The 144,179-nt window shown below is 40.8% G+C and overlaps 4 protein-coding genes and 1 long non-coding RNA gene across 9 annotated transcripts in view; 1 reads left to right on the top strand and 4 right to left on the bottom strand.

Annotated features, from left to right (window-relative positions):
- Window positions 1-44,457: 44,457 nt before the first annotated feature.
- On the bottom strand, window positions 44,458-46,411 carry LOC124873144. Its single transcript, XR_007039454.1, has 2 exons — window positions 46,274-46,411; window positions 44,458-45,280 (listed from the first exon to the last, which is right to left on the bottom strand). It is a non-coding gene; the product is annotated as an uncharacterized LOC124873144 (long non-coding RNA).
- A 391-nt stretch (window positions 46,412-46,802) lies between these two features.
- Window positions 46,803-51,397, top strand: ptger4b (prostaglandin E receptor 4 (subtype EP4) b). The gene is made up of 2 exons (XM_047373674.1): window positions 46,803-47,619; window positions 50,008-51,397. Exons 1-2 carry the CDS (start codon window positions 46,816-46,818, stop codon window positions 50,584-50,586), a joined length of 1,383 nt encoding a protein of 460 aa, XP_047229630.1. The 5' UTR covers window positions 46,803-46,815; the 3' UTR covers window positions 50,587-51,397.
- A 20,408-nt stretch (window positions 51,398-71,805) lies between these two features.
- Window positions 71,806-110,133, bottom strand: ttc33 (tetratricopeptide repeat domain 33). Of its 3 annotated transcripts, none has more exons than XM_047373128.1 (5): window positions 110,120-110,133; window positions 109,129-109,362; window positions 101,670-101,751; window positions 84,685-84,816; window positions 71,806-75,289 (listed from the first exon to the last, which is right to left on the bottom strand). In XM_047373128.1, the coding sequence occupies exons 2-5, from the start codon at window positions 109,359-109,361 to the stop codon at window positions 74,915-74,917; spliced, it is 822 nt and encodes a 273-aa protein (XP_047229084.1). In that variant the 5' UTR covers window position 109,362; window positions 110,120-110,133; the 3' UTR covers window positions 71,806-74,914. The 3 variants fall into 3 exon arrangements, with proteins under 3 accessions (XP_047229084.1, XP_047229082.1, XP_047229083.1); XM_047373126.1 differs by lacking the exon at window positions 110,120-110,133 and adding an exon at window positions 109,941-110,107; XM_047373127.1 differs by lacking the exon at window positions 110,120-110,133 and adding an exon at window positions 109,719-109,763.
- Window positions 110,134-110,594: 461 nt separating this feature from the next.
- prkaa1 (protein kinase, AMP-activated, alpha 1 catalytic subunit) lies at window positions 110,595-127,350 on the bottom strand. Of its 3 annotated transcripts, none has more exons than XM_047372994.1 (9): window positions 127,216-127,350; window positions 123,241-123,382; window positions 121,088-121,181; window positions 120,778-120,922; window positions 119,625-119,712; window positions 119,313-119,537; window positions 118,728-119,220; window positions 118,513-118,639; window positions 110,595-113,201 (listed from the first exon to the last, which is right to left on the bottom strand). In XM_047372994.1, the coding sequence occupies exons 1-9, from the start codon at window positions 127,235-127,237 to the stop codon at window positions 112,918-112,920; spliced, it is 1,620 nt and encodes a 539-aa protein (XP_047228950.1). In that variant the 5' UTR covers window positions 127,238-127,350; the 3' UTR covers window positions 110,595-112,917. The 3 variants fall into 3 exon arrangements, with proteins under 3 accessions (XP_047228950.1, XP_047228949.1, XP_047228951.1); XM_047372993.1 differs by lacking the exon at window positions 127,216-127,350 and adding an exon at window positions 125,159-125,373; XM_047372995.1 differs by lacking the exons at window positions 123,241-123,382; window positions 127,216-127,350 and adding an exon at window positions 121,493-121,611.
- Window positions 127,351-135,971: 8,621 nt separating this feature from the next.
- The window catches only part of aif1l (allograft inflammatory factor 1-like), a 15,918-nt gene continuing 7,710 nt past the window's right edge, over window positions 135,972-144,179 (bottom strand). Inside the window, exons 4-6 of the mRNA XM_047373272.1 lie at window positions 142,661-142,702; window positions 140,900-141,062; window positions 135,972-137,350 (exon numbers count right to left, since the gene is read on the bottom strand). Of these exons, the coding sequence (XP_047229228.1) occupies window positions 137,263-137,350; window positions 140,900-141,062; window positions 142,661-142,702 (293 nt within the window). The 3' untranslated portion in view covers window positions 135,972-137,262. The remainder of the gene's footprint in view (window positions 137,351-140,899; window positions 141,063-142,660; window positions 142,703-144,179) is intronic.

Below are 144,179 nucleotides of genomic sequence, written 5' to 3'. Positions count from 1 at the left end.
TTCAAAATGCACAGCGTTAGACGCGCAGAACGCATCACAACATGCCGCACCAGATGCATGAAGCGCACCGTAGGACCGCTCCGCGCCCCGAGATGCGCGTCCACCATAGACTTTGCATTGAAACCAGACGCCCCTGACGCTCAAATCGCATTCAGTCTGAACGCACCATTACACCTAAGGGCAACTGAGAGAGACCAATTAAACTAACAGTAATGCTTTTTTTGGACTGTGGGAGGGAGCTGGAGTACCATGCAGCCCGAAGCAAAGCTATAAATAAGCATTTTTAATATGCTTTAGAAAAAAAAACTTTGAAGACAGGAATAGTTATATTTATTTTTTTATGAAATAACTATCCCTTATAACAAACTACTGGTTTAGTTACAAGACCTTGTATTAACAATCAGTTACCCTTTATTTCTCCATTACTCATTGTTCTCCTCATTTACAGCGAAAGTATATAATTCTAATGTTAGTATTAATATTATTATTAAATACATTTGTCCATGCCATTTCAACCAGGGTAAATACCAATTATTTAGTATATTGTAAACAGTACTGACAAGGTATCCCCCCCCCCCCCCCCCCCCCCCCCCCACAAACCCCACCCCCACCCCCCCCTCCCCGCCAAAAAAAAAAACAAAACAACTCATTTTTCTTAAGTAATCTCACTGTTTAATGTCCACCACCCAACAATAAAATGGAATATTTCTGCCCTTGAATGTTACTACTCACTAATGTGTTAGCAAACACATTTTATCCTGTAGTTTCCATTTCAGCAGTTGTTTACTGTACATCATCAGACGGTAGTACTTAGAGGAAGATCCTGGCACCTGTGTGCCAGTGTGTTGGAGTGGCTGCCGCCTACCAGCTCTGTTTGGTGAGTAAAACAAACAATAACACTGTAATAACATGCTGGGGTGTTTTCCCAGCTAACATCACACCTGCGTGACTCCTGAGTTTGCTGATCAAATCAGTTATTGGTAACAATATTCAGTAAAACCTCCAAACCTTCAAAGTCTGATACAAGAAAGCCATAACATTTTGTTAACTTTTTTATTGGATGCTTTTAACAAAATAACACAAATTTGTTATGAAACATCATCTGGATTTCTCACATGTTTCTGGATCACAATTTAAACTTGAGGCTTTTGTGGTCATTTAATATCAGAACCAAAAAGATCCAGGGCTGTAAAAAGTGTTCCCCCCCCCCAGATTTAATCTGCTTTTGCTTTTTGACAAACATACATTTTTTAGATCACCCAGCTAATCACCCCTTTGTTAAATCATAAGTGAGATGTTTTGTTTTAATGCCAGACATTTTGAATAAAACAAATGCTTAAATAGAACCTTTTTGATGGATCAGAAAAAAAGCCTGGCAGATGAGAGACACAGTCATTGACATCTGTCATCTTGGAAAGGATGAAACGCAATGAACCATTATTCACAGATAGAGAAAACATGGAACATCGGAAACTTTTCCAGGAGAGGGTGGTCGATCAAAATTACTACAACAGCACATCGATTCATACAGGAGGTGAAAAAAGAATCCAGGACAACATCTAAAGCACTGCAAGCCTCACTTGCCTCAACCAAGGTCAGTGATCATGCTCCAACAATAAAAAAAAGAGACTGAGAAAAAGGGCATCCATAACAGCTTTAAGGCGATAATCACTACTGACCAGAAATAACACAGATTTTACAAAAACATCTTGATGTTGCTAAAGACTTTTATGGATAAAAACTCCTGATACGTCTGATGTAAAGTTAGCAGCATTTCAGAAAAAGAACAGCATACAGACAATCAGACCTGGTGGTCCATTGCAAGACTGCTAACCTTCTTTTTATGTTGCTCGCCATTAAGGAGAAAAATATTTTGCATGGTATTGTTCAGGTCTTCTCCAAGACCATTGGTGCCCATCAGGAAGACCTGAGCTCTCTATGGGACAGAAGAGCTGTCCAAAATGCAAGAATAATTATGAACCAACCTGATCACGTATTGGCAGGAGAGTTCTCCCTCAGGCCCTCCAGTCAGAGCTTTTATGCTCCATTTTGGAAAACAAATTCCTTCATACCTTCATCTATCAAGTTGCTGAAATCTAAGGTAGTTATTGTTTGGAGCTCACAATGGTTTTAGGCTATTTAGGCCTTCTAATGGGTCTAATCTGGCCCATTAGACGTTTATACCCTACCACGAACATGATGAGCCTAGCAGGACATATATTTCCTGTTAGTGTTTCTCAGTAATTTAATTGTGAAACCTGGCAATGGACTGATTCGATTTGTGCTCTGTGTCACTAGCATGTTGATGTTGTTGCTGGATTTCTGTCTGAATGTATTATTAACCTTTGTATAGTAAGTAAAATTTATAGTAGTAAGTCTGCTGTTAAACAACACATTCACAATTATGGGTTTTAAGGTGATGCTGGCCAGTTGGTTTGGATAGCTTTTTTCACTTAAATTAAATGATCACTTTGAAACTGCAATTTGTATTTACCACATTGTCTTTGTTAGTTATTAAAATGTATTAAAATGTATTCAAATATTTTTTCACAGCACTGCACATGTTTTTCCATTGCTTATGAATTTCTATAGAGTGGTTAAACTCCAGCTAGCACCATTGATACAGCATATTGTTGAGGAAAGCACTAGCTTTCCTAGTGTGTTGGCCAAATCCATGGTCTCACTCCAGTAAAGTTGGGTAACTCTCATGCACCCTGATTGTTCATTCATTCATCCACTTGTAAGCGCGCATATGTATTTTTATCAACTCATTTTGATCTTTGATTTGTAATTATTTCTAATTCTTGTTTCTCTTACTGGTTTTTACCTTCCATGATCCCTGGGAGTTTGGCCAGACAAAAGGTGATGGCCAGGTCTCTGAGCACCTAAATACCTGTTGGAAAATTGCACCACCAACTCCTGCTGGAGAGGGGCAATTTGTATTTTCTTTTGTTAAAGTAGCTCGTTTGTATTTAACTAAAGATTTATATTTAAAGATTAGTGGATTTTTTTTCTTTCTTTAGTGTTTAATTTAGCAACAAACTTAACTGTACTGTACTGTTTCTTTTAGTTGGTGTTTGTATTGTTTAGTTACCCCTGTTGTGTTACAATGGTCTGATCAGCCATGTCTTAATAGGTCAGTTATGTTTATTTGTGCAGTCAGTTGGTTTGCTAACATTTTTTGCCTGAATTTACTTTTGCTTATTGACCTCTTTTATGAGCTCAGTTGTCCTTTTTGCAGTTATAACGTTTTTGGGTTAACATAAAAAACCCTGTTTTTCTAATAATTCCTGTGACTCCTCCTGCTTTCCAACTCGATCCCTCACAGTGTGCAACCTTCATTTCAGAATGTTCCTCAATGCAAAATTGAAAATAAAAATCTCTCTTGGAATTGTCCATCTTTCTATCTGTCTAGATCCAGCTTTGGCTATCTCAGTACATATTTAAAATACTGTAGCACGTTGTTCTGTTCTAACATAACGTCCCTTCTGTTCAGTCTGCTGCTCTTTGGCTCTCCGTCCTGGTTCCTATCAGTTCAAAGGCTCAGCCACATCTTATCTGACTCCTTTGCTGCATCTTATCCACCAACAAGCTGACTGGTATTCATCCAAAATTTTAACAGAAACAACACACACACTCACACACACACACACACACACACACACACACACACACACACACACACACACACACACACACACACATGGGTGCACTCTCAAAATAAGATTGCCTTTGGCTGACTTCATTTTATCAGCTAGCCATCAGCAGTGCTCGGAGGTTCAAACGCAGCACTGCGGTAACAGTGAAAACCAGCACTGCATTCTGACTGCAAATGTGCTTTGAACACATTATTTGTAACGGCTGCCTCTGTGTATGTCATTTCTCTGTCACACAGGTTCAATGAGTGGATAGGGGCAGAGGTCCTTTTTCAGTTAAGCCAGAGAGCAGAGACTAAACTGCAGAAACTGAATTTTTCTTAGTGAATGTAGTTTCAGTCAAAATGGCCATTGTACTATGTACTCTATGGATTATCCACAGCTGCAAGACTCCACATCTGAATTTGTAACACAAATGGTAACTTAAAAAATTATTTTACTCTAAAATAAAATGGAATCTTGAGTGTTACAGAAAAACAAAAGTCTTGACAGCTTTGAAGTTGTTCAGCTTCTCTTGAACCGAACATCTCCATCCTCTGCAATTTTAGATCCAAAACTGTAAATTAGAGCAGATGGCCTGTTGTTTTTTACCTAAAGTGGTTTTATTTGCTAGATGAAATCTTTATTAATTCCCTACTTCAGCATGACATCCCAGTAGAAAAAGGAGTCAAATGCCTCTTTTGGTTGTTTGGCTTTTAACAGCATCCGAGAGGATAAATTAATAGATTTAAGCTGTTGGTGAAGCTCTCATACTGAAGCAGGCAAGCAGAGTTCAGCCTCTGAGTAGATTAGTATGAGGTGCTGATCTCTCAGTCTTTTTTAATCTCACTGCATTCTATCCTGGTGTTGGAAGAAAACCTGTTAAAGGCTGCAAAAGACTTGGGAGAGGAGTGGAGGTTTAGCTCTCTGCAGTACAACAGTAAACATGCAACGATAGCTGTATGGAACAACTCAGAATGCAGCTGAAATTTGTGGTTGGAACATGGAGCTAATACTGAACATGCATTCAGCTCATCTGATCAAGCAGCCATATTTTTTTCAGTGTGGGAAATGTTAAAATGATGAACTAACATGTAAAACAGTACACAGGTGTTTTTAGCAATATACAGCAGGATGGTAACTGTCAGACACACATGCAAGAAGAGAGAATGTTTGTGTGAACGTTGCATGGACCCCACTTTTCCGGGGGCCTTAGACCTGCGTCTCATGTTTGGCAGGTTCTAAGATGTTAAAGGTCAAACTGTTTGTGTGTCTTTTGCATATTATCTCTTGCCATATATTTTCCAGCTACTCATCGTGCCTCAAAGCAGCATCACAGCATCTGTTATGTGTATATTTAGTCCATCTAGTAATGAAGCCTGGTCAATGTTACTGCTCACTGCCAGCTAGTGACTAAACTCTGCTTATTTGCAAGTCTACAGTGGGTTTAGTGCAGTGTTTTTTTATGGTAAACGAGGAAAAGTTTTAAATATCCTAGAGATAAGAATCATTGGGAAAATTTTTTGGGATACAAACTGGGCACTGTCTGCCCTCGGAGAATAAAGTTCACTGGGGTATGTTTTTTTTTTTTTTTTTTTCCAAAGTTTATCGTCAAGAACCAGAATTATACTTCTCATTAATCTCCTTTAGATCAGACTGTCTGAGATCACATAAACCATTGCTGGGAAAAAGGAGCACATAGTTTGTTACAACCAAACTTCCTTAGTTAGGGTGAGTGCACAGGTAAATACTGGTGCAATGAGGCTGCACCATCTCTTAGATGTCTCTAAACGTATTTAAAAGGGGCTTTCATTCAAATATTAAAATCACTTCACTGGGTTAATGTTTTCAGGGAGTAACCAAAAGACAGAGTTAGTTGAAATAAATCCATATGAACCTTTTTAGTCCATTTAGAGATCATAAATATATGTATTTACTGATCTCTTGTCAATAATTATAAACAGCAACATGCTTTTTCACCAGTCCTGCATACATTTTCACTCTCTGACACACAGTAGTGCACATCTTAAAGGATCCATCATCGGAAAAACATGTTCAGCCCCAGTGGCTTTAAAATTCCCTGCTTTCTCTGGGAAGCATTTATCTTTCACCGATCGCAAACAGAAGTTTAGCTTAGATAGTTTTGTGGTTAGGAATGGACATCAGAGCTTGCATCCTGAGTTTCGACTCCTTTTCCACAGATAAATGGAACAGATGTGGTCTGCTGCAGGATTTTCAACTAATGGCCTGTTTTGTTGTATCTTTGTCGGAGCTACTGCGCAGCACAGTAGTTTGGCCAAGAACAGACAAGAAAACAATAATAAAGATAACCAACACTAAGACTTTGCAAATTCCCTTTGGGCACTTTATAACCATTCGTATTGACCCTTATTTTCACAGATTTATTGTCATTTGATAAATTAGTCTTGAAAAGCTAAAAACTGAAAATGTCTGCATAACGACCATTACATGCTATTCACATGCCAAATGGTTGTTTGGGAGGCATGCCAGAAAAAAACAATTTCTGTCCTACCGCCATAAATTATTAAAACCAGGAAGGATACAGGTGAACCATGGAGGAAGAAATATGTTATAACAAAAATATGTAAGTATTTCAATCACATACCACTCAACAGTTTGGTTAAAACAATTTGAAGGAAAGATAAGGGGGAAAAAACTGCAGTAGAACATGCAGCAATGATTTAATAGGGAAAATGTGGTGCAGCAAGATCTGAAAATGTGAGAACAATCTGTAAAATATAATTTATTCCACACAAGGTTGTGGACTTCAAAAATGTTAAAGATGTTAATTAGATTCTTTTAAGTGAGATCCGCTATCCCTTAAGTCAGCAAAGCTCCTTAGTTTAAACATAACTTGCTTTAAAATTGCTGCTATGCCGACATGCCTTGATAAAAAGTGTAGCACTTTCAAGACGAACCAGATTTGTAATCTAAAATCACTGTGTTAAGCCAGTAATCCTGTTTTGTGTCAGAGTCCCACTGTTCAACCAGGTGCAATGACGTACATTGACATATACATTTCAGTTGTGTTGACTTAGCCTGTAAGAGGAGGACACAGGAGCAGTCAGGTGGAAACAGAAAGGTAAATTATGACTTGAAGATGCTCCTGTGGAAATGAAACCAAATACCTGTTGAGCTTACAACAAACAGAAACAATGATTTGCTTTATAAAGTAAGACCAAGCAAAGGGAACTCTGCAACTGATTAACAAAAGCAATGCTGGTGATGTAAGAGTACTTATAAGAGTACAAAAAAATTTGTTAGTGGGCCTACCAAGTATGGTGTTCTACACACATAGTAGACGTTTTGACCTTACCCATCTTCCAAAACAAAAAACAAGTACCGTATGTTCCGCACTATAAGGCGCACCGGATTATAAGGCGCACCTTCAATGAATGGCCTATTTTAGAACTTTTTTCATATATAGGGCGCACCGGATTATAAGGCGCATAGAATAGAAGCTACTGCAGTCAAACGTTTGACTGGGGTTGCATTATGCATCCACTAGATAGAGCTGTGCTAAAGAGAATGTCAACAAAACAGTCAGATACGTCAGTCAGTCAAACTTTATTAATACACTACAAACCAGCGTTCTGATAACTCCATTCACTCTCATGGTAAGGTCTCCTCTACATAGAAATCTATTGAATAGAGCCAACCGCACGTTAGGAATGCATTGGAGTCTATGAAGTTGAAGTTGAAATCAAACATTAGTTAAAACGTGAAAGGGAACTTTTCCCTGATTCAGTAAACACGTAAAAGAAACAGTTTGATGCACTAAATCAAACGTTAGTACTGTTAACCTTTCCTGTTTCTGTCCCCTGACCGTAGTCTGATGACACAGGGGAGACGCTTTCTCCAGGGTCGAAGTTACTAGTTTCCTCGGGCTTAACTCCCTCACTCATACGTTGCTGAGTTGAGCATGAAGAAACAGCATCAAAACACTGAGTTGTTGACGAGATTCGGGGTTCTTTTTAATGACTTTGCAGCACGTAAAAACACAGGGCTTACAGACTCATACACCGCTGCTCCGGTCGCCGTCTCTACCCACCCCACACACACAATAATACCGACGTCACTCCTTCACTCTTGATGCTCAGCTACGGCAGCACACAGCGCCACCTCTGTCCGGAGGAGTAATGTCAACATCTTCCATACACACACACGAAACATACACCCCACACACTGAGCTTCTAATCACATATAGTTCAGGCAATTGTGTATAACGTGTGTGTTGGACTAGGAGTAAGCACAGTACAGGTGTTTACCGCTATTACTTCAGCGACGCCCCTGACTACGGTAGCCGTAATGCTGCAAGCGGTGCGGCTTTGTAGTTTACCAGTCGTACTGAAACATTTGACAGAGCGCCGTGTACAACCAGTATGGATCAACCAATTAACCAATTGATCCATATATAAGGCGCTCCGGAATACAAGGCGCACTGTCATTTTTTGAAAAAATTAAAGGTTTTCAAGTGCGCCTTATAGTGCGGAAAATACGGTAATCAAAATTCTAAATAAACATTAATCATATCTTAAAGTTAATTTTGCACCTTGCAAAAATATTAATATCTCTTAACCTTTTTCACATTTTGTCACATTAACACCACAAACATCTTTGTGTTTCATTCAGTGACTATCATAAAGTAGCACATACTTGTGAAGTGAAAGGAAAATGATACATGGTTTTTAAAATGTTGTGCAGATAAAAATCAAAAAGAAAGTGTGTCATGCATATGCATTCACCCCCCAAGAGTTGATACTTTGTACAACTATCTTTCTCTGCAATTACAGCTGAAAGTCTTTTGTGGTGTGTCTCCACCAGCTTTGTATATCTAAAGACTGGTGTTTTCACCTATTCTTTGAAAAATAGTTCAAGCTCTGTCACTGGCCAAAGAGAATCTATGAGTAGCACATTTCACAGATTCACAATTTAAAGCATGCCCACAGTGGGATGGTGCAACCACCTTATTTCACCACAGTGATGGCATGTTTAGGGTGATGTGCAGTGTGACTCTTGAACGTAATTGGTTGCACTGAATTTTATTTAGTGGTTTTTAAAAAAAAGAGGGTCGGATACAAATGCACACAACACATAGCAGATTTTTATTAGTAAAAAAAAAGCATGTTGTATTATTCTTTTTATTTCAGAATTATGTCCTATGTTATGTTCGTTTATCACATAAAACACACATAAAATAAAGTGTCGTTAGTCATGACAAAATATGACAAGGTTCAAGGGGTGTCAACATTTTTATATCTTACTGTAGCTGTTTGTGAAGCAACAATAAAGGATGAGCACAAACAACCAACTGCAGCTCAGTGAGGAGAAAATAGAGGAATTAGACCAATTGAATTCACTGGAGCTAATTGAGGAGAGAGAGTCAAAGTTAGAGCATACTTAGCAAGAATTAGAACAAACATATTTTGAGCATGTATATTTTTTTATGTATTGGGCTTGTTATTATGAAATACTACTTGTTCTAATTGTATTTTTATAGAGGCAGACCATTTTGATAGTGATAAGAGCAGACCTAAGAGCAATTTAGCATCATTGTCAATCTAACATGCAATGGAAAAATCCCCCAGACATAATTTGGGTCCGCACCCATCCAGTTGCTTGTCAGCAGTAGTAACCACGAGCAACTGTGTATCTGCAAAAATACTGACTCCACTCACTAAATGTTTTTCTCATATGTTCAACAGGAAAAACTGTGCCAGATATGTTTTATTTTCCTTTTACTCGCTATTTTGCATTTTGGTCATTGTTTAATTAAGTTCTGAAAAGAAAAGAAATGGGCTGAGTCTTCCTTCATCATCTTCTGCTCAAACCAGTTTAACAATTTGTGACTGTGTGTACAGGATGTACTCACAGTCACAACATTTTAATCTGGCTTGGGTGCATGTATACAGAGTGTACTGCTTGATATTGGAAAATGGTGTTTCTTAGAAACAAAAATATACCTGAAACTGTCCAAACAGGAAGTGAAACAAAAACGTGAGCAGAGATCAAGGAACTGAAACAACTGACTCACAATTCACTCTGAGTTCAACCTTGAGACTTTTTAACTTTTCAAGACTATCATTCACATCCCCCTCCCATCTAGCCTATGAGAAACTGATAAAGCAAAGTGGTAATAAAGTAATGTAGAAAGCTCAAATTAAGAGCTTTAAGACTTTAGTTGTGCATCAGCGAGGCATAGGGTAGCATTGAGCAGTGACATCGAGATACTTTAATCAGGGGCAACTAAAAATATAATTTAGATTGAAAGATCTGCTGTCTGGTCTGTTCAGTTTATAAGTTAATAAAATTATTTATGTGTCTATATAACATATGTATTTATTCCCGTCTCATGGTAAGAGAATCAACATGTAACCGTATTCCAGGATGGAATCTAAAGACCTCTCTTTAACCAGGTGACAAAAAACAAAAGGATGTCATGATTGTCAGGAAAGCATTTTTTCATTCTGACAATATATCTCTAGTTATAACAAGACAAACCGGTGTACACTACCTGTGATATTTTCAGTTAAAGAGATCTGCTGTGTTATACAATCTATGGCCTTACATAAAAACATCCACATCGCTTACTGATTTATTAAGTATCATCTCAAATTGGATTCACTTCTACTACAGAGCATGTGGTTCAGCTACTGAAAGAAACTGAAGCTTCCTGTGACGAAACACATGTCTCTATCTTTTCGTCCCTTTATTATCAGTTCTGTTTGTGGCACAACAACATATTTAGAAACCTTGACCAAAAAAGTAGCATTTTTCACCAGGATGTAATCAGAGCTATACGCTTTGTAAATTAAGTGCAGTTATGGAGCAGGTAATAGATGCAAAAGATGGGCAAAGAAAAGCTAATAGTACACTATGGTGAATTCAAACCATTGCACTACACAGTTTTTTACAGTGTACTGTCATAGTATTGTTGTTAAAAGTAACATTACATTTTCCTCCATACTCTTGGATAAGATAAGGGTCACTTACATGGAGTCAGTGGTAGACTGAATACATTTAGTCTTCATGTCAGTCAGAATCTTGTACTTAGATTTTACACCAGCGTCAGTTTACACAGCTGTGTAGTAACCTTAAACAAGCCTGTTGTTTCAGGCTGTTGAATCCAGCATGAGAACCAGCAGGTGGACTGTGCAGATATCCCCTCCAACATGATGTACACAGACTTCAGCGATGTACCAGCAGACATGGTTCCCCTCATACAGTCCCTTACCATCTGGGAGACAGTTGAAGGTTTTGCATATATTTTTAAAGATATCGCAATGTTGCTAAAACAATGAAGAGACTGAGCTGTGTTTTTCAGAAGCCTATTGATGAACCATGACAACACGCTGCTCTAACACTATCTCCTCACATGCATGAATGCCAGTCATACAGCCTGGCCATACTGGGAGACATTCATTAGTTTTCTGTTTTCCATTTCTTTGCGCTTGTTTTTCTTGCAAAACCATTTCCATACCTTAGATACCACTGCAGCAGATGATTCGCTGCTTTTTGTGTTACTGTAAACAACCTGGAGGATGGGATAGTCAGGAAGTCGCCTGTGAAAGCAGTCCTCTTCAAACAGGAAGTGCTAGTTTGTCTGCTTTTTGTAAATATTTCATCACTCTGTCTGCAGGAACCAATGGCTGCTTGGGATTCGTAAATGAAAAAATTAAAACACAGAAACATGTCTGCTTTCAAAGTAGTAATCTATCTTTCATAGCGTTCATTTGCTTTGCAACTCTGTCACACACCAATAAAATAATTTTAAGTCGTTTTATTGCATTTCTCCTTAGGTTCATGTGAAACAGCTCATATTTGTATTGTTCTGCTTATGTTGTGAAACATTCTTTCATGAGGTCATGTATAAATTTAGGATAGGTAAACTGGTGAGGGCCGGGAAGAGACCCAGCACATCTAGCTGAATCCTGCTGTTCACTATACACTATAGGAAAAGGCATATACCCATGATTTTTCCCTTATCTGACTAAAATTTTCCCGTTTCGCTTCAGTTAGGATCTTCGGCGCAGACCCATTAAAAGCACTACATAACTAGATTTAAAGGCTTGCAACTGTCTTGCTTCCTGTAGTTTAATAATAGTATTAGCATTATATTTACTGCTGGTGAATTGAACATGCAACAGTCTGCATACAGTGTGCAATTCACTATTTGATGCAAGATTCAAAGCACACAAAAAATGTGCAAAAGGCCACCTTTTACAGTCTCTATGAATTTTTTGTTCTGAAAATTCATGATGAAAAATTCTCCTGATATTCTTGAAAGAAAAAAAAACAAAAAACCCTATATACAAAGAGCGGTTCAAGAATCCTTCATGAGGAATAGTAGATTGAGGCACGTAACGTCACCCGGTACAGCGGAGCCGGGGTCCCACCCTGGAGCCAAGCCTGGGGTTGGGACTCGCCGGAGAGCGCCTGGTGGCTGGGTTGCTCCTCGCAGGACCCGGCTGGGCCAAGCCCGAACGAGATGCGAGGCCATCCCCCAGTGGGCCCACCACCTGCAGGGGGAACCGTGAGGGACCGGTGCAAAGAGGATTGGGCGGCAGACGAAGGTGGAGACCTCAGTGGCCCGATCCGCGGATGCTTAGGCTGGCTCTAGGGATGTGGATTGTCACCTCGCTGGGGGGGAAGGAGCCTGAGCTTGTGCGGGAGGTCGAGAGATATTGACTAGAAATAGTCGGGCTCGCCTCCACGCAGAGCGTGGGCTCTGGAACCCATCTCCTCGAGAGGGGCTTGACTCTTTTCTACTCTGGAGTGGCCCAAGGGGAGAGGCGGTGGGCTTGTTTCCCCCCAGCTCAGCCGTCTCGTGTTGGGGTTTACCCCAGTGGATGAGAGGGTCGAATCCCTGCGCCTTCGGGTTGGAGACAGGTCTCTGACTGTCGTTTCGGCCTACGGGCTGAGCAGTAGCATGGAGTACCCGGCCTTCTTGGCATCACTGTCGGGGGTGCTGGATAGTTCCCCTCCTGGGGACTCCACTATTCTGCTGGGGGACTTCAACGCCCACGTGGGAAATGACAGTGACACCTGGAGAGGCGTGATCGGGAGGAATGGCCTCCCCGATCTGAATCCGAGTGGTGCTTTGTAATTGGACTTCTGTGCTAGTCACGGGTTGTCCATAATGAACACCATGTTCAAACATAAGGGTGTCCATCAGTGCACTTGGCACCAGGACACCCTAGGCAGGAGGTCAATGATTGACTTTGTTGTCGCATCATCAGACCTTCGGCCGCATAATTTTGACACTCCGGTGAAGAGAGGGGCTAAACTGTCCACTGATCACCACCCGGTGGTGTGTTGGATCCGCTGGAGGAGGAGAAAGCCGGACAGACTTGGCAGGCCCAAGCGCATAGTGAGGGTCTGCTGGAAACATCTGGCGGATCCCTCGGCCAGGGATGTATTCAACTCCCACCTCTGGGAGAGCTTTGAGCAGATTCTGGGGGATGTTCTCCGCTTATATTGTCAATGCTACTGCCCGTAGCTGTGGCCGTAAGGTCTGCGGTGCCTGTTGCAGTGGCAATCCCCAAACCCGGTGGTGGACACCGGCAGTAAGGGACGCTGTCAAGCTGAAGGAGTCATATCGGCTGTGGTTGGCTTGTGGGACTCCTGAGGCAGAGGAGTCACAGGGCCCTTTAATAGGGGCCATCCAGTCTCTGTACAAGTGGACCAGGAGTTTGGTCTGCATTGCCGGCACTAAGTCGGACCTGTTCCTGGTGCATGTTGGACTACGGCAGGGCTGCCCTTTGTCACCGGTCCTGTTCATAACTTTTATGGACAGAATATCTAATAATTTCTTAAAATGAGCTTCCTCTGTAGGCTGGCTGGGCACTCCCTTAGAGATAGGGTGAGAAGCTCGGCCATCCGGAAGGGGCTTGGAGTAGAGCCGCTGCTCCTCCACATCGAGAGGAGTCAGTTGAGATGGCTCGGGCATCTATACCGGATGCCTCCTGGATGCCTTCCTCGGGAGGTGTTCCAGGCACGTCCCACTGGGAGGAGGCCCAGGGAACGGCCCAGGACACGCTGGAGGGACTATGTCTCTCGGCTGGCCTGGGAACACCGGAGGAGCTGTAGGAGGTGTCTAGGGAGAGGGACGTCTGGGTGTTTGTATGACTTTTATAAAATCTTTGCATGTTAGCGGATATTATACCGTGTATAACTTTGTAGAACTTTTCAAACAAAATAAATTAAAACGTATTAACATCATCATCTCAAAGTAGTGAAAACAGCAGATTTTTGAACAAGATAAGAACGTAGAACTTCTGGAAACCCAAACCTTTCTCTTAAATATGCCATTTGACAGCTAACACTGCTCTGGCTTAGCCTGACTCACAATTAGCCCAGCACCAAGTCGTCTTGTTCACAGATTCATTGATTCATTGATCTTTGAAGTCTAGCTTTCTCTTTTTCCTCTTTCCTTTTTGAAAACAGAATTTTATTGTTTTTCCAGGCAGCATGGTCATCACTGTCATTCTTAACTTCTGGCGCATCTACTGACTGGACAGTAACAAACCTTTTCATGCTGATGCAGGGGAGTGTTTGGTAACAATGGTCATTGTAGTCAAACATTTCAATTTTAGTTTCACCAGGCCATAGTACATGTCTCCAAAAATTTGCTTCTATTCTGGGATTCAAACACACATTAAGTACCAAAACATGTATCCCTCTGGAACCGCAGAACCCGTCTCATTCCTAAACGGTATGATAGCTGGACATTCCAATGCTGTTGGTACTAGCTTAAACAGATGCATGTGCCATTTTTAGGCATTTGAAAATTGTGCCCAAGGACCAACCAGACCTGTGGTGGTCCAAAGTTCTTTTTGTGATGTCTTTGCTAATTTCCTTTAAAATTATTCATCTTTGTTACTCAAGGAACCAGAGTGTTTAAAGCCCTTAAAATACACCCTCGGGCGTGCCTTCATTAAACTCAAATGTTGTAAAATGGTCAAAAAGAAGTTTAGAAATCCATTATATCAGGCTTCAGGGTTGGGACTTTGTGTTTAGTTACTTTTTATCTAAGATGTTTATATTTAGTATTTTGGTAGTCGTGGTTGTTTTGGTTACTTCCTCCTGATTGTTTATTCCCTCCTAGTGTTTGTTGTCACTCTCCTCGTTCATTGCTCCTTTGGTTATTGTTGCCTTCTTAGTTATGACTTAGTATGGTTTTCTCTGTGTTGTTGTTATTGTTATTATTATTTTTTTGATTATTATTATTGTAGTGCTCTGGTTTCCTTGTATTTCCTAGTTCAGTTTCCCATTTAGTATCTCTGTGTTTATTTATGGTTAGGTATGTGTTCTCTTTTGTACTTTTCTAGTTTATTAGTCTTACGTTCTCTGTTTAGTTTCCTTCATAGTTGTAGTCCCTTTATGCATGGTTCTTTATGTTTAGTTTCTATAGTTCTAGTTCTCCCTCCTGTTAGGTCAGCTTTAGTTATTGTTTGTATTTATTCTAGTCCTCATGTTCTCTGCTTCTTTTCTAATTAATTCAGTCAGTGTGGTTTTAGGATTGTTTACTTTTGTAATCTGGGTCTCTTTATGGGTTCTTTGTTTATACTTAGGTTGCCAGGTCTTAGGTTGTTGTTGTTCTTCTGTTTCCTCCATTTTCTGTTTCCTTTAGTTCATGGTTATTCTAGTTTTCTTATGCTTCATTTGATTATTTGTCTTTGTCTATAGGTTTGCTTAGGTCTGTGTTTCTCCTTATAGTTAATTAGTCCCTTCGCCATGTGTTAGTCTATGCATTAGTTCCACTTGTTCCTTCAGCCTCCCTGCCTCCTTGTCACACCTGTTCTTAGTTCCTTTGATTACCTGCCTTTGTCTCCCTCAGTATATTAGTTGCTTTTGTTTCATTGTGCGTCGCTGGTTCCTCCAATCACAACCACTGACTGAGTTCAGTTTTTGCTATGTTCCAAAAAACTTACTTAAGTTTTTTGGATTTGTCTCATGCTTGCACCTGCAGCGATACTTGCTACATTTTTGCTACGTTTGTAACCTTTGAATAAAGCTGAAGACCGATTCAAAATGCTGCTGCCAAGCTCTTGTCTGCGCTTTGGTCCACCCCAAAACCCCACCGTGACTCAGGCTCTCCCAAATTGTTTAAGGACATAGTAATCTGAATGCACAAAAACTTCTGAATTTGAAGAAAGTTCTAATATACACTCACCGGCCACTTTATTAGGTACACCGGTCCAACTGCTCGTTAACGCTAATTTCTAATCTGCCAATCACATGGCAGCAACTCAATGCATTTAGGCATGCAGACATGGTCAAGATGATCTGCTGCAGTTCAAACTGAACATCAGAATGGGGAAGAAAGGGTATTTAAGTTACTTTGAATGTGACATGGTTATTGGTGCCAGACGGCTGGTCTGAGTATTTCAGAATCTGTTGATCTACTGGGATTTTCACGCACTACCATCTCTAGGGTTTACAGAGAATGGTCCGAAAAAGAGAAAATATCCAGTGAGCAGCAGTTCTGTGGGTGCAAATGCCTTGTTGATGCCAGAGTTCAGAGGAGAATGGCCAGACTGGTTCAAGCTGATAGAAAGGCAACAGTAACTCAAATAACCACTCGTTACAACCAAGGCATGCAGAAGAGCATCTCTGAACGCACAACACGTCGAACCCTGAGACTGCCTGGTCTGATGAGTCTCAATTTCTGCTCGATTTGGCACACTTTGGGCCCCTTAGTACCAATTGAGCATTGTGTCAACGCCACAGCCTACCTGACTATTTTTGCTGACCACGTCCATCCCTTTATGAGCACAGTGTACCCATCTTCTGATGGTTACTTCCAGCAGGATAACACGCCATGTCATAAAGCACGAATCATCTCAGACTGGTTTCTTGAACATGACAATGAGCTCACTGTACTCAAATGGCCTCCACAGTCACCAGATCTCAATCCAATAGAGCACCTTTGGGATGTGGTGGAACGGGAGATTCGCTTCATGGATGAGCAGCCGATAAATCTGCAGCATCTGTATGATGCTATCATGTCAATATGGACCAAACTCTCTGAGGGATGTGTCCAGTACCTTGTTGAATCTATGCTACAAAGGATTAAGGCAGTTCTGAAGGCAAAAGGGGGTCCAACCTGGTACTAGCAAGGTGTACCTAAAAAAGTGGCCGATGAGTGTTCACTACACCAATAAGAATGGAACAAATGATTAGGTAAAAACATATGACTTAATGTCATATTTTTCTCCACTGATTAAATGTACTCAAACTAAAGCTTTTTCTAACTTCTTATATTGAGAGATTATGCTTCTGAAATAAATAAATAAATAAATAAATGTATCTTTACCTGTATTCTCTGCGTTAATGTTTTGGCTTAAACAGAATCAAAACTGTATTAAATCATACATTTTTCATATTCTCTTTATAGTATTATTTCTTTGTGCATATTTCATGGTTAAAGTTGAAACAGAGTCACAGGAGAGTGCATTTAAAGAAACAATTTGATGTTATCAACATGAAGCACTGCCAAAGGTTTGCAGACCAGAACGATCTGCTATCTTCTTTTATCTAATTCTATTCAAAAATTCAAAAGAAGATGTAGTCTGTGCAAATATATACGACACGCCGGATGATATATGATGTCTTAAAACAACCCCCCTGATCATTGTTTTTATACGATACATGTAGTGATTTATTCCTATCCCTGCAAATTTCTGTAAAATGTAAACACTGAGAATATTTATCTGTAACCTTAATGGATCTCCCTACTATATGACTTATTTCCCCCCTCATTAATCATTGATCACAGCCTCAGATTTAATAGTCTGTAAAATAAATCTGAATTACACAGCATTGGAAAAACAACACAGGGGAATAGGCTGGGTGATCTTCTGACAGACCTCAAAACAAAATGTTCTTCTTGATAAAAACACGTATCCTGTTCCAGTCAGTTGGTGTGTGAAAGATGAATGTCTTTCTAGGGAGCCATAGTTTGGGCCAGATGGACAGGAACCTCACCTGCCCGTCAGGAAAGGAGGTCGGAAAGTTGCAGAAAGTGGAACACACCCTTACCCCTCCTTCCAAAAGTCAGACATATCTGATCTTCATGTCCACTAATAATGATATCAAATAATAAAAGTTTTTGATAAGAACTATATTGTTCTGATGATGTTGGTCAGGAAGATAATAAAATCAGATAGGCAGCCAAGAGGCCCTTAGCAACTCTGGATGACCTGCTCAGGTGGAGAGGTCTGTCAAGATTATTCGTAGTTCACTTCACAAATCTGCCCTTTATGAAGGAGTTGCAAGAAAAACGGCGGGGCTAATCCTGTTTAGAGTTTGCAACAAGTCATGCAGGAGACACAGCAAACATGTGGAAGAAGGTGCTTTGATCAGATGAGACCAACATTTTCCTTTTTGATCACTGCACATCACCTTGAATCTAGTGGAACATGGTAGTGCTAGTATCATACTGTGGGGATGCTTTTGCCCAGCATGGAATAGGAAGCTGATTAAAATTCATCACAAGCTGGATGGATGGAGCTAAATACAGGACAAATCTGGAAGAAAATCTGTTAAAGACCTGAGCCTGGGGCAAAGGATTGTTTTCAACAATAACAAAGTTCCTAAACATACAGCCAGACCTATGGCTTATGTCAAAGCATACTCATGTGTTAGAATGGCCTAGTCAAAGTCCAGACCTAAATCCAAAACTTAATCTAGTGTGACAGCATTTGGAAAAATTCAAAAAGTGTACATTTTCATTCAAGGCACTGCACATAACTGATATGGGTTTGTCAGTATGTTAAACATTCAGTCATTGGTTCCTTTTCTTTCAAAGTTGCTCACAGCCCAAGTAAATTTTACCAGTTACTTAGTTTAGGGCCACCTTGTAAGTTGCCAACATTGTATTTATTTAGGGAGAGGTCACTCAGGTCTGTGCTGCTTTATATCGCACATTTATATCAATCAAGAAAAACACATTTTGTCAGTTGTTTTAGTTTCTACCAATTTATAAACATGAAAATAAATTTCAGTTATTCAAACTTCTTGTTTGACATACAGATGAAAGTGACTGTTTAATTCTAAAAGGATAAACATGATTTTATCTTTATTTTAAAGCAATATTGTCAGTAGAACAATTCTGAAAACTACCTATCAGAATCAAACATAAAATAAATATTATAAAATGGTATTCCCTAATAGCATCATACAGCTGTTTGCAACAAAAAGCAAAGAACCTCAATAACATGATTATCATCCAGCAAAAAGAAGGAATTAGTGGAGATCAAAGCATAGAAAGAACAGTAAATGGTGAACATAGGTTTCTCTGTTCTTTTTTTCTGAATCTGTAACTCAGCAACTGTTTGCAAACATGTTTTGCACATTTATTAAAAGCAATAGTTTGCTGGCTGCTCTGCATTCTCTAGTATAAATATGTAATTCAGTAAGGGACTGTAAAACAACTAATACGGTAATTTAAAATGAAGGGGGCAGGAAATGCCCACTGCTATAAACTTGGAGCTAATGTCCAGTATAGCTAGTAATATGAATTTCCTCCTACAAGCACATTGAGATAAAACAGTTCCTGGCACTTATTGTCCAGTGCATTTACACAATTACAGAAGAAGCAGGAATAAGGACCTTATAATTAACATGAAATATAACGATGGGAAATTACATTAGCTTCTTTTTCTTAATGTTCTGGAGCTCTTAAATTCATTTGTTAACATGAAGAAATGTATTTTTAATTTCCAATATTTACATGCAAACCAACTGCAGTTTGTTTATCTTAAAAAAAAGCAAGCATGATTACCTTTACCAGCACTTTTGATCATGAATGTTATGCTAAAATCCAACAACACCTAAGGTGCATTTTCAAGGTTCTCCGGAGAATACTCCCCTGATTTTGTATCTAGTGTTACTTTTGGGTTGCGCTCTAAATTACCCTCCATTTCTTCGGTATAAAAATGTACATGCCATTGTTATGAGATAGTTTCCCTCATTGCAGCTTTTCATGTTAAATTAGAAACAAGCATTTTTGTCTGAGAACGAAGTGTTTTTTTGCATGTTCATAATATGTCTGAATATGACTAATGTTTTCATGAAAACTGAAACAAAGACAGTACACATTGGGGAGGTAAGAAAGGGGTTTGCACATCTAATTCAGTGCAAATTGAGCCTAATGCTATGCAGATATCTCTCCTTTGGCTTTAAGGAGTTATTCCAGGAGCAAATATCATCACCAACACCTATCTTGACCAAAAACACATACTGCCAAAAACATTAACAACAGACTTTTGTGTCTCTATAAATGACCTGTTTTTATTTGCTGGCTAAGGTCTGTGGGAAACCCCATGTACCTGAGGAAAACCTGGAACAATCTGAAGCTGAACTAATCATTTTCTAAGCTCAGGGTGCCAATTAGATGTGTCTGATTGGTGATTTGTTTAGACAAAGTTTGCTTTGTGCTGCTGCAGGTAGAAGTTTTGAAACCTGTGGTATGCCTCGGAGGATGAAGAATCAATAAGAAAACATACTCACAGCTTTTATGAATCTACATGTTCATACAGTTTGAGTAGGCGTCAATGCTTACCTTCCCCATTTTGTAATTGATCTCAGTTGCAGGGAGAAAGAAAATAGATCCTGCAAATGCAGCTACAGCTACAATTTGTATCATAGGTACTCTTCAACTGTGAGTGACGGAATCTAAAACTAAAATCACATTGTGTGATTTTCAAGTAATTATTTTGCATTTTATTGCATGACATGGGTTACCGATACATCAGAAAAACTAAACTTAATATTTGGTACAGACCTTTATTTGCAATTACAAATATCGGACGTTGGGTTCAGGTCTCCAGGACCTTGAGATGCTTCTTATGGAGCCACTCCTTAGTTGCTCTGGTTGTGTGCTTCGGGTCGTTGTCATGCTGGAAGACCCAACCAAGACCATCTTCAATGCCTTTACTGAGGGAAGGAGGTTGTTGGCTGGGATCTCCCAATGCGTGGCCCCATCCATCCTCCCCTCAATATGGTGGAGTCATCCTGTCCCCTTTCCAGAAAAGAATCCCCAAAGAATGATGTTTCCACCTCCATGCTTCAAGATAGGGATGGTGTTCTTGGGGTTGTACTCATTCCTCTTCTTCCTCTAAACTAGACGAGTGGAGTTTAGACCAATAAGCTTTATTTTTGTCTCATCAGATCACATGACCTTCTCCCATTCTTCAACATTAGAATGTGCTTAGGAGAATATGTTTCATTACGTACTCATTTTACTAGCATTAGCAGATCTGCAAAGTGAAAAATAAGGATCCAAATTAGTCATATTGTGATTTAAAATTTTACAGTCCTCAATGCAAAATTTGTTCTTCTAACAGTATTTCATTTGACCAAGAAAATATTAAAATGATACTTGAATGTTTTCACTTTCATCAGATTTTCTGAATGACTGTTTGAGGGATTATTTACCTATGTGTTTTAGCTATGTGCTTTATGCATTCATTAATTCATCTTCTATACTGCTTATTCCATAGTGGGTCACGGGGGGTTGGTGCCTATCTAAAGCAGTCTATGGGCGAGAGGCAGGGGACACCCTGGAGAGGTCACCAGTCCATTACAGGACAACACAGAGACACACAGGATAAACAACCATGCACACACTCATTCACACCTAAGGGCAATTAATAGAGGCCAATTAACCTAACAGTCATGTTTTTGGACTGTGGGAGGAAGCCGGAGTACCTGGTGAGAACCCACACATGCACTTATGCATTTTAGAATTTATTTATACAGTCTTTTCTTGCTAGATGATGGAGGAAAATTTCCATTTTATGTGCATTTAATGGACAATAACGTATCTTATATTAATGTGAAAATAATTCAGATTTAAAAAGCGAGCACAGTGTTTCCATTTAGAATAGAAAAATAATAAGTAGAAACCGTTTTTAAAATAAAAGCAACAAACATCAATCCTTACATTTTTAGCCATCCTGATTAAGTTGTGTAAAATGCCTAAAGAAAAATTTAGCTCTCTTTGCAGAATTTTATTTTCACACTGAAATAATTAGAAAAAAAATCCACCTTAAATTTAAATACATTTAAAAATTACGCCGGTTACAAATCCCACGTAAAAAATTGATAGGTCAAAGAGTCACAGAAGTTAGAGCGCACCCTTCCTCTTCATTGCAAAACTTAGACATATCTGATCCTCATGTGCACTTATACTGATATTAAAGAGTAGACAAAGTCTACTGCTAAATAGTTGTTTGGGAGGCATGCCCATCACCACATATCACCAAAATATGTTTTGTTGAGTTTGCTAAGGGCTACAGGAACTTACATTTTAAGCATTTGTGTCTGAGTCAGATCCAAATAATATTGAACTTTTGGCAACATGCACTCTGTTTCATGGTCATTGCTAAGTATGGTGGAGGACCTGTAATGCTCTGGATCTGTTTTTCTTCCAAAGCCCCTAGGAAGGTGTCTATGGCATCATGTCTTTGAAATGACAAGAGGTTTTATTTACATTTTATAATTATGGTGGCAGCTTTTATCATGCACATGCATGTCCCTATCAATCTCTCTCTTTCTCTCCCTCTCTCAACATCTTAGTCAGCATCTCAGTCCCACATAAAACATTCAGGTCTACCCTAAAGATGTATTTAGCCTGAACTGAACTCTAAGAGAAGATCTTGACACAGGAGGACTTGATGGGAAAATGTTTACCCAAGCAGTCAGGTTGAGGTCATGCACAGGGGTGAAAGTGAGCCGGTACGGTCCGGTACTGCGTACCACTAAAAGATTCAGCGCCAGTACACAGTACCGGGAAGAGGGAAGAACGGCTGCAAAAACTCAAGAGCACACAAAGATCAGATCGGCTACCAATTGGCAGTCTACAACACGACTTAATCTGTTTATAAATATAGCTTTTTTCCCCTCATTCCAAATAGTTTCTGAACTGTTCTGCTGTGATGGAGCCTCATTGCTCTTGCTTTGCTTCTCTCCCCTCGAGCTCGAGGCTTTTATGAACGGCCAGCCTGTAAAACAAGCACCGGTACGTTTAATGTCTGTCTGCTCGCTGCTAAATACCCCAGTTAAAAGCAAAGGGAGAGAAACTAGTTGTGTTTCATGTTATTTTGCTGAATTGCAACAACACAGTACAGCTCGAAAATGCCATTACGACCAGAGATTTCACATATACTACACGAGAGCGCATGCGCGCTTACCTCCGAAACAGAACGGTTGCCAAGGAGATCGGTGCATTCGATTTAATGGACGGGGAGATTTTACACAGGTGGTGCACAGACAAAAAACCTCAGCTTGCATTAGGACAGGACGAACAATAAATCATTTACCATCTACAGACTTTTAAATAAAAACCTCGAAAACAACCGAACTGTCAAATTTTTTAATTTAAATGAAATCAAAATTGCAGAGAACAACAACTGCTTTGTTCAAAAGAAAAGACGGAAACTGAAGAAAAGTTATGCATCAGAAAATAGTTTATCATTGTTTCATACATGGAAGTTCTTTAACAATTGAAAAAAAAATATATATATATATATATATATATATATATATACACACACAACAGTTTATATTTGATCACTTATTTTTTGACATTGTAGGGGAAGCTGAGCTTCCCTTGCAGTCTTAGAGCAATCGCAACTGCGTGCATATGTGCCCCCATTGCCTCCCCAGCCCCCCCTTTAGCTCCGCCCCTAAGTACCGGCAAGAATTTAAAACTACTTTCACCCCTGGTCATGCATCAACATTTTCTTGTTCAATTAAGTTACCTTTAATTACCTTTAATTTAATTCATTACCAAAGTCTTTGGCACAGCAGTTTGGGAAGTCTGAAAATGTTTGCTTATTCTTAAGCAAACTGAAAGACAGAAAACCTGAGCAGATAAAAGAGACAATGCTTTACACAGTCACACAGCAAAGAGAGCTGCCTTCAACGTTGATTTTTTTTTTTCTTTAAAATCTGAAATATGGCTTTGGCAAGTGTGTTACAGCAATCCCACCAAAAGACACCTTCAGCCTCATTTCTAATATAATTCACTCAGTTCAGATCTTGTGCTGCAGCGGTTCAGGCTGTTCTTTAAATATACATAAATAAATGTAATTCACACTAATAGTTTTGTTTTACTAAGAAAGGTCTAAAGAAAGGTTTTTTTATTCCAAACATTTCTGCAAGAGTGCAACCTGTAGGAAGTTATTAAACATTCATTTTCATTCTCAATAAATTACTTTTTGATTTATACAGAAATAACCTATGTTTGGCTAAATACGGAAGTAAAACTTTCGTAACTAAAACTCATCAGAACTCAACATCACTATCAACTCAAATGTAGGTGTTCTGGTTTTCTTTCCCACCTAGTGAACTGCATCCATGGCCTTCTATGACACAACTTTTGCAACTCACTGTTTAGATAAAAATAAGTTATTTTCCATCAGTTTGGATGTATGCCAATCTCAAAGCTGCTTAATAGTTTTTATTTGCAATCACATAAATACTAAATGAGCATGAATGATTCTTTTAGATCTTGTCTTTCTGTCTTTTGGCCTTACGTACAAGTGCGAAAGTTTTTTTGTCAGTGAATATGAATCGTTCACATAACAAGAAATTAAGACACGTGTTGCTGACCTGTAACACAAATTGGGAAAACTGAGCTGGGAATTCCCACAGCAATGTAACCTTCATCATTTTCTGCATGTGTTGCATGCGCTAAATGCAAACAGACGCAAACATGCCAATTGGGTTGGGGAGGTGTGAGCTGTTTGCACCTGTTTTTGCATTAAGTTGGAGCAGTCCTCCTTTCAGCCACAAAGAAAGAAGGTGCAGAAGCGCTCAGAGAGATAGAGAAAAATCTTGTCTAACAGAGAGCTCCAAGTTCTGACAAGATTGAGGCACTCCTCCAACCTTAAGAACAAAATGCATCTGCATCAGAAAGGAATCATGTTCCGGATGGTGTTTCTAAATCAGAGTGAAATGAATCTTTGTTATGCATCACTGCAGATTGTAAAAGACAATCAAATGATTCATCCCTTAAACTGAAGAGAAAATAAGGACTGACAAGTAGTTTATACAAACATACAGGTCCTTCTCAAAATATTAGCATATTGTGATAAAGTTCATTATTTTCCATAATGTCATGATGAAAATTTAACATTCATATATTTTAGATTCATTGCACACTAACTGAAATATTTTAGGTCTTTTATTGTTTTAATACGGATGATTTTGGCATACAGCTCATGAAAACCCAAAATTCCTATCTCACAAAATTAGCATATTTCATCCAACCAATAAAAGAAAAGTGTTTTTAATACAAAAAACGTGAACCTTCAAATAATCATGTACAGTTATGCACTCAATACTTGGTCTGGAATCCTTTGGCAGAAATGACTGCTTCAATGCGGCGTGGCATGGAGGCAATCAGCCTGTGGCACTGCTGAGGTCTTATGGAGGCCCAGGATGCTTCGATAGCGGCCTTTAGCTCATCCAGAGTGTTGGGTCTTGAGTCTCTCAACGTTCTCTTCACAATATCCCACAGACTCTCTATGGGGTTCAGGTCAGGAGAGTTGGCAGGCCAATTGAGCACAGTGATACCATGGTCAGTAAACCATTTACCAGTGGTTTTGGCACTGTGAGCAGGTGCCAGGTCGTGCTGAAAAATGAAATCTTCATCTCCATAAAGCTTTTCAGCAGATGGAAGCATGAAGTGCTCCAAAATCTCCTGATAGCTAGCTGCATTGACCCTGCCCTTGATAAAACACAGTGGACCAACACCAGCAGCTGACACGGCACCCCAGACCATCACTGACTGTGGGTACTTGACACTGAACTTCTGGCATTTTGGCATTTCCTTCTCCCCAGTCTTCCTCCAGACTCTGGCACCTTGATTTCCGAATGACATGCAGAATTTGCTTTCATCCGAAAAAAGTACTTTGGACCACTGAGCAACAGTCCAGTGCTGCTTCTCTGTAGCCCAGGTCTGGGGAATGCGGCACCTGTAGCCCATTTCCTGCACACGCCTGTGCACGGTGGCTCTGGATGTTTCTACTCCAGACTCAGTCCACTGCTTCCGCAGGTCCCCCAAGGTCTGGAATCGGCCCTTCTCCACAATCTTCCTCAGGGTCCGGTCACCTCTTCTCGTTGTGCAGCGTTTTCTGCCACACGTTTTCCTTCCCACAGACTTCCCACTGAGGTGCCTTGATACAGCACACTGGGAACAGGGAATTTCGTTCAGAAATTTCTTTCTGTGTCTTACCCTCTTGCTTGAGGGTGTCAATAGTGGCCTTCTGGACAGCAGTCAGGTCGGCAGCCTTACCCATGATTGGGGTTTTGAGTGATGAACCAGGCTGGGAGTTTTAAAGGCCTCAGGAATCTTTTGCAGGTGTTTAGAGTTAACTCGTTGATTCAGATGATTAGGTTCATAGCTCGTTTAGAGACCCTTTTAATGATATGCTAATTTTGTGAGATAGGAATTTTGGGTTTTCATGAGCTGTATACCAAAATCATCCGTATTAAGACAATAAAAGACCTGAAATATTTCAGTTAGTGTGCAATGAATCTAAAATATATGAATATTAAATTTTCATCATGACATTATGGAAAATAATGAACTTTATCACAATATGCTAATATTTTGAGAAGGACCTGTATTATGCTAATTTGTAATAGGTTGGTAGAATAAAAGGAAAATGTTATGCCTGCTTGATCATGATTTAGGCTTGTTATTTTGTATATAATAACATAAAAAGGCATCTTTGGTGTCGACCTCTGGGAGCAGGCTATGTGCTTCATCAACCTCCCCTCCTCCACCTGCTGGTTACGTGGGATTTCCTCTCACCGTCCGTGCAACATCCTTCCAAAGCAGAGATTTATGAAATATGGCTTACTCATATTGTGGATTACAAATATGTAATCCACTTTCTAAAAAACAAAATGTTGCATCACATTGTTTAATTTGTTTTGCTTTTTCATCGTAAATTCTGCTCTTACTGAATAAAACGGAGCCTTTGAATAAACCAGCTTCTGCATTGTGTGTATGTGACGTGGTCATAGTAGGCATGGGTCCACTGAACAGAACATTGTACAAAGTACAAAGTATGACTATTTATGTCTTTCTCTGTGTTTTTAATTAACAGCTTTTCTTCAGAAGGGTTAACTTGTTTTCTTTCTGTGAAAGACAAAACAATTTGGTTGTTTGCTCTGTCAGTTTGCTCTGTTAATGTATGTATTGATTGATTTGTATTTTGTCTGTGTGGCTGTTGTGCTGGTATGTTACATACCTGATTCAAAAGCAGCAGGATGTTGCACTTACAAGTGGTGAACAGGAGCTGAAATTAACTAAATAAAAATTCATACTGATTTACTTTCTGAAAACAATTATAATACCAGTCATTGCTTGTTTTAGCCTTTGAGCTAATGTTGCCTTCCATCATGGATCATCACAGTCACATCCTTTTTTTTTTACTTACTGTGTCCTGTTTGGCAGAGTAGCACTCAAAATTGTTGTCTGAGTGCCAAGAAGCCCAACAGATTTACTTTCACAAGCAGAGCACTACGGCTAACACTACAATGCTCTGCTTCATATTTATAAAAGAAACTTTAATAGAAACTGCCTTCGGATTGTTTCAACTGCCATGGACACGGAGATTGAACCGAAAAGGGAAAAAAAACAAGAAAGAGAGACAGGTGGGCAAAAAGGAAAAAGCGAGATAATAAAAGAATAGAGGAGAGAAAGAAGGGTGAAAAGAATACAAGATAATACCCTAGAAGACTGCTTCTCCACCTGCAGAAACATAAATAATAACAACATTGCTATTGAAAAGTTCACGGTATGAAGATGTATTAGGTGGTAACTGCAGCTAAATATATAACATCTGTGTATCTGTTAACACCTAAATCTAAACACCTGCGTGTGTAAGTGTGAGCGTGCTGGTGTATATAAGGTTTCTCCATAAAAATATGCAATAGCGAGTGTAAGGAGCCACAGACCTGCCCCCCTGGACCCGAGACAGACATGGAGGAGACACAGACATCCAAAGGCCCCCCAGAGCACGGGAACCCCAGGAGGACCACCGTCGGGACTACTGCAACCCCCCCAGAGAAGAGCAGAGTAGAGCCGCAGGCAGCCACAGCGCAGAAACCCCAGGGAGCTGCAACAACAAACCCACAGGCTCCACTGGCAGCCGTCTATGCCGGACCAGATCCAGCCATGGACCGAGAGATACGGGACCTCAGGGCACGTCACTCCCCAAGCTGAGGCCCAACAGAGCCAGGGGGCCCAGGTCCCGGGTGCAGCCATTGGAAGTGAGCCAGCAAACACCAAAGCCCTGGACAATGAGAACCACCAATACACCAGCGGACAGAGACACCAGCCACCGGAAGGGAGAGTGGCGGGGTGGAAATATGCCCCACATGTGATGGGGCCTAAGCTGATCCAGGAGAGGGAGCAGCCCAAGACCCAACCTGATACAAAAACAGGTACACACAGTCACAATCACAGTTTCCCACCCTCATGCGTATACATAAAAACAATCGCACCCACACACCCAATCCACACACCCGACAATGGACATTGTACACTCACACTCGTCGTACACTCACACTTCAGACTAGTGTCGGCACCGCCCGAACCCAAGTGATCAGGGGTGGGGGCCACATACAAAAGAGGGGTCTACCTGGTCCAAACGAGCCCGCCAACCAGAGCCATCCCAGGATGAAACAGTCCCAATCCCCCAGTGAATTCCGATCTCAATCCCATAAGTCCCCCAACCCTCATAAACCCAAACATGAATCTCCTCACAGGCTCACCCCGAACCAGGACACGGATATCGAACACATGCCCCCGAACCCAAAACCCATGAATCCTCTCCCCACAGATGAGCTTCGCCCACCAAAAGCCAATGAAGACTCATCCACACGACTCCCTATGACATCTAGTGACCTGGATGTTCACTATGCAGAAACATCTTTTTTTTTTATTTTGGTGAAATCCTGCATTGGAAATTCAGAATATTTGTGTCCTTTTGTTCTTTTAAAATATTTGTAGAATTGTTTGAAAGGAATCACACTTATGACCATTTACTAACCTAATGGCTTGTTGGAGAGGGAAAAAGACAAAAGCTCACATCTTAAAAATAATGGCAATCTAAACAAGGTAATAGTGGTTAATGCAATTGCTGTTTCATTAACCACAAAGCATGACTGTATTAGACAATTATTTACCAAAATAGTGATGAAATGTGGGAAAAAGGAAGTAAAACACAAATGTTTTTTCAGACAAAAAAATAAATAGTATATTCTTCACTGGAACTGGCACAACATTTTGCTTTTCCGACTACAAGTCACAGGGTTCTTACTCTAGCACCCGTTGTCTCCAAATACTACACGTTATAAAAGAATCAGTCATGCAAGTCGATCCTTGATTTGTTCTTTTAGATAAACCTTCAATTGTATGATCCCTTCCATCCATTGACAATTTACTTTTAATTATTAGGTCAGGGCCTGAGGTAATAAAACTTCTTCAGATTTACATGATTGTCACCACAGCATCGGTTATTTGCATTCATCTTAAGGAAGAGTCTTTCTTTGAATTCTATTTTAAGGACTTTGTAATTCCCTGAAGGAGTTCATGTGAACATATAAATGCTAGCCAGGCTTCGGTAGAGTAAACAGCTCGGTCAGACGAGGTCAGGTGTTCGCATAGCAGGTACCTGCTGAGGCCTGTTGGATTGTGGGTAAAGCAAGGTGAGGTTTAAGTTGTTGTGGCCGGGTTTGTGTACAGAAGAAGAGGCATGGAGGTTGGGGGTGAGGTGTGTGTGTGTGTGGGGGGGGATGTTGGCAACTATATATTCAACCCTGTCTATGAAAACTGCACGATGTAAATTACTTCATGTTTTCTCAGCAAGCAGCCTAAGGGAAATAGTTTGCACCTGTTCAGACCTGCTTGTTGTGTTAAAAACGCACCTGGCTGTTGAACTGATGAGCATAATTATACTTAGAAGTGTCTGGGGAGCATTATGAATGTATGAATTTAAAAGCAAAATGGGGACAACTGAAAGGAGCAATGATGGAAGAGTGAACCAATGGGGGAGAAAGCTAGAAAAACTCATGTCACAAATTTCTGGCACATCTGTACTTCCTGAGGCAACTCAAGAACTTCAACCTTCCACAGGAGCTGCTGGTCATCTTCTACACTGCCATCATTCAGTCTGTCCTGTCTTCATTCATCTCAGTGTGGTTTGGTTCATCCACAAAACAGGACAGGTCCAGACTGCAACGAATAATCAGGACTGCAGAGAGAATAATCAGAGCTGACCTTCCCTCCATCCAGAACTTATACAGGTCTAGGGTCAAGAAAAGAGCTGCCAAGATTTCTGCAGACCCCACACAACCTGCACATAAAGTGTTTAGAGTTTTACCTTCAGGCCGTCACTACAGAGCACTGTTCACTAAAACCAGCCGCCACAGAGACAGTTTCTTCCCCCAGACTGTTTCTCTGTTGAACATTCAATAGAGTACAGAACAACAGCATACAGATGTTGCAAATGCACCTTTTCTATTAGATATGTGTATATTGTACATTGTAAATTGTAAAATTGTATATTCTGTAATGCAGAATATTGCATTGTACATTGTATATTGTACATTGTACATTGTAAATTTGTATATTCTGTAATGCAAAAACAGAACAAAAGAGCAAAGTGTACCGGAGTCAAATTCCTGGTTTGTATGCACGAACTTGGCAATAAAGCTGATTCTGATTCTGATTCTGATCTAGGAAAGTGTGACAAATCTGCCAGCGTTGAGGAAATGTACATCATTCAGGACAGAGGTTCCACAGTTTGTCTTACTGCATGGTGGACTACTGGGTCTTATCTTTCAACACACTCAAGCCACACCATACAGCAGCAGGCACAAATAAAAAGGCTGCTGTTTCCGTTCTGAGCTTGTGTTGTCAAGATAGTTCATAGCAAGTTAAACCTTCCCTCTTCAGAGGAAATACTTTCAGTCAGTGAGTCATGATTCAGGAGTTCAACAGCTCAAGGTGTGAGGTACAGTAAATTCAATCCTGTATTCTAACTGAGCGTTATACTGTGAATGTGTGCTGTATATGACAAGAGCTAATTTGTTGTCTACATACACAAACCACCTATAGATTAGCAATCAAGAATAGAGGTAAATTCACAGACAAGTGCGTCATTTGAAGTCAGTTTTATAGTTGCAAGTTTTGACAAAGGGAAAACAACACGAAAAAACCTTTGTCCAAAAAATTAGCTCTTTGCTCAAGGATGAAAACTATGTAATAAATTGTCGCATTTTACAACTTTAGGACACTATTATCATGCATGCTGCTTATCTGCACACAAATACAAACACAAACCAGTAAAGAAAAACACCTGGTCAGTGCAACGAAAGAAGATTTCAACAATATTGTCGGTGTTATCTAAATTTACTCTAAGCAATACTTCATAGGACTGACTTGGGGTTAGCTAATGATTTTGTAAAGCATTAGCAGACTGCCCTGTGACTCGTAATGTGCGTGCTGCTATTAAAACATCAGTTATGGACAAAAACTAAAAGAGGAACTCTGCAGAAATACCTTTATATCTACATGGGGTGACTGCGGTTCAATGGGAAACATAGTTTTGCAATCAAAAAGCTGGACATTCAGTTCCAGATTCCTCCTATCAACTGCCAATGTGCCACTGAGCAAGGCACCTATCCCAAAGTTCCCTGCTAATATGCAAATAGGTGTATAAATGTGCTTGCATTTGTGAGTTCAAATGGATAAGTGACGTAATGTGTGCTTTGAATATGACTTGAAGTGTGCCACATAAGTTTAGTCAATTTACAATAAGTCCCCTGATTTGAATTAATATATTGTAGGAAAATCTTCTGTTGCAACCACAGGTCCTTTGGGACCTGTCTCCACTAGCTTTGAGCACTGAGAGGTTGACATTTTTGGGTCAAGCTCAGTCAGAGTTCAAGAAAAACATCTGTCAACAACAATTTTCAAGTCTTGCCACAGATTCTCGACTGGATTTAAGTCTGGACTTTGACTGAGCCATTTTAACACATTGATATACATTGATCTAAACCGTACCATATTCTGCAACCTCTAAAAGAGTTTCTTCCATGGTTGTCCTGCATTTAGCTCCATCCATCCTGCCATCAGCTCACCATTAACTCAGCTTCCCAGTCCTTACTGGGAAGCCTCTGCATATTTTACCACAAGGACCATGTGCTCAGGATGTTTAGTGTTTTTTGTCACACAGTTTTGCATGTGGGCTAGAAAGTTTAATTGGCCAGAACACCTTCTTCCCAATCCCCTGCTTGTGGCAAAGTGCAAATGGGACTTCTTATGATGTACTCTTAATAATGATTTTTTTCTTACCCCCCTTGCAAAGATTAGATTTGTGGACTGTATGACTCACTAGTCAACAGATTCTCCCACCTCAGCTGTTTTCTGGATAGATCTCTGGAGTTACTATGAACCTCTTGGGTGGCTTTCTGATTGATGCTCTCCTTGTCAGTTTGGGTGGACAGCCATGTCTCCATGGGTTTCCAGTTGAGTCATATTTTTTCCATTTTCAGATGATGGATCGAACACTGCTCCCTGAGAAGTTTAGTTATAATCATAACTAAACCCTGCTTTAAGGATCTTGGGTGATTTCTCCTCCTTGACCTGCCCAGTGTGTTACTAGACCTTCATGGTGCTGTTTGTTCCCTAATGGTCTCTAACAAGCCTGTAAGACCTTCACAGGACAACTATATTTATATACACAATAAGATGATATACAGGTGTATTAGTGATAGGTTACACTGGTTTTTATTTAGGGGTATTATAGTTGCTGGGGGTAAACACAAATTCAAGGCACACTTCTAAGGTTCTAACTTGTAAAACATGTTGAAACACATGCATAATTTTCTTTTTACTTCATAATTATGCTCCATTTTGTGTAAGCCTTCCACAAATCAAAATACATATAAAGTGACAAAAAGCAAAAACACTCCAAGGAGACTGGAAAGTTTTGCTAGACACTGTTTCACTTTGACTTATGTCACCATTTAATTCTTCACTAGCCTGTCTCAGACAAGGTGGTAAATAGGTGAAATGACCAAATCTCATTAATACAGCAGAAACATGTGAATTCAAGCGAATTTTGATTTCCAATAACCTTGACGTTGAGTTAATTTGCTTTTTTGTGCTCACCACATAGCTCTTTCTGTTGAGTTTCTGTTGAGTCTACACAGTGTGCTCATCTCAACCCAGTATAATTATACTTTTTATTAAATGGTGTAAGAAGCACATGGAAAAGATAGAAGACTAAAGACTGAAGACTAAATGCAGCTACTTGGACACATCTATTCAGAAGTTATAACCCTTCAGAGGAACACTACAAATGAGCCCATTTCTCAATGTAATGTTCGGGAGTAACTTAGTGTCAGCCCTCTGTTGTTATGTGCAGCCAGCTGAGCAGCTTTGACTGCTCAGGCCTCTCAGTGTTTACAGATTTGGTTCTCATCACATCCAAACTCTCTGATCCCTCCACTGTTATAATTTCTGAACTATTTGTTTGGATGTAATGTAGAAGACCTTCCACCTCTACCCAAGCTGTTTCAGAGAGTTTTTTTAAAACTTATTTCTAATAAAAAGGGAGATTTGTGTGGGAAGTGTGATTAGTGCAACTTTCTCTGGAGCATAAACTTAAGTAAAGAGTCATTCATCGGACATGCCTTTGTTGCAGAGACGTACCACTTGTTCCTCACAAACACATAAAATTTGATTGAAAGGTTGCAGGAACTGACATGCATGCAAAAGCAAATCGCGACTTGCTGTTCAGTGATATGTTACCTTATTAAGAACAACAAGCTTCTTTAGGTTTTTATAGGACTCTGAAACGGTTGGCACTCTGTACAGAGTTTGGGCATAACTTGCATAGTCATAAACCGCAACAGTAAAGTAAACAGCAAAGCGCAGATCGGCACTTGTGAGAGAGAATCAGGCTGGCATAGTCCTATGCTGGCACAGAAATCAAAAATAGAGAAAATGCAGACATGAAGTAAGAACTATTTCTTAGATTAAAGTTTCTAAACTTTACTTGAAGAAATTCAGTCATGCAGGAGTAAGGTGCGGCTGAAGTTCAGCAGCAAGTTTTTTATTTTTTTTAATTTTTTTTTTGCAAAATTGTGTTTTGATTGGGTCCCTGAAGAGTCTTGCAGAGCCAAAGAATCTGACGTTTGGTCACATCAGTTGAATTACACATGACCTTGGTCCCTCAAAGTGGACCTGAGTTAAAACGGGAGGATGATCAACGGCGGCGATTCCTGGAAGACTCAGCGTTAATGCTTCCTCGGGGAGCTCAGAAATGTCCCTGGTTTTCCCAGGCAGAGACACAACTTGCACTCAGTGCTCCTTTATCTTCAGATATACAGTCAGGCACCGATACCAGTTTATTACACTTTAATTCCAATATATTGGCTCCTTGGAGTAAACATGAGCTTTCGAAAATATAAAAGGAAAATGTCAGTCAGTGGTCAGTCTGGGGCTGGGGCCTATCTCTGACCGTCAAGAAGCACCGTGTACAGGTCACCACTTCATCACAGAGACACTTAAAAGCACAAACACTTCGATCTACAGGAAATTTAGAGTGGTCAATTAACCTGACATGCAAGTTTTTGGGTAAAGGAAGGAAGCTCAAGTACCGAGAGAAAACTAGCCAACTCCACACTGACTGGACCAGACCAGGATTTAAACCTTCCTTCTGTGAACCTTGACTAAATACAGCAAGTGTTTTAAAGGAATGTTCTTGTATTTTTTCATGGTAATAGATTAAAAACTACCGATAGACCTACAAAATAGAAAACATTTGACCTAAAAAAATTAGGAAACTGTTCACCTTGCTTTTATTAAGGCAAACAACTGAGACCTATAATATGTTCTTTTCTACTCTGTGTCAACAAAATATTGTATTATTTGTTTATTGTTAAGCAGATAAAAAGAAAATAATTTATAATAAAATTATTTTGGATTTTTATTTTTATAAGGAGTCATGTCTGCTGTTTTGCTACAAGCCATGTGCAGGACACAGAGAAAGGCCGTCTGGTTTGATAAAACTAATATTTTACATTTTTGGCCAAGATACAAAGCATTATGTGTGACGGAAAAACTAACACTGCACGTGACCTTGAACACACCAACTCCATGGCATCCCCATGATGAAAAATGGTGGTGGCAGCAATATGTTGTAGAGATTGATGGGTACAATGGGTGGAGCTTAATACAGGGCAATCCTGAGAGAAACCCTAGTAGAAGCAGCTAAAGACTTGAGACTGAGGGGAAGGTTCAATTTCCAGAATCACAATGACCCTAAAACTACAGGCAGAGCTACAATGGAATGGTTTTAAGGAAGGGAATGAATATACAAATGTACGCCACACTTTTCAGATTTGTATTTACAGAATATTGTAAAAACTACAAACATTTTCTTCCTCACTGCTCTCAATTACAAATACTTTGTACCAATTCATTATAAATTCCCAAGAATAGTTTTTGGTTGTGATGTGACAAAATGTAAAGGTAATTCTTTTCTCATTGTAATCTCACTTGTGTGTTTCTGGTATTACTTATACAATGAACAAAAAACAAATAATCAGAAAGCATTAGCACCATCACACTGAGGATCTGTCTAATATATGGTCATGACCAGTTCCTGGAAAATGACCTGAAAGGTGAATCATGTGCCATTTTCCCTCTCTTGGGATAATGTTTGAACATTATTTTTTTCCCTTTCAAAGATCAATTTGTCTTCTGTGGGACAGGAGAGGAATACAGATTAAGCAGATTCACACATGACTACATGGAAATCTAACTGACCTATGACAAATCACTTTCCTTTGCCCTGCTCAGTCCTCAGTTAGTTTTCATAAGGTAATTGGTTCACCTAATCAGTCTTCTGACCTCACAGGTGCTGCTTTGGGCAAACATTGTGATTTTGTGTTGCATTAACTTGCCTGAAGAGTCGGAACATACATCCCTAATGGCTGTATTTTTTCTGCCTTCCGGGTGGATGAAGTTCTGTGCTGGATGTGTTCTTTGACATCCTCACTAAGGTGTGTGTTGTAAACCCATTAACAGTTTTAAGATTAAGGGGAAAAAGCTCTTTATGGGAAAATACAAACAAATACGTAAAGATAATACCAAACCATCCTATTATTTTTTTTTTCCAAATGTCAAGCTGTCATGACATGAAGGTCATGACACAGAATCTCATTGGCTTTTGGTCTGGACTTTGACTAGGCCATTCCACCACATTAAACTGCTTTGCTCTAAACCAATCAATTGCAGCTCTGGTATTATGCTTAGTGTTGTTGTCCTGCTGGAAGGTGACCTACCTCCTCAGTCTCGGCTCTTCTAAAGCTTCTAAGAGGGTTAATTTCCAGAATTGCACTGCACTATTTAGCTCAATCTGTCCTTTCATCTCTTCTGAGCAGCTTCATCGTCCCTGCTGAAGAGAAGACCTTCTACAGCTTAATGTGGCCACCACCATGTTTCATGTGGGGAGGCTACGTTCAGAGTGATTCTCAGAGTTAGTAGGCCAAATGTTCAACTTTAGTCTCACTCAACCGAAGCACAACCCTTAGCACTGTTGCTGTGTCCTCTACACAGCTTTGGATAAAACGTAAAACAGGACATGGCTTTCTTTCAAAGCAACATCATGTGTAATGCTAACAGTTATATTAGCAATCTGTCTGTTTCAGTGACACATTTATTTGTATTTAACAACAGATAAATAACCAATCTTTACATGACCTTTAAAGTGACACATGGAGCTGTTCCAGCATGTGACGAATGTTTATTTGAGGTTAGGCGTATGTGTGGTGAGAAACTGTTATTTTTGTCACATACTAAGCTGGAGGTCGTTGACATTCATGACAACAACGACAACAGTAATAAGGTTCTAGAAGAGCTTAACAAAGCATGCACCACAATGTTTTGGTGGTTGGAAACAGGAAATAGACCTCAGTCTGCTGTATTTCATTCTTACATAGTATGTACCTGTTAATCAGCTTCCTTCTGCACATGATGTAGCAATTAGCTATTGTAATAAATGCTTTGTTCGGTTATTCCAAGCAAACCTAAGACACATGAGTGTAGTGTTAACCTCTCAGAGCTAATTTATATATCAATACTTCCAAAATGTTTCAAAGTTTCTGACCGATCACAGCTAACACACATTAAAAATGTCAATAATATGAATGATCAATCTCACCAAGACTTACCCACCTCATTTTTTTGCTGATGCATAAAGAACAGAATGTACGATCACTGTATTAAACAGTAGTCTATTACTATTTGATTAGCAAAAATAAACCTGACCCTGGCACATGCTTAGAAAGATAATCTGAGGAGTAGCTTCCCCAGTTGTTCCAATTGCTGCTGAGCTGCCTGGCACAGATAACAGATTATTGGTATCAGTTTGACTGTGGTTATACAGCAAATGATTGAGGCCGTGGTGCATTTGCTGTGTGTGCAGGGATTGTTTGTTGGCTGAAGCTGCTGAGTTTTTAAGTTTCACCTCTTCTGTGTGGTTCATTTTACACAGCCTGCTAAAGGGAGAGCAAATCTGATACATATACAGTCCTTGCAAAAGTGTGACATGCTTTTGCATTCCGGCCCTCTGTATTCTGATACCTCAAAATAAAATCCAGTGCAGCTAATTGTCTTCATAAATCAGCTGTTCAGGGATGGCACAGGGTTAAAGTGTGCGACCATTATACCGAGGCTACAGTCCTCGACGCAGCCATCACATGTTTGAATCCTGGCCCGTGCTACATATCGTCCTCTCTCTCCACCCCATTTGCTGTCAGCCAATTTATAAAACAAAGGCCACTAGTGTCACAAAATCATTAAAAAAAATAATAATTGTGAACAAAAGGCAACAAGAAGACAAAGGAACACAGCAAACATGTCAGAGAAAATTGTGGAGCAGGGTTAGTTTATAAAACTATTCAATCCATCATTTGAAAATGGAAAGATGGCACAATTACCAAGACGTGTCTGTCCACCTACACTAACAAGCCAGGCAAGCAGAGCATTAGTTAGAGAAGCAGTCAAGAGGCCCAAGGTAGCTCTGGAGGAGATACAGAAATCAACAATTCAGGTGGGAGAATCTGCTAACTACTTCATAAAAACAGCCATTGCTGAAACAGATTTTGCCACAGGCCATGTAGGGGATAGAGCTAACATGTAAAAGAAGGTCCTCTGGTGAGAACACAAAACATAACATTTTTGCCTCCATGCAAAAAGCTATGTGTGGGAAAAAAATAACACTGCACTTTATGTTAAACACACTTCACTAATGTGATATGTGGTGGTGAAAGCAGGTGTGGAAGCTATTCTTCAACATTTAAAAGGAAGTTGGTCAGAGTTGATGGGACGATGTATGGAGCTAAAAAAAGGGCAACATGGAAACAAACCTCATAGGGGCTGCAAATGACCTGAGAAAGGCAGAATAGTTCACCTTTCGGCAACACAGAGACCTTAAATACACACCCAGAGTTGGTTGGGATAGTTCCAACTAAAGTGTGTTCATATGTTGGTCTAGTCAATTGTAATTGCAATTGAGAACATCTTTTGACGACTTGCAAATAGATATTCACAGACCTTCTCCATTCCTTCTCACTAAGCTTGAGCTATTTTGCAATTAACTGTAGGATAACGTGTCATCCTAAACATGCACAAAGCTGGCAGAGATATTCCAAAGACTTGCAGCTGTAATTGCAGTGAAAGGCCATTCTAGATCCTTCATTTGTCATTTTTTTTTCACTTCAGAATTATAGACTACCTTGTGTTGGTCTACCAGGTAAAATACCTGTAAGATACAATGAAGTCTAAACTTGTTAAATCATAAAACCTGAAAAGGTTGAAGGGATGTAAATGTTTCTTGAAGGCCCTGCTATTTTCACAAACATATTTGGCTAATATGTGGCTTTCAGCATCCTGGTTTTAGTTGGTATGTCTCTACACTTTACAAAGGGAAGACCCTAGCCTGATCAGGTTACAATACCCCTTCAAGACAGAACAAACGTCTTCCCTGTCATAAAGAGAACAACATGTTGGGTAAAACTGCTTTGAAACACCACCGTTAAGGATCTCTGTCCTAGTTCTGCTTTATATGCTGTCACTACAAACAGGAGAGAGACAGAACTGAAGAAATACTCTTATCATTAACACAGGGAAATCTTTGAGTGAAAGGATCTCCGCTTCCTGGCATATTCCATAATTTCCAGTGTCAGTGAAAACATCTAACATGGTTTTTCTAAGCAGTTGTTTAAGGATTTGTTAAAGATTTCTTGACTAAATTTAAACCATTACAATGTGGTAGAAGCAGGATATGTGTGACCTTGAATGTAGCATGGTTATTTTTCCCAGACGGGCTGGTCTGAATTTCAAAAACTGCTGATCACCTGATATTCATGCACAATCGTTAGTCTGGACAAAAATGCCTTGTTGATGTCAGAGGTCAGCAGACTGGGTGGAATTGTTTGAGATGAAAGTTCTATTCAGCTCAAATAACCCCTTGTTAAAAGCATGGTATGAAGCAGATGTGCTACAGTAGCCAAAGACCACACCAGGGGCCACTCCTGTCAACTAAAAGCAGGAAACTGAGGCTATGATTTGCTCACTAAAACTGGAAAATTGTTCCAATGAGTATTGATTTAATCTTGATTGTAGGGTCAGAATTTGCTGTAAACAACATGAAAACAAGGATCTATCCTGCTGTGCATCAACAGTTCAGGCTGCTGGTAGTAGAATAATGATTTGGTGGATATTTCCTTGGCTCACTTTGTGCCACTTTTTATCAACTGAGCCTAATTTAAACTGCACAGTCTAACGCTGTTTCCAAGGAAAACAGAATGGAGACAACCATCATATCTATGCTTGAAACATTCATTAATGACCTCCATGTTTTGTGAAACATACATGTGTGCTCCTTCAAATGACTGAAGTGTAATTAAAGATCATTGGTTGTGAGAAAAACTTACAAATCTGTTTATGGAAACTGAAGTTTGTTCTGCAACTTTGTGGTCTTGAAGTGACTCAGTGGAAACACCACAGGATATAAGAAGCAGGTGGGAAAGGTAGCTGCCACAAGGATAACTGTATATAGATGACACATATAAAATTCACACCTCTTTGATCCTTTTTTTTTTCAAAATTCAACAGAAATTAAACAAAATGTTTGATATATGTTTTAATCTCCAATGATGTTTGCAGAGTAAATGGCAAGTTATCATTTTCTATAACTACTAATATTAAAATGCGGTTTAGAGTCCAGCCTCGGTCTGCTAGTAATGTTCTACAGATGGAAAATGTTTGCATTAAAGATCTTCGATTGGGAATAATTCATTTTAATCTGTTGCCAACCAAAGGGCTGAAACCTAGATATAAGTCAGCAGCTTGTTTCATTGAAAAAAGAGAAACCTATCAAAATCTGGTGTTAAAAGTATTTTTATCAGCATCTATAGAAACTGTGACTCATCCAGATTTAATTAATTATGAGTGGGAAGATAACGACTTCTGACTAAAGAAACTGTCCACTCTCCAGAACATTCCACATCTATCTGGGATCATTCAGGTACAGTGCCTTGCGAAAGTATTCACCCCCCTTGAACATTTCAACCTTTTGCCACATTTCAGGCTTCAAACATAAAGATATAAAATTCAAATTTTTTGTGAAGAATCAACAACAAGTGGGACACAATCATGAAGTGGAATGAAATTTATTGGATGTGTCAAACTTTAACAAATAAAAAACTGAAAGGTGGGGCATACAATATTATTCGGCCCCTTTACTTTCAGTGCAGCAAACTCACTCCAGAGGTTCAGTGAGGATCTCAGAATGATCCAATGTCGTCCCAAATAACTGATGATGATAAATAAAATCCACCTGTGTGTAATCAAGTCTCCGTAGAAATGCACCTGCTCTGTGATAGTCTCAGGGTTCTGTTCAAAGCGCAGAGAGCATCATGAAGACCAAGGAACACACCAGGCAGGTCCAAGATACTGTTGTGGAGAAGTTTAAAGTCGGATTTGGATACAAAAAGATTTCACAAGCTTTAAACATCCCAAGGAGCACTGTGCAAGCAATCATATTGAAATGGAAGGAGTATCAGACCACTGCAAATCTACCAAGACCCGGCCGTCCCTCTAAACTCTCATCTCGAACAAGGAGAAGACTGATCAGAGATGCAGCCAAGAGGCCCATGATCACTCTGGATGAACTGCAGAGATCTACAGCTGAGGTGGGAGAGTCTGTCCATAGGACAACAATCAGTCGTACACTGCACAAATCTGACCTTTATGGAAGAGTGGTAAGAAGAAAGCCATTTCTCAAAGATATCCATAAAAAGTCTCATTTAAAGTTTGCCACAAGCCACCTGGGAGACACGCCAAACATGTGGAAGAAGGTGCTCTGGTCAGATGAAACTAAAATCGAACTGTTTGGCCACAATGCAAAACGATATGTTTGGCGTAAAAGCAACACAGCTCATCAACCTAAACACACCATCCCCACTGTCAAACATGGTGGTGGCAGCATCATGGTTTGGGCCTGCTTTTCATCAGGAGGGACAGGGAAGATGGTCAAAATTGATGGGAAGATGGATGGTGCCAAATACAGGACCATTCTGGAAGAAAACCTGTTGGAGTCTGCAAGAGACCTGAGACTGGGACAGAGATTTATCTTCCAACAAGACAATGATCCAAAACATAAAGCCAAATCTACAATGGAATGGTTCACAAATAAACGTATCCAGGTGTTGGAATGGCCAAGTCAAAGTCCAGACTTGAATCCAATCGAGAATCTGTGGAAAGAGCTGAAGACTGCTGTTCACAAACGCTCTCCATCCAACCTCACTGAGCTCCAGCTGTTTTGCAAGGAAGAATGGGCAAGAATTTCAGTCTCTCGATGTGCAAAACTGATAGAGACATACCCCAAGCGACTTGCAGCTGTAATTGCAGCAAAGGGTGGCGCTACAAAGTATTAACGCAAGGGGGCCAAATAATATTGCACGCCCCACTTTTCAGTTTTTTATTTGTTAAAGTTTGACACATCCAATAAATTTCATTCCACTTCATGATTGTGTCCCACTTGTTGATTCTTCACAATGAATTAGAATTTTATATCTTTATGTTTGAAGCCTGAAATGTGGCAAGAGGTTGAAAAGTTCAAGGGGGCCGAATACTTTCACAAGGCACTGTATCATCAGGTCTGTGACACATGTTTGACCTTACAACTTCGAAGCTGAGGAATGACCCTGCGCGAGTTTGAATGCCTGGAATTTCCCACCAGTGAGCTAGAAATGAGGAAGCCTGATGGATGAGAGGTCAAACGTTTTCAGGAACCAAAAACAAACAAAAATAAATAAATAAACATACAAGCTGAATTACCAAGCAGTTAAGAGTGTAAAAGTGACAAAGGAGATTCTTGAAGAACTCAGACAAAAGCCTGATGAGGGTGAAAAATGTTACAAAGCCATCACTAAGCCACAGTAAGAGAGACTGTGTAGAAATGGAGAACATTACTCTGCCTGATTCCCTGGGAGCGGGTATCCAACATGTAAAGATACAGCTGCTGCTCTCATCCATTAATTATTTAATCATCCATAACCAGCTTGCTAAAAAAAGCACGGAGACACTTCGATCAATCTTTCAGTTCAAATTAAACTATTTATTCTTCAAGGTGGTGGGAATGTCGTTTTAGACCTGGTTTGTTGCATCTTGATCAGGACAGATGAATGAAGCACTTTTTATTCTAATAAAATAAAAACACCAACTCATCAGCCTGGGATACTACAATTGCTACTTTCTGAAGCTGCTCTGCAGTTCTAGTCGGACGGACGGACGGACAGGCGGGCAGAAAGAAAGAAAGAAAGAAAGAAAGAAAGAAAGAAAGAAAGAAAGAAAGAAAGAAAAAGAAAGAAAGATACTTTACTGGCTCCATGAACAAGCATTGACACATTATTACACTTACAAATTTAAAACATACATAAAAGCACTAAAAAAGCACTAAAACAATTCATTTCCTATTTTAAAAAGTTTAAAGTAGTTATTCCAAACTGAATAAATGATTTATTATAGATGTTTTTCCAGGCCAGTAGAACCTTGAACCTCCTGCCTGACGGGAAGAGCTGGGATGAGTGGTAGAGGGGGTGAGGGGGTCCTCTCTCATCAGGGTAGGGTGGCCTTCCAGATAAGAGCTCTTGAACAGTTCAGTAAGAAGTGCTTGTGGCAATCCAATTAATTTGCTGGCCTGATTGATGAAGTGGGACAGTTTGGTTTTACCTCCTTCCTAACATACAAATAATCTCAGTTTTCTCAGCAGGTGAAGAAGTTATTTATGCAGAAACAGAAACAGCCACTCTAGGCTCTGGAAGCAAGAGTCTTAAGAGTTTCTTAAACTGGAGATGCACGGTGGTGCAGCTGTTGCCTTTCTGTGCAGAGTATGCATGTTCTCTCAAAAACATGCATGTTAGATTATTTGACCACCAAAAATTGCACTTAGGTGTGTGAATGTGTTTGTGCACACATGGTTGTTCGCCCTGGGTCTTGTGTGATAGACCACCAAAAGTAGAACATAATATATAACATATTGTGAATTGGAAGGAGAATCATCCCCCTTTTAGACAAAGGAGCTCAAGTTCAGTCAGATTTAATGGAGAGTATTTGTGGACATCAACTTCCAAGTCTTGTCAGACATTTTCTATCAGATTTTGCTTTGAACTTTGACTGGACCACATGAATAAGCTTTGATCTACACCAATCCATTGCCATTTTGGCTATATGTTTGGGGTTACTGTCCAGCTGGTAGGTGAACATACACTGTTACCATGGGGATGGCGTGTTTATTGTGATGTGCAGTGCTTTCTTTTCAACTTCTTTCAACACAAAAGACACACCTTTAAACCAGAACATTGGTCAATATTAAAAAATACAAATGTCAACCAGCATTTTGTAGAAGTAAGCTTGTTCTCTTGGGAAATTGAATGCCCACATTTTTCCCCGGTCACTAAGTGATTCTGAATCTTATTAGCTCCCTTTTCTGTTGATATGACACATTTTGGAGGAAGGGGGCTCTGTTTACGCAGTTAGATAGATGTTAAAAATGCTCTTCTCTAGCATAGGAAATCTATAGCAAGTAGGGTATGTGAGGCAAAACTGTAGGCTCACACTAATTCAATATGAATCCATAATTATTTCATCATTTATTCCATGTAGTTAAAATTGGATGCTCAACAAATCTGTGCAAGAAATGAAAGCCTTGTAACAAACATTATCAAAAAAAAAAAAGAAAAAACGTTCAAAAAAGCAATTTTGCAGGACTTTGAGACAAGAAGATCAAGCTTGCTGTTGTAATGGGATACATAGAAACCAAATGATACGCTTCAGAAAAAAAGAGTTGATTACACAGTTTTAAATTAAAAAAAAAGGTCTATAATGTGACCTAGTCCTTAAAACAAAGCAAAACTACAGATTAAATCTCTAAAGGCAGGTTTACTGCTGTTATTCTATAAGGGGAATAATTGTAACTTCTCAATCTGAGACACATTCAATTCCTTTCAATTCAATTTCAACTCAGTTTATTTATTTGGTGCTAAAGTCCCAACAAATGAGTTCTCAGGATACTTCAGAATCAGAATCAGAACCAGCTTTATTGGCCAAGACTGTTTGTACAAACAAGGAATTTGACATTAAATATTAATATATAAACTTTAGAGGAAATAAAAGAAAAGAAAGAGGGAACAGTATGTACAGTAAGTCTTTATTATTATTTTTATATAAAGAAAAAGAAAACAAGGCAGGTTGTGGCAGTCCAAGCATGCTTATTTTGTTTCACAGCAGAGTAGCTGACTACTCCATGTAAGGCTTTCTTTGGGTTCATCAGACAGCCTAGGGAAAAGAAACTGTCTCTGTGGCTGCTGTTTTTTGTAAATAGTGAACTGTACCGCCAACCTGAAGTTAACAGTCTAAACAGTTTGTTTCTGGGATGTGTGGGGTCTGCAGAGGTGATAGTTGCCCTTTACCTGTACAAGTCCAAGATGGAGGTAAAGTCAGCCTTGATGATCATCTCTGCCGTCCTAATTGTTTGTTGCAGTCTGGACCTGTCCTGTTTTGTGAATGAGCCAAACCACATTGTGATGAATGTGCACAGGACAGACTAAATAATGCCCGTGTAAAAGATGACCAGCAGCTCCTGTGAAAGGCTGTACTTGAGTTGTTGCGGTAAATCCAATCTATGCTGGGCCTTATTTTTCTTTAACAGACAAACAGTTCCAATCTGTATGTAGAAATTAGAAGTCAATACAATCCAGTCATATAGATTTAAAATCAATAGTATACATTCCAAGTCAGCTCTAGTTACAATACAGTTCTGTCAAATTTACTTTATAATAATAAGTTGGAAGCCCAATAAACTGCAATGAGCCATGGACTATGCAGCAGCCCTTCATCCTGGGTAATCATGTGAAGACAGTGGAAATTCACACTTTTAACAAGAAGAAACCTCCAACAGAACCCTGTTCAGTATCCCTGTTCAGCCATCTTCCACAAGCCACTGGGACATGCACTGTAAGAAGGAATTATGTAGGGTATTATTTATAAGCAATTAAAATGATTTACATTTTAATCAAGCATATTAGTTTTTAAATCTAATACGCAATAAATGATTAATTGTAACAGCATTGACTTTATTTTGGTAGCAGTTCCCACCTAAACATTTCTGATTAAAATTTACCTGGAGATGCTGGTTCAGCCAACCAACTGTGCATCAGTATAGGGTTCATATGTTTACATGGGTTACAATATAAAACAATATATCAACATAGCAAACATTAAAAACTGTTTTAAGACTTGTGGTTGAGAAAGGATTTATTGTTGGACCCATCTTAAGTGAGTTTAGACAGCTCTAATGCTGTTGTTGCCAGTGAATGGCACAATTTTGCTGTGGTTGTCATGGCACCTTAGAATATGTTTTTATCACAATTTCAATCATGTTTGTGCCTTAATTACAATCCAATTATTTTATTTTAACAAGGAGGACATTTTCCCCCTATGCTTCACAGCGTCTAGAAGCCTAAATGCATTGACTTGCTGCCATGTGATTGGCTGATGCGCTTTACGTGTAAAGCGATTGAACAGCTGTACCTAATAAAGTGGCCAGTGAGTGTATGAATCTGGATTAAGAAATGTTAAAAACACATCAGATATTTTTTACTTTCAATTAAAATTCAAAACGGAAAATCTTGTCTTTGTGACTTTAGGTTAAGTCAAGATAAAACAACTGAACTTAAACGATGTTTGGGGGTAAATTGAGTATTAAATTTGAGGAAAATTATTTTAAAATATTTGTCAGAATTTAACTAACTTTGCTGATTAAGTCAGTTTAAAAACATTTGTTGGAATTAGCTAATTTTGGTTTCTCCTCGTTCTTAAACTTTAATTTCGACTTTGAAAAATACAAATAAATATACACACCTATAATGAGAATTTGTATACCATTTTAGTACATTCTAACATTTTTTTTTTATCAGTGAAGGTGAGGTCAATTAAAAATTATCACCTGTTATTTCCAATAGGGAAGACTGTAATTGTATTAATCCTTCAATATCAAAAACCGTGCAGGAAAAGGGAATTCCCATGTAGTTCATTTCCACGGAAAATGCCCGATGATCTGGTTCAAGTCTCCCCTGTTTGGACCTGTTGGCCCACGCCAACTAAAAAGTAACGGCGGTTGTAAAAAATCCGGGAGAGAAACATAAAGAGGATTTGAAACTGTGAACAGGAGCACAAAGCGCGCCTCCTCGCCTCTGCGCTCTGGACGCACACCCTGATAAAACCTCAGACGCGTATAGGAGGAGCTGACGTGCAAACTCATACTTCCCTGTCAAGTTTGTGGATGTGATGAAGACGCGAAGGTACAAGCCTCGAAGCATTCAACGAAACCAAAACGTCTTTCGCTCGTGGATTCGTGCTTCTTCCGTGATTAAAATGGAGATATGCTTCTGTGCGTAAAAACGGACGCTTGGTGGACACAATGGATTCTTTCAGCAAAGAACAAGACGCGTTGATGGAAAGTGTTTGTCCTTTGGAACTGAGAGGAGAATGTTGAACAGCTCGCTCGCAGCTATGAACACCACGGCGGAACCGCCGTCTTCTCGTCCGCTCACCATCCCGGCGATCATGTTTATTTTCGGGGTGCTTGGAAATGTCATCGCCATCGTGGTTCTGCGCCTCTCGCGGAAGGAGCAGAAGGAAACAACCTTTTACACTCTCGTGTGCGGGCTGGCGGTGACAGACCTCCTGGGCACCGTTCTGGCCAGCCCCGTCACCCTCGCCACCTACGTAAATGGCTCCTGGCCGGGAGGAGAGCCCCTGTGCCAATACTCCGGCTTCATCCTACTCTACTTCTTCTTGGTACAACTTAGCATCGTGTTCACCATGTCCGTGGAAAGGTTCCTGGCAATAAATCATGCTTACTTTTACAACGAGTTTGTCAACCAGAGACTTGCGGCGCTGACGCTCTTTGCCGTGTACGTGACGAGCCTCGTGTTTTGCGCGCTGCCCATCGCGGGCATAGGACAGGTGAAGCTCCAAGCGCCGGGGACCTGGTGCTTCATCGACTGGCAGAGCAACAACACCACAGTGAGAACTTTCAACCTGATCTACGCGGGGGTGAACTCGGTGATCGTGCTGGCCACAGTCTTCTGCAACGTGATGGTGTGCGGAGCGCTGATCCTGATGCACAGGCGCTTCATCCGCCGCACCTCTTTGGGCACGGACCCGCGGCGCATCGCGGAGCTCCGGCGCAGGCGGAGCTTCAGACGGTTAGCCGGAGCGGAAATCCAGATGGTGGTCGTGCTCATCGGAACCTCCGCCGTGGTTCTCATCTGCTCGATACCTTTAGTTGTGAGTATGGGATAAATATACCTAAACATGCTTTCTATGTGCGCGCACATCTTCAGGGTAAGAAAGCATTGAAAAGTCTAATTTTAACAGCATTAGAAATAAACAGGAAGTCAACTGGTTGATCCTAGGCTCTCTAAACTTTGTGTTCTTATTTGTGATCGTTGTTGCTAGATGATGCATGTGTGGTTGTTCACAGTCATGTTCAGTTTGTAAACCATGCTTTTGGCATAGTTTCTGTTGGTTATCTGACAGGAAGACTATCAAAATGGGGCGTAAATCTGACAGGTCGACAGCTCCCTAAAGCACATGACACCCGCTGAGGTTTTCATTTTTATTTTTTGCTACTTGTGGCGGTTGTTAACGTGGTAGCTACAGCTTGCACAGGGCTGCGCGGCACTGGGGGTGGCAGGCATACTCAGCAAAGTAAAAAAAAGAAAAGAAAAAGGTCACTTGTCGTTGCTCTTCTATTGATTATTTGCATCTCCAGTCTGTGAGGAGTGTTGTGCATGGTGAAAATGCACAACACAATGCACAAGAAAATTGCGACATAACCCACTGGCCAATCTGAAAATACTTAGCCCTCTCCAGAGATGAACTCACTTACCATAGGACCCAAACAAGTACCCGCAGAAAAAGTGGTTTAAAAAATTACGCAAATTATTATTATTATTTTTTTTATTTTTACTTTCATTCTTGAGTTTGCAGCTTTAGGCCAAATCTTAAAATTATTTAAAAAAAATTATTAATTAAAAAAATGCAATTTGGTAATAACAACACCCCCTATTTGAAGGAATATACAAAATATAATTTATGAAGAGCAGAGTGGAAAGCTTGGGGTGTTTGTATCCGAGGTTTATTTTTACATTTTATGTTGTAACAATAGATTTTATTTCCATGCAATGATGCAACAAAATACAACAGAGTGGCTCTCACTGCATTCGCTCTGATGCAAACTAGAGATTAAATATGTAATTTCATAAAAAACCAAGCAGTTCAGATGGGAAAGGTAATCAACAATTTGATGGCTAAGTTAAATTATATCCAAAATATGTGGTGTAAATAGCTGGAACTAGTTTAGGTCGAGGGACTTATGTGTGCAGTGTACTTGTAACTTTTAAACTTGAAAAGTTAATAGGAAGCAACTTTAATTCTTGATTCCCCACCATAAACCAGTGTAAAAACCTATCCCATTAGCATTAAAACAGGGTAAAAACATTAAATAGGAAATTATTGTATTCTTAATACAGATTTATTAAAACACATTTTGCTATTAGTGAAACCTTTAATCTGTGGGGAAAAGGATTATGTATGCATGTATACCTAGTCTCTGTATTTCTATTTATATATAAAGATCTATATAGTGACATTGGACCATAAGATCAGTGGTCAAACACGTCAACGATTTGGTGCAACATTTCCTTTTTGTTTGGCTTATTTAGAAACAAAACGGTCTCATCTCACATCTTGCGCATTCGAACTAAAAGGTGGAATGGAAGCCCTTCATGGCTCATATAATTGGGTTGTTAATTTTTAGAGGCCATAAAAGAGTTTAAATGTGCACATGGATGAATACTTGAAAAAAAGTAGAGCTGTTAAACATTGAGATGTGTGTGCCTCTGGCTTGAAGAAAAAATGAGTGTCGGTTAGACTCATGGGAAGCAACAGCCAAAAGCTAATTTCTGAAGACAGCGAGAACTGCTTTTGTTGGCCCATTCCCATTTAGATTCCACTGTGGTCCCACAAAGCTCGCTATCAGTGAGAGGTCTTTAAGGATTGGATCATTCATGGTATTAATGTACAGCACTTTATAAAAGCCATTACACTTTTTTCACATTTTGTCACATTATATCAACGACCTTTTATGTATTCTATTGGGATTTTATGTGACCAAACAACAAAAAGTAGTGCAAAATTCTGAAGTGAAAAGAAAACGTACATGGTTTTCAAAATGTTCTGCAAATAAAAATCTGAAAAGTGTGGTGCTTATTTGGTTCAGAGGTTTACCACCCAGCAGGACAGTAACCCTGAACATACAACCAGAGCTAAAATTAACCGGTTTAGAGCAATGCATATTTAAGTGTTAGATTGGCCCAGTCAAAAATCCAATTGAGATGTTGTGGCGAGACTTGATTATTGATGTTTAGAGTCCAAAACCAGTAAGACAGACTTGCTGTAAATAAAAGGAAAAGTACATCAACAACCTGTTTGTCTTTCACTTCACACTTTCTGTGTTGGTTTAGCACATAACGTCTATTCTAAAAGATTCAAAGATGTAAAAGTTTGATGAGTATGAAAGCTTTCTGCAGTTTTGAATGCTGTTTTCTGGTGATTTAAAAAAATTGTGTGTGCCTGTTAAAGTAATTTATAATTTGTGTTTTCTATCATCAGTTGAGGATCTTCGAAAATCAGCTGTTCACAAACCAAACATCGCAGAATTCTGGGTTGAACAAGGACCTCAATGCCATCCGCATGGCCTCCGTCAACCCCATCCTAGACCCTTGGTTCTACATCCTCCTGAAAAAGACAGTGGTTCTCAAAGTGCTGGAGAAGATCAAGTGTCTGTTCTGTAAAATGGGTGGCAGGGGACGACGGGGAGGAGGACGCTTTCATTGTGCAGATGGTGCCGTCTCCTCCTCCATGGTCTCAAGGGATTCCCCATCACTGGTGACCCGGGAGCCAATGGAAAGAGTCAGCACCCTACGAACTGTCCTGTACCCAAGTTGTGGGAACATGATGGGGATGGCCTCATTTCAGGCCAGGTCAGAGGACGGATCTAGTCCAGCAGCATCACAGACATTGCAGTGCACACAGGAGGAATCGCAGGCTCAGACAGTGCTCCTGCAGAGGGAACTAGAGGACAACATGGCATGTACGATGCCTAATCACCTTCCTATTGGCCCTAAGGACACAGCTCTGCCGGTGACCCTCACAGATAAGACTCCAAACATGCAGGAAAAATGCATATAACTATCAGCATGACCTCAGCATCATCAGTGTATTATCAATGTATTACTCATCAGTAATGATTCCCCACACTTTAATCCAATCACAGCAGTTGTAACATACAAATCCACAGAAAACATCATAGAGGAGCTCTTCAGTTGCACTTTTAAGACTTTTGAACCACTTGCTTGGCCATCAGGAATGACGCAAAATGATTGTAAAGGATGAACGTTAAAATGTGAACACCGTGTTAAATTATTTAAAGTATGAAACTTTATGTTACTGTCTTCTCTGTGAGAAGGTTTATATACTTCTGTGCTATTATACATTTCTAAAAGATGAATGCGCTTATAGTGTGTTTGTGGTTTTTCTTTTTTAACATCTGGACATTTGCAAACAGTTTGGTAGTATTATAAGCAGATCTCTGTGACAGCTAAATGTATATTATTCTCATACCAAAAGGCAGCTATACTGTGGTTTTTCTACAGCAAAGACACTAGAAGATGACAAAAAGACCTTTTAATGTGATTTTTCTTCTATAAACCTATTTACCTTTTTTTTTACCTTAGTACTATGAAATAATTCTATGTTATTTTGGCTTAATGGAAAGTGCAGTACCTCCCATCCAATCGGACTTTGTGGGGATGTTAAGAGAGGGGATTAAAACAGAAGACATCAAGTGTCCTGTCAGGCAATATTGTTTTTTGAACACTATTCTCTTTGTGCTGCTAAAAAACATCCCTTCAATACAGGTTCACATGCACCTGATTTTCACTGAACAAACCCTATGTTGTGTAGACATCTTAAACTGAAAATAAAAATGGATTCTTCAGAATGTTTTGTTTGAATTGGATTATTTGCAAAGTACAAAAAAAGGAAATCTGAAGGTTTATTCTGTTTCTGACAGACAACAGGAGGAATGATACTTTTGCATCTTTGCTGAAAAGAAATAATAAATGAATTTACATCCCAGGCATCTCACACTAGTGGCAATGCCATTTTATCCAGTCAAATGAATAGTCTTGGAAAATGAACCTCTGCCTCAGACTCATGTCTTTCGCAGTTTATTCCAGGTTTTGCTTCATTATTGCTGTTTCTTTATCTTCAGCCATCTACCCATCAAATCTGGCCAGTTTCCCTGTCATTGCAAAAAATAGCATCCCCACAGCATGATGCTGCCACCACCTTGTGTCATGCTGGACACATGGGAGGGATCAGTTGTTTCTTAGCTACTGTTCCGTAACAATTTCTGAGGCCTTCACAGAATAGCTGTATTTATTGCAGAGGCTTTTCCTACTGACTTTTAAATGCAACTGGTTGAGCAGGTTATCAGTTAGGGGTATCAGCGTAAAGGAGGTCAAATACTAATGTACACCACATTCTTCAGATGTTGTACCATTTCCCTCCATTTCACAGTAACAATGATTATGTCTGTTTATATAACATCTTGTTTCAATTAAGTTCATTTAGGATTACTGAAAATATTTTGGTGTGCTAAATGCCAAAACTAATAAGTGAGAATTTGTTTTAAATATGTTTAATTACTCTTTTCAAAGTCAGATGTTTACAAACTAAAATTACCATGCCTTTAAAATTAGGAATGTCTTGTGAATATGCTGTTTAAAGCTGCTGAATATCATTATCCATAGTGAAATTACTATAGTCTTAACATGGGCTGAAAGGAGACTCAGAGCAAAAAGCCATTACTCAAAAACCAACATGAAAACATATTACTGTTTGCAAATGGATTCAGGGATTAAGAACTGTATTTTCTGAAACATGTTCTGTGTTCTGAAGAAACTACAATTGAACTGTTTGGCAATAATGACCATTGTTACATATGTGAACAAAAACACAGAAGCTTCTATGGAAATACTGAATTAAAATTAGTCTAAGCATATGGCCAAATTAGTTACAAAGCTTCAGTGTGGCTACCATAAAGTCAAGTGTCCATATTTTCAATGAGTCCTCTCAGAGAGCTCCTATCTTAGAAAAAAATTCCTGTGAAGGACTCCCAGCTTAAGAAGGATTCAGATCGATGCTGAGAGCAACTCTGAGTGAGGAGACGACATAAATTCCCATCTTAGTGAGGAGGTGTGATTGACCCCGTTGCTAGGTTTGACGCTGTCTTCTAAGGGGTGTTGATTGGTTGTTGGAAAAAAAAAAGTGCTCCTAGAAATCAATGGAGATAAATAAATCATCATAGAATTTAGACTGGATTAGGAAATGTGTAAATCATGGTGATAAAATTTAGCAAACTTAAGTTAATTTTCATGCAGCATCAACATGTTTGAACTTTATTACAGGATCATAATTATCTTGATTTGATATAAAGAGGTTTGATTTGCTAAAACAACCAAAACAAAAAGGAGAACAAAAGTCAACCACTGTTGTTCATTGTATGGAGAATATCTTGCCTTTCTCTCTGTCCCTTTGCCATCTTGCCTGCTTAGGACGCTATTAGGCTCATTAAAAGTCCTCCACACTACTTTTAACAATATTCCACTTTAGGAGCTCTCTTAAGGCCTAAGGTGCATTGTGTATAACTTTTATCTCACCGAGGGAAAATTCTAAGAAAAAGCTAATCGAAAAAATCTATTTTTCTTCAACGACTTCATTAGGAGTTACTTTAAGTCTTAGGAATCTTTGCGAATACCAGCCCTGATCTCAGTCTCACAGAAAAACCTGTGGGCAGAGCTGAAAAGTTGTTTGTGAGCAAGGCAGGAGGAATGGGCCAAAATCCCAGGAAACTATTGTGAGAAGCTTGTGGAAGGGTCCCCAAAATGCTTGACCCAAATCACACAGTTTAAAAGGCAATTCAAACACCAAGGAAATCTATGTAAACTTGTTAATTTATTGAAAGTAAAAAAAATAATCTCCTTCACTATTCTGATATTTACAAAAATGATATAGTCTTGGTGATCCTTATTGACCAGAAACAGGAGAGGTTTCGTCAGCTTAAATGTCAGACAGTGAGGAAAAAAGGTTGTGTGTCTTTTATACAGTGCATGTAAATATCTGGTTTTACATGTTTGTACTACTTTATGTTGGTATTTCACATAGAATTCTAGAAAAATGGATTACAGCTTTTGGTTGTAATGTGACTGTCATGATGCATAGGAGAGATAATACTACACCCTTTAATCAAAACGTTTTGACAGGTGACCTTTGACCTTAAGGGGGGTCATGGGGGACTAAGAACAGGTGGCAACAGGTGTGGGATGATATGAATAGAACAAGCCCAAATATGGAAATATGTGAAATCTTATGGCGTCAGCACCATTTAAAATAAAGGGTTGTGTTTAAGGGGCGTTAATACATCTAAAAAAATACATGCAGTCTTTATACTTTAAAGGTATACTCAACTTAATGCAGGCCTGTCACATGAAATCCTAATAAAATGAACTGTGCAACCTGACAGAATTGTAAGTTCATTTTGCTTTTCCAGCAGGACCTATTTTCTGAATATATGAGCCAGTTTAAATCAGTTCAAAATAGAAAGACCTAAAAGTAAATAAAGTAAATAAAGATTGTGCTTCCCTACCGCGATAGAATGAGCAAACCTTCCACTTCTGCATCAACAGACTGACTGACTGACAATCTGCACCAACCACTTGTAAAGAGCTGGGGAAAAAGCAGGAGAAAGAGGTAAGACAAATATGAAATTAACAGAAACTTTACAAACCCTCAGTATACTGTTTCCAAGTTATAAACTGACTCTAGCGAAGATGTGTTTGTTTGGAATCATGAGAGACTCCATTTTGGGAAAGGAATGATAATTTTAGTTACCTTTAACTTTCCTAAAACATTTTTTTTTTTATCTTAGAGCAAAAGTTATCAAGGGTTTTAGAGAAAAAAACTAAAACAAACCTCAACATTCAACCTCATCCTTCTGATTCAGCCACCATACTGTGTGTGTGTGTGTGTGCGTGTGTGACACAGGCAATAAAGTGATTTCAGCTCTCCCTACCCCTCCAAAGTGTCAAGACAGAGGTTCATGAACAGGTGAGGGTCTGGTGTATGTCAAAGGTCACTGGTTTCTCACCGGTAATACAAGCTTTTAAAATGAAATTGTGATATATTTATATTTGGGATATAGGGAATGTTTATACAGACAGCTTCCTATGTCAGAGCTAAGTGAGTTATGTACACCTTCAGTGCAATCCTTTAGGAATCTTGGACAATCCGCAAAAAACAGCTAAATGAATATGTAATTCGGTAATTGGGCCTCTTCTGCATTTCAGGTATAAATGAGGTTGATTCAGGACTTCCAGAGGCCTGAACCTTAGAGCAATCAGCTTTTCACCGATCAAGTTCACTTCTGTTGTCTGAATAAAAAGGCCGTAGATGAAATCAGATTCTTAATTTCGAGCCACAGTCCTTCCAGGGCACACGGGTTGATCCTTTTTTTTTAATGCAGTCGATCAGCTGGGCTGTGTCTCTGGTCCTCCCTTCTTCGTGTTGTTTGTTGGTCTTCAAAAGGTTCGCTGTCAGCCCCTAGCCGGCTCTCGTCATTCCTAGTCATCCCACAGTTCTCTCCCTAATCTGCTCAGTCTTAAACATTACACAGTATTACACATTCCACTCTCAGCTTTCTCCATTTACTTTTAGACAGTTATAAAACCATCACTTCATTCTTTTTATTCATACATCACAACTGATCAACATTATATCTGTTTCATATATAGCTGATTGATAATTTCTAAACCTTAATGTTTTTTTAATTTTAATTATCAGTTCTCAATCATATTTCAATCATATGTGTTTTAACTTGATAATCAAAGATTACTCATTTTATTTAATACTTGTAGAAAATGGAAAATCATCATACATCATTTCCTTGGTTACACTTGTTTATACCTCTGTAAAAGATAAGACAGATAATATGTGACTCCACACAGGCCTCTCCAATCTCTCAGTCCCAGAATATGAGAATATGCTTGTTTCACTCTCTACTGCTTCAACTGTGTATTTTAATAATTGTTGTATGGATTACACAAAAGGATATTTATTGTAATGTTTATGGATTTAACTGTGAGCAGTTAATGAATGTTGCATGGATTACATGGAAAGATCTCACCTTATTTTGACAACAGCTGAATAAATATGAGCATATGCAACAACAGGAAGGGATGTAGCAGATAATGAAATATATTAGAAAATTAAGTCACTGAGAGAAAAGTATATGTAGGACAACATGAAAACTGCAAGTATCTGTAGCAGCTGGATGAGTTGTAACAGAGTTCACAGTGACCACATCAAGTGACTAGTGTATGAATGGGAGGAGGGATTATTGGGAATTTATCAGTCTTATGATGTCTGGGATGAAGTTATTGCTGAATCTGGTTGTTCTGCATGTGCAGCTGCTGAACGTTTTACCAGAAGGCAACAGGGAGAAATGTCTGTGATGGGGGTGCGGAAACTTTTGTAAAGGTCCGAGTCAGGTCTGAGTCAGGTCAAATTGAATAATTGTAACACGACCTTTGGTCTATAAAGATTAAAGACCTCCCAACAGGTCTCACAATAAGGTAAAAGTGAACATCCATCACTTTCATCATTTCTTGTCTAACATCTTTTTTCTTAAACAAGTCAACAACACTTTTATACTAACTTCCTTTAGAGTTAATGACACCACATATTGTTTATGTCCATCAGTCGTTTCCTGTATTAGGATGAAAAGGGGGTTAAATAGTTTAGGTGAAAAGTTGATTTAGTAGATTAATTATTTGTAAAAGTGAAAGGCATGACTTTTGTTACATTCAACCTGTTAATAACCACAGAAAACTCTCTAATTCTAAAACTTAAATCTTAAAGTTTGCTTATTTAATTGAAAAATTCTTTGTTTAAATACTGTATATCTAATTAAAATAACGTTTGTATGGTTACCTGATGTGACTTGTGTTTCCCAAACATTTGTAGAAAATACCCTATAAAGTAAAAACTATAAATGATAATTCAATTCAATTCAAAAATACTTTATTAATCCCAAAGGGAAATTAAATGTTGTTATAGCTCATATTATGAAGGTTTCTTCAAAGAGCCGTTGTAGATGCTGATGGCTGTGGGCAGGAAGGATCTCCTGTAGCGCTCCGTCTTACAGCAGATCTGAAGAAGCCTCTGACTGAAGACACTCTGTTGTTGTAGGACAGTCTCTCATGAAGAGGATGCTCAGGGTTCTCCATAATGTTCTTCATTTTATGAAGAATCCGTCTTTCCACAATGATCTCCAGAGGTTCCAGAGGAGTCCCCAGAACAGAGCCAGCCTTTTTTATCAGCTTGTTGAGCTTTTTTAAGTCCCTGGCTCTGATGCCGCTTCCCCAGCAGATGATGGCAGAAGAGATCACACTCTCCACAACAGACTTATAGAAGATATGCAGCATCTTGCTGCAAACACCAAAGGACCTAAGCTTCCTCAAGAAGTACAGTCTGCTCTGTCCCTTCTTGTAGATGGCTTCACAGTTGCATCTCCACTCTAGTCTGTTGTCCAGGTGAACACCGAGGTATTTATACTCCTCCACCACCTCCACTTCTTCTCCCATGATAGAAATAGTTTTTGACTTATTCCTGTTTCTCTTAAAATCTACAATCATCTCCTTCGTTTTAGTCACGTTCAAAATGAGATGATGGTTTCCACACCATGCCACAAAGCGGTCCACCACCTTCCTGTACTCAGCTTCTTGTCCATCTCTGATCCACCCCACGACTGCAGAATCATCCGAGTATTTCTGCAGATGACAGGAGTCTGTCTTGTACTGGAAGTCTGAGGTGTACAGAGTGAAAAGGAATGGTGAGAGTACAGTCCCCTGTGGTGCTCCTGTGCTGCTGACTACCTGGTTAGACTCACAACCCTTCAGTCTCACAAACTGTGGTCTGTTTGTCAGGTAGTCTTTGATCCAGGAGATTGTTGAGGCCTCCACATGAGTCTTCTGGAGTTTCTGACAAAGCAAATCAGGTTGGATTGTATTAAATGCACTGGAGAAATCAAAGAACATGATCCTGACAGCGCTGCTGGCTTTGTCCAGATGACAGTGGGTTTGTTGAAGCAGGTGTATGATGGCATCTTCAACTCCAACTCCACAGCGATAAGCAAACTGAAGGGGGTCCTGATGGTTCATTGTTTGCTTACTCAGGTGGGCCAACAGGAGTCTCTCTAGGACCTTCATGATGTGGGATGTCAGGGCAACAGGTCTATAGTCATTGAGGACTGATGGGTGAGTTTTCTTTGGTACCGGAACAAGACAGGAGGTCTTCCACAACACCGGAACCTTCTTCTGGGTCAGGCTAAGGTTGAAGAGGTGCTGCAGAATCCCACAGAGCTGCTCTGCACAGGCCTTCAGGACTCTAGGGCTGACATGATCTGGACCTGCAGCCTTATTCCGATTCAGTCTCTCCAGTTGTCTCTTCACCTGACTTCTTGAGACACACGGGTGGAAGGGGGAAGCAAAGGAAGCATCAGCATCTTCTGATATGGTTGAAGGCAAACATGTAGAAGCAGAAGGGTCTAGGGCTGAGGTGGAAGATAAAAAATGTGAAGTGTTACTGGACAGCTGTGGGTCCTGTGGGTCAAAGAAGGGTGGAATGTCTGTTTGGCTGTGAGCAGGAGAGGAGGATGCGAAGCTTGTTTCTGAACTGAACCTATTGAAGAATGTGTAGAATAATGTAGGTGACTGAAGTGCAGGTCTAACAGAGTTACTAAAGTAGCAGGTCTTGGAACATTTCTTACAAGAACAATGACATTTTTAAAAATTGCACGGGAAGAAAATGAAATCTGGACTGCGTTTAAAAAGTGATTGGTAAAACTTTTTTATTATTTTGGCTACCTTATGGCATTGAGTGTAAAGACATAACAATATTTTCTCATAACCCTGTCCTGTCTGACCATTTCTTAATAACCTTTGAGTTTAATTTAACCGAGTACTCCACACCTGAAAGAAAATTTAATTATAGTAGATCATTACCAGACAATGCTGTAACAACCTTTAAAGAATCTGTTCCACTTTTAATTTCCTCATTATCACAGAAAAACACAGTGGAGGGCAATAATTCTGTTTCTGCCCTTCACAAATTGATTCTTTTGTTCATAGTGTTTCTTCATCATTGTGTGGTCCATTAGACAATGCAGCCCCCTTGAAAAAGAAGGTAATTATTCATAGGAGGTTAGCTCCCTGGTTTAATTCAGAGCTGCGTACTTTAAAGCACAATGTTAGAAAATTGGAGAGAAAATGGCGCTCTACACACCTAGAGGATTCCTACTTAATCTGGAAAAATAACCTAGTGTTGTATAAAAAGACACTTCACCAAGCCAGAACAGCTTATTTCTCATCATTAATAGAAGAGAACAAGAATAATCCTAGGTTTCTCTTTAGTACAGTTGCTAAACTTACACAGAGTCATAGCTCTGTTGAGCCATCCATTCCCTTAGCTCTTAGCAGCCATGACTTTATGGGATTCTTCTTAAATAAAATTGATTCTATTAAAAATAAAATCTTTGACATACTGCCGAAGATGATTACTTCATCCTCAGCAAGTGAGACAACATTGGAAATAACTGCGGAACCTGATTTGTGTTTGGACTGTTTTGATCCTGTGGAGCTGATCCTGTGGAGTTATCCGAAATATTAGCTTCATCTAAACCTTCAACTTGTATGTTAGACCCAATCCCAACCAAATTATTTAAGGAACTGTTCCCTCTGATTACCAGCCCCATTTTAAATATGATTAATTTATCCTTAGTAAATGGATATGTACCACAGGCTTTTAAGGTAGCTGTAACGGAACCTTTACTTAAGAAACCTTCGCTTGACTTGAAAAATTACAGACCTATATCCAATCTTCCATTCTTATCTAAAATTCTTGAGAAAATAGTTGCTAATCAAATGTGTGAGCATTTACACAGCAATGACTTGTTTGAAGAGTTTCAGTCAGGCTTCAGAGCTCATCATAGCACCGAAACAGCTCTGCTGAAAGTCACTAATTATATTCTTATGGCCTCAGATAATGGACTTGCATTTGATACAGTCGACCATAATATTCTCTTAGAAAGGCTGGAATATGCTGTAGGGATCAGGGGAACAGCGCTAGGCTGGTTTAAATCTTATCTGTCTGACAGATTCCAGTTTGTTCATGTAAATGATAAATCATCTTTAAACTCCATGGTTAATTGTGGAGTACCACAGGGTTCAGTACTTGGGCCAATTCTCTTTACTATATATATGCTTCCAATAGGTCAAATTATCAGGCAGCATACAATAAATTTTCACTGTTACGTTGATGATACTCAGCTTTACTTATCCATAAATCCTGATGAACCCAACCAGTTAGATAGACTACAAGCATTTCTTGAAGACATAAAAACTTGGATGACTTTACATTTTTTGCTTCTAAATTCAGACAAGACAGAAGTTGTTGTCTTTGGATCGGAGTCTTTAAAAAAGAAACTGCTTAGTGAATCACTTAACCCGGATGGCATTAAATTGACCTCCGATAATAAAGTAAAATACCTTGGTGTTACTTTTGACCAGGACATGTCATTTAAATCCCATATTAAACAGGTTTCTAGGATTTCCTTCTTTCACCTCCAGAACATTGCCAAAATTAGAAATATCCTATCCAGGAGTGACGCTGAAAAACTAGTCCATTAATTTGTTACTTCAAGGCTGGACTATTGTAATTCTTTACTATCAGGATGTCCACAAAATGCAGTTAAAAGCCTTCAGCTGATTCAAAATTCTGCAGCAAGAGTTCTGATGAAAATTAAAAAGAGAGATTATATTTCTCCTATTTTAGCTTCCCTTCATTGGCTCCCTGTTAAATCCAGAATAGAATTTAAAATTCTCCTCCTCACATATAAAGCCCTTAATGATCTAGCTCCATCATACATCAGAGATCTGATTGTTCCATATGTTCCTAACAGGGCACTTCGTTCTCAGACTGCAGGTTTACTGGTGGTTCCTAGAGTCTCTAGAAGTAGAATGGGAGGCAGATCCTTTAGTTATCAGGCTCCTCTCCTGTGGAACCAGGTCCCAGTTTTAGTCCGTGAGGCAGACACCCTGTCTACTTTTAAGGCTAGGCTTAAAACTTTCCTTTTTGATAAAGCTTATAGTTAGAGTGGCTTTGGTTATCCTGAGCTATCTCTGTAGTTTTGCTGCTATAGACTTAGGCTGCTGGAAGACATAATGACCACCTTCACCCTCTTCGCTACATTCTCACACTACTCTCCAATTTTGCATTATTTGATATTATTTCAGCTTTTAACTTTGTTCTCTCTTTTCTCTTCCTAGAAGCTACACCTGGCCTGACTCTGTGTCTACATGTGACAGCTTTCTGGAGAGGGAAATCGTCCAAACTTCTGCTGGCAACAACTTAATGCTCACCCTCTACCGAGGGTCTACTATCTACTGAGCTATCTTCCTTATTTTGTAACTCCATCTTCCTCCCTCACTGTTGGATGGAGTAAGGGGGAGTCAGGTTTAGCCTAAACCAGCTTAGTTATGGTTGAGGTGCTATTTCTGCTACCTGTATGACCCCTTCTCTTTTCCAATGGTTATAATCAGTCTGACAGAGAGAGGTATCCCAATCCTTATGGTTTTTAGTATAACAATGACCATCAGTGCGACCCTTTGTGGGGTGCCTTGTGATGACATTGTTGTAAATAAGCGCCGTTTAACTACATAATCTGAACTGAAACTATCTGTGTAGTTATGCTGCTATAGGCTTAGGCTGCTGGAGGACATAATGACCACTTTCACCCTCTTCGCTGCATTCTCACACTACTCTCCTATTTTGCATTATTTGCTCTTATTTCAGCTTTTAACTTTATGTTCTCTCTTTTCTCTTCCTAGAAGCTGCACCTGGCCTGGCTCTGTGTCTACCTGTGACATCTTTCTGGAGAGGGGCATTGTCCGAGCTTCTGCTGGCAACAACTTAATGCTCACCCTGTACCGATGATCCACATGGCCCTGTCTTTTAGTGTTTAACCCTTTCTCTCCCCTAGACATGGCAATTGACTGAGCTTTTACTGTGACTAACTCTATGTGCTCTCTTTCAGACTCTAACCTTGAAAACAGGCTCAGAGTTTATCTGTTCTTTCTTTCTAGGTGAAACGACTTAAGGAGCTACATCCATTAACATTTACTTTTCCTTCCCAAAGAAAGGACTCCTGTATCAGTGCTTCTTTGTTCTCTTTGTGTCTCTGCTCTGTTCTTTCTCTCAAACCCCCAGTTGGTTGTGGCAGATGGCCGCTCACACTGAGCCTGGTTCTGCTGGAGGTTTCTTCCTGTTAAAAGGGAGTTTTTCCTCTCCGCTGTCACTACATGCATGCCCAGTATGAGGGATTGCTGCAAAGTCAACGCCAGTGACTGTCCACTGTCTGTACATGCTCATCCGGGAGGAGTGAATGCTGCAAGTCACTGACTGGATGCAATCTGCTGGGTTTCCTTAGACAGAAAAACTTTTTACCCAATTTGAATAAATAACTAACTCCGACTGCACTGTTCAATGGTTAGGATTAATTGGAATGTATGTACCTGACTGTTGTGAAGTGCCTTGAGACAACATGTGCTGTGAATTGGCGCTATATAAATAAAACTGAATTGAATTATCTACATGGTAAACTGATGTTGTCAAAACCCACCTTAGTCATTCCCTTGGATGACTTTATTGTTCTGGTAAACTGTTAGATCTGTAGTAGTACTGTAGTAGTACTGTCCTACTGAGAACCGCTTTTATCTAAGGAAATACTTTTGTGAGTCTTTGGAATGAGAGACGACTGGAAAATAAATGCCGATGTCTGTTAAAGACTAGAAATATGGGTTTCCCAAACTAAATTTAGTAACAAAGAATGGGAGCTATTTTAAAACGTAACTTTTCAGTTATAGTACTAGTATATGAAAAAAGCAATGGAGATAAGACTCTGTCTCTGCTAAACTCTTGTCTTTAACAGAAACTTTCTTAATGGCATCCTTTGGATTTATAAGGTATCACACAAGTTCAGGCTGCAGGTAGGGAAACATTTGTGTTTTTCTTCACAGGTTAAGTTCCAAAAAGTGGGTAGGATTTGGTTGTAAGTACATATTTTGTTGTAGGACTAATAAAACATGTTTTATTGCACCTAAGCAAACTTTAAGATTTAAGTTTTAGAATTAGAGAGTTTTCTGTGGTTATTAACAGGTTGAATGTAACAAAAGTCATGCCTTTCACTTTTACAAATAATTAATCTACTAAATCAACTTTTCACCTAAACTATTTAACCCCCTTTTCATCCTAATACAGGAAACGACTGATGGACATAAACAATATGTGGTGTCATTAACTCTAAAGGAAGTTAGTATAAAAGTGTTGTTGACTTGTTTAAGAAAAAAGATGTTAGACAAGAAATGATGAAAGTGATGGATGTTCACTTTTACCTTATTGTGAGACCTGTTGGGAGGTCTTTAATCTTTATAGACCAAAGGTCGTGTTACAATTATTCAATTTGACCTGACTCAGACCTGACTCGGACCTTTACAAAAGTTTCCGCACCCCCATCACAGACATTTCTCCCTGTTGCCTTCTGGTAAAACGTTCAGCAGCTGCACATGCAGAACAACCAGATTCAGCAATAACTTCATCCCAGACATCATAAGACTGATAAATTCCCAATAATCCCTCCTCCCATTCATACACTAGTCACTTGATGTGGTCACTGTGAACTCTGTTACAACTCATCCAGCTGCTACAGATACTTGCAGTATTCATGTTGTCCTACATATACTTTTCTCTCAGTGACTTAATTTTCTAATATATTTCATTATCTGCTACATCCCTTCCTGTTGTTGCATATGCTCATATTTATTCAGCTGTTGTCAAAATAAGGTGAGATCTTTCCATGTAATCCATGCAACATTCATTAACTGCTCACAGTTAAATCCATAAAAATTACAATAAATATCCTTTTGTGTAATCCATACAACAATTATTAAAATACACAGTTGAAGCAGTAGAGAGTGAAACAAGCATATTCTCATATTCTGGGACTGAGAGATTGGAGAGGCCTGTGTGGAGTCACATATTATCTGTCTTATCTTTTACAGAGGTATAAACAAGTGTAACCAAGGAAATGATGTATGATGATTTTCCATTTTCTACAAGTATTAAATAAAATGAGTAATCTTTGATTATCAAGTTAAAGCACATATGATTGAAATATGATTGAGAACTGATAATTAAAATTAAAAAAACATTAAGGTTTAGAAATTGTCAATTAGCTATATATGAAACAGACATGATGTTGATCAGTTGTGATGTATGAATAAAAAGAATGAAGTGATGGTTTTATAACTGTCTAAAAGTAAATGGAGAAAGCTGAGAGAGGAATGTGTAATACTGTGTAATGTTTAAGACTGAGCAGATTAGGGAGAGAACTGTGGGATGACTAGGAATGACGAGAGCCGGCTAGGGGCTGACAGCGAACCTTTTGAAGACCAACAAACAACACGAAGAAGGGAGGACCAGAGACACAGCCCAGCTGATCGACTGCATTAAAAAAAAAGGATCAACCCGTGTGCCCTGGAAGGACTGTGGCTCGAAATTAAGAATCTGATTTCATCTACGACCCTTTTTATCCATCTACGGCCTTTCTGTTAAAGTTTATAACTTGGAAACAGTATACTGAGGGTTTGTAAAGTTTCTGTTAATTTCATATTTGTCTTACCTCTTTCTCCTGCTTTTTCCCCAGTTCTTTACAAGTGGTTGGTGCAGATTGTCAGTCAGTCAGTCAGTCAGTCTGTTGATGCAGAAGTGGAAGGTTTGCTCATTCTATCGCGGTAGGGAAGCACAATCTTTATTTACTTTTAGGTATTTCTATTTTGAACTGATTTAAACTGGCTCATATATTCAGAAAATAGGTCCTGCTGGAAAAGCAAAATGAACTTACAATTCTGTCGGGTTACACAGTTCGTTTTATTAGGATTTCATGTGACCGGCCTGCATTAAGTTGAGTATACCTTTAAAGTATAAAGGCTGCATGTATTTTTTTAGATGTATTAACACCCTTAAACACACCCTCTGTTTTAATTGGTTTCATTCATGGGTTCACCCATAACGCCCCTTAAACACAACCCTTTATTTTAAATGGTGCTGACGCCATAAGATTTCACATATTTCCATATTTGGGCTTGTTCTATTCATATCATCCCACACCTGTTGCCACCTGTTCTTAGTCCCCCATGACCCCCCTTAAGGTCAAAGGTCACCTGTCAAAACATTTTGATTAAAGGGTGTAGTATTATCTCTCACAGGTGTTTGCGTTTTCATCATTTCCTTGTTGTTTATGTTCTATAATGTCTTGCCATACTTTGTTAATTTCTTTGTGTTCATTTGTCAGAAGGGTCTTACCATATATAGTTGTTAATTTTGCCATTAGGGTTTTGCCATATTAGTTAATTCCTTTGTGTTTAAGTTTCTTTGTTTATTCCTGTGTTCTGTTGTTTGTACTTTTGGCTTTTATTTCTCTTAGATAACTGTTAGTCTTCCCCAATTGGCTAGTAGTTTCTTTGTCTTAGTTCAGCTCCCTTCATTTTAATTAGTCTCCCTCTCTCAGCTTCCCTGCTTTCATTCTGCCACAGCTGTTCCACATTCCCTCTGATTACCTCATCTGGTACCTTTGACATTTTCCACCCCTGCCTCAGTATTTAAACTACTTGTTTTTCATTGTTCACTGCTGGATTCCTTCATTACACTGCCAGTGCTACATGACCTGTTCTCCCGGCACTTTCCCCGTCAGCTCTCATTTCTTTATTAAATTACTCCATTTTACCTCTACCTCAGTCTCTACATTTAGTTCTTCACTAACCACACTATGACAGTGACAAAATGGCAAAAAGCTCAAAAGGTATGAATACTTTGGCAAGGCATTGGAAAAGTACAATGAATACCTGTGTAAGACAACAAAAATCTAAATTCTCCTTTAAGAAATGGTCCTCATTAGTGTTTCCCTTTGTCAGCAGGTTGATTTTTAAAATGTTCAACACGTTATCTCATTCACCTTTTTCCATAACAGCAGCTATGACAAAAACACCTAAAACAGATGGCTATTTCAGATGGAACCAACAGACAGCTGAGATCACGTGACCTTGCTAACCCGTGGATGGACTGTTTCTTCTCCGCTGAAGATTTCCAGGTCCAATGTGGCATCCCTCCAGAGTCTTCCTGGAGCAGTTAAATCTCCCTCTGAGGACAAAAGCTCTTTAATGGGAACTGCGTCCTCACACTGAAAAATATGTTCAGGCTGTAAAATCTCCCTACACACGAGAAACTGTGATTGACAAACAGCTGAGGGAAGATTTTAGCAGATGGAGAATGGTCCTTCTTGGAAACCTTCATTGTTTTCTCACCTCATCAGTTTTGGTTAGTCATACACTTAAAAGAAGCTGATCTAGACATTTAAACCTCTAAAAAAACAGCTGACTTTTAGAGAATGAGTCAGGAAAACATTTCAGCACTGCAAATGGGGACTTAAAGAAAAACATTTTCTTGGTCTGGATCTTCTGCTGATGTAATACATTGATTGCTCTGCTGGCCGCTGGATACTATATAAGTATTTAAATAAGTCTGTTTCACAGTATTCCACCTTTTATGCAAACTTGCCCACTTTGTTATGGGTTCAAACTGCAATACTTGGACCAAAAACTAATTTTTGCAGTGAGCCATTGGTTTAAATAGGTTTTCCAGTAATCCTAAAATTTTTATCAGGGAGTTTTATGGTTTTTCCACATATTTATTTTACCTCCATTCATTTTAAAATAGACTGAAAAATATATTTTTTATGCTTTATAAACATATGTGTATTAGTTATGTTTTTCAGTTAAAAGCAGATGGTTAGAGGTGCCTGTAGCTGCTGATAGTTGCTATGATGTTTTAGGAGTCAGCGTTCTGAAGCGTTCAAATTCACATCCAGTTTAAAGAAAGAGCTAAGAACAACCTCAAGTTATCTGAGAGCTCAGGTTTCTTGGAATCTCCACAAGTCTTCCTGGTACAATCAGTCTTGTACACAGAAAAAAAAACCTCTGGTTTACATTAAACTGCATATCTTTCACTGAATCATTCACAAAGTGTTCCATATTGCTGCACACTTAGCACCAATATTGCAATTTAAAAAAGGATGATGGATAGATGAACACTGGACTGAACGTTTTTATGGTTTTGATCGCTAGTTTTTGTAATATGTGGGGTTCTTGAAGAGCAATTTGCTTCTTCAAGTAATTTCTTCTGGATTTAATATTGTATTATTTTAGCTTTACTTTGAGCTTTATGCTGAAACAGCATTTTCTGTTTGTATTCTTTTTAGTTTGGCTTCCTATTATTTCGCACTTGGTTTGAGTTGCTGATCACTTCACATCTACAGTATGTAAATATGTTCTCTTTTCCAAACCATGTTTACTGTGTTTGACTCATTCTCAGATCCTTGTCCTTCCAGCCTGCGTTGTTTCCTGTTTTGGATTTCAGTTAGCCTTGGTTTTCACTTAAATTATTACTCCCAGGGTTCCGGTGCAAAGAGGATTGGGTGGCGGACGAAGGTGGAGACCTCAGCGGCCCGATCCCCGGATGCTTAGGCTGGCTCTAGGGACGTGGAATGTCACCTCGCTGGGGGGGGAAGGAGCCTGAGCTTGTGCGGGAGGTCGAGAGATATCGACTAGAAATAGTCGGGCTCGCCTCCACGCACAGCGTGGGCTCTGGAACCCATCTCCTTAAGAGGGGTTGGACTCTCTTCTACTCTGGAGTGGCCCACGGGGAGAGGCGGCGGGCTGGTGTGGGTTTGCTTGTTGCCCCCCAGCTCAGCCGTCTCGTGTTGGGGTTTACCCCAGTGGATGAGAGGGTCGTATCCCTGCGCCTTCGGGTTGGGGAGAGGTCTCTGACTATCATTTCAGCCTACGGGCCGAGTGGTAGTGCAGAGTACCCGGCCTTCTTGGCATCCCTGTCGGGGGTGCTGGATAGTGCCCCTCCCGGGGACTCCATTATTCTGCTGGGGGACTTCAACGCCCACGTGGGGAACGACAGTGACACTTGGAGAGGCGTGATCGGGAGGAATGGCCTCCCCGATCTGAATCCGAGTGGTGTTTTGTTATTGGACTTCTGTGCTAGTCACGGATTGTCCATAACGAACACCATGTTCAAACATAAGGGTGTCCATCAGTGGACTTGGCACCAGGACACCCTAGGCAGGAGGTCGATGATCGACTTTGTTGTTGTATCATCAGACCTTCGGCTGCATGTTTTGGACACTCGGGTGAAGAGAGGGGCTGAGCTGTCCACTGATCACCACCTGGTGGTGAGTTGGATCCGCTGGAGGAGGAGAAAGCCGGACAGACTCGGCAGGCCCAAGCGCATAGTGAGGGTCTGCTGGGAACGCCTGGCAGAGCCCTCGGCCAGGGATGTATTCAACTCCCACCTCCGGGAGAGCTTCGACCAGATCCCGGGGGATGTTGGAGACATAGAGTCCGAGTGGACCATGTTCTCCGCATCTATTGTCGATGCTGCTGCCCATAGCTGTGGCCGTAAGGTCTGCGGTGCTTGTCGCGGCGGCAATCCCAGAACCCGGTGGTGGACACCGGCAGTAAGGGATGCTGTTAAGCTGAAGAAGGAGTCCTATCGGCTGTGGTTGGCTTGTGGGACTCCTGAGGCGGCTGACGGGTACCGTGAGGCCAAGCGTGCTGCGGCCCGGGCTGTGGCAGAGGCAAAAATCCGGGCCTGGGAGGAGTTCGGTGAGGCCATGGAGAAGGACTACCGGTTGGCCTCGAAGCGATTCTGGCAAACCGTCCGTCGCCTCAGGAGGGGGAAGCAGTGCTTCGCCAACACTGTTTATAGTGGGGGCGGGAGACTGCTGACCTCGACTGAGGACATTATCGGGCGGTGGAAGGAGTACTTCGAGGATCTCCTCAATCCTGCCATCACTCATTCCGTGGTGGAAACAGAGGCTGGGGACTCGGGGTTGGACTCTTTCATCACCCAGGCTGAAGTCACCGAGGTGGTTAAAAAGCTCCATGGTGGCAAGGCTTCGGGGGTGGATAAGATCCGCCCTGAGTACCTCAAGTCTCTGGATGTTGTGGGGCTGTCATGGATGACACGTCTCTTCAACATTGCGTGGCGGTCGGGGACAGTGCCTCTGGACTGGCAGACTGGGGTGGTGGTCCCCCTTTATAAGAAGGGGGACCGGAGGGTGTGTTCCAACTACAGGGGGATCACACTTCTCAGCCTCCCTGGTAAGGTCTACGCCAGGGTATTGGAGAGGAGAGTCCGACCAACAGTCGAACCTCGGCTTCAGGAGGAGCAGTGTGGTTTTCGTCCCGGCCGTGGAACACTGGACCAGCTCTATACCCTCTACAGGGTGCTCGAGGGTTCATGGGAGTTTGCCCAACCGGTTCACATGTGTTTTGAGGACCTGGAGAAGGCATTCGACTGTGTCCCTCGTGATGCCCTGTGGGGGGTGATCCAGGAGTATGGAATCGGGGGCCCTTTACTAGGGGAGTAGGAGTTTGGTCCGCATTGCCGGCACTAAGTCGGACCTGTTCCCAGTGCATGTTGGACTCCGGCAGGGCTGCCCTTTGTCACCGGTCCTGTTCATAACTTTTATGGACAGGATTTCTAGACGCAGCCAAGGGCCGGAGGGGGTTGGGTTTGGGGACCAGTGGATTTCGTCTCTTCTTTTTGCAGATGACGTGGTCCTGCTGGCCCCCTCTAGCCAAGACCTACAGCATGCACTGTGGCGGTTCGCAGCCGAGTGTGAAGCGGCTGGGATGAGGATCAGCTCCTCCAAGTCCGAGGCCATGGTACTCGACCGGAAAAGGGTGGCTTGTCCTCTTCAGGTTGGAGGGGAGTTCCTGCCTCAAGTGGAGGAATTTAAGTATCTCGGGGTCTTGTTCACGAGTGAGGGAAGAATGGAGCGGGAGATCGACAGACGGATCGGTGCGGCTGCCACAGTAATGGGGGCGCTGTGCCGGTCCGTTGTGGTGAAGAGAGAGCTGAGCCGAAAAGCAAATCTCTCAATTTACTGGTCGGTCTACGTTCCTACCCTCACCTATGGCGATGAACTTTGGGTCATGACCGAAAGAACGAGATCCCGGATACAAGCGGCTGAAATGAGCTTCCTCCGTAGGGTGGCCGGGCACTCCCTTAGAGATAGGGTGAGGAGCTCGGCCTTCCAGGAGGGACTCGGAGTAGAGCCGCTGCTCCTCCACATCGAGAGGAGCCAGTTGAGGTGGCTCGGGCATCTATACCGGATGCCTCCTGGACGCCTTCCTCGGGAAATGTTCCAGGCACGTCCCACCGGGAGGAGCCCCAGGGGAAGGCCCAGGACACGCTGGAGGGACTATGTCTCTCGGCTGGCCTGGGAACGCCTTGGGCTCCCCCTGGAGGAACTGGAGGAGGTGTCTGGAGAGAGGGACGTCTGGGCGTCTCTGTTGAGTCTGCTGCCCCCGCGACCCGCTCCTGGATAAGCGGGAGACGACGAGACGAGGGTTCCTATATATTTTTCATGTACAAAAATCCACACTTAAAAAAAATTATTCTCAGTTCCCAGCCATTTATCAAAAATTCAAAAGTACATCATCATTTGTCGCAGGCTTTGTGGTAGGAAATAAGGGAGGCTGGTAAGGAAGAAGAGCTGCAGGAAGGATACAAAGAAGGAAAGAAGGAAGGACACAAAAGAAAAATATAAGCAAAAAAGGCAAGGCAAGTTTGCTCATTTACCATTCATACACAAGGCAAATGAAAGTGCTTTTCAGGACATCAAAGGAAAGACAATATAAAGCATAAGCATAAAAGCTTTATGTAAAAGAAACAAATGTTAAAATACAGAAAATAAGGACACATGGAAGAATTTATACACGGAGGGAAGGACACAAGGAAGGAAGGAATAAAAAAAGACACCCTCCATTTCTGCTACCTGTATGACCCCCTCTCTTTTCCGATGGTTATGGTCAATCTGACAAAGATGTATCCCAATCCTTGTGGTTTTTAGTATAACAATGACCATCAGTGGTCTCTAGATGGACAAACTGTCTACTTTTGAGGTTAGGCTTAAAACATTCCTGTTTGATAAAGCTTATAGTTAGAGTGGCTTAGGTTATCCTGAGCAATCTCTGTAGTTATGCTGCTATAGGCTTAGGCTGCTGGAGGACATAATGACCACTTTCACCCTCTTCACTACATTCTCACACTACTCTCCAATTTTGCATTATTTGCTGTTATTTCAGCTTTTAACTTTGTTCTCTCTTCTCTCTTCCTAGAAGCTACACCTGGCCTGACTCTGTGTCTACCTGTGACACCTTTCTGAAGAGGGGAATCGTCCGAGCTTCTGCTGGCAACAACTTAATGCTCACCTTCTACAGATGATCCACATGGCCCTGTCTTTCAGTGTTTAACCCTTTCTCTCTCCTAGACATGGCGATTGACTGAGCTTATACTGTGACTAACTCTATGTGCTCTCTTTCAGACTCTTGAAAACTGGCTCAGAGTTTATCTGTTCTTTCTTTCTAGGTGAAACAACTAAAGGAACTACATCCATTAACATTTACTTTTCCTTCCCATAGAAAGGACTCCTGGATCAGTGCTTCTTTGTTCTTTTTGTGTCTCTGCTCTGTTCACTCTAACCCGCAGTCGGTTGTGGCAGATGGCTGCTCACACTGAGCCTGGTTCTGCTGGAGGTTTCTTCCTGTTAAAAGGGAGTTTTTCCTCTCCACTGTCACTACATGCATGCTCAGTATGAGGGATTGCTGCAAAGTCAACGCCAGTGACTGTCCAGTCTCTACATGCTCATCCAGGAGGAGTGAATGCTGCAAGTCACTAACTGGATGCAATCTGCTGGGTTTTCTTAGATAGAAAAACTTTGTATCCAATTTGAATAAATAACTGAATCTGACTGCACTGTTCAATGATTAGGATTAATTGGATTGTATGTACCTGACTGTTGTGAAGTGCCTTGAGACAACATGTGTTGTGAATTGGTGCTATATAAATAAACTGAATTGAATTGAATTAAAAGAAAGGAGGACACAATAAAGGAACGAAACAACATTTGGACAATGGGAGAAGGGAATAAAGTCTGGAAAGACAAATATTTTTCCATACTTATCCATACCAGGAAAATACCTAAATTCCCAGCTATGTAGGAAGTGTGTACTCTCTTCTACAACAAACTGTCTTCATCCTGGAATCTTCACAAACAATAGCTCAAAAAATGTTATGGCTTTAGACACATTCATCCAGGCATTTAAACAAGGAATTCCTTATTTATTCTCTCAAACAGACACACATCTGGACACAGTAGTAAGACACATGCAGACCATGAAGCATGAAGGTAAATGACACACCCTGATGACATACAGTTTGGCACCATTTACCTTACTACAAAAGATCCTCAAACAACAGCTGCACCTGCAACATAATCATGAATAATTTTAATGTATAGATATTTGCATGATTTTTTGTTCTTTCACAAAATAATTAACTCTTTTTGTCACTGAGACTTTGCTTTTTTGGGGGTGTTTTCTTCATACAATAATACACAATTATCTAATTATCAAGACATTTCAAAAATAAATAAAATCTTTTATAAACAATGGTTAGGAATCAGGTCTTAACATAAACACTTCTGTCTGTTTTTGCCCTGCCAGTAATGGTGACCATCAGGACAAACATAAAGGTTCAAGTCAGCAAATATATGGAAGGTTATCAGGTCAGATAACACCAAAATGCAATTTTTTAAACCTATATGAAAAAGAAGATGGGGAAAAATGTACATTTTACACCACCATGAACTCACTGTCACTATTGTGAAAGCTCAACTGACTAGCTCAGACTAACATCTGCGCCAGGCAAAAACAACATGGAGAAGAAAGCAAGCCTCCAATCAGTCTTGTGACCTCAGCCCTGTAGGACGTATTTTGGATTGGTCTGACCGAAGCATGTAAGTCAACAAGTCACATGCTTTAGGAATGTCTTCAAAGTGAGATGCGATTTAGATCATGTCAGTAAATATTGAACAGTTGACTTTTTTCTTTTCAGGCTTCAGTTTCTGGCTTGATCTAAACTCAAGCTGTGCAGCAAAACTTGGAAGGTTTTTTTATCCTCGTTTTTGGGTTTGTTCTGTATATTTGTCAGAAACAATAAATTAGTTTTACATTTTTTATTTAGATTTTGTGAAGTATACAGATAATTTTCTTAATTGGTTAAGAGAACGCATTTTCCAAATCCAGTGTCCAATCTTTTGTCAGAAAGATTTGATTAAAGTACAAGGCTGTGAAATAAAAACTACAAAAACTCTAAAAACTTAAGAAAATAAAAGGATGGTTTCATATCAAACCTTAAAGTATGTTTGTTCACTTGATGACACTTTAACTGAGTGCAATGTAGAGGAAAAGCCGGTTTTACTAACATCTACTCACATTAACAATCATTTCAATTTAGAATCCCACGTCAAAAACCTAAAACGTTTTATTCAGAACAAGTTTAATGTCCGGATTGCATTTGGATTAAACTGACAAAAGCCTTTTACTGTATCTTAAAGTAGATAAAACATAGTCTAACTAACATAACATTTCACAATAACAACCCCTTTCAGATTAAAACACACTAAATTTGGTTCTTTCATAACTACAGTGCCTTGTTGAAGCAATTCTACCTCCTGAACCTTTTACAGATTTCTCAAATTAAAACCACAAACCTTAATGTATTTTTCTGGGATTGTGATAAACCAACACAAAGTGGCAAATGAATGTGAAGCAGAGCAAAAACAATACAAGGTTTCAAACTATTGATAAAAATTTAAAAAATGAAAGGCGTGGTGTGCATTTGCATTTACCCCTTTTAATCTGATACCCCTAAATAAACTCCAGTGCAACCAATAGCCATTAGAAGTCCCCTAACTAGTAAAAGAGAGTCCATAACCTGATGAACCAAGGGAACCAATCAGACAGACAGGTCAGGAATACAATTGTGGAGAAATATAAATTAAGGTTAGCTTATAAAACAATATCCCGAGCCTTGAACATCTCACGGTTTAATCCAAAATGACAAGGTCTGCCCATCTTAATTGACAGGCTGGGCAAGGAGAACCTTAATCAGAGCGGCAGTCAAGAAGTCCATGTTAATTCTTGGGGAGCTGCAGAGATATGCAGCTCAGGAGGAAGAATCTGTCAAAATGACAACTATCGCTGTCCACAAATTTGGCCTTTAGGGAAGGTTGGGAAGGAGAACCGTATTGCTGAAATAAAATACATAAAAAGTCCCACTGAAGCTTGTCACAAGTCACAAAAGGGACACAGCCAACATGGGGAAGATAGATCTCTGGTCAGATTGGACCAAAGTTGGAATTCTTTGGGTATATATGCAGGACTGTGTGTGTGGTGGAGAACTAAAGTGTACATCACCTTGAACACACCACAGTCACAGTAAAACATTATGGAGGCAGCTTCATGTTGTGGGAATGCTTTTCTTCAGCAACAACGGGGAAGCCGGTCAGAGTTAATGGAAGACAGATTGAGCTAAATACAGGTTGCTTTTGGAAGATAACCTGCAAGAGGCTGGAGTGACACTGGAGTAAAGGTTTGCATTGCAGCTGGTCAACAACCATAAACATTCAACCAGAGCTGATATGGAATGGTTTGGATCAAAGCAAGTTCATGTGGACTAGTCAAAGTCCTGCTCCAAATCCAATTTAGAATTTGACCCGAAAATTGATGTTCAAAGATACTCTCTAGCCAAGCTGATTAGGTTTGAGTGGTTCTGCACAGGAAAAATGGGTCTAAGTTTCAGTATGTTGATGTGCAAACATGGTGGAGACACAGCCCAAAAGATTGACAGCTGGAAAATCAAAGGTGGTTCAATGCAGTGTTGACCCAGGAGAGCTGAATGCAAACGCATGCCACACCGTTCACATGTTTATCTGTAATAGAACTGAAACCTATGTATAATTAGCCTTCCACTGAACAATGATCTGCTGCTTTGTTTTTGTCCATCACATCAAATCCTAGTAAACACATTTAGGTCTGTTGTTGTAATGTGAAAAACTTCAAGGGGTATGAAAACTTTTGTAAGGCACTGTATCTGGATCCATTTCTGCATAAATGAAAGTGATGAACACTGAACAGACTTTCACTGACTGAAACATGACTCCTCAGGCTGATCTTTCCACTTTCAATTCCAGCCTCATGAGTCACAATGGATATAAAAACTTAACATTGAAATTTTGCTATAATTGATGGTGAAGGGATGGAATAGTTGAATACAAAGAGTTGCAACAACCAAGTCTTCTGTGATCTTTGTTCCTAATATGAAGTTTACGCTTTGCACAGGATAATCAGTTCAATATGAGAGTAGTTCAGAGTCCTCTTGCTTTAACAAACTGCTCCTTTGCTGGTGTATCTGTGTCCTGTGATCCCTCTTCCCCACTCACTACGTTTCGTACATTCCCCTCGGCGTCTATGATGACGGTGGTCCTCCTCAGCTCCTCGTACAGCGACTGTCTCTCAGCGACGGCCACACAGGCTGCTAGGACCTCATCAGACTCAAAGTCGTAGTCCTGCTCCAGCTCGGGGGCATTAAGAATCTGCTTTTTGGTCTCCTCCTCTTGTCTAATCTTCTCCTTGGTGGCCAGCTGCTGCTTCTGTAAGGTCAATGCCCAGTTCAAATCCTCCTGCCACAGGCTGCGCTCCGAGGGACACAAGTGGATGGCGATCTGGAAGGACTTCACAGCCTGGAGGGAGAGTGCTGATGTAAGCTCAGGATAAAAACATGAGGAAACAGTAGAAAATGTGAGGGAAATCATTCAGTAAATGAGCCGGAAGTCTCAGAGATATGTTAGGCTTGTTGGTAAGTCACACAGATAAATAGTCTGTGACAGCCGTCAGTGCAAGAGCACATTCAGCATGTCTGGAAGATCCAAACATCCTTAATGTTATACTTGACAGCTGTAGTGTTTCATAAGGAGCTGATCAATATCTCTTTGCTGACTGGTGCCTTGCAGATTGCTTTGAAACTTATGGTCCCACTCAACAAAAACACAAAGGCCTTCTGGACATTTATACAACAGGGGTGTCTGCCTTGACATATGACCATTTGATCCCCATGAAATGGTGAAATAAATTTCATCTGACAGGCTAATAAAGTTGACTGATGATCTTATAAATTAACTCTGACAAATATTAGAGCCCTGTCAGAAATGTTTCTGAAGTTAAGGGACTGGAAAATAAAGGTGAAACCCAGTGGTTTTACAGCAGATACCAGGTTTTTAAATCAGCTGCTGGGGCTCTGACTGAGCTTCGATAAGCCCGAAGATAGGAATCAAGATCGAAAGAAAATAGTCAGTCAGTCAGTCAGTCAGTCAGTCAGACTGACTGACCGAAAGAAAATATTTTTTAGCAATTAATCTTCTGGTTAGATTCACAGAGTTTTGAATACGATTTTTCAAACATTTTGACCTTCCTGTCATCAAAAGGAGGCCACTTCACACCGGGTGTGTGTTAGGGAGCAGTCAATGTAAAACATCAACAACAGATGGAAATAAGTCATCTAACACATTTACATGTAAATGTTTATTATTATGTCTTTGTTTTTAGTCTAAATTAAAAAGGGTTTTCCTATTTTATTTTTTTAAATAGTAGACAATCTGGCATTCACATTTTAAAATGGCTTTAGCATCAGATGTTACTGATATTTCAGCAGTCTCAATGTATATTGCCTAGAAAATCTAGATTCTTACCTTTACTGTTAGGTTTCCAAAGCACTGCCAACATTTTCAAATTCAGGACGTTTCAAGATGGACAAAGGTAAAAAGCTCAAAATAATAAACCACAAAACCTCTCATACACAATTAAGGCTTCCTGTTATCCACTAAAAGTCTTGCTCTTTCTCTCTCTTTCGCAGGCTGAATAAACAGCAGACATGTCTGGACATATCATAGAAAATACATACACATCTCTGTGCTTCCTTTGACTTTATTTTCAAACATCTTACTATTAGTAAAAAATATTTTTGAGTCTTCTCTCAGTAACCCTCCACACCAAGGAGTGTTGTTCTGAATCTGATCACATATTATGAAAATGTTTTTGATTTGAGTTCCCGACCTACTGGTCAGAGCTGATTATGCGGAACCTTTGCCAATTATTGCTATCTGAAGTTTTCGTAGTGCATCACTAATGTTCTCCCATGAGGTTTTATGTTATTTGATCCACATCCTGACATGATATATTAAATATACACCTGCAATATGAATTTTGGGCTTTGCTACTTATCTTATTAGAGATCCCTGCTTTAAACTCAAAGCTTTAACACAAATAACTGATATAAGACAGGGTAAGTATGGCCAAGCACAAGCAGACTGCAGAAGATACAGTCATTCTCACCCTCTACCCAAAGCACACTCACGGCAAGGGGTCGAATCAAATCAAACATTAATGAAAAGACCCATTTGCTCGGCTTCACAGCTTTTTATTTTACCAACTGAAACTTCATGAACATGCTTAAAACAAACAGATATATATGTGACTGGACCTGAAACAACTAGAAAAATAAAAGCTAAGGGATCTGCAGGAGTAAATTCTTCAACTGTATGAACTTGTATGTTATAACTTACACTCATGTGCAAAAATTATTTTTCACACTAGCACGCTAACTCTTGTTAGGGGTAACAAATCTAAAAGGTTACCACAGCACAGTCGGAATTAGATTTGAGCAAAATAGCATTAGACCCTTTCAGCTGTTTTGTTTTTGGCCAGTTTCCATAACTCTGAAATGAGTTTACTGGAAATAAAAGAAAGACAAGAACAGAACAGAACAGAACAGAACAGAACAGAACAGTCCGACTGCAGCAAAAGTGAGGATCAACTGAATTCCCAAACAGGCACAACCTAAACATGTTGGTACACCCAACACTTTAAACGCGACTGAACAAGTTCCCCTAAAAATAGACATTTGTTCTGTCATTCTAAAGGGCTTCATTATACAAGGAGGTGTGTCTATATTTAGTTTAGCTTGAGCATAAGTAACTTTCAACACTTCCCATTGTTGATTTTGGTGCTGTTGGACAGGTCTCCTGCTCTAAGGCACGCATGAGTGAGATTAACCTGAAGGGGTTTTGTATTAAACCAGGGCTGCTTCCAGCGGGGGAACAAAGTAACTGTGGTTCACAGGTTCCAAACACACAAGTCTCGGCGTGTTGAGAGGCAATTTAGTCAATCATCTTCGCTGCAGGCACCTGGGTGTACTTCATTTCAGGTGCTTCAGCTGCGAGGTTGGAAGCTTACAAAAAATAAACAAACTAGGAAATAGAGTTATTGGAGGGTTACAGAGTTCTTTCATACGCATTCTTAATGTCAATGTTCTTAATTAATTGTTTTTAAATATAAACCAAAGTTTACTAGGACATGTGGAATAAGCAAATACAAAGATGGACAGAAGGATGGATGGTCCGATGGACAGACTGACAGATGGACAAATTGATCGATTGAAGGACGGACGCATGCACAGATTAATGGACGGACGGACAGACGGACGGACGGATGGATGGGTGGACGGACGGACGGGTGGATGGATGGGTGGATTGATGGATGGATGGGTGGACGGACAGACGGATGGATGGATGGGTGGAAGGATGGATGGGTGGGTGGAAGGATGGATGGGTGGACGGACGGACGGTTGGGTGGATGGATGGATGGATGGGTGGACGGATGGATGGGTGGGTGGATGGGTGGACGGACAGACGGATGGATGGATGGGTGGAAGGATGGATGGGTGGGTGGAAGGAAGGATGGATGGGTGGACGGACGGATGGATGGGTGGGTGGATGGGTGGACGGACGGATGGATGGGTGGGTGGATGGATGGGTGGGTGGATGGGTGGACGGATGAATGGATGGGTGGGTGGATGGATGGGTGGACGGACGGACGGATGGATGGGTGGGTGGATGGATGGGTGGACGGACGGACGGATGGATGGGTGGGTGGATGGATGGGTGGATTGATGGATGGATGGGTGGACGGACAGACGGATGGATGGATGGATGGGTGGGTGGAAGGATGGATGGGTGGGTGGATGGATGGTTGGATGGATGGGTGGATTGATGGATGGATGGGTGGACGGACAGACGGATGGATGGATGGGTGGGTGGAAGGATGGACGGGTTGGGTGGACGGACGGACGGATGGATGGGTGGGTGGATGGATGGATGGGTGGGTGGATGGATGGGTGGACGGACGGACGGGTGGGTGGGTGGATGGTACAATTGACAGATGAACAGAAGAAAGGATTCCATTTAGACAATGGAACAGGGAATAAAGTCCTGAATGTAACAGGATTCTTTTAAGATAAAAAAGATCCTTATCACTGAGCATTCTCTCTTGTTAGCCTGGAAGCTATTTGATGACTAGCCAAAGTTTTCAAGCGATTGATCCTCTATTTACAACGTAGTTCTTACTGTGCTGCTTTGTTCATGGGATTGCCAAGTATTCACTGGAAACCAGTGACGTGTGATAGCCTTCATGACTGGTGAGGCACAGACTCCTCTGGAGTTGAATGTACAAATATATGAACCCAGAATAGAGGCTTCTATTTCAATTTTGACCTTAATTGAAATGTTTAATTATTTTAAAAGCTTTTAATTGTGCTTTAATCAATTCCACCTTGTTAAGCAATACAATAGCAAGAAAAACATAAAAATGTTTTACATAAAGGTCAAGTTTGACTATTTAAAATAATTTTTTCATTTTGGCTGATCTCTTTTTTTTATTTAAACTGGAAATAATGTATGATCTTATATTTTTTTGTATATGAAGTCCATGGAAGCATGCTGCATTAATCAAGTCTTTAAAAATCCCCAGTTCTCCCTCACCTTCTTGTTGTGGACACGAATATTCAGTCTGTGCTGCCAATTCAATGCCAAGTCAAATCCGTGTACTCCACACGGTTTTCAGGTGTAACACTCAGGTTGAAATGAGTGCATTACTGTTCTTCCTCTTTCTAAAACCTTCTGTTTCAACTGAAAATCTAGTTGTTAAAAGCGGAATGAAGGATAAGGAGAAACAGAGTTTAGGCCTGATGAAAAACCATTTTTCTGAAGCAAATAATGACACATTTTGAGGTACTTAGAAAAGAACTTAATCTGAATTTTTGACAAAAGTTTTTCTTAAACTCAAAGATGTTTACTTTGGGCCAGATAAATGTGCTTTTCTTATCATCTATATAAATTACCTTTTTAAACATGATATTCTCATCAAAGCGTTCCACTCCTGAGGCTCCATTGTCTTAATTTCTTACATTTGAAAAAAGGAAAGTGGTATTAAGTTGATTTTCCTAAATCTTAGTTCGTTCGTCGTCTTCCGCTTATCCAGGACCGGGTCGCGGGGGCAGCAGACTCAGCAGAGACGCCCAGACGTCCCTCTCTCCAGACACCTCCTCCAGCTCCTCCAGGGGGAGCCCAAGGCGTTCCCAGGCCAGCCGAGAGACATAGTCCCTCCAGCGTGTCCTGGGCCGTCCCCTGGGCCTCCTCCCGGTGGGACGTGCCTGGAACACCTCCCGAGGAAGGCGTCCAGGAGGCATCCGGTATAGATGCCCGAGCCACCTCAACTGGCTCCTCTCAATGTGGGGGAGCAGCGGCTCTACTCCGAGCTCCTCCCGGATGGCCGAGTTCCTCACCCTATCTCTAAGGGAGTGCCCGGCCACCCTACGGAGGAAGCTCATTTCAGCCGCTTGTATCCGTGATCTCGTTCTTTCGGTCATGACCCAAAGTTCATGGCCATAGGTGAGGGTAGGAACGTAGACCGACCAGTAAATTGAGAGCTTTGCTTTTCGGCTCAGCTCTCTCTTCACCACAATGGACCGGCACAGCGCCCCCATTACTGTGGCAGCTGCACCAATCCGTCTGTCGATCTCACGCTCCATTCTTCCCTCACTCGTGAACAAGACCCCGAGATACTTAAACTCCTCCACTTGAGGCAGGAACTCCCCTCCAACCTGAAGAGGACAAGCCACCCTTTTCCGGTCGAGTACCATGGCCTCGGACTTGGAGGAGCTGATCCTCATCCCAGCCGCTTCACACTCGGCTGCGAACCGCCACAGCGCATGCTGTAGGTCTTGGCTAGAGGGGGCCAGCAGGACCACGTCATCCGCAAAAAGAAGAGACGAAATCCACTGGTCCCCAAACCAGAACCCCTCCGGCCCTTGGCTGCGTCTAGAAATCCTGTCCATAAAAGTTATGAACAGGACCGGCGACAAAGGGCAGCCCTGCCGGAGTCCAACATGCACTGGGAACAGGTCCGACTTAGTGCCGGCAATGCGGACCAAACTCCTGCTCCGCTCGTACAGGGACCGGATGGCCCCTAATAAAGGGCCCCCGATTCCATACTCCTGGAGCACCCCCCACAGGGCATCACGAGGAACACAGTCGAATGCCTTCTCCAGGTCCACAAAACACATGTGAACCGGTTGGGCAAACTCCCATGAACCCTCAAGCACCCTGTAGAGGGTATAGAGCTGGTCCAGTGTTCCACGGCTGGGACGAAAACCACACTGTTCCTCCTGAAGCCGAGGTTCGACTATCGGTCGGACTCTCCTCTCCAATACCCTGGCGTAGGCCTTACCAGGGAGGCTGAGAAGGACTCCTTCTTCAGCTTAACAGCATCCCTTACTGCCGGTGTCCACCACCGGGTTCTGGGATTGCCGCCACGACAGGCACCGCAGACCTTACGGCCGCAGCTATGGGCAGCAGCATCGACAATAGATGCAGAGAACATGGTCCACTCGGACTCTATGTCTCCAACATCCCCCGGGATCTGGTCGAAGCTCTCCCGGAGGTGGGAGTTGAATACATCCCTGGCCGAGGGCTCCGCCAGGCGTTCCCAGCAGACCCTCACTATGCGCTTGGGCCTGCCGAGTCTGTCCGGCTTTCTCCTCCTCCAGCGGATCCAACTCACCACCAGGTGATGATCAGTGGACAGCTCAGCCCCTCTCTTCACCCGAGTGTCCAAAACATGCGGCCGAAGGTCTAATGATATGACAACAAAGTCGATCATCGACCTCCTGCCTAGGGTGTCCTGGTGCCAAGTGCACTGATGGACACCCTTATGTTTGAACATGGTGTTCGTTATGGACAATCCGTGACTAGCACAGAAGTCCAATAACAAAACACCACTCGGATTCAGATCGGGGAGGCCATTCCTCCCGATCACGCCTCTCCAGGTGTCACTGTCGTTCCCCACGTGGGCATTGAAGTCCCCCAGCAGAATAACACTTTGAGAGGAAAGGGTGTTAAGTTGTGGTGTTTAAAATGTAGCATAGAGCCTCATCCTGGACCTTATCAGTACTAATATTACAGTTATTACCGTATTTTCCGCACTATAAGGCGCACTGGATTATAAGGCGCACCTTCAATGAATGGCCTATTTTAGAACTTTTTTCATATATAGGGCGCACCGGATTATAAGGCGCATAGAATAGAAGCTACTGCAGTCAAACGTTTGACTGGGGTTGCGTTATGCATCCACTAGATGGAGCTGTGCTAAAGAGAATGTCAGATAAGTCAGTCAGTCAAACTTTATTAATACACTACAAACCAGCGTTCTGATAACTCCATTCACTCTCATGGTAAGGTCTCATCTACATAGAAATCTATTGAATAGAGCCAACCACACGTTAGGAATGCATTGGAGTCTATGAAGTTGAAGTTGAAATCAAACGTTAGTTAAACGTGAAAGGGAACTTTTCCCTGATTCAGTAAACACGTAAAAGAAACAGTTTGATGCACTAAATCAAACGTTAGTACTGTTAACCTTTCCTGTTTCTGTCCCCTGACCGTAGTCTGATGACACAGGGGAGACGCTTTCTCCAGGGCCGAAGTTACTAGTTTCCTCGGGGTTAACTCCCTCACTCATACGTTGCTGAGTTGAGCATGAAGAAACAGCATCAAAACACTAAGTTGTTGACGAGATTCGGGGTTCTTTTTAATGACTTTGCAGCAGGTAAAAACACAGGGCTTACAGACTCATACACCGCTGCTCCAGTCGCCGTCTCTACCCACCCCACACACACAATAATACCGACGTCACTCCTTCACTCTTGATTCTCAGCTACGGCAGCACACAGCGCCACCTCTGTCACTCATGCCAATGCCAAACGTCGGTTTCAATGGTGCAAGGAGCGCAAATCTTGGGCTGTGGACAATGTGAAACATGTATTGTTCTCTGATGAGTCCACCTTTACTGTTTTCCCCACATCTGGGAGAGTTACGGTGTGGAGGAGCCCCAAAGAAGCGCACCACCCAGACTGTTGCATGCCCAGAGTGAAGCATGGGGGTGGATCAGTGATGGTTTGGGCTGCCATATCATGGCGTTCCCTTGGCCCAATACTTGTGCTAGATGGGTGCCAAGGACTACCAAACCATTCTTGAGGACCATGTGCATCCAATGGTTCAAACATTGTATCCTGAAGGCGGTGCTGTATATCAGGATGACAATGCACCAATACACACAGCAAGACTGGTGAAAGATTGGTTTGATGTACATGAAAGTGAAGTTGAACATCTCCCATGGCCTACAGTCACCAGATCTAAATATTATTGAGCCACTTTGGGGTGTTTTGGAGGAGCGAGTCAGGAAACGTTTTCCTCCACCAGTATCACATACTGACTTGGCCACTATCCTGCAAGAAGAATGGCTTAAAATCCCTCTGACCACTGTGCAGGACTTGTATATATCATTCCCAAGACGAATTGACGCTGTATTGGCCGCAAAAGGAGGCCCTACACCATACTAATAAATTATTGTGGTCTAAAACCAGGTGTTTCAGTTTCATTGTCCAACCCCTGTATTTTTACATTATGATGCAAATCCCGCTAGAAGCTCAGAGAGAAGGTTGCTACTGTTTTCTATCACAGCCACATCATTTAACTTCACCTGTAGTTCAGGTGAAAGTTCCTCATCATGACCCTGATGATGCTCATTAGAGTGAACCTCCACCTCATGTCTTGCTGGGTGAATCAGTGATTGGCTGTAACTTACAATTAACCCCTTCCGAGTCAGCATTCAAGTTTTACCGCTGTCTTCTCCTGGGTTATACCGCTCAGCGTCCACCTGTTCCTGAACACACACACCCACCAGGCTCCCACTCTCCTGTTGGCTCCGTGGTTGCTCTGAAATGAGCCCTAAGTGAGTCGCTAAGTGTAACTTTTCAGGCAATGAAGGAGGCAGGTCGACCTGGAGTAAACTGCTGTTCTGGACTTCTCCAGAATGGAGTCAGTCTCTGCCTGTGCGCGTAGTTGCGCATTCGCTGTGCTGCGAGTGCGCAAATAACTATTTTTTGTCTTCTCCTTTTAACTCATTGTCAGGTTAGGTGGAGCGGGAGTTGATTCTATGGAACACAATTGAAAAAATCTGAATGTTTTTAAATAAAAATTTGAAGTCCAATACCATATTGTGGCTGCATCTTTTTAATACTTCTAAATTTCTTCTATCAAGAAGTCCGGGGCTATTCAGAAAACATCCAGGGCTTCCGCCCCGGAAGGTCTAGCTACGCGCCTGGGTCAAACCACCCCTGCCTTCTGAGTAGCTAGAGTACGTAGCAACGTGCTGTCAGCTGTCTGTGCCTATGGGGCTCAGCACTGCCCCCTATCTATCTGGCTCTGTACTTTTTGCCTCACCCTGTCCATTTTCACAGTGTATTTGTGGCTAATTATAAAGATTAAATATGTCCCACACATTCATTAAATATATTAGACAGACCATGGAACTTCAGCATGTTTAGTACATGTGTAATCCAGCATGTATATTGGCAATATAAAAAGAGAGCGAAAATGGACATGCACCAATTGCCTGCATCAGTCAGCGTGTGACACAGCTATTCACTGCCTCAACTCGCCTTGCCTTTCCCCCAAAGTATTTGAAATTCAGCTAATCTGACCATAAAAATGATGAAATATTACAGAAAACTAATTTATAGAGTCAGGTGGACAAATGTATTTTCTCTTGTCATTGGTAGTACTTTATTTCTAATGATGACCTCCCCTGACTGCTCTTCACTCCTTGAAACGATGATAGAAAATATCAGCAGTTGTTTTCTGTTAACCAAGCCTTTCATTCTCCTTGAAGAACCACCATTACTCACCAGGTCCACCTCTCCCAGGTTGAGCTGCGCCCGGCCCAGAGTCCGCCAGCCCTCCCACCACAACGGCTTGAACGTCACGGCCATCTCTGCTGCTTTCACAGCTGGAAACACTTCATGCAGAATGGTCAGCACCTGCACAGGAAACACATGATAAAATATTTTATCCATGTTTCTGTGCATGCATTGTCATAGATAAAACACCAATCAATACATACAGGTCCTTCTCAAAATATTAGCATATTGTGATAAAGTTCATTATTTTCCATAATGTCATCATGAAAATTTAACATTCATATATTTTAGATTCATTGCACACTAACTGAAATATTTCAGGTCTTTTATTGTCTTAATACGGATGATTTTGGCATACAGCTCATGAAAACCCAAAATTCCTATCTCACAAAATTAGCATATCATTAAAAGGGTCTCTAAACGAGCTATGAACCTAATCATCTGAATCAACGAGTTAACTCTAAACACCTGCAAAAGATTCCTGAGGCCTTTAAAACTCCCAGCCTGGTTCATCATTCAAAACCCCAATCATGGGTAAGACTGCCGACCTGACTGCTGTCCAGAAGGCCACTATTGACACCCTCAAGCAAGAGGGTAAGACACAGAAAGAAATTTTTGAACGAATAGGCTGTTCCCAGAGTGCTGTATCAAGGCAACTCAGTGGCAAGTCTGTGGGAAGGAAAAAGTGTGTCAGAAAACGCTGCACAACGAGAAGAGGTGACCGGACCCTGAGGAAGATTGTGGAGAAGGGCCGATTCCAGACCTTGGGGGACCTGCGGAAGCAGTGGACTGAGTCTGGAGTAGAAACATCCAGAGCCACCGTGCACAGGCGTGTGCAGGAAATGGGCTACAGGTGCCGCATTCCCCAGGTCAAGCCACTTTTGAACCAGAAACAGCGGCAGAAGCGCCTGACCTGGGCTACAGAGAAGCAGCACTGGACTGTTGCTCAGTGGTCCATAGTACTTGTTTTGGATGAAAGCAAATTCTGCATGTCCTTCGGAAATCAAGGTGCCAGAGTCTGGAGGAAGACTGGGGAGAAGGAAATGCCAAAATGCCAGAAGTCCAGTGTCAAGTACCCACAGTCAGTGATGGTCTGGGGTGCCGTGTCAGCTGCTGGTGTTGGTCCACTGTGTTTTATCAAGGGCAAGGTCAATGCAGCTAGCTATCAGGAGATTTTGGAGCACTTCATGCTTCCATCTACTGAAAAGCTTTATGGAGATGAAGATTTCATTTTTCAGCACGACCTGGCACCTGCTCACAGTGCCAAAACCACTGGTAAATGGTTTACTGACCATGGTATCACTGTGCTCAATTGGCCTGCCAACTCTCCTGACCTGAACCCCATAGAGAATCTGTGGGATATTGTGAAGAGAACGTTGAGAGACTCAAGACCCAACACTCTGGATGAGCTAAAGGCCGCTATCGAAGCATCCTGGGCCTCCATAAGACCTCAGCAGTGCCACAGGCTGATTGCCTCCATGCCACGCCGCATTGAAGCAGTCATTTCTGCAAAAGGATTCCCGACCAAGTATTGAGTGCATAACTGTACATGATTATTTGAAGGTTGACGTTTTTTGTATTAAAAACACTTATTTTATTGGTCGGATGAAATATGCTAATTTTGTGAGATAGGAATTTTGGGTTTTCATGAGGTGTATGCCAAAATCATCCGTATTAAGACAATAAAAGACCTGAAATATTTCAGTTAGTGTGCAATGAATCTAAAATATATGAATGTAAAATTTTCATCATTACATTATGGAAAATAATTAACTTTATCACAATATGCTAATATTTTGAGAAGGCCCTGTAACTCGCGACACCAAAACCCCAATCCTCTGGGTGAGAAGAGAGTTAATAGTGAAATATTATAACATGATTATAATTTTAGAATTAACTTTTTTCTTTCATTTTAATGTTTTTAAGCATTTAATTAATCACACGACTTTTTATACAAATTTACAACAAAAATAAATCTTAACACAGATGCAATTACACATATGTGGTCTTTGATGGCATCCGTTTGCAAAGGGTTTTATTTAGGGGTATCAGGATAAAGGGGGCTTGATACAAATCCAAGCAACACATATCAGATTTTTATGTAAACAAAATATGAAAACCATGTATCCTTTTTCTTTCACTTCACAGTTATGCACTACTTTGTTTTAGTCTATCACAGAAAATCTAAACAGAGACCGATTCGTGGCCAATTTTTTAAATCCTTTTTTTTATCTTGAGCAGACATCAGTTTTAACCAATTCCAAATTCTCTTTAAGAAGATGGAAAAAAGAGCATTGACTGCTCACAGCATCCTTTCTGCTGTGAGTGGTCATTAAATATCATGGCGAGCGTGTGGAGAACGCTGAACACTACAGCTTGGTTTGCTCTTTAAACACTTCCTGATTCCAAAGGAACAAAATGTGTTTTGATTTACATTAACGCGGAACACATTGTGTTAATGTAAATAAAAAAATTTTTTTTTTCTAATTACATTAACAAACATTGCCCCTCATTGAACCACCACCTTAACATGGTGGAGGGGTTTGAGTGCTTGAATGATCTTAGAGGCTATGTGGTCTGGGGCTTAAATGCCCCTGGTAGGGTCTCCCACAGCAAACAGGCTCTGGGTGAAGGGTCAGACAAAGAGTGGTTCAAGACGCCTTCATGAGGACCATAAAATCGAGCCACTTGACAATGCCCCGCGGTCCCACCCTGGAGCCAGGCCTAGGGTCAGGACTAGTCAGAGAGCACCTGCTGGCTGAGTTGTTCCTTGCGGGACCAGGTCGGGCCAAGCCTGAACGAGAGAAGCAAGGCCATCCCCCAGTTGGCCCACCACCTGCAGTGGGAACCATGAGGGACCGGTGCAAAGAGGACCGCAGCAGACGAAGGTGGAGATCCCCGGATGCTTAGGCTGGCTCTAGGGATGTGAAATGTCACCTCACTGAGTGGGAAGGAGCCTGAGCTTGTGCGGGAGGTCAAGATATTGAATACAAATAGTCGGGCTCACCTCCATGCACAGCGTGGGCTATGGTACCCAGCTCCTCGAGAGAGATTGGACTCTTTTCTAGTCTGGCGTGGCCCGTGGGGAGAGGTGGCAAGTTGTGCTGGGTTTGCTTCTTGCCCTCCAGCTCAGCCATCTCGTGTTGGGATTTACCCCAGTGGATATGAGGGTCACATCCCTGCGCCTTCGGGTTGGGTGAAGAGAGGGGCTGTACTGTCCACTGATCACCATCTGGCGGTGAGTTGGATCCGCTGGAAGAGGAGAAAGCCGGACAGATTTGGCAGGCCCAAGTGTATAGTGAGGGTCTGCTGGGAACGTCTGGCGGAGCCCTCGGGCAGGGGTATATTCAACTCCCACCTCCGGAAGAGCTTTGACCAGATTCCGGGGGAGGATGGAGACATAGAGTCCGAGTGGCAGAGGCAAAAAGTCGGGCCTGGGAGGAGTTCGGTGAGGCCATGGAGAAGGACTACCGATTGACCTCGAAGCGATTCTGGCAAACCGTCCGGCGCCTCAGGAGGGGGAAGCAGTGCTTCACCAACACTGTTTACAGTGAGGGTGGGAGGCTGCTGACCATGAGTGGGGACATTATCAGGCGGTGGAAGGAGTACTTCGAGGATCTCCTAGATCCTGCCATCACGCATTCCCTGGTGGAAACAGAAGCTGGGGACCCGGGGTTGGACTCTTTCATCATCCAGACTGAAGTCACCGAGGTGGTTAAAAAGCTCCATGGTGGCAGGGCTTTGGGGGTGGATGAGACCCGCCCTGAGTACCTCAAGTCTCTGGATGTTGTGGGGCTGTCATGGTTGACACTCATCTTCAACATTGCATGGCGGTAGGGGACAGTGCCTCTGGACTGGCAGACCGGGGTGGTGGTCCCCCTTCATAAGAAGGGTGACCGGAGGGTGTGTTCCAACTATAGGGGGATCCCACTCCTCAGCCTCCCTGGTAAGGCCTACGCCAGGGCATTGGAGAGGAGAGTCCGACCGAAAGTCGAACCTCGGCTTCAGGAGGAGCAGTGTGGTTTTCGTCCCGGCCGTGGAACACTGAACCAGCTCTACACCTTATGCAGGGTACAAGAGGGTTCATGAGAGTTTGCCCAACCAGTCCACATGTGTTTGGTGGACCAGGAGAAGGCATTTGACTGCATCCCTCGTGGTGCACTGTGGGGGGTACTTCAGGAGTATGGAGTCAGGGGCCCTTTCATAGGGGCCCCTGCTCCACTTGTACATCTGTACAAGTGGAGCAGGAGTTTGGTCCGCATTGCCGGCACTAAGTCGGACTTGTTCCCGGTGCATGTTGGACTACGGCAGGGCTGTCCTTTGTCACCGATCCTGTTCATAACTTTTATGAACAGAATTTCTAGGCACAGCCAAGGGCCGGATAGGATTTGGTTTGGGGACCAGTGGATTTCGTCTATTTTTTGCATATGACGTGGTCCTGCTGGACCCCATTAGCAAAGACCTACAGCATGCACTGGGGCGGTTCGAAGCCGAGTGTTAAGCGGCTGGGATGAAGATCATTCCTCCAAGTCCGAGGCCATAGTTCTCGACCGGAAAAGGGTGGCTTGCCCTCTTCAGGTTGGAGGGGAGTTCTTGCCGAGGGGAGAATGGAGCGGGAGTTCGACAGACAAATCGATGCGGCTGCCGAAGTAATGGAGACGCTGTGCTGGTCCGTTGTGGTGAAGAGAGAGCTGAGGTGAAAAGCGAAGCTCTCAGTTTACCGGTCGGTCTACGTTCCTGCCCTCACCTATGGCCATGAACTTTGGGTCATGATGGCTGAAATGAGCTTCCTCCATAGGGTGGCTGAGCACTCTCTTATGGTGCGTTCAAAACCGAACGCGGATTCTGCAACAGGAGCCACCGATTTACATGTTATCCCTATATAGAGGCGTGTTCAAGAGCGGAGCGGCACGAGGCGGTGCGAAGGAGACGAAGGACGCGGTGCGGAAGGCGCGCCGAGCGAAGCGGGAGTGGAGCGATGGACGAGTTGAAAAATCTTAACTTTTTCCTAAATTCGCGTCGCGTGGACCTACCAGGGACTGGATGTGGCTGTGACATAGGGTGAAAGACCGCAGCGGAGAAGAAGCGACTGTCAGTGAAGATGGAGGACCAGATCATAGTGGCGGTGTGCGACAAGCCAGAGTGGTATGACTCAACTAATTACTTTTACTGAGACAAGTACAGAAAGGACCTGGCCTGGTTATGTTTAGGCACAAATATCTTGAATTTAGGAGATGTGGACATTAAAAATCGGCAGTTTTTTTAATGAGCTGAGATTTATTTATTCACCGAAGACAGATGGAGAGGCATTCAACAGCGGGGATACAGCGCCTTTGGTGGGTGTCCCGGAGGCCGATTCGTCTCCCAACGCGGGACAGCAGATCTTCGAACTGGGTCCTGGATAGACGGAAGTACCGCTGAAATCGATCGTCACCCAGACGCAGCTCCTGGAGTAGGTGGTGGTAATCTCCAAACTGTTCCCGTCCCTGAAGAATCTGGTGAACCCAGGGACGCCGACACCGGCGGCGTTTTTCGGCTCTCCACAGGTAAAACACTGTAATTAGGTCCGTGAAATCCATGTCCACCATGTTCAGTTGAAACCAGCAAGCAACAGATGGAAGCTCCTCGTATTTGATAACGCGGCGAAGCGTTGCCGCTTGTTGCCAAATGGCAACGCGGAGTTCATGCGGAATGTCAAGCGGGCAAAAGCACACAAATGACGCAAAATATTCGCAGAATCCGCGTTCGGTGTGAACGCACCATTAGAGATAGGGTGAGGAGCTTGGCCATCCGGGAGGAGAGTAGAGCCGCTGCTCCTCCACATTGAGAGGAGCCAGTTGAGGTGGCTCAGGCATCTATACTGAAAACCTCCTGCACGCCCAGGGCACAGCTCAGGACAAGCTGGAGGGACCATTTCTCTCGGCTGGCCTTGGGCTCCCCCCGGAGGAGCTGGAGGAGGTGTCTGGGTAAAGGGGGGTCTGGGTGTCTTTACGCGACCCGCTCCCAGATGAAATGGAAGATGACGAGTACGAGTACAGAACGAATTGTGGAGGACACGCACTTAACTCATGATGCACAATTCTCTCCATCTAACTCCACCGTCCAGCACCTCTGCACCAATAGAAAAGTAGTAAAATAACAGCAAGTCAAGTTGACAAATGGAGGCCTATTGAACAGTCCTACTATGACACAAGCCTCAAAATACACCAGAGGCACCTATGGGTCACTACAGTATTTATATTACAAGCAGGGTGAACGCCATCCCAAACCTTGAAATGGACCAGAGAACCACACCCTTGGCACGCTTTATCCGAATCTTGAGGGGGGGAATAGACCTTGGAGTGGTTCGCTTGCAGTGTGAATGTGAGCTGTTACCAGCATACCATATGATGTGACATAAGAGCAGCGTATTTGAGTAGAAGAAAAAGGAACACAAAGTAAGAGCGTGAATCCGAAAAACGAGTTTGAAAATGTTTTGTGGGGCTATGTGGAGACACCAAAGTAGCAACAGAAACCCCGATGAGACAGACTTTCTTGATTGTGCTTTTTTTCCTTGTCAATCAGTGTAGTACTGGAGCAATTCTGCCCCCAAAGCAATCCGTTGCCTGCATGATCTTGTTCGGTCCGGTCTAATGGTGCGTTCAGACCGAACCCAATTTGGGTGTCAGGGGCGTTTTCATGCAAAGTTGAGCGTTTTGCGCGTCCCAATAGGCAGACGCTAGATTTGGGAAATCTGAACTTTTGGAGTATCCTGTGACTGTGCCAACTGAAGAGGAGTCCTTACTTCCTCTGCAGTGCGTCCTAATGGCAATCATATCTTTTTAACATGTTTCTAGCTTGCTCTCAGTTTTTATAAAGTGTGATAATATTAACAAAGAAGCTTCTATTTTGCAGCCTGGATACTGAACTTGTAGACCGACAACAGATTCAGGTTGTTTCCAGAGGTACTAAGTCCATTAAGAACTAGAAGCTCAGCTTTGTAACATAAACCATGCCTGAAGCCTGAAAAAGAAGGACACATCAGTTTTCTGAATTACACGCAGTCAGAGCACTGTATTTAATAACATCCTAAACCAGCTCATCACACATAAAATCAGCTGTTCAGATGCACAAACATTTCCCTCAAAACACACAAAACAATACCACCATGACCATGAAACAGCGTGTTTGGTTCAGACATTTACTGATGGTCCTTAACCGCAAAACCAGCATCCACAGGAGGAGGGAGCAGGCAGAGAGCAGCTGCCTGAGATCAAACAGGAGGAAGTCCCGCTGTATACGCGGAGCAGGAATATCCAATCTAAAACTAGCTTTACCGCGGTCAAAAGTCCGCAGTTATGCGCTTTAAAGTCCGTGTCATTAATGCCATGGCTGAGATAAATACTTCCTCATAAAATTAGAACTTCTTCAGGCAAACTCTGGAGCTTCACCAGTCCAGACCGCAGTGTCTCTCATGCTGTTTCTCCTGCCACCCCCCACCAGAGGGGAGCGGAGCCGCAGCATCTAAAACGAGCCAGTGGAAAAGGGGCATTATTGTCACAGTTTGTGCCCATTCTGTCATTATTCAGCAAATAAAGCCAACCCACTCTCTTGATTGCATCTGCTATTGTACACAAAAGAGCGCAAAGGAAAAAAACCATGGGTAGCTTCTCCCAACACACATCTGTCGACACTTTGTTCAGACGCATCTAGAGTGTTTCTGACACGCGTCTAGAGCGTCTGACTTCAAAATTCACAAGCCTTTTTGGCGCTCAAATCGCGTTTGGTCTGAACGCACCATAAAAGTCTATGCTTGAAAGCAACCCGCACCAACTGAAGGTGTGAATTTTCTCACTTTTATTGAACCCTGAACTAGACCAGTAGCGTGAATGAAAATAGCTAACTGTAAAATCATGTTCTCAAAAGAGTATTGTTGTCAGTGTGACCTGGTAGCGCTAAGTGTAGTGCATTCACTGACTGCATAAAGTTAAAAATTTCCGACCAGCCGACTGTCAATTAAAGCCAGTCAAGCAAATTATTGTTTGAAAATCTTTATCAGTCAATTGTTACCAGGTAAGTCTCAAATAAAATCCCAATAAAATTGTTCCACTTATCTTTTCAATATTTCTATTTAACGAGTTATTTGTTAGAGATCTACAACCAATTAAACAGACAACACAAAAGCATACAGGGGTTGGACAATGAAACTGAAACACCTGTCATTTAATGTGGGAGGTTTCATGGCTAAATTGAACCAGCCTGGTAGCCAGTCTTCATTGATTGCACATTGCACCAGTAAGAGCAGAGTGTGAAGGTTCAATTAGCAGGGTAACAGCACAGCTTTGCTCAAAATATTGAAATGCACACAACATTATGGGTGACATACCAGAGTTCAAAAGAGGACAAATTGTTGGTGCACGTCTTGCTGGCGCATCTGTGACCAAGACAGCAAGTTTTTGTGATGTATCAAGAGCCACGATATCCAGGGTAATGTCAGCATACCACCAAGAAGGACGAACCACATCCAACAGGATTAACTGTGGACGCAAGAAGAGGCTGTCTGAAAGGGTGCAACCTCGGATTGAATCCAAAAAACATAAAACCACGGCTGCCCAAATCACGGCAGAATTAAATGTGCACCTCAACTCTCCTGTTTCCACCAGAACTGTCCGTCGGGAGCTCCACAGGGTCAATATACACGGCCGGGCTGAAATAGCCAAACCTTTGGTCACTCATGCCAATGCCAAACGTCGGTTTCAATGGTGCAAGGAGCGCAAATCTTGGGCTGTGGACAATGTGAAACATGTATTGTTCTCTGATGAGTACACCTTTACTGTTTTCCCCACATCCGGGAGCGTTACGGTGTGGAGAAGCCCCAAAGAAGCGTACCACCCAGACTGTTGCATGCCCAGAGTGAAGCATGGGGGTGGATCAGTGATGGTTTGGGCTGCCATATCATGGAGTTCCCTTGGCCCAATACTTGTGCTAGATGGGCGTGTCACTGCCAAGGACTACCGAACCATTCTTGAGGACCATGTGCATCCAATGGTTCAAACATTATATCCTGAAGGCGGTGCTGTTTATCAGGATGACAATGCACCAATACACACAGCAAGACTGGTGAAAGATTGGTTTGATGTACATGAAAGTGAAGTTGAACATCTCCCATGGCCTGCACAGTCACCAGATCTAAATATTATTGAGCCACTTTGGGGTGTTTTGGAGGAGCGAGTCAGGAAACGTTTTCCTCCACCAGTATCACGTAGTGACCTGGCCATTATCTTGCAAGAAGAATGGCTTAAAATCCCTCTGACCACTGTGCAGGACTTGTATATGTCATTCCCAAGATGAATTGACGTTGTATTGGCCGCAAAAGGAGGCCCTATACCATACTAATAAATTATTGTGGTCTAAAACCAGGTGTTTCAGTTTCATTGTCCAACCCCTGTATGTGAACATATATGAATTGGTTGGTTTTTGATTACAGAAATATACAACTTCTGCATTTTGTCTGTATAAGAAAAATTGTAATTTTCTGAGAAAGTTCAATATTGACAATTAAAATAAATATTTTTCATTTTCAAAGTTCATTCAAGGTTTTTGTTCTCTGTGATATGGAATGTGTTAGAAACAAAATGATGCATTAGGGCATGATCCTTATGAGATGACGGAGGGTGTCCTGGGGTACCTCCTCCCAGATACTGGCTATCACTGAGCTCCTGGACATTCTGAGGTGCAGCCTGGTGGCGTCAGAGGAACCAGGAGGAACCCACTGCACCAGTTAAGGGTCTAACAATGGGTCTAAGGATTTTATCCTGATACCTAATGGAAATCAGGGTGCCATCATTTATCATGTGAATGTCTGTACATCCCTCCATGAATATGCCTCCCCAGACCAACACTGACCCACTACCAAATCGATCACGCTGAACAAAGTTGCAGGCAGCATAACGTTCACCACAGCTTCCCCAGAACCTCACACGTCTGTCACATGAGCTCAGCGTCAACCTGCTCTCATTTTTAAAAAGAATAGGGCGCCAGTGCCAACCCTGCTAACTACAGAGTTCTTTGGCAAATGCCATTCTAGCTCCATGGTGCCAGCCAGTGAGCATAGGGCCTACTAGAGGATGTCGGACCCTCAGGCCACCCTCATGAAGTCTTTTTCTATTGGTTCGGTCACATACATTCATGCCAGTGGCTCACTAGGAATCTCTTGCAGGGCTTTGCCAGTTCTCATCCTGCTCCTCCTTGAACAAAGGAACACATACCGGTCTTGCTGATGGATTAAAGATCTCTGACAGCCCTGTCCAGCTCTACTGGAGTAACTCCCTGTCTCCTGGAATCTCCATGCTCTTGAGATGGTGCTGGAAGACACAGACAAACCTTCTGGCAACATACTGATGTGCCATCCTGGTGGAGTTGGAGTGCCCGTACAACCTCCGTAGGGTCCAGGTATCACCTCACGCTTCCAGTAGTGACATTGACCCTGGTCAAATGCAAAGCTAATGAAAAGCAGTCAAGATAATGAGGAGGGGAAAACATCTGTGGCCGCCACCTGCAAAACCAATTCTGTATTTGGGATCATCTCAAAATTGCCCCTATAGTACACCTGTTGTTAATATCATTAACACCAAAACAGCTGACAGTGATTAACAACCCCCTTGACTACTGAACTAACCCGATCACAATTCCAGACGTTTAACTGACTTGATACTGACTCAGATTAAAAGTGTTCCTTTAATTTTTATGAGCAGTATATAATACATGGATCAATGTGATAGTTAAAAGTTTAGGTACGTTAAAGTTGGATTGAATTTTCTCCAGTAAATGTGATCTGACAGAACGGGAAGGGATCAATAAAACTTTAACAGCTCTACTGAAGATTGAAAAATCAGTCTCATTGTACATTTTCAGCAAAAGTTAAAATACTGGCAACAAATATTTGCAGAAATGTTATTTATATTATAACAGAAACATTTAGTTTTGTGCCTAGAGCTTTTAGGGTTTACAGTTATCAATGTGAACATAAGGAGAAGTGTGCAAAGCTACAGCAAAGTCATGGGCTTCAAATTTCTTTCTGGAGTTCAATGGCATCTCCGCTAACTCAAGCTCATGTGTCATTGCTGCAGTGAACTCATTCCCCTCCTCAATCTCTTAAACACACTTTGGTATGAGCTTACCTGGTAGATTCTTGTCTGTGATATATAACCCTACAGCTCTTGGTTAATACACACACACAGAAAGAAAAAAGAACACCCTTTTTCAAACCAGGAGTTTAACAAATCCAGACAGCACTGAACAATCTGATACTTGGCAGGTTCTAAAACAATTCACTCTCAAGTGTACAAAAGCATATGACATATTTCACACATTCATTACTTATTAAACAAAGATGAAGCCAAGCTGTGTTTGAACAACAAACTACAACCCAAAATTCAACAACTTGTGAAAAAACAATCTAAAAGTATACTTTATCAGTGTCTCTCATCACCCTGGAGGGACTTGGGCCAACTCTTCTTTGCAACACCTCTTCAGGTTACTGAGTTCATACAAAGCATCTCAATCATACAAAAGTCTGGACCTTGACTAGGCCATTGCAACAAGTACAGGTCCTTCTCAAAATATTAGCATATTGTGATAAAGTTCATTATTTTCCATAATGTCATGATGAAAATTTAACATTCATATATTTTAAATTCATTGCACACTAACTGAAATATTTCAGGTCTTTTATTGTCTTAATACGGATGATTTTGGCATACAGCTCATGAAAACCCAAAATTCCTATCTCACAAAATTAGCATATTTCATCCGACCAATAAAAGAAAAGTGTTTTTAATACAAAAAACGTCAACCTTCAAATAATCATGTACAGTTATGCACTCAATACTTGGTCGGGAATCCTTTTGCAGAAATGACTGCTTCAATATGGCGTGGCATGGAGGCAATCAGCCTGTGGCACTGCTGAGGTCTTATGGAGGCCCAGGATGCTTCGATAACGGCCTTTAGCTCATCCAGAGTGTTGGGTCTTGAGTCTCTCAACGTTCTCTTCACAATATCCCACAGATTCTCTATGGGGTTCAGGTCAGGAGAGTTGGCAGGCCAATTGAACACAGTGATACCATGGTCAGTAAACCATTCACCGGTGGTTTTGGCACTGTGAGCAGGTGCCAGGTTGTGCTGAAAAATGAAATCTTCATCTCCATAAAGCTTTTCAGCAGATGGAAGCATGAAGTGCTCCAAAATCTCCTGATAGCTAGCTGCATTGACCCTGCCCTTGATAAAACACAGTGGACCAACACCAGCAGCTGACACGGCACCCCAGACCATCACTGACTGTGGGTACTTGACACTGGACTTCTGGCATTTCCTTCTCCCCAGTCTTCCTCCAGACTCTGGCACCTTGATTTCCGAAGGACATGCAGAATTTGCTTTCATCCGAAAAAAGTACTTTGGACCACTGAGCAACAGTCCAGTGCTGCTTCTCTGTAGCCCAGGTCAGGCGCTTCTGCCGCTGTTTCTGGTTCAAAAGTGGCTTGACTTGGGGAATGCGGCACCTGTAGCCCATTTCCTGCACACGCCTGTGCACGGTGGCTCTGGATGTTTCTACTCCAGACTCAGTCCACTGCTTCCGCAGGTCCCCCAAGGTCTGGAATCGGCCCTTCTCCACAATCTTCCTCAGGGTCCGGTCACCTCTTCTCGTTGTGCAGCGTTTTCTGCCACACTTTTTTCTTCCCACAGACTTCCCACTGAGGTGCCTTGATACAGCACTCTGGGAACAGCCTATTCGTTCAGAAATTTCTTTCTGTGTCTTACCCTCTTGCTTGAGGGTGTCAATAGTGGCCTTCTGGACAGCAGTCAGGTCGGCAGTCTTACCCATGATTGGGGTTTTGAGTGATGAACCAGGCTGGGAGTTTTAAAGGCCTCAGGAATCTTTTGCAGGTGTTTAGAGTTAACTCGTTGATTCAGATAATTAGGTTCATAGCTCGTTTAGAGACCCTTTTAATGATATGCTAATTTTGTGAGATAGGAATTTTGGGTTTTCATGAGCTGTATGCCAAAATCATCTGTATTAAGACAATAAAAGACCTGAAATATTTCAGTTAGTGTGCAATGAATCTAAAATATATGAATGTTAAATTTTCATCATTACATTATGGAAAATAATGAACTTTATCACAATATGCTAATATTTTGAGAAGGACCTGTAGATCCTTTTATTTTTCAGTCATTCTGTTGCAGATTTTCTGCTGTGTTTAGGGATCATTGTTTTGGTGCGGGACCCATTTCTGATCAAGCTGTTAAGAGAGATGACCCAACATTTATCTCTAAAAACAAGTCAACTCAATGACTACAAGCTGCCCAGGTTTTGCCTACAAACCAATCCCAGATCATCAGTCCTCCACCACTGTGCTTGGCAGGTGGTATGAGGTCTTTGGGTTGATATAGTGTGTTTTGTTTCCTCACATTTAACTGTATAATATTTCCGCTTAAAAAGGAGTTTATGGTCAACTCAATGACTGCAAGGCCCCATGGGTGTAAAACAAGCCCAGATCATCAAACCTCCACCACCGTGCTTGACAGAAACTTCGGTCCCAGGATTTGTTCTTTGCAGACTGAAATCATGAGGAAGCTTTTTTTCCTACTGACGGTTAAGTCTTTTAAAAAATGTTTTTAATTGCCCTGTCATGATTTTTCATACTTAACATGTTAACTGAGACCAGTCCATTCTTCTGGAGGTCTTGGTTTTCTTTGAGCAGTGCTTGGTTTGACTTTAAGGTCAATTTGCTGACTTGTGAACTTCTAGAAAGACTGGCATTGAGTGGTCTTCCCATACTGGTTGGCAGGAGCAGCGGATTCTCTCAGGTCATTGATGATGTCTTTCCTTCTAGGCCTTGTGAAAACACACACCTATTTGCTCTAGCCCAGCAAACTGCCAAAAAGCCTATTTTTATAGAGGTGCTTCCACCTGCTGATGATTAACAGACTGCATTTGATTAGCAACACATTGGCTGCTATTTTCCCTCTAAAATCTTATGGAAGGAGGAAGAGTGTGCTTAGCTTACAAAACACACAGAGGAGCGTGGAATCAATCTGCTTTTGGACAAATGAGGACAAATTTAAATTATTTTTGAAAATCTCAGAGTACAGATTATTTTCATTACCTACTGATACATTAAATCTTAAAATCAAATAAGGATGTTCTGTCAGTCATCAGTCAATCATTTTCTACCGCTTAATCCATAGTGGGTCGCGGGGGAGCGGGTGCCTATCTCCAGCAGTCTATGGGCGAGAGGCAGGGTACATCCTGGACAGGTCGCCAGTCCATCGCAGGGCAACACACAAACAACCATGCACACACTCATTCACACCCAAGGGCAATTTAGAGTGACCAATTAACCTAACAGGCATGTCTTTGGACGCTGGGAATCGAACCCAGGACCTTCTTGCTGCAAGGCAACAGTGCTACCAACTGCACCACCATGCAGCCCATAAGGATGTTCTTTTCTAACCAATTTATGTATCATCATTATGATAGCTTAGTCTAAAATCCAAGTTCTAATCCAAAAAAACTATGATGTTCCTAATCTAAATTACTTAATGCTACTAACAGCCAAGTCCTCTGCATGATGGAAACATCTAAGACGAGAAGGTGAAAGTTGTACAGATGATGCCAGCGTTCAACCTGCAGGATGCCGGATGTGTTGGGCACAACAATGATTAAATTAAACTGACACAAAGCATTGAAAGGAAGAAGAAGAGTATTACCATCACAATACACGTCATCTGAGCAATGATGTTTCGTTTTATGGATGTAAAATCATCAACAAGAGTAGCAGGAGCTGTGCACGACGCATGTAAAAACCCTGAAATAGTCAAATATCTGAGGCCAGTTTGTGTGTAAACCCACCATGGCATGAGAAGAAAAAAAAAACGAAACACAAAAAACTGTTTGGGGTAGAGTTTCCCAGGCCTGCTTCACTAATGATTTCCTTCTCAAATTTCCTGTAATGGATAATATCATATTAGGCATGGAATGCTCAATGTGATGAGAATGACTATGGTTACAAATAGAGGGTTTATTGTGTTAGCTAATATTGTATTAGTTATAGTAAATGGATAAATAACGGGAAGAGCTCCATTTTACCTGACTGCACCCTCCTAGTTCAAGACTGTTCTGCCAAGTAAAGAAATAATTTTTTCTAAATAGGCACGTGAGAATAAAACCAGAAATGAATCCAAGGCACTAAAGAACCAACAATTCAATTCAACTCAGTTTATTTATATATCGCCAATTCACAACACATGTCGTCTCAAGGCACTTCACAAAAGTCAGGTACATACATTCCAATTAATCGTAACCATTGAACAGTGCAGTCAGATTCAGTTATTTATTCAAATTGGATAAAAAGTTTCTGTCTAAGGAAATCCAGCAGATTGCATCCAGTCAGTGACTTGCAGCGTAAAATTTATCCCAGAATTTCAGCTTTTAAAAAGAAGCCTGTAGCTGTCTTTTTTTCCACCCACACAAATTATTTTGGTCTCATATTGCTAACATACTCGCTAGATTAGAGTACTTAATTAATGACACCGGATTATCGCCATTATTGAGTATTTGTTGTCCATTTGAAGTTAAAAACAACTATACATATTTGAGTGGTGTGACGATGCAATTTTAATTAAATAAATATAAATAACTCAAGTAATTGTATGTGCTGTTTCTTAAGTATCAGACAACAGTAAATAGCATTAATGCAAGAGAGTGGAGGTAGTGTGTCATTTAGGCACCATAATAGCTGGTTTGACTAACCAACACAAACGGACAGAAAACTGGGACCCAGAAAGAAGAAGAATCAAAAAGCAAGAAACTGAGTTTATTGCATTTTAGGGATGGAGGTGTTTGAGAGAGTGGCTGTTTCAGAATCAGGTTCAAATTCTCAGCTTCAATCAATGACAACAAATAACATTTCCTAAAACTCTTCCATTGCATGTTTGGTGATGTTTGAGGCGTTGAAAAATTAAATGAGGGAAGGTGGATCTTGCAAGATTATTTTTACCCCTTGACTTTTTCACATTTTCTTTTTTTAAACTTCAACACTTTGTATTTGGATTTCACGTGATAGACCAACATGTAGTGATAACTGTGAAGTAGAAGCAAACTGCTCCATTATTTTCAACTTTTTATTCACAAATAAAAGCCTGAAAAGTTTGATGTAGGTTTGTGTTCAGTCTCAACTTAATCTAGTATCCCTAAATAAAAGGCAGTGTGACAAACTGCCTTCCATGACAGTACAGGTCTGTCCATCTAAGCAAACTTGAAGGACAGTGCTTTGATCAGATGAGATCAAAAGAGAACTTTATGGTGAAAACTTGAAACAGTATGTATGGCAGAAAGCTACCACTTCCCATCTCCTCAAGGCACCATACCCATGCTTAAACATGGTGGTGGCAGCATCATGTTGTGGGTAAGCTTTCCTTCAGCAGAGACCAAGAAGCTGGACAGTTAATGGGAAAATGGATCCAGCTAACAGGATAATCCTGGAAGATGAAGCTACTAGAAAGGGCAGATTTTACATGGGGTCGAAGGAGATACACTGGAGTGGTTTAGATCAAAGCACATTCATGAGTTAGAATGGTCCAGTCAAAGTGCAGACCTAAATCCAATTTAGAATATGTGAGACTGATGAATAGCTGTTTGCCGAAGATTTTCCAGCCAATCTGATTGAGTTTGAGCTATTTTTGAAGATTTTCTAAGTGTATAAAACTGATAGAGACATACCCCAAAAGACCCGCAGCTTTAATCACAGTGAAAGACGGTTCTGAAAAGTAAGCTCAGGGGAGCTGAAACAAATGCACTCCACCCTTCTTAGACTTGTAGCTTTGTCACACAAAATCCAATAAATACATAGAAGCTTGTCATTGGGACGTTAAAAAAATTCAAAAAAGAAAAATCCTTAAAGATGCCAGGCAATCCCTGAGAAATCAATATATACCTGAGATTTCATTTCGTACAGCAGTGAGTTGTCTGGAGTCAGCTGGATAGCTTCATCCCACTTCTTTATGGCCTCCCAGTGCCTAAAAAACAACAGCACACACATATGGTTATGACTACTCACAGTTATGATTGTGCTACACTTATAAGGTGCTTAAATAAAGTTTAGATGGCTAGGTTTTACTATCTCACCTCAAAGATATTATATATGTTATGTAACTAAAACAGAGTTTGCTTTGTGGATATAATGAGGTGATTTTCCCGGATTATTTTTGCAAACAGATGTTTGAGAAATGCATCTGAGTCATACTTCAGCTTAATTCGATCTTCCCTCTACAGCAGATCTATTTTTTTTATTTTCTGCGCCTCCTTGTCTTGGTTTCAGTTAAATAAAGATTTTCAAGAACTCACAGCCCAAATGAACCATAAGCAAATAATAATAAAAAAAAAAAGGCCAAAAGTGTCCAAGAAAAATCTGCAATGTGGACTTCTTAAAAGTAAAATGCAACAAGCTTCCTCCTCAACACCTGTCTGCCCCCCTGACAGAATGGTCGTGGTAACGAAGGCGGCAAAGTATTAAATAAACTAACAGCCTGCAGTTAAAGACAGGCTGCAAATCAGAGTCTGAAAGGTTGACAATTGAGTCATATTTGAGACACTCACAGAAACGCAAACAAGATTTACATACATTTGGTTATAAGGCACATTACCTACTCTCAACCCAAGCAGCTGTTACCTCTGGCTTCAACTGTTTTGCATACATTTGTTTTTACAGCACATATTCACTTTCTGCCCGTACTAAATTGACGTGAATCTATAAAAACCGTGTCATCAGGGTCAACGCTGACTCAAAACAAGTTTCCCAACCGGCGAACAGAGACTGATGTTGGAGTCATTAGTTTGACCTTCCAGTTGTCATGTTAGAAGCTTTCACTGCTTAACTGAGATGGATAACCTGAAAAATACAAAAGCAATTAATAAGCCCATACTCAGAGGGAATTAACAGGGATCAGGTGAAACAATAAATTCATACATTATACCAGTGGATATATTAGGAAGAGAGCTGACTGAGGAACTAGGAACTGAGGCAGTGTGGAAATCTTTCGATCGCTTGAAGCAAAGTAGGAAATTAGGCAATACACCACATGAGGCAAGGAGCCATGCCTTCCATAATCTATCTTTTATCTTTGTCTATCAGTCAGAGGCATGTTAGAGGAAAGGGCCTGCAAGGAACGCACTAATCCTTCATATTTAACTGCTGTAAGCAAAAGCACACGGTTTGAAAAAGCAAATAAATCTGAAATAAAAAAGTCAGGAGCTTTTCAGTTGGTCTGAATGTTGAGAACAGGAGAAAAACAGGAAGTTTTGACCATTCAACTGAACAATGCAAAAAAAGAGAAGCGTTCCTCACACGTGATAAGCTGTGGGAGGGGTACTGGTATCAATGTTTCCAAGGAATTACAAAGGTTCTTTCAAAACCTTAAAGTGCCACAGTATGGTGCACAGAATGATGTTGCACACCTCTCCGCCCCCCACCCTGGCCAGAAGAAGGCGTACTACGTTCTTCTCACACTTATAGAAAACGCTAAAGGAACATCACTGTTATTAAGGTAATGCTGTTTTAGTTGGAATACCACGAGCTGCTAAGGGTCAAAAGTGCCACAAGTCAATGAATAAAAAAGTTGCTAAACAAATTAACATTAATAAATATTGAATAAATATTTTTTTATGGAAATTCATAAATAAATGGACAAATGCATCTATAATTGTTTAAATGTTTTTTTTTTATTATAAAATATATACATCTAAGCCCAAAATGTATTATACTCCTGACAGATGTACATGTAAAATTATTTTCATTCAACCATAACTTCGTTTCTGTTAGAAACATGTTTCCACTGGTATTTTGAAGATTTATCTTTGCTGATAAGCTTTTGAGGGTGTAAAGGCCTACTTGCCATCACCCTAATCTTTAGCTTCCTCCCCATAATTTCTATCAGGCATGAGTTGGGACTCTGGGTGCGCCACTCCAAAACGTTAATATTATATCCAGTTAGAAGAAACATGTTGCTATAATAATAATAATGTTGAAATCATTAATTATATTTTGAATTCATTAAATGTTAAAAGCATATAGAATTACTTAAGTACTAATTCAATAACTTCATATTCCTGTAGTGCATTTTATCTATCAGCCTTACACATAAAAATCAGCTGGCGAGGCTAAAATTGCTACAGACAAGGCTATTGGTCTAAAGCTGACATGTTACACAGGTTAACCAATCAGATGTGACAGTTTCAAATGGCTGATGAAGGATTGCATTGAGGAAGATATTAAATAATTAATACTGAAACAATTCTAAATGATTTTAGAATGAATTCTAATTTTCATTAACGATTTATACATTTTATTATTTGGGTATTTAATATACTATTAAGACGTTTAAATAAAGAATGATACATTTTCTATTTATTTAATCTAATTTATTAAACAAATGAAATATATAAATGCTTATTCGACAAACCTACTTATTTGATGAATAGTGGCCTTTTAGGCCCTCGACAACAACCTGGTTGATAAGCTGTTTTGAATAAGAGCTGTTTTGTTTCAAATGTTTGTGTTAATACTGTGCTACGATGAAAGCGTGGTTTTTCAACTTAAGGCTATCATACATGAGAATCTCATTTTCTGATTATGATGTAAGCGAAACACAGGTAATCAGAAAGGCTAATTTAACTCATAAAACCTGAAGGTGACGTCAGAAATAACAAATTACACCCTGCACCCCGGATGATGTGTCAGATAAAATACAACAAACAAATCAGATGTAAAGGGTGTATAGCAGCATTTTAGGCAATAAATATGTTTCTTTTTCCCAGCCAGGTTCTTACAGAGGCTGACGTTTAGGGTGTACGTTATGGCGTTGAACATTTATCACACTCAACAAATAAAAAGTAATGGCCGGTAAAAGACAGTCACATCAAATCTGGCTATAAATTAACTATGCACTGGTAGTAAATTTACATTAAAATATCTACAGGTAGAATCACACTTCCACCCTCCAGACACAGAATGAAAAGGCTCAGAACAGAAGCAAGAACCGAGGGGCTCCTCGATTACATCAGAAGCATCCAAACCTTTGTAATAACAAACTCACACCAAAGGTCAATATTGTTAAAGATGAAAATGCCCCGTCACCAGCATCCTCAAACAGACACCACCTCAAATCTCTAGGCAGCCATTAGGCAGCACCACCATGGCATCATTTCCAAGCAAAATCCACTTTCTCTGGCCAAACACGATTACAGGGAGTAACTAACGGCCACAACATCACTTCCATCAGCACAAACAGGGTTTGCACTAAGCGGCTCTTCTTTGTCTGCAAAAAGGTCAACAGATATAATTTGTTAAAGGGTCAATAAGGATAAAGAGCCCTCTGAAGTTATCATTCAAAGTTACCAAGAGTAGAAACATTTACATACAATCAAAATGCAACATTCAGTAAAACAGGAGCAATGTTAGCGGTGTGCATTGCTGCCCTCTTCTGGACAATTGGTAACAGCACATCTCTCCCCCAACAGTAAGGAGAAGCATTCAGAAATGTGCATACATCAAATTTCTGAGAGATAAATGTAAACATTTTAATATAAACATTTATCATATTTTCTTGTGCAAATACTATGTTGTTGCAAAATATTTAGGATTATTTGTTTTTTATGGATCTAAACTGTACTAAAGTATTATAAGCATTAAACTATATAAATAACTTTCAGAAATAAAAAAGTATGTTTCAGAAATGCATTAACACCAAGAATCAATTGTTCCTTTTTCACTGTTGCACTTTAGAATGATAACATTTCCTTTTCAGATTTGGTTGTTCTTTGTGACCTTCAGCTTATGTATTATCGTCATCATAAAAACACAATCCTAATCGTAAACAGTAGTGAGAGGTAATCTCACATGCACCCTGTCCATTTGGCTTCTTCGCTTAATGATTTTGTGTCTCCACTGGAAACACGTGACCACCACCTCGTGGACACAAATGAATGCTTAATAGGGCTGCAACTAATAATTATTTTGCTAATCGATGAATCTGTCAACTGTTTTTTCGATTATGTAATTAATAATTGAATAGCAAAAATTGCTTAGTATGAGATTTTTTACAGAATTTTGAACCAGGTGAGGCTAAAACTATGCCACTTAAAGAGTTCTGGATAGAATATATATACAAAGAAGATTTATCATCTTAAATGCTAAATGTACTTTTTTTTTAGAACAATTTTGGCCTTATTACTGCTCTGAGTGGGTTGTTCTTTCAGCGAATGCCACATTTTAGAGTCTGTATACCCTAGTTAATGATTATTCGATTACTAAATTAGTTGACAATTATTTCAATAATGAATTAATCACAATTAATCTGATTGTTTCAGCCCTACTAGAGTACATTAATTATCAATGTCTATCTTTGCAATATCTTGTTTTCTTAATTGTTAATGAAAACATCAATGATTTTTATTGCGGTTTTATTAATGCTGCAGGAGTTTTTGATTTAGTTTCTGTCTCGTTTTCCTCTGGTGAAAAAGGTTGTTGATGAAAACTATCAAGAAATCTTTTGTGAAATAACCACAACTGCACCATACTGTAATACAGAGAAATGTGTGTGTTCTTAATTGCAAGCTTGAGAGAAATATGTGATCTGTTACTGATTTTAAGGATGGTATAAGCAATTCTGTAGGAAAAAAAACAGCTGCGACTCTTCAAAATCAGACTTTACTAAGTTCCATGAAGCACTGTTCAATGCATTGTTGATGTTAACCCAGAAAATAATGACACAACAACTTATAGAGCCACAACTCACATCGGTTTTAGTTCAGGGGGTCTCTTTCTTGGACAATAATAATAGTCTCATAACAAGCTGTCATAATAAAAACAAAACAAGAGCTTTTATTTTCTTTAGGAGGAAAAAAAAAATTGGAAACCCTCCAAATCAGCAGTTCAGACTTCAAAGAAAACTGGAAATCTGATTGACCATGGAAAAGTGTGATTGTTGCTTCTCCAGAAGTAACCACAAAAAATATAGGGCAGTCTAAAAATATCACCACCCCTGAATAAAGTATGTTTTCCATGTGTTGTGACTATGAATCTGAAAATATTTAATATTAATAATTTAACATTTTATCAAATATTTCGGTCTGTTAAGGGTTGTCCTGTGAATACCAGCCCATTAAGGCGATGGTATTAGGACAAAATAGAAAGGTGTGAGACGAGCTCTGACATTATTGAACAGCATCAACTCTGCACATATATGGAATGAATTCATACAATTTCTTAAAATACAATAATTTATTAACACAAATAAGTCAACTCAAAGTCAAACATGTTTCAATTAAAAAAACTCTTTACTATACTAAAACAATCCAACTAAACTACTAAGCAGAATTAAAGAATAAGGAAGACTAATGGGCTATGAACAATATAAACAAGTTGATTGAAGATGGTTGAAACCATGACTGAAAAAGTGATGCAACATTACTATACAATGTTATTTATGTTTGAGAACCAAGGATTATCTTGAAGAATCTGGAAATTAAGTTAAATTAGTCTTGGAACTAACTTAGGCAGTAATCAGCATACCTTTAGACAACCATTCACAATGCAAGATCAGATAAAATATTATTTTAATAAAATAATGTTTTAAAGAATTATCTGCTGAATAAATCCAACCTTCTGGATGACTAATTCTCAACGGGGTCTCATTAGCTGCCTTTATTTATTAAAATAATATTTAAATAAATATTATTAAGGAAATGGTCAAATATTTAAGGGAATATTTTGGAAAAGGGCCAAATCTTTCTGGAGAAATGGGGCTTAATGGTGTTTACTTAGTTATCAAATTTAGTGAAATAATGTTTAGGGAAACATTATTTACTGGATTGAAAACTAACATCCTTTCTGGGTAAATATTATTTAGCAGGCAAGCACATGTTCTAAGCTGTTAGCAGTTGAAGCTAACAAAAGAAGCTGATAGCTTAGCACCAGAATCAAACACACACCTTTAAAAATACCGTTAATAAAAGGGTTAAAATGCAGAAGCGCGGACGGCGCGTTATGATCAATCTTCTGTTTAAAAATCACCCTTCAAGTAAAGTTTGTCTTAACTTTAAAAACACACAAACACAGAACACAAAACTGAGCACGTGTGCTGCAGATAGCCTGCTAGCACTAAGATAGCTGAGTTCAACACAAACAAAACCAAACTTCATAAAATGAAAAACGTTTAGGTCATTTCATCCTAAATATCTTTCTCTGCCCAAACCCTGTCAGGCCGACCAAGCTGCAAGTTACCATGGTGATACGGCTACTGTTGTCCTTTTTTCAGACTGGAAAAACCGCTCCACTCGGCTTCATAGAGACAGAGTCTATGCAGGGGACTTCTCTGGCACATAGTTTGCTTCTGCAGGCCTCAGAGAAAGTCAAGCAATGCTTATACCTTAATTTCCCCTTTTTATGAATGAATACCGGGTACACAAACAGTGATTCGTTCCTACTTAACTTGTGCATGTGATCATATGACATTCGCGGATCCAGTTGAAGAGTTTATGTCTTTTTGCCAGCAAAGAGACATTAGCGCGCTGTGTTCCCCCTGTCCGGTCCCTCTGGAGGCCGTGTGGAAGAGATCGGACCAACGGGAAGGTGGGGTTTTTATACGGCCAGTGGCATCAAGGGAAGTCCGATGTTACAGTTTGTTTGGCTGTGCAGGCTTTGTAGGTCAAATGCACTTTATTTTGAAAGTTCCAGAAAAGTCCATACCGGAGTTTTCAAGTTGTATCCATGGCTGTGGGTCCCAACACGTTTATACTATTGTTCATATTCCCTTTGGCTATCCACTGACTATACCCACTTAGATTTACACAACACTAACCACCATATTTGTGTGCATGTGTGCTTTCACAAATCTGTACAATCTGACAAATTAGCACTTTCTGTGAGCCCCTGCAATCAGCTGCCTGCTCTGAAAAGGATTTTAAATAAAGTAAATAAGCAGAAGGAACTACATTTAGGCCAATACAGATGTCAGGTTTTCATTGAACTCCCAAATATATCTTCAAGGACTAAAAAACACTTAAAAGATTTTTTTTTCGTGTGGGGTACTGGAAAGAAGTGGTACTTTCAAGTTCAACAGCAAATAAAGTTTATCCCGATTTCTTCATCTACGAATATGTCTATTTGGTTTTTATTAAACTAAAGAAAATGCACAAAGTAGGTACTGCTGGTTGACTGAAAATGGTGGGGGTTCTAAATGGTGATGCTTTTATTTAAATTAAATTAAATCTGATTATTTCAGCAAAAGATTACTGATTGTTGCAGAGCAAGAGCAATTTGGCCGAGTCTCCAGATTGATTTTGTCCAGTTTTCTCCTTACCATCAACGGTTCTGTGAATGCATGAGGTGTCCTCACCTGCCCTCCTCAGCCAGCATGGTCCCCACTTCTTTCAGTCTCCTGCTTTTTGCAGCACAGTCCTCCAGCAGCATCTCCTTCCTCTTTTTGGTAGCGTGCAGCCAGTCCACCTCTTCATCGCGACCTGCCTCAACATCATCACCTTCACTTCTCTCGTCCTCAACGTCAAAGTGCTGAACCACTGACTTTGACACCTTCTCGCCAATCTTCCTCTTCCAGCTAAATGAGGCCATTCTGCAAGAAACAAAATGCTTTTATTGAGTATTGAACAGAGCTTTTATTTTGAAACATTGGCAAATAAGCTAATATTTTATGATAGTACTGCTAAATACGGAGCCTGATAAGCAGAACTTGTTTCAACAATTCTCAAACAGGAAGTATTGCTTTATATAACTACAGCGTTAACGCATATTATGAGGAATACAATCAAAAAGTTGCTAGCTAGCGTTAGCATTGATAGCCCAGCAGCTGTTACAGTTCCGGCAGAGTACGTTCACTTAACAAAACCATACTTTATTTTAACTGAACATTAATGCATGTAGAGCCGTTACAATTATGCTCAGACAATGAGAGCAGATGTATATACATACATTTAAAGCTATGCCGTATGCAAGAACATATACGCAAAACCTAGCGTTTGCAACCTGTAATGGTGCCTTAAATGTACGTCGTTAACTTGTGTTTTCGGAGATTTTCCCCTCTGAACAAGATTCTTTGCCGTAGTTATTTTCATAATAGCTGTAACTGCTTCGCTGATTTGTTTTGGACAACAAAATGCATTTAATCAGGTATTGATATAAACCAATAGTTACATTTAGCAAGATCTAATGAATGTTCGTCATTCCCGGGATTCCTGTTGTAAATAACTGTTAAGATAAAATAAATTTTCCTAGTCTAGTTTTGGTATAAAGGCAGAACAGCGAAACGAAACCCTCGATGGAAGTGTCGACCCATAAGGTTTTTATCGTTTCCCCCATTATATCGCTGTTACCTTAATGCAGCATCACCCGGAAGCTGTTTACATCTTATTTCAAAGTAAAAGCGTCCTTTAATTTTAGAAGGTCCCGGATGCGGATTGCGGGACAGAGAGGGTTCGGGTAGTAGGCGGGATCAGGACAGAAAAAGCTTCTAATTGAGTATTTTAATTTTTATGTCTACATCCTTTAGTAATTTACAGTTCATTCATTTAATAAATCATTTTTTCTATTTTTCAAATACCTTTTGTCCTACTCTGAATGCTGACTTTTTAAACAACTAGCTACTTTACCCCTATAAAACCCTGAATAGCTGTAACGTGTATAGAATTTAACAGATAAAATCTAAACGTTTTCTGGTGCTATATAGAAAACATAATCCTATTATATTCTAGATTAATTTGACAAAGGTAGAATGAACTTGCAAAAATAAAATATTTAGCTATTTTGAATAAATTAAGACAAAAAAAATAAAAAATAAAACTCCGAAACTGCAAAAAAAAAAAATGCTATTTATTAGCAGTTTATTAGCCAGGTGTGTATACAAATGATTCAACACTTTTCAATCAAATTTACACTGCTCAATCTGGTAGGGTCCCCCTTCACACCGAACAAAAATAGAGCAATATTTTGAAGAGGTTCAACTAGACACTGAATTGAACAGTCTTCTGTGACACTTACCATAATCTCTCAAAGAGTAAATGTTTTTGCACACATTCAGCTCCTCTACAAAACCCATCATGTAAGGCATGACAAGTTTTGGTAACCTAGACTTGCAAGAAACCCTTTAAAAATGAGTGATATTTTACACCATGTCTACAACACCATAAAATGTCGTCACCCTTTTTTTTTTTATAATGTGGTTTCAAAACGGAGACATTAAGGTCAAACATTAGCTAAATGTTTTTGGGTGAAAACCCATTTTAACACAAGAGAACATGATCACAATTATTGTCACACATTGCAATTTTAATCATGATCTGAAGTCTAAATGCTTCCCACATAATATTGAGAACTTATTTCACTTTTGTATAAGGCTAAACGCTTATAATCTCAAGCTTTAGGTAGGGGCGGTTTTCATAAAAACAAAAGAAACTGAGTCAAGACTTTTTTGTTGTCGTAAAAATGCATGTTTTTCAAAACCAGTTTTAAATGTGTTTGTTGATATAACACTAACAATATAAGTTGTGGACATCAATCTTAAAAATTGCAAAAGGTGCCAATATTTCTGACCAGCAGTGAAATCAAATTTCTATCATAAAAATTGAAACAGTACTGATGAGGATAAGGCAGCCAAACAATTACCCACTCCAAACTTTAAGACAGGAAATGGAAGGAGATCTGTTCTAAATATAAGACATATCTGGGACTTTAAGTCTGCCAGCCTAATGTCCAGACAAAATATAAATCTGTCACACGTTTACCATCTGACTGAAAACTTTCCATCCTTCACAATTTACAGTACCAAATAGATTCAAGCGAAGTCTGGAATAAAATGTCAACTTATGAAGGAATGTGAAAGCAACTAAAAAATAAACATCTGAAAAAAAAAAGGAAAATATTTCCATATGTATTCACCGACGAAGGAAACTTTCTACACATCGGATATAACTGCTACTATTCATTTAAAATTAGGCCTTGAGGTCTGTATACATGACTGATTGGCATTTATGAAAAGAGCGTAGCCCGAAGGCATTTCACTCAGTAATCACACTCATATCCTATACTTTATCCCCGAAAAATATAACACAAAAGTCAAAATCAATTTGTCCATCTAATACATGACACTTAAAAGGATATATTTGTAGATTTCGAGTGTCATAACAGAACACCTCTTAAATTGGAAAAGCAGGCTAGTTATCTAGAAAGACAATCAAGTGTCAGAATAATTGTGATTGAGGGCGACAACTTACAAAGACCTAAAAACAGTACAAAAAAAAAGAGAAAGGAATAAATGTGTATAGAATATCCAGCAATTGAACTTAATACAAGAAATAAAATCAAATTCTATGAAACCAAAGCTTCCTCCACTTAATGCCTTGATAAATATGTTTGTGTCTTTATACATGAAAATGCAGGGGACAAACAAATTCAAGCAACTGTTTTTACAAACAGGACAAAATCGTGAACATTTAAGTCTTTGACAGAAACAGGAAAACCCGAGATGAATCTGATGAAGCATTATTTTTGTCCATGACGCACTGCAGACCCACCGTGGTAACTGCACTTTTCGGGGTCTAACTAAATGTGATGGACATGAAGTAGTGCAGTTCCCTGGTAACATCTGCAACGCTTCTCTGAAAATTACTGAGAAAAAACAAAAAAGATAAAAGCAGCAGAAAATTAAAGAGAGTTGTGCAAAAGGGCCTGCTGCCTCCTGACTGCCACTCAATTCTTAACCCCAATTCGTGGCTTCCTTCTCTGCAGGCAAAAAACGAGATTTTGTTCTCTGTACTGGAAAGTGGGCCTACAGTACAGACCGTTCAGTGTACTCACTTCTGCATATAGTTGTATTTGGGGTGTGGGCATCTGTTATTAGGACTGAACTGGAAATCTAAGACCCCCCAACCCCCGTCTGAAATGTAGTTCTGTCGTAGCTAGGTAAGTAGCACGTGATTCCTCTTTCTTAAGCTCTTACAGACCCAGTCAACTTGGTATATTTTCCCCTACAGATTAGGGAACGCCAACCTGCATCAGTGCCATGGAACAATCACTTCATCCTGAGCCTGGATAAAGTGAGCCATGAATCGGTCGCATGCTTATTGCTATAAAGACACTCAGAGAGAAAAAAGGCTAGCGATGATTGTTTTGCAAGCTATCGTGCAAGTAGTTTAATAAGATTTGCGCACATCTCAAAGAACTCGATGGTGTGGCTCCCTGGTCGGGGGGCAGGCGTGCTCTCCCCACCTCCCAATGAGTCGATGGACGAGGTCAGAGAGGAACCTAAGGAGCCTTCGGCGTTCTTGGCAGGCTGCACAGTGCTGGAGGTGGCTGAAACGTCTTGTCCCTCTACGTCGCCCTTTACTGTGGTCCGGTAGTTGCCCACAGACCCAGAACGGAGAGGAGTAGCAGTTCCAGATTTAGTCTCCAGCATATCATCTAAACAGCACAGGAAAGACTTGGTTTAACACAATAAACACAACAAAAACTAATGAACACAAATAGAGAATTCAATTTTCCTGCGAGATATGCAGTAATAACTAGCAAGGATGTACCAATATCGTGATCAATGAGATCTCATGATTATAAAACATCACGATAATTCTCATCAGTGTGAAGTCTATCTCACCAGGGGCTGTCACCATGTGACTGTGTGGTACAATGGGTCTAAGCTATTATCATGAGCGTCTGATATGAAGATGAACAATTTAAGGTTGACCCAGAGCCATATTTAAGCTTAAAACTCTTACTTTCAACTAAGAAAGGAAGTAGCTTTTGATTTTCTCCTTTGTATTAACAGAGCTGAGTAATGAAGACATCTGCTTGGGCTGGCTGACAACACTTGTAATTGTCTGTGTGGCAGCATTCTGGGTGCTCAACAGAAAAAAGAAACAACAAATCGACAAGACAGAAACTATTTGTAATCAGTGTGAGAATACCTCGACTAAACTAAACTGAAATGGCTACTTCACGAAATCTGGGCAGCATTTGATCATCTCTAGTTATAAAATCGCTCAAACCTGGGGTTGGATTATTCTACACTGAACAGAGATCCGGAGAATAAAGACTAACAAAACCCACTTTTCTGGCATTAGAAGCACCTTGAAATTAGGTGAGCCAAAAGAAAATAAAACAACTTATACACTATTCCAACCTAAACTTGAAAATACCAATTAGACTTGATAACAGAGACTCTTTATAACAGTATGGAATTTTTAAAATCTTCATTTGTGAAAACAAAGAAAAATGGGAACTATTTGGCTGAATCTCATAGGGCACTCCCTCCATACCACTAGCAGCCCCTTCCCCCTATCCCTTGGCACTTAATTCAGGAAGTGGTTCAAATATTTTACTGAGAAATGGGACATTCCTCCAAGAAGCTTGGTCCGTTCTCACAAGTTTTGATTACATAAACATCTACAACCTCATATGCCCACATGAGCTGTGCTAAAAGTTGTGCGACAAACGTTTTTTTTGTTGGCACAAAAATAAAACGCAAAATGAACCTTGTTAACAAATAAACCTATTTTAATGTACAGTACAGACCAAAAGTTTGGACGCACCTTCTCAAAGAGTTTTCTTTATTTTCATGACTATGAATATTGTAGCTTCACACTGAAGGCATCAAAACTATGAATTAACACATGTGTAATTATATACTGAACAAAAAAGGGTGAAACAAGTGAAAATATGTCTTATATTATAGGTTCTTCAAAGTAGTCACCTTTTGCTTTGATTACTGCTACTCACACTCTTGGCATTCTGTTGATGAGCTTCAAGAGGTAGTCACCTGAAATGGTTTTCACTTCACAGGTGTGCCCTGTCAGGTTTAATAAGTGGGATTTCAAGCCTTATAAATGGGGTTGGGACCATCAGTTGTGTTGTGCAGGAGGTGGATACAGTACACAGCTGATAGTCCAACTGAATAGACTGTTAGAATTTGTATTATGGCAAGAAAAAAGCAGCTAAGTAAAGAAAAACGAGTGGCCATCATTACTTTAAGAAATGAAGGTCAGTCAGTCCAAACAATTGGGAAACTTTGAAAGTGTCCCCAAGTGCAGTCACAAAAACCATCAAGCGCTACAAAGAAACTGGCTCACATGAGGACCGCCCCAGGAAAGGAAGACCAAGAGTCACCTCTGCTGCAGATGATAAGTTCATCTGAGTCATCAGCCTCAGAAATCGCAGGTTAACAGCAGCTCAGATTAGAGAACAGGTCAATGCCACACAGAGTTCTAGCAGCAGACACATCTCTAGAACAACTGTTAAGAGGAGACTGTGTGAATCAGGCCTTCATGGTAAAATAGCTGCTAGGAAACCACTGCTGAGGACAGGCAACAAGCAGAAGAGACTTGTTTGGGCTAAAGAACACAAGGAATGGACATTAGACCAGTGGAAATCTGTGCTTTGGTCTGATGAGTCCAAGTTTGACATCTTTGGTTCCAACCACCGTGTCTTTGTGCGGCGCAGAAGAGGTGAACGGATGGACTCTACATGCCTGGTTCCCACCGTGAAGCATGGAGGAGGAGGTGTGATGGTGTGGGGGTGCTTTGCTGGTGACACTGTTGGGGATTTATTCAACATTGAAGGCATACTGAACCAGCATGGCTACCACAGCATCTTGCAGCAGCATGCTATTCCATCCAGTTTGTGTTTAGTTGGACCATCATTTATTTTTCAACAGGACAATGACCCCAAACACACCTCCAGGTTGTGTAAGGGCTATTTGACCAAGAAGAAGAGTGATGGGGTGCTGCGCCAGATGACCTGGCCTCCACAGTCACTGGACCTGAACCCAATCGAGATGGTTTGGGGTGAGCTGGACCGCAGAGTGAAGGCAAAAGGGCCAACAAGTGCTAAGCATCTCTGGGAACTCCTTCAAGACTGTTGGAAAACCATTTCAGGTGACTACCTCTTGAAGCTCATCAACAGAATGCCAAGAGTGTGTGGAGCAGTAATCAAAGCAAAAGGTGGCTACTTTGAAGAACCTAGAATATAAGACATATTTTCAGTTGTTTCACACTTTTTTGTTCAGTATATAATTCCACATGTGTTAATTCATAGTTTTGATGCCTTCAGTGTGAAGCTGCAATATTCATAGTCATGAAAATAAAGAAAACTCTTTGAATGAGAAGGTGTGTCCAAACCTTTGGTCTGTACTGTATGTATATGTTCATTAATGCCCTAAACAAAAATATATGGTACTTATAGTTGTCCTAAAATAACAGCCTTTAACAAGAATACTAATTTTGCACTCTAATCTGCAAATATACCAATGTTTTCAAAATTTTATATACTTACATTAATGTTTCACTAGGTTTCCGTGTATTTCCTCAATATTTCATGACAGAGAAATACTACTCATTTTTTCCCCCTTTGTTTGCTTATTGAGAAGAAAAACATTGGCATGCCATAAACTAGTAATAGTTTTTGAGATGGCAAAATATTTAAAAATAAAATAAGTTTGATCTTTGCTATTTTTTGTGTTTCCAAGTGTACTTATGAAAGATCTGTTTTTAGAGCTACCAAAGCAAACTCATTTAGGGCTTTCCGAACTCCACAGAAACAACTGGGCACTCTACCCCTCAGAAAGCAGGGGGTAGGGTGTCGCAAGCACAGGCAATATCATGTACTGTCTCATCTTGTGGGCTGGATGTATCGTTACCACCCTAAAACCCAGCATTTGAAATCATTATTGCATAATAATTGCCTTCTTGCAAAATCCCAAAAACTGTATTTCTAAACTGCTAAGTTACTGTGAGATTTAAGTTGCAAGAGCATAATTCCTCAGTCTTCTGTGATGGGTCAGCTGTTACTATCCCTGGTGGTTTTCTGTCATTCTTTAGCAGTTAATTCCAATGAAAGGCAACAAATCTCACTAAAAGTGGCCTTTTAAAACTCTAAACAAGATGAATAAATCAATTCATAGAAATCAACAACCTTCTAGTTACAAATTGAATTCAGCAAGCATTCCACAACCTTAAGTTTATGGGGGCTATTTACAGCTTAACACGGCTAACAAATTGTGTCACCAAAGGTCAAATTTTAGCCTCACACCCTTTATACAGCATGCCTGTGTCACGTCAACTGCCTCCAAACGCACTCCTATCTAACACTTTTCCTTTGAAGGTCTTGCCAAGTCCAAAGACAGACAACCCAAAAGCCCTCAAGTTTGAATCAATCATTAATGAAGTCTATATTGAGGCAACACACTGCAGGACAGGGGTCAGATAAACAACTGTTCAGGTTTAGCTAAGATACCTAGGTCACCATAAATATGCTCATCCCCTTCCTAACCAACCATGATCATCTGTTATAGTAATATTCCATTAAGACCTGATGAAACAGGCATGTGTGTTACTTAGCTCAATTAAACAAAAACACTTAAAAGTACTGAGAAATATAAAGATTAGCAGTTTTAAAGGAAGGTCAACTTCATCCCAGAACGTAGAAAAAAAACAAAAAACTTTTTCCATAAAAGTGTACCAGGTCTTAAAAAGTTAATGAGTAAGGAAATACTAAACATAGGTGTTAAAGGTCAAAAGAAAATGTTCGTCCTGTTTCCCTAAATGCAGGTTAACCTATTTCAGAGATGTTCACAATTACAAATATTTTCTTTTCCAAGTCAAGTCTCTATTGATGAAATAAACATCCTCTCATCAGACATATGTCATCTAATTGAATCAATTAAACAAAAAGTGTGTTTTTAAAGACGTAGTTCAAATGTCAACTTGTGTGCAAAAAGCGTCTTACAAGCATTTTGTTCTGCTTTACGTGGATTTGGAGAATTTGTGAAGTTGTTTGAAAACCATGCACTAAATCTGCATTTAAAACCCTTATTGTCTAAACTTGTTAGGTCTAAATAATGAATATGTTCCAAGGTACGCTACAAATTACAAAATAAAGAGTGAGGCCCAATGCAGCGAGTGGAAAATAGAAAATGCTGTAAATGAAACTGGAAGTGGAAATGCTTTTATTTTGAAGAACAGACAGAGCTGACTGTTGTATTGACGCTAGTTTAACAGTGAGAGCATAGGATGATGAAGCCAAGCTTGTTTAGTTTTTTTTTTACTCACCCAAATACATTTTCAGTTCAGTTTGATAAACATTCATGGGATTATTTTGTGCAGCTAAAACTAAAAAATATCCTGATTGTTTAGAACCATTAAACTGTCCCCGAATGTTCCTGGCTAACAAATGAAACACACCCATTCGCAGGAGAACACGTCAGATTGGTAGTTAGTGGCTTACTTTTACCCTTGATTACATGAGACTGTTAAACAGACTCTAGTCTAAAACCTCAAGTCTAAATCAAGTCTTTAGTCAAGACTTAGGTGCGACTTGAGTCTACATTTCTTAGTCATCAATAACTCCACTCAACATAAAATCCATGGCATAGGAATACGGCAACGACAAGACGTAGGCAGCAGCAACTTTAGAAAAGAAAAAAAAACAAACAGCTGCACAGCAACAACTGATAGTTAGTGTAACTGGGCCCTTGTGTTTTCAATCTGCTGTAAAGTTCTGTTCATCTTCCTCACAGGAACAGACAATCCTTTAAAATGCAACAGCTTTTAGTCAACATTTGTCTGTTGAGTGGACAACTGATTCTCCACAGGACTGTTCAGCTTTGCATTCCAAATGTGATTTGTTTATTTTCCTCTACAACTTCATCGCCTGAACAGAACCATGAAAAAACGAGGTCTAAACCAAACGCACTCGTACCACAGAACAAAGTGGGAGACCTTACCATCTATGCTACGAAAGTCAAGGAGGTAGGTTCTGCTGTCCACCTGGTACAGTTGAAGGCTCATCTTGGTTTGCATTCCAGTGATAGGATTCTTCCTCCTCACACGTAGATAATATGGATTAACAACCTGGAAGGAGCAAAAATAAATACACAACACATTGAGGTCCAATCAATTTTAAAACTGTTTACATTGGACATGGACATTTTCTGCTTACCTTCCACTCATAATCCAGCTGTTTCATTGCACGGCACACTTCAGTCATGATATCGTTGGGTCTGCTCTGACTGCGGATCCCCAGGTGCCACTTGGCTCTTCTTACACCCTGGTGCTTGGACTTCTGGGGGTTCAGTTCGTCCAGAGTGTGGCGAGACCTTGGAGGAGGCTCCGCCACGAAAATGGGTAAACGCTCAGGGTGGGGCTTGATGATTCCGGCCACGTCGTCCAGAAAATTGTCGGGAGGGCTCGAGGCCAGGTAGAAATCCTTCGCCTCGTTCATGATGCGTCGATTGTCGATGATGAGATGGTAGGCCACGGCTAACGGGTCTTGGTGGTTGCGGCTGTAAATGCAGGTAAGAACCTCCTCCTCTGTGCACTCAAACTTCTCACAAACCTCTTTCAAGGCCTCATCATCAATCATGTTGTTGCTGTAGGAGGGATCCTCGGGAAACAAGTACTTGGGCAGATCCTGTTTAAACCACTCATCCTCTCTGTGTGGAACACATGGTGGTGAAATGAATAACACATCAGGAGTAGAACATGCGAACCAAGCCTTATGGTTAATATCGTACGTTTGCCTTACCGGATCTCTTTTATGGTTGCCCTTTTCATTGGGTCCACTTGCAGCATGTGTTTCAGGAGGCTTACTACTGAAGGATTCAGATACTGCGGGGTGAAAAAGATCCCATCGCAGATTTTTTTGAAGAGCGTTGGCACATGATCGTCATCGAAGGGGAGCGTCCCGCACAACAACGCGTATAGAATGACACCACTACTCCATATGTCCACCTCTGGACCAGCATACAACCTGAGGACAGGTGTAAAAAAAACATGAGATTTCAATGTATGACTTTCTGGGCAAATTATCCACATGAGAACTGATGAAGTCCATTACCTTCCTGAGATGACCTCAGGAGCAGCATAGTTTGGAGACCCACAACTTGTTCTCAGGAACTCCCCATCTGACATCATGTTTGACAGACCTGCGCAGAAATTGTACTCGTTACTGAAGTAAAACGCAGTTGTCATATTCTAGTAGTCATATTCTTTTTTTTAATAAAAAAATAACAAACAAAACATGCAACAAGTCTGCCTCCCCCACAGTGGTTTCAGCAGAGACGAGGAAGCTGGCCTGAGTTTATGGGATGATAAAGGTTGTGGTTATGTGACATAATGTGAACATTTCAAGGGAGTACATTTTAAAGAGGAACACCTGCAGTTGATATTGCAATAGCAAAAATTTTGTTAAAGATTTACAAGATATACATCATATCTAAGAATAAAAAAAAAAGTCTTAATAAGCTTTCTTCCATCTCCACCTTTTTGTGTCAGTTATTCTTAAACCATGGTGCTATTGCAGGTAAAAGACAGCAATGTTATACTGCTGTTTGGCAAGCAATTAAAGTGAAGTAATAAAAGTTCCCGGTATTTATTTGACTTGTGTGTAGTCATTACAACTCGAGCTCAAATTCCCTATAAGGAATAAAATTCCTTTCTTTAGCAGCAAGAGTAAATCTGAGTTATAGATATAACAAATGATTTAACAAAGTAAAGTATGTGTGACCTGAAAGCTGAGCTTAAAAACATGTTTTATTTCCTTTCTGGGGTTAATAAAGTCAATTAATCCATCCGTTTTCATCTTTACGCTCCATCTTCCATATCTACAAAGTCTTGTGTGCATTCCTCCACGACAAAGAGAAATTTACCTTCCTGTGCTAGATTTGCAGAGCTGTTTCCTGTCGGCTTTAACTCTAGCTTAACATTTACTCTCAATGTCAACTGACGTTCTCCTTCCAAGGTTCAGGCAACATATTACCAAATGTTCTGGTAAACAGACAGCTGCTGCTGATAATTGGAAGCCCTATGTCACTGACCAATTTGTCTATATGAACATGCATGACCGCCCCCCTATACTAACAAATATTAAACAAAAAATCACACCAGACCATGTTTGTAGAGCAACCTGAAACCTCACTGGGTTTCCTGTCACCAGAACACAACAATTGCGCCTCTTACCCGGCCGGTCAGGTGTAGTGCAGAATACATACCGAAATCTGCAATCTTTGCATTCATGTGTGCATCGAGAAGAACGTTCTCGGGTTTGAGGTCTCTGTGTACCACCATGTGCCTGTGGCAGTAATCTACCGCAGATATAATCTGCTGGAACAGCCGCCGACTCTCCTTCTCTTCCAACTAATAGATCAGAAATCACCTGTTAGACTTCACACAAACCAGTCAGACACAACCAGCACATAAAGATTATGCGGTGCTGAAACACTTTTGCGTAAATTCTGCCATGTAGGATACGTGCCATCAATCTATAACTCTAAGATTATCTTCAATGTTATCATGTATTACCTTTCCATTTTTGCAGATGTAATCAAAGAGCTCTCCACCAGAGACATACTCCATGACCATGAAGATATCGGTAGGGGTGCTAATAACTTGATACCTACCAACAACAAAAACGAAAAAAAGATTAAAATCACATGAGTTATTAACAACTGAGGAGCAGAACCGATTCAAAACAGCTCAGATAGCAGACTTTTATTTCAGAACACGCCAAAGACGAAGGACTTGACATTAGGATTGTGATTGTGACCCCTTTATGTCACTGACCAGTGACATACATTGGTCACCCACCACCCACAGGGGTTTCTGCAGAACAGTCTTGTGTTTCCAAAGACCTAAACTCAACACACACACCTACAGACTTCAATAAATTTCTACCTTGCTCTTGCTAGGGGGAAAAAAATTACTTGCCTCTTATTTAGGCACATAGGTTAGTAGGCCTAAGTGAGTTGGTTAGAGCTGTAGCTTCTTTTTGCTTATACAATCCTATTAAAGTGGGCAGAGGAGAGTGGCCTCCTGAAATGCCATACCCCATTACATTCAAAAAACATTAAGCAACCGAAAACGACGTGCTTCTCTTCAGTCAGTTTGTTTACATATAAATTTGACAATTTCCCCTCAGTGTCATTTTTCTCCTGGTATAACAGTTTTCTTTAGAGCTGCAAAATCTATGGAATAGTCAGCACAATTTGAATGCAAACGCAAAGGACCAACCGAATCCAGTAGTTGGTTGGATCTAATATTCCAGCTGCCATGCTTGCCATTAATATTTGGCATGTTGGATGGACTTGCACTGCGATTTATGCCTACACCTGAAACATACAGAGGCCAAGATGCTATAGCTGAAGGTGAGTGGTTGGGTCTATTGTAATGATGGGGAAAAAAAAAGCAAAGGGAGAAACGTTTTGGAATAATTGCAATCAATATTGTCATCGCAACATTTAACAATAATATTACAATTTTATGTTTTCCTAGTAATCATGCAGCTTTAAGGGATTTGTCATCTTGGCAAAAGACAAACCACAAGGAGAACACCCCAGAATAATTTCATCATCTGCCCAAAGATAGGCCGTTTAAAAATTGCCACCATCAAGACCGATACTTGAAGGGATGAAGTTAAAATGTGCATCCTACTGAAACGTGTTTTAGATCATTTGTGGTACTCATCCAACTCCCATATCAAATCACAGCACAATTTATTTTCCACACCCAATTCATAACAATGCTGCAGTCTTTCAAATGTTACAAAAAGTAAAACAAAAATGAGCATGCAACTGTTGCTCTGGCTTATTCAACACAGCACTGCAGTGATTTGCAAACAGTGTTGTGTTGCATTGCTGCATTTGTTAAGAGACTAAACAGGCCACACCACACAGTTTGTCCCATTAGCTTCTGCACTCTGAAAAGGATGACATCTCTCCTTCTCCGAGATCACACAGACAAAGTTTACATTCTTGTGCATGCTTGACATAGAACTGATATTGAGGACATTAGCCACACCTCGTGCGCCATTTACCAACCCTGTAACTGTGGCCTGGAGACAACTACACAGCAGGCAGGAAGTACTGCAGCAATTTGCTTCATCATATTTAGATCAGCCCTTCTTTCTGTACCAGATTATCACTACTGTATGTATCAGTACATTACTAAATAAAATATATTTTCAGCATTGGTGAGGATCACTCCCTTGTGCAACGGCAGAACACTTTGTCAGCTCAGACAGTAACTGTGACTCATTTAAGTATCCGTCATCTTTCTGGCTTAGCAGGTACAAATGTTGTCAGGAACTTCACAAGTCATTTCAAACAGGACAAGCAACGGGTGACTGCCTCAAAGTAAACCTTTAATAAATAAAAGGCAGTTGTTCTGAGTGCACATTTAGTGATTTAAATTAGGACAAAGAGGTCACAAGGCCGATAAGGCTGGGGTTGGCGATAATGCACTTTTTGCTCATTAAAATGCGCAACTAAGCAGAAGGGGGCATACACAGCACAGGCAGGGAGCGCTGCTGGAAGAGGAGACCGGGTCAGATGATATCACCCTGATGGATGCATTCTGCAACGCACCATTTCTAAAGTCTGGAAACAATTCAGTGGATGGCATTAACGTGGCGGCGGGGGGATTACGCGGCGGTGAGTGGAGTGTAATCTAGGACTTACAGTTTAATTATGTGAGGATGCCTAAAAAGCTTGAGGTTCTGGATCTCCCGGCGGATTTTTCCCACCACGTCCAAGCTGCGGATCTTCTGCCTGTTCAAGATTTTCACAGCCACTTGGTGCTTGGTCAGCTCATGCTGGCCCACTGTACAACAAGCAAATAACAGAGTGGAAAATGGAAATTATATAACACAATTACATAAAGATTTACTTACAGAATGTACAATAAATATAATTTAATTTAAAAAAAAATGACACTAATTCATACCATCTAATAAAAGATTGTTTCTCTTTAACATTTAATACAGTAAAAAAAAAAAACCTTTAAAATCTTGTTTTGGTATTTAAAGATGTGTAACCGCCTTGTTTTATTTAATTGCAGCAGACTGAGATCAATAACTGTTTATTTAGACCCCTGTTGCGGTCCACACGAAGAATCCAATGTTTTCAGTACTTTTAACCCAAGTTCTAGCTTCTCAACAGCTCCGCAAAGATAGCTGAGGCTTGCTGTGCCTTCTGCTCAAAGCAGATTTACTACTACTACTACTACATACAATTTATACAACTATTATGTGTAAAATAATACAGATGTCATGACAAAAATATTAACTTGGATAAACAATGAGGAAACAGCAGGTTTTCAACTTCACCAGCCCTGTGAAAAGACTGGCCAGTTGGAAACTCAAAACTCCTATCTTTCTCCCAATCAGCGAACGCCACAGGAATTTAATTCTACTGGAGTGAATTAACCAAGAGCTGATAAAAGTAAATACTGGCAAGGCTGAAAGTAACTGCAGCAAAGGTGCTTTCAACCTCTGTCTGTCATGAAACATGGTGGATCTGAATGTGCTGGCAGCCTTTTTGTAGTTAAGGAGCTGCATTCTACAAGGTAGTGGTTCTGAAACCTTCTTAAAACAAGAACTGCCTCAGTTAATAGGTCATTTCTCACAAACCTGGCTGTCAAAATCCAATATGTCTGCCAGATATTTGAAATCTCACAATAGATGCATTAACATGTTTGCTTGTACTTCTGACAGTTTGCATCTTAGCGATTCTTTTACGCACTGTACAACTTTGTAAATGCAACTTTACGGTTTGAATACAAATATATGAAGAAATACACAGTTATTGTCCGGCTTATTAATATTCAGATGGAGGATAGAATGGGACCTCTCAATATCAGTATCAGGAGACCAAAAGGTTTCCCACAACAAGGGATTGAAACTAAAAAATAAAAACCTGAATCCGCATAGCTATCGAAACATTAAAGCAGCAGTGCTGAAAACCATTCTCACAGGGCAACAACTCCACTGCACCAACACTGGGTTTTCCTTTCATCAACTACAGGAACAGGGGTACCAGGGAGATGAGTCCTTGGAAATGAACTGACTATAAACAGTGCAACTGTTTGTTGTGAGAGGGTGGTAGGTTCAGGTTTATAATGTGTGTCATTAAAAAAAGCACATAGTACAGCTAAGAAATCCAACTTCTGTCCAAACTGAGAAGATAACCTCAGCTAGTACTTGGGGAGCCATCTGACAACATTGCAGCAAACAGGATGGTTGGCCTAGGTTAGCACCGTGCCAGAAAAGGAAAAAGGAGACGAATCAAAAGCAGCCAGGAAGGTTTACTTCAGAGTCCTGACAGCGACTTGTGGCTCACAGGGTTAGCTTTCAGCGCTATTACAGCTAACTAATATCAATGTGTCAAATACAATCCCTAAGTTATTTTAGCCCCGGCGAATCAATCAGCTGCTTTACCCTGACATGTGGCGTTTCCCTGAAAGAACAACATGACAACATATGTGCTACATATCCGATTTGGTGAGAGTTTAGCTCGCTAGCAGGCTAAGTTAGCGGCTAAGGTAAAAGCCTCCATCTTTCAGCCGACAGGACGCACAGACGACACAGCCGAGGCATACCTTTAACCTTCCCGAACGTCCCGACTCCGAGCGTATCACCGAGAATGTAATGTCCGATTTTAACTCTTCCCTCGTGTTTTTGTTTCTCCGTCGCCATCTTCCCGCAGTGGCCTTTCTGCGGGGTTAGCCTGCTGCAGCTGGACACGGACCGAACTCTGTGTGCGTCTCTCGAGCGGCTCCGATCCGCTCCCCGACGCACGGAGGAAAGAGATCCACCCCGGTTCCCGCATGATTCGTTAAAACCCGTAGGAGGTGTACAATGTTGCCTTCACTGCGCGCACAAAGCTCCGAATTTTCAATGTCAGTGTTGGTCATTTCCGAAGATTAATATTAACCTTCCAAAACAAGTTCTGATGTGTGCTTGGGATCAGTGTCCTTTAGAAATACACATTGTTTCCAATTTACAACCACCTAGCTGTTGACTGAAGGTGAAGTCAAAGATTTTAGAGGTAGTCATACTTATTCCATTCACTTTGTGCAATACTCCAGTCTTACCAGCAGCCAAACAGACCTTCAGATGCTACCACCAGCATGCTGTTTTTAAGTAAGCGTCACGGTGCTTTCTTCAAACATACTTCTTATGGGAAAATAGCTCAGTCTGACCTGACAATAAAATTATTCTGCCTAATATAAACTTCTCATTAGATCTGTACAGCTTCATGTGATTAGGAACAAAGAAATATGGACAGTGGTAAAAATACTGAAGTTAAATATTAGTTAAAGTTAGACTTTGTGTAAAACCAGTACTTGAAATTGGTTTATGAGCAGAATGTAATACTTCAGTACATACAGGCAGTAGTTTATCATAACATGTTTGCAACCTTATCAAAATGACTCTAAGGTCATGCAACCCAGTACCAGAAATTTTATTAGCAAAATTAAGATGTTGTCTCAAATACACACCTGAAGCATTCAAATACAACCCATACATCCTGTGGCCCACTGACTACAGAAAATGTATCTGTATTCATCTTACACATATACTATATGTTTTTCTGTCTATTAAACTTATGATAAATTAGCTCAGATATGCACCTGAGGCGCTTATTGAGGAAGTCAACATTTTATTTTTCCAAAACAAAAAGTCACTGTTTACATTGGTAGTATGCAGGCACTTCCATAGCACCGTCAATAATAGAGCAGGCAAACTCAGCTGGCACTAAATGTTCATCTACAATTCTGTGCCAACAGTCTTCTAATGCCCACAAAAGACAGACAAACATTAGCCACTGCCACTAAATCAGTGATCATATTTTATTATGTTGATGTGTTTTCTGTCATGTAATTTTAAAGCAACTGCACTTAATGTTAATTTTGTTCATTGAAACTACTATAATTATTTCAAATTTGTAGATGCTAACGGTTAATGTAGACAACAATTTCAGCTTAATCCCCCCCCTCCCCCTCCCCCCCTTACCTCAGACTTTAAAAAATAAAAATTATACATTTTTAATATTTTATACTGTCACCGTAAAATAGCTAAACAGGCTGTCTGACAGCATTCATGTTCTGATTGAGATGCAAACAAAAACAATCACAGTCCCCCCAGGAATGTTGGTAGAGTTCAGGGTAATTGAGTTCCGGGGGATAAAGGTTCACAACACACCTTTTGTCTTTTGTTCTTGACCAATAAAAAGGCACTTAATATTAAGAATTATTTCAATGCAGAGACACTGACTATTATTTGATATTATAAGCTAACCTGTGATCTACATATCTTCTGGAGGTAAAGACCAATACATACTCCACATAAACAGGGAAATTAGTTGTTTTACTCAAGGCTGCAAGAAGAGAGCAAAGTTCTCGCTGGCAAGGACATTCCATACTTCACACAAAGTAAAGTGCATAACTCCCAGTAAGCCTTTATAGGTTCTCTCCCACTTCATATTCTCAGACACCATGCAAGACAAACGTTCTTTTTCAATTCACTTTCTTTATGTTGCACCAATTCAAATGCTATGCAAATGTCATCTCAAGGTTCTCTACAAGACAACAAGTCAAAATTATAAGAAATATCAAATCAATTCAATCATATAGACAGAATCTACTTACATTACCTTTCAATTCGATCATCCTCATCGCTTAACCTTTGCTGCACAGCTAAACAGAGAAAACAGGGAGAGAACATGAAGTTACTGGCAGCAGTAAGGGCAAACAATTCACAATTGGAAAGTAGTAGGAGAAAGAAGCAGAATAAGAAAAGGTGGTCAGTATCTCCTCCAGCAGCTCTAGCCTAGAGCAACACAACTCAGAGATAGCTCAGGGAAAACAAAAGCCACTCTACCTATAAAATTTATCAAACCGGAAAGTCTTAAAGAAGACCGGATCTCTGGAAGAAAGGATTTATAAGTAAGAAGGAGAACTTAAATTTCTATCCCAAATTCTATACATTATGAAGAATCTAAGATTAAATAGATATGTTACCTTCTTTTAATTTTTATCAGAATTCACATTTTTTTTTTTGCTGTATTTTCTATTTCTTGATATTAAAGAATTGAAATAGTCCAGTCTTAAAGAAACAAATGTATTGATTCGGGTTTCTGCATCATTCTGGGATAGGATATTTCACGTTTTGCCAAAATTGCGGAGTTCAAAGAAGGAAATCCCAGAAACCTGTTTAATTTGGGATTTAAATGGCATGTCCTGATCAAAGCACTGTTTGCTATTTGCCTTCACACAAACAAACTTTTATGACATCCCATTTCCAAGAAAGTAAGGGGTCAAGCCCAACTCCTGAAATATGGTCCCCTAAGAATCTCCTTTTAACCCAGCTTTACAGAATTTGTCTCTCCAAAGAAACATCTCCACTGCTCTAGTCCATTGATGGCTTGCTTTACACAACTATATCTGAAATTCCGTGTTGCACTTGATGGTGCAAGGCTTGGATGCAGTTGCTTAGCCACTGGAACCCATTCCATGGAACCTTCTACGCATTTTTCTTGAGCTAATCTTAAGGTCACTTTAAGTTGGCGACCTCTGCACAGTATGCACCTCAGCATTCTCTGACCCAGCTCTTTCATCTTATGTAGTCTATCATGTCATGGCTGAGTTGCTTTCCTTCTCAATCACTTATACTTTGCAAGGATACCACCAACATTTGACCGTGGAATATTTATTTGCTAGGAAATGTGATGACTGGATAGATAGCATCCTATCACGGCACCACACTGGAATTTACTAGGCTACTGAGAGCAACCCATTGTTTCACAAAAGTTTGTAGAAACAGTGTGCATGCCTTGGGACTGATTTTATACACCTGTGACCATAGAGGTGACTGGAACCACTGAAGTCAATGGTATGGATGGGTGACCAAAAACAGGGCCTTACTGAATAAATGCACACACAGTCCGTCCGTCCGTCGTCTTCCGCTTATCCAGGACCGGGTCGCGGGGGCAGCAGACTCAGCAGAGACGCCCAGACGTCCCTCTCTCCAGACACCTCCTCCAGTTCCTCCAGGGGGAGCCCAAGGCGTTCCCAGGCCAGCCGAGAGACATAGTCCCTCCAGCGTGTCCTGGGCCGTCCCCTGGGCCTCCTCCCGGTGGGACGTGCCTGGAACACCTCCCGAGGAAGGCGTCCAGGAGGCATCCGGTATAGATGCCCGAGCCACCTCAACTGGCTCCTCTCGATGTGGAGGAGCAGCGGCTCTACTCCGAGCCCCTCCCGGATGGCCGAGCTCCTCACCCTATCTCTAAGGGAGTGCCCGACCACCCTACGGAGGAAGCTCATTTCAGCCGCTTGTATCCGTGATCTCGTTCTTTCGGTCATGACCCAAAGTTCATGGCCATAGGTGAGGGTAGGAACGTAGACCGACCAGTAAATTGAGAGCTTTGCTTTTCGGCTCAGCTCTCTCTTCACCACAATGGACCGGCACAGCGCCCCCATTACTGTGGCAGCTGCACCGATCCGTCTGTCGATCTCCCGCTCCATTCTTCCCTCACTCGTGAACAAGACCCCGAGATACTTAAACTCCTCCACTTGAGGCAGGAACTCCCCTCCAACCTGAAGAGGACAAGCCACCCTTTTCCGGTCGAGTACCATGGCCTCTGACTTGGAGGAGCTGATCCTCATCCCAGCCGCTTCACACTCGGCTGCGAACCGCCACAGCGCATGCTGTAGGTCTTGGCTAGAGGGGGCCAGCAGGACCACGTCATCCGCAAAAAGAAGAGACGAAATCCACTGGTCCCCAAACCAGACCCCCTCCGGCCCTTGGCTGCGTCTAGAAATCCTGTCCATAAAAGTTATGAACAGGACCGGCGACAAAGGGCAGCCCTGCCGGAGTCCAACATGCACTGGGAACAGGTCCGACTTAGTGCCGGCAATGCGGACCAAACTCCTGCTCCGCTCGTACAGGGACCGGATGGCCCCTAATAAAGGGCCCCCGATTCCATACTCCTGGAGCACCCCCCACAGGGCATCACGAGGGACACAGTCGAATGCCTTCTCCAGGTCCACAAAACACATGTGAACCGGTTGGGCAAACTCCCATGAACCCTCGAGCAGCCTGTAGAGGGTATAGAGCTGGTCCAGTGTTCCACGGCTGGGACGAAAACCACACTGTTCCTCCTGAAGCCGAGGTTCGACTATCGGTCGGACTCTCCTCTCCAATACCCTGGCGTATGCCTTACCAGGGAGGCTGAGGAGTGTGATCCCCCTGTAGTTGGAACACACCCTCCGGTCCCCCTTCTTATAAAGGGGGACCACCACCCCAGTCTGCCAGTCTGGGGGTGGTGGGCCCTCCAGTGGGCCCACCACCTGCAGGGGGAACCGTGAGGGACCGGTGCAAAGAGGATTGGGTGGCGGACGAAGGTGGAGACCTCAGCGGCCCGATCCCCGGATGCTTAGGCTGGCTCTAGGGACGTGGAATGTCACCTCGCTGGGGGGGAAGGAGTCTGAGCTTGTGCGGGAGGTCGAGAGATATCGACTAGAAATAGTCGGGCTCGCCTCCACGCACAGCGTGGGCTCTGGAACCCATCTCCTGTATCGGGAGGAATGGCCTCCCCGATCTGAATCCGAGTGGTGTTTTGTTATTGGACTTCTGCGCTAGTCACGGATTGTCCATAACGAACACCATGTTCAAACATAAGGGTGTCCATCAGTGCACTTGGCACCAGGACACCCTAGGCAGGAGGTCGATGATCGACTTTGTTGTCGTATCATCAGACCTTCGGCCGCATGTTTTGGACACTCGGGTGAAGAGAGGGGCTGAGCTGTCCACTGATCATCACCTGGTGGTGAGTTGGATCCGCTGGAGGAGGAGAAAGCCGGACAGACTCGGCAGGCCCAAGCGCATAGTGAGGGTCTGCTGGGAACGCCTGGCGGAGCCCTCGGCCAGGGATGTATTCAACTCCCACCTCCGGGAGAGCTTCGACCAGATCCCGGGGGATGTTGGAGACATAGACTCAGAGTGGACCATGTTCTCTGCATCTATTGTCAATGCTGCTGCCCATAGCTGCGGCCGTAAGGTCTGCGGTGCCTGTCGTGGCGGCAATCCCAGAACCCGGTGGTGGACACCGGCAGTAAGGGATGCTGTTAAGCTGAAGAAGGAGTCCTATCGGCTGTGGTTGGCTTGTGGGACTCCTGAGGCGGCTGACGGGTACCGTGAGGCCAAGCGTGCTGCGGCCCGGGCTGTGGCAGAGGCAAAAACTCGGGCCTGGGAAGAGTTCGGTGAGGCCATGGAGAAGGACTACCGGTTGGCCTCGAAGCGATTCTGGCAAACCGTCCGACGCCTCAGGAGGGGGAAGCAGTGCTCTGCCAACACTGTTTATAGTGGGGGCGGGAGACTGCTGACCTCGACTGAGGACATTATCGGGCGGTGGAAGGAGTACTTCGAGGATCTCCTCAATCCTGCCATCACGCATTCCGTGGTGGAAACAGAGGCTGGGGACTCGGGGTTGGACTCTTTCATCACCCAGGCTGAAGTCACCGAGGTGGTTAAAAAGCTCCGCGGTGGCAAGGCTTCGGGGGTGGATGAGATCCGCCCTGAGTACCTCAAGTCTCTGGATGTTGTAGGGCTGTCATGGTTGACACGCCTCTTCAACATTGCGTGGCGGTCGGGGACAGTGCCTCTGGACTGGCAGACTGCACACACAGTTGAGATGCAAATTATGATTGGACAAACATTGTAATTGATTAAAGCATCTTTATCAAGAGGCGGTTTCTTAATAAGAGGTTTAATGAAGGCACCCTTAGAGGCCTGCGATAGGTTTACTAAGGATATGTTAATCATATTTACAATGGAGGTGGTCATCAAAGGAAAAACATCCCTAACTAGAAAAGCACTCATAGTGCAGACCTCTGCCAAGGCAACGCAGACATTGACGCATGTCAGCTTCTTTCTTTACTGATGAGCTATACTCTGGATGACTTCTGGTCACTCTATGCTGACAGGGAGACGAACCATGCAGGAATTCCAAGTAGTCTCACAATGATAAAAAATCCTTCAAAAAAGTCCTGGATCCAGATGGTGCTTCGCATCACCATCAAAATCGTATCATCTATTCCTGGACCTAATATGTACCTTGTCTGAAAATTTCATCTAAATCCATTCATACTTTTTTAAGTTTTTTGCAAACAGACAGATGGAGAGATAGACAAATGTCAACAAAAACATAACCTCCTTGATGGAGGTAAATATTTTTGGTTGGGATGAGATCTAATGTCCTTATAAATCACACAAAAAAAAAAAAACAGAAAGAAACTGTGATGTCAGTAGTTGTTAGCAGTATTTATATTACACAAAAAGAAAATGTTCAATATTTATTGGAGAGACATGTGAAACACCATCAAGAGACATCCTACATGAACAAAAGCCATCAAAGATTTAATTACATCTATTTAACCTGCTTATTTGCGAGTTTTATCAACGTTCCATGATACATTTTGACTAGTTTAGGGACATGTAGGGGCCCAGAGCTGTTGTTTTTGATATTTCAGTCGAACATCTCAGTTTAAAATCCTTACACCCCACTGTCAATTTTCAGACGTCACAGTATGAATTTCTGGATGTATTTTGATCTTTAGAGATAGTATATAAATCTTGTGGTCCCATCTATTTGCATGTTTTCTATGACCTCAGATTGCACCTAGTTTTTATTCCGTTTGCAATTAGCATTAAATATAACTTATTTCACACATTATTGCAGCTAATAGCTTTCATCATTGCTTCCTTTATTGATCCATTGCCAGATTATATTATGTGCAACACATTTATTTATGTTTAGTTGTCTTTGATTATTGTTATAGTTGAACAAAACAAATGCAATATAAATAAGAAAAAAAACAAAAAAAAACAAGATGGAATAGGAATGCACAGTTGCTCTTTTCATTCAAAGAGGAATATAGGAAGTGTAACAACAATTTGTTACCAGATTGACTAAACGTCACTGAAGAAGTTCTTTGATAAAAGAAGTAGCTTGGTTCTTTAGAGCCATGAAGGCAGTCAGCCAAGATTTAAATTGAAATTGAAGGTGAACTCGGAGCCAGTGTAGTCAGACGACACTGGAATTATGGGTTCTTTTCTGTACTGCTCAGCATCCTTGCAGTCACTTTTTAAACCCTGTAGGTGAGTTACTGGAGAATGGGTGAGACCTAAATGTGTAATAACTTAGAATGTAATAAAATGGGATGCAATGAAAGCATGAATTATTCTTTCAATATCATAGATGAGGAGAGAATTCATAGACTTTTGGAGGTCATGACCTGACCACACACTCCTAAGTAACCGAGCATTAGAGATGTTCAGGGCCTCGCTAAAATATTCATACCTCTTGAAGGTTTGCTACCATGTTTGACTGTGAGGATGGTGTTTTCAACCTTATGTTCTCTGTTTTCTGCTGTATGCATTGTGGACTACGAAGTTCAATTATGCTACCTGCTACCTGACCAGTACACTTTCTCCTATAGTCCTTCACAAACGTCAAACCTTGTGTTGGTCTTGTCTGATGTTCCTTTGTCTCCATGATGTTTGTTCACTAATCTTCTCCAACAAAACTCCGATGCCTTCACAGCTGGATTTATACTGGGTTTAAATCAGTGCTATGTGGTTTCTGAAGGCAACTTGTTGGACTGGCTTTAGGGGTATCAGACTAAAGGAGACTAAATTAATATGCATGCCACAATTTAGATTTTTGCTAATAAAAAAGAAAATAAAAAAAAAATGTGTCTGCATCTTTTAATGTAACAGTTAGGCTTACCATTGTTCATACCCCTGGCAGATTCAGGAGAAAAGTAATCTTTTAATTTTACAAACAAGTTTCTTTTGTCTGGAAGCAATATCAACATTTTGGAGTCTCGACTTAAATCTAATGAAGAATCTGTGGAGGGAGCTAAAGATTAGGGTGATGGCAAGAAGATCCGCCAAACTCAAAGGCTTGGAGCTCATCACTAAATATAAATGGTCATAATATCAGCTAATCTAATAGTTTTAATGTCAATAAACATTTTTGCATTGATTATTCAGAAGGGTAAAACCACTAATAAGATGCCACTATTTAAAATAAAATATAAATTAAACAAGCTAATTACAAAAGCATAACTCTTTTTACACTGCCTCACCATATTTTGAGAGGACGCTATCTCATTTCCTGTCAGGTATAATCTACTAAACTAAAGTAATTTTCAGTTTACTGCCAAGGGTATGGATAATTTTGCCTTAACTGTAACAATCCTGCACTTCCTTCTGTCGGTCTATGATGTAAAATCCCAATGAAACACATTAAGGTTTGTGGTTATAACATGATCAAGAGGTATGAATACTTCTGCCACGTACTGTATCTCTACTTGTGTTTCACGTGAGGGTTTTCCTTTTTTTTAAATAACCAGGTAAAGACTGTTAATTGGTACACAACGACAGATCCTGACAGAAACAATTCAAGCTCACACAAAACTCCTGCTTTTCCTTTGAGTGTCCAGTAGGTGGCAATGTTCATTCATGGTTGGCAGACGCAGATAAAAGAAGGCAACCAAAGATTTCCTTCCTTGATGTTGTTTTAGAACATTAATAATTTTAAGGACCGCAAACTATAGTTCTAACTACCCATAAAGGCTGATATGATGCACCGATGGTTATAATTTGAAAATAACTAATAACTGATTAACCAAGATCATTAACAAAAATTGAATTAACCTGTATAGTTGACAATAAAGAGGGAAAACATACAGATAATGAAAGAATAAAAGGAAAACTAATTAAAAAAACTTTGAAATGGGAGAAATAGTAATTTCTTAAATAACTATTACTATAATATATATATTAATTACTAGTGGATAAATTTGAGTCTAACATTTCCCTCTTCACAGAATTGTTTTGGTTTTCGTCTTTCTCTCAGTGTCTTGGCAGTTTCTTGTCCGCAGCAGCTTCATAAGCTGCTGACAGTTTATTACATGCAACAGTGGTTATCATTTTAATTACAGAGGTGCTTAATATAATCCCACTACGCCCGCCTGTTAGCAGGCTTGTTAGAGTCCTGCTTATTATCCTCCATGCTGTTCCACACCCAGGCAACTGTTCTCCCAAATGGAAGCAGCATAAACGGCCTTCGCATACCATCCAGAATATAAAGCAGACTGAAGCCAATCCTAAGGACTATTTGCAGCTGGTGATGTTCATATGAAAACATTTATTGCTTAATCACTCACAGACACACTAAATGAACACTGCATGAAAGAAAGAAAAACATAAGGCATAAAACTGAATTGAGTTAGTGGGAATCAATATTTATACTTTTTGTGGTATGGTTAAATACATGCAATGTGCAGCTTGACATTTTGTTGTAATTGCTTTAGTTTTACATGTTTCTTGGTACAAATATGTGTAAAGGTTTAGGCTTTTATCATTAACAAATTCAAGATAGCTATTAAGGTTTATAAATGTGAAGATTTAAGCAATGCTTCATATTTTTTGTCATAGTTAGAAAAGTGGGGCTGTGTGGTCAGTTTAATGAGAAGTCAGTATCAGATCTGGAGTCCAAAACAGATTTTGGAGGCAAAACAAGAAGAGTGAATTCATTTGAAACAAAACCACTGAGCAGTTTTAGCAAATGCTATATTTTTTTTCTACAAAAAAATGCAAATGCTGCAAATCAGTTATAGCTATCACTGTCCCTTGGTCAGATTCCACAGACAAGAACTACACACAGTGGAAGTCTGTCAAGTTGCATTGAAAACAAACAGAATGCCCCCTGAAAGTCAAAATTCTGACTTGGAAAATTGGAGATTGCCATACCACCATCAGTTAAGATACAAAACTTCAGTTGAGCACATAAAAGTTTGTGAAAGTTGCAAGAATGAACAATTATTTTGCAATTATTGCACTTCCATAAACCTCTGGCCCAGATATTTAGGCTGCAAAATGTTAAGTTTGTCTTACTAATACCAGGTATGCTGGCCATTGAGTGCAACAATTTGCATAACCCACTTCCCACTTGCAACTACAACACCCTGAACTGTGTGACAAATTGCAGTCAGGATAATAAAGCAAAGAGAACTGCCATACTGTGGAAAATCTGGATGAGTCCAGTAGACTAAGCTTAACTGGAGGAGGAGATGTTAGCGGTTGGAGGGCAATCAGCATAGCAGCACCAATGTCGTTTGTGTGGGGAAATTTATGACAAACAACACAGGTTGTAAAATCGTTAATATAGTAGAAGTTAATTTGAGTTAGCCAAGACAGCTTGAAACGCACAACTACTACTCAATCACTCCACACAACCCCGCTTTAAAAACACTGAACTTAATCTGTCATTCACCGGTTTATGATTGGTGTTTCAGGGCAGAGCTTCATAACCACAATAAGCAATGCAAGAACATAACAGGCCAGTGTAAGAAGAGCCTTTAATTCCTTTGGTGTCTGCAAACAATGTTACATCTCAACACTAAAATAGGTGACTCTCCTGAAGGACTGAAAACAAATCATAAGTGAAAACCCTGTAAATGCACTAAAGTAGCAATTTAACAAGCATGTAAGATATAAGTAAAAAACAAAAAACCAATGGGCAGATAGAGGCACAAATGACAGAACTCAATTTACAAAAAAAATAACAAGATCAATGGTTGATGAAACAGGAGAGAAAAAGACAAATCAAAGACAGATCAAATACAGTGAAATAGAAAATAATGGTTAATAAGCAAAAAAAAAAAAAAATATCACTAAATATCATTCACTCAAGAAAACAAAGCAATAATATCTGTAAAGTTTACTTATCATTACTACTATCTTACCTAATATGAAACATGAATTCATGGTTTCCTGGAACTACCAAGCTAAAAATACGTGTGCTTTTCCTCCTTTCTAAAATGGCGTAAGCCTTACAGTATCTGCAAGTTGAGGCACTTGGAAAGAACATGATTGTACTTTATGTAGCGTTTTATGTGCATTTGTTCTGCTTGTGTGAAACAGCATGCAAAAAGAGCAGCGGCTCAACCTCACACACCTGAAACCGGATCAAACCCGCTGGCCGTCTCGCCACACGCTGAAACCCAAACTGTTCCAGTTGGCGTAATCTCTTTCTGCTCATCTCTCAAAAACTGTAAGTGAATTTTCAAAACGCAGGTCGCAGCACCCTGGGTCTGGTGATCAAGAGGAAATAAACTGGGCCCGTGTTCTCTGGGCCTTGCTCAAAAGCGGACAAAGACTCGCCAGGAAGAACTCCATGCAGGACTACGGTGAAGAAAATGTTTTGTAAAAACTGCTTCTTGTTTTCTGATTTTCCAGAAGTGACCTGGTCTTGCATCGTTAAGCTGGATTTTTCCAGGTTAAAAGGAAAAAAAAAAAAAATAATAAAAGTTGAAAGGATGGAGAGCAACTTTTATAGAATGAGTTTTCCCTTAAAATACAACCACAAAACACTTAGTAAAAAATTACTTATCAGTTGGATTACATGTACAACTATCACTGCTACATTTGATTTAAAGGGGAATAAACATGAATATTCACAGTCAAACATCTTTTAGTGAGTTTTAGGCACACTCTTCCAAACGACAGAAACCTTGCACACACCACTTGTTCACAAAACATCCTCGATCCCTGGTTAAACAATAATACAATATCCCATGTTGTTCCACACAGTCACAAATGGTCCCTCTGCTCCGCAGTCTGACATGAAAGTTTAGGGCAGGCTAGTGATGTCCCGTTTCGGAGGGGGTCCATCTGGCTTGCAGGGGGTGCTGTTAGCCTTGTCTTCAAAAAGCAAAACTCTGTGATGGAGGACAAGAGGAGGAGAAAAAAAAAAAGGCATGAAAGAAAGTAGAATATAAAAAGTTATTCCTCGTTACTCTTTGAGATGCATTCGAAATTATGGGTCTTGTGTGAAAAGCAGCAGAGTCAAATACATTGTGACTGCCACCGTCTGCCATCGGGGCTGATTTTGGATGAAGGTTTACACGTCAATGTTCCATTCTAAAACAAATCCAAAGTAAAACCAGCAGGTACATACTGATATGATGATGCATGACCTAGGACATCACAACTAATAATGGCACAAGAACAAAGTGAGTTTGGATGTTTGCATTTATATTGGGTCCAAGAATAATCATCCCTTTAAAAGAGAATAGTCAGGGTACATATAAAGACGGCCCGAGGAACATCTTTGGATATTCTCCCTTTGCCAATTCAGCACCCCATTTTATACCCCCACTCCTCACTTTGAGCCGTTTGTGGAGTTTCCTGCATGTACAGCCCGCTTAAAGACACCTTACAGCACCTCAAATACAATAAAGATCTGAGCTGTGACTCCATTTTAAAACTTGTCATTTCCTAATTCTCAGACCATCCTTGGTGAACTTCTCATTCATGGTACCGCTTCAGGGCCCAGTTCTATTCCAGCTTTACAATGGTGTCACATGTTCCCCAAGCACCCTCTGATACACTGTAGAACTCATGATGGGTTATATGATGGTGAGTGGGTCAGATCGTGCGGCAGCAAAACATCCCCCAACCATGACACTTCCACCTATATGCTTCACAGCTGAGGTCCTTTTCCTGGAATGCTGGATCTAGTAAATGCCAAACATGTAGTTTGTTCTGGTGTCCAAATAATCCAAGTTAATCTCATCTGTTCCAACAACATTATTCCAGAAGTCCTGGTCTTTGTCTATGCGCCCTCTGGCTAACTTTAGTCTGGCCTTTGTGTTTTTCTCAGAGAGCAAAGGTTTCCTTCTTGCACACCTCCCAAAGTTGAACTTGTGCGGAGTCTTTCTAATCGTACATGCTTGGACCGGATTTCACATCAACATTGGTAAGAGCCTGCTGTAGGCCCCGTGATGACCTTTTCAGGTTTTTGGAGACTTTTTTTTTTTTTTATAAACGCACCTTGTGGTCTGCTTTTAGGGCAGCCAGACCTGGGCATGCTGACAGTTGTTTTAAACATGAACATCCTCCACTTGTAGACTTTCTACACAGAGGAATAACTTGATTTTCTATTCTTTTGAGGCCACTTTACATCCTTTAACAAACCCAGAGGCTGCTAGAATTTTCTTTCTGATTGCCTCAGACCTTCTGATCTCACGGTGATGTTGATGTTTACTTCAACAGTCAGGAGCTTAATGTCTGAGGTATAAACAGGGCAAAACTCCTTCAGAATGCCAACTACTGATATTGTAATCATGTGTACCTGTTATGATATAGCTCTGTGTGATTTTAGTGGAAATAAATGTAGGGTTGTCCTATTTTATATTCAACAATTTTTTAAAATTACATTCTAATGAGCATTTTAAAAAAGGGCGTTTGTCCAGTTTTTAGTGTTTTTTTTCCCCCGCAAAAAAATGTTGGGTATGCAACAACCAAAAGTACGAAATGTAACATGAAATGGTCTTTTAATCTCTTTCCACAAGTCAGGTTAATTTTATAAACACAACATGCTCGTGTTATTAATATCTGCCTATTTTTCAGCCAAACAGTCGGAAAGAGGGAAGGAGGGAACGTTTAAACAGACCAAAAAAAAGTATTTTTATTCTTAGATGTTTTTATTTAAATCTGGAAAAGATGTTAATGTAACTCCATTCTTTTCCAGACTGCATAATAACCGTGAGAAAAATAGAATAAAGAGTTTCCTCTGTAATAATCATATTTTTGTCATTTTACATTACATGCTAAATAATTTAAGACAATCATTTCCAGACAATAAAAACTCTCAAAAGTCAAATAACCTGCAAACTAAAAATTATCCATGCCTATTGTTTATTAATATACTTCCTGTTGCAAAAACTAATGAATCAACTTTCAGCTGCAAATAAATTCCAAAATCAAAAATTCATCAATGTAAGTTTAAGGTGTATTTTACAGAAATCCATAGTTATAATTGATATAAAGTGTTGGTAAGAGAAAGTAGTAAACGGAAAGGCAGGATAGTAGTTTCCTGTCCACACAACACACAAAGAGATCTGACACAAGCTATTTAGAGTGAATGCTTGTCTTTAATTTCCTCTTTTGGAAAACTCTGCAAAGCCCCACTAATCCCATAAGGACTAATGATCCCAACGAGTAAAGCGGCACTACCTTCACTTCTATCTGTTTTCTCCCTCTTCTCAACATGTACGGGTAACATCTCTGCTCCCCAGCACAGCATGATGTCACAACAGATGCACAGACTTGTCACAGTGTTCCAACAACCCAGAACTGACACAAACGCCAACATAATCACTCGCTATCATTCAAATCCTAGATTACCAATCCGCAGTAACTTGGTGTCCTTTGCCCTAATGCTAACTGAGCCCTATTCGTGGAGTGTGCCCCTCAATTGTTTTCCTCTACTGGAAACTAAATCAATTGCTGTTCTGTCAAATGCTCTAAAGAAAAAAAAAAAAAAAAAAAAAAAAGGCCTTCTATAAATTTGTAGGAGCCTTCCCCTCCTACTTCCTCCCTTAAAAGATTAAAACAACACGACAAAAGAAAAGCCCCTACAAGCAACTCCAGGGGAGTGCAGGCTGTTTGAAGAGCACGCATTAAAAATGACCACACAGTACGTGAAACAGCGATGCAGCATTTCTCTGGTAAACTGACTCAAAAAGCTCAGATTTAACCTGGCATTGATTAGGTGAATCTTGATATTTTTCAAGGAAAATGTATTTACAAGTTTAACATTCTCCTTTTAGAAACATCACAAATAAATAGGATTTCTGGAAAGCAAAGCTTATCTTGCTAGAATGCAAATAAGTGGAAAATGGAACCAAGAGGAAATGAGACTTTTATAAATAGCATGCTGATGGATTATGGGATACACTTTCAAAAAAAAAAGAAAAACAAAACATTTGAAGGCAAAGTAGGAAAAGTTGGGCATTCTGATAGGTGTTTTTGGGATTATTAGATTAATCTGGGGTCCAGTGAGCTTACTGACATGCAGCAGCCATTCTAGTAATGGTTAAGCAAGGCTGACCCAGTGCACTGCTGCTGCTATAAAAGGCTTAAATGTGTTTCAGTTTTTTCCCCCTCAGTTTTTAATGCGACTATCAGTGGTTAATCAGCCTAGCCTCAGTTATATAAACCCCTAATCACAGATAAAGCTAAGGGTGTTGCCTATGGATAGGCCATCCAAATATGTTTTGTTGCTAGGGCAACCGATACCAAATTGGTAGTGACATCACTGCTGGTCATAACTGATCCTCCCCTCCGCTTGCAGATGGATGAAGCAGGTAATTGTCAACACTGACCTTGCACTCAGACATACTAACACAGTTCATCAGGAAGTTATTCACAGCCTACAGCACAAATTGTTTTTTTCCCCACAACTGATCCACACATTTACTTACAGTTTAAGCACAGCGGAGCGCTTGCCCAGCATCATCTTGACAAAGTCCCTGTAGTTGATGGTGTTGCCGCTGTCGCCGGTCACTTCAACAATCATCTTTTTTAGTTCCAAGTGGGTCTTTGGCACCCCCAGCTTCTCCATCATCCGCTTCAGCCCCATCATCTCTGAGAGAACGTGAAGAAAATGTCAGCTTAATAAGCTCTTTTACCGACAGTAGAAATGTTGCTAAAATGTCACGCGTACTGCCTGTGAAATGTTTTATAAGATTTTTTATCACAGGTACTCTTCAACTGTGAGTGACTGAATTTCCCTGGAATATTATACAATTAGTTGTTCTTTTCTATATATTAGCTTGTTTATTAGTTGGGCTATCAGGTCAGGTAGAGCCTGCAGGTAGCAGTCAAACAGACAAGTAACAATGTGACGAACTATGTTTTAAAACACTTATCTTAATAAGTTGTTTCTTAGGGTCTAATATCACTGGATTGACCCTCATAGCATACTGCATATGTGTGCCACAAATTCATAAATCAAGGTAACTGCGAGTCAAATATCACAGTAAACTTGCCCCACTTTGTGATTGGCTAAGAATACTCTGAGGACTTGGGGGCACTCACAGAACACTGAAATTTTATTTCCACATGTTCACTTGGTCCTTAAATATAGAAAGAAATTCCAAAAACAAACTAGGGTCAATGTCAAGGCATGTTGACACAGCAGAACACTTTGATTTCCACACCCTTGATCCTCATTTACATGCCTTTCAGGACAGAAGCACATCAATAGCAGCCCACATGCTTCAAAGATGTGACAGGGCTTGATGTAAACAAAATCATCCAAATTTCCTCAGATGTAGACCCATGTAACGCACATTTTTCAATATAGCGACATACTTGGAAAAATAGGAAACATTTAGACGCCAGTTTTACCGTTACTCTCAGTAAGCATGCCACTTGTACATAAATGTCTCAAACAGCTTTTCAAAAAAGGCAACTCTTTGACTAGTTGTCCGATTTTTGTGTAAGACATTTTTGACCAGTGTGCTGCCCTTGATCTGAATGGGTGTATAAAATAACCGTTTTTTATGAAAAGGTGCCTCAATCCTGCGAACAAAAAATGCTTTTTGCAGTGTAAAGTATCACTGCACAGTTTGTCCTTCCACAGTCAGGCCATTTACAGGCTGTTGCATTAAGACAGTTGAAAAGTTCAGTAAAGCTTGGCCATAGGCATTAAGCAGTACAATTGAGAGTAAAAAGTCTAATCCCAAACCAAGAATGGAAAAACATTTAGAATGCACTTCCTGATTAAAAGTTAGTTGAGATATCTAAAACAAACAACCAAATGGCATAAAACTACACATAGAAAACAACACACTTCTTCAGGTCATTCTAGAGAAGCAGCTGCCATCCCAGCTCAGCCACACGCCACCTGCTAGCAACAGTCACCCTTACCAAAATCTGGGTTTGAAACAGCTGTAGATGTAAACAGGCAGAACAAAACTGAAATTAGAAGTAGAAACTCAGCATCTGCAGACAGGCTGTAAGTGTCCCAACACCTGTTCACCTCACATCTGCTTAGGGTCATATTAAGGAGTCTCCCTTTACATCGAGGACACAACGGTGACACATGAGAATGTCTGAGACCAGACAACACACATGTGAAGTATTAATTACTGTTCCTTCCTGTCAACACTGCACGTTGGCCAGCCAAGCTGACAATTGTTATGCGAGGGCAGCAGTTTTACTGCAAGTTATTTACTCACCAATCTCTCCTTCATCATTCAGGTCAAACTCAGCATATTTATCTGCAAAAAACAAACAGAGAGAGATTATTACCTACAGTGGGAGTTCAAGCCCACCACACACCCCGCATCCTGTAGTACAAACAACAATAACTTAGCTGGCACTAGACTTGTCAGCAAAACATTTGACATGCTCTGTCCACGGGTCAAGGTCTTTGAATCTGCTGACAGTGAACATCTCAAAGTGAGAGTCATGAGCTGGTGACAATAACAGGAGAGGGTTTCAGGAGCATGTAAGGAGTAAATGTGTGGGGCTGATGTCTGAAAAAGATTTTAAAAAGTTAAAAGAGAGCTTAAAGTTCAAAAAACAAGCAGGGTGGGAAACATGTATGGGCAAAAACATCTCTGAGAAGAGTTTGATCTGAATCTTAACAGGAAAGCAGACAATATATATTTATCCTGTTAAAAGATCAGACCTGACACTGGAAGACTGGAAGACGAAGCCTTTTAACTTTGGAAAGAATATCTAAAATCCTTGGGGGTCCATTTCCATACAAAAGGGGTCTTAAACTCAAGTCCACAAGGACCTGTGTCCTTTAACTTTTAGATGTGCTCCTGGTCCAACACACCTGAAAAAAATGGCTGAATCTTATGGGTATTCCACAATGCAAATAAATGCGTAAATCTTTTTCAACACATTTATTTTCTGTAATTAAACGAAATTAATGAGCCAAGGTCGCAGCCCTAGTTTATTTACATATCTGAGATGAAATACATTACATAAATACAAGCCATCAGGCTGGATGTGTCAAAGAGCCACCCAAGTAAGCTTTTGTAGGGGGGACACTTTCTCACATATAAAACTGACAGTTTGGATAAAGGCCAAAGATCCATTGAGTGTAGCGGAATACAAACAAACACAACAGACATACAACCAACGTGTGGCTTCTGCGCCTCATGTGTATGACTGGATGTGCGGAGCGCTGTAAAGTGATGGTAGCAGCACCATCTAATGATGGTGTTACATCATTAAGCAGCGCTGGATAACACGAGTATAAATGGAACAGCATTTCTGAGAGTAACTCTCATAGATAAATGTTATTACAAATCCCCACAATCTAAAACCCAGAGACTTCCCTACAAAATGAGAAAACTAACAGCTCAAAATCTGTTCATATCCTCTTAGTCATGTCATTACACATTCATCCCTAAGGGCAGTTTTAGAGATACCAATTATTCTTCCATGAATAATTTTGGACTGCGGTAGGAAGCCGGAGTACCCAGAGGGAACCCACGCATACACGGGGAGAACTGCATCCCCCATGCAGAAAAACCTAGACTGGGAATTCAACCCAGCATCTTCTTGCTGCAAGGCAACAGTGCTACCAACTGTACCTCCGTGCAGCCCTGAAAATTGTTTTATTAGATGCCAACAAATCTGTTGGAGGTAATGTTTCAGGAAAACATCTTTGGGTTAGTACCGCAGTAACGACATCAATTATGTTTAAAATGACTGTCACTCTTTGTGTGGTTTAGCATC

This window comes from Girardinichthys multiradiatus, chromosome 8 (genome assembly GCF_021462225.1).
Source record: "Girardinichthys multiradiatus isolate DD_20200921_A chromosome 8, DD_fGirMul_XY1, whole genome shotgun sequence".
Taxonomy (NCBI): domain Eukaryota; kingdom Metazoa; phylum Chordata; class Actinopteri; order Cyprinodontiformes; family Goodeidae; genus Girardinichthys; species Girardinichthys multiradiatus.
The sequence above is the reverse complement of the archived record's forward strand: the minus strand, read 5'-3'. Positions and strand labels throughout refer to the sequence as shown.

Excerpts from the sequence above, each read along its gene's own strand:
- ptger4b (XM_047373674.1), top strand. The coding sequence starts at position 46,816 with ATGTTGAACAGCTCGCTCGCAGCTATGAACACCACGGCGGAACCGCCG. Across the intron at positions 47,620-50,007 it reads TCTGCTCGATACCTTTAGTT|TTGAGGATCTTCGAAAATCA; the intron begins GTGAGTATGGGA and ends TTCTATCATCAG.
- prkaa1 (XM_047372993.1), bottom strand. The coding sequence starts at position 125,255 with ATGGCGACGGAGAAACAAAAACACGAGGGAAGAGTTAAAATCGGACAT. Across the intron at positions 120,923-121,087 it reads ACATCTGCAAAAATGGAAAG|TTGGAAGAGAAGGAGAGTCG; the intron begins GTAATACATGAT and ends CTGATCTATTAG. Across the intron at positions 113,202-118,512 it reads TGACTTTCGTAGCATAGATG|ATGATATGCTGGAGACTAAA; the intron begins GTAAGGTCTCCC and ends TGTGCTGTTTAG.
- ttc33 (XM_047373128.1), bottom strand. The coding sequence starts at position 109,361 with ATGGCCTCATTTAGCTGGAAGAGGAAGATTGGCGAGAAGGTGTCAAAG. Across the intron at positions 101,752-109,128 it reads ATGCTGGCTGAGGAGGGCAG|GCACTGGGAGGCCATAAAGA; the intron begins GTGAGGACACCT and ends GTTGTTTTTTAG. Across the intron at positions 84,817-101,669 it reads TGTACGAAATGAAATCTCAG|GTGCTGACCATTCTGCATGA; the intron begins GTATATATTGAT and ends TTTCCTGTGCAG.